At 51.0% G+C, this 142,308-nt stretch overlaps 2 protein-coding genes across 14 annotated transcripts; both read right to left on the bottom strand.

The window, feature by feature from the left end:
- Positions 1-12,082: 12,082 nt before the first annotated feature.
- Positions 12,083-93,128, bottom strand: LOC148050334 (uncharacterized). 13 transcript variants are annotated; one of them, XR_015701570.1, is made up of 7 exons: positions 89,349-89,462; positions 88,887-89,015; positions 74,141-74,243; positions 73,589-73,700; positions 52,376-54,554; positions 50,724-51,348; positions 39,612-39,719 (listed from the first exon to the last, which is right to left on the bottom strand). XR_015701570.1 is itself a non-coding variant. In XM_087744984.1 (4 exons), exons 1-4 carry the CDS (start codon positions 91,212-91,214, stop codon positions 39,680-39,682), a joined length of 357 nt encoding a protein of 118 aa, XP_087601110.1. In that variant the 5' UTR covers positions 91,215-91,613; the 3' UTR covers positions 39,628-39,679. The 13 variants fall into 13 exon arrangements, 2 of the variants coding, with proteins under 2 accessions (XP_087601110.1, XP_087601109.1); XR_015701569.1 differs by having other exon boundaries at positions 50,724-51,727; XR_015701564.1 differs by lacking the exon at positions 39,612-39,719 and adding exons at positions 46,776-47,879; positions 48,907-49,079 and having other exon boundaries at positions 50,724-54,554.
- A 10,485-nt stretch (positions 93,129-103,613) lies between these two features.
- On the bottom strand, positions 103,614-138,125 carry UACA (uveal autoantigen with coiled-coil domains and ankyrin repeats). The gene is made up of 19 exons (XM_087744309.1): positions 137,989-138,125; positions 122,468-122,601; positions 121,877-121,965; positions 120,647-120,711; positions 119,647-119,704; positions 119,056-119,126; positions 118,844-118,950; positions 117,714-117,895; positions 117,220-117,257; positions 116,721-116,807; positions 115,427-115,534; positions 114,330-114,362; positions 113,740-113,838; positions 113,510-113,546; positions 112,553-112,605; positions 108,395-111,085; positions 107,210-107,362; positions 106,204-106,269; positions 103,614-105,485 (listed from the first exon to the last, which is right to left on the bottom strand). The coding sequence occupies exons 1-19, from the start codon at positions 138,043-138,045 to the stop codon at positions 105,414-105,416; spliced, it is 4,200 nt and encodes a 1,399-aa protein (XP_087600435.1). The 5' UTR covers positions 138,046-138,125; the 3' UTR covers positions 103,614-105,413.
- Between the last annotated feature and the right edge of the window lie 4,183 nt (positions 138,126-142,308).

Here is a 142,308-nt window from a genome sequence, read left to right on the forward strand (position 1 = left end):
GGGGCAGGAGAGCTGCAGCCCACAAAGCAGAGAGCTTCCGAGGTGGGAAAAAGCTGTTCACGGGTTACGGAGCAGAGGGAGGAACCGAAGGACCTGCAGCCACGTGGGAAACACGCGGGCACTGCCCGTCCCAGCTGGGGTTGCATCCAGAGCGGTGTGGGCTGGGGCTGCTTGGGGTCCCGGGGTGCTGCGGAGACCCACGGCCATCCCTGAGCAACGCCCCAGGAGATGGGCAGCACCCACCTCCCTCCGCCCTGCTCCGGCCGGGGAGCACCTTCCTCCACCTGCGCTCCTGCCTGCTGCGTGCCTTAAATGTCAAAGCCAATGAAGTGTTGAAAAGGCTTTATTGCTTTTTGTGAAGCCGATTAGGAATATCTTCTACTAGGTAAAGAGCAATATTGCAATATGAAGGATGGGGGAAGTCGAAGGCAGCCCTGTGTGAATTCCCCACAGAAACCTCTGTTCTTGCAGCCAGAACAGTTATCAAAAAGACAATTTAAGCAGGATTGCGCTCTAACTAGCTGGAGGACAGGGAGCCGGCCCTGTACAGTAATCTTTCAGCCTGTAGTAAATGAAATTGCAAAAAAATCAGCTTTCCTTCCTGATCTGCAGGGGGTGAAGATGCCAGAAGGAATGGGGTTTTTTTATATAACCATTAGCTCAACCCTGCACTCCCTGCCAACGGCGTGAGCTGCCTCAGCTGACACAGGGCCGGTGGCCGCCGCGCGAGGATGAAGGCAGCTCAGCATCCTCCCTCCTGCTGTCTGCGGCTCGTCCGCGGCACTTCCCCAGCACCACAGCACCCTGGCAGAGGGTGGAGTAAACCCACGGTGTTTTGGCTCTGCAGCTCCTGCCGACCGTCCCCGTCCAAAAAACCCAACTAGGTGTAAAATGGAGACCCTTGTGTCCCTTAGAAGGAAGGTTTATGCAACCATGAGATACCAGGTTCAACGACCAAAGGGGTTTCTCGTGTGAGTGATGCCAGGTGAGACAGGCGAGGTTGCGCTGGACTGGGGCGTTGCTGGGAACAGCAGTTTCGCAAAGCCACCAGGCATCGTGGGCTGAAAGTCACCTTTGAAAATCTCCATTTCTGGGGGGAGAAGGGCTTCCGCGGGGCTGTCCCTGCCTTGCCATCGTGCGCCGGCGCTGCGGGACCGGCAGTCGTCTCTCGGATGGCTCCACCGGTCACCTTGGGTGCCATCCTGTCTGCAGAACGATGCTGGAAAACCAAGGCAGGTTAATGACTCTGGCAGCCAGGGAGGACCTAAGGAAGCATGTGCCAGTCCTCGCTGTTAATGATAATTATTTATGGAGCACCCTGAATTCACCCCGTGTTTTGGAACGGCAGCACGATGGTCAAATCCAGCCCCTGGTGAGGTCTGCGGGAAGCAGAAAGCCATTTCCACTGGCTTTGATGGGAGCTGGACCAAGTGCTACAGCTCTGATGACATCCCCATGAATTTACAGCAAATGTTGCCATTAGAAAAATGATAGCTTCCCAACTTGAAATTACTTACAGATGCATCGTGGGGAAAATTCCCTCTATTTAATCCTCAGTCAAGTAAAACTGGAAAAAAAAAACCAAAAACAACAAAACACAACTTTCTCCAGCTGAAATCCCCATCCCGCCTGCGGGACCTGCCGCCCCCAGCCCGCGGCACAGCAGCCACTTTGGTGCTGTGTTATTTACCACCGAAGAAAATAGCTGGGCTCGGATCAGAAAACGCTGCCTGCGAATCTGGAGGTCTTGCAGGTCAGCTTGAAACCTGGGTACGTGTGCCGCCTTGCTGGCCAGCGGCCCTGCTTCAATACTGGCCATCCCTGAAGCACCAGGGCTGAGCATGGCGTGGGGAGCAGGGCGATGTGGGTGCTGCTGTCTGTCTGCCCACCCCGAGGCCACAACCAACCCAACTGTACAACCAGGAGAAGACTTTTAATAGCAATTGTTCCATCCGAGCAATTAGAGTCAGCTGGAGGGAGGTGTGTGACTCCAGGTGCTTCTCAAGCAGCCAGGCACACCCCACTCCCCAGCTCCGGGCTGGGGCAGCCGGGCATCCTGCCGGGCATCCCTCTTTTTTGCAGGGAGAAGGCCCTGGAAATCACAAATTGGCCGTGGCACCGGAGGGCGAGCACATGGGGGCTTCTCAGTTTTTACAGACCTCTGGCCAGCAAGCGACGGTCGCTGTTCCAGCCCTTGCTTTGCTGCTGGCGAAGGTGAGGGACGCGGTTTGCAGGTTCTGCCTGAATTTGCAGGTTCTGCCTGAATTTGCAGGCACGCAGCCCCTCTTTGGGCCCAGCCGCATCATCCCCTCTGCATCCTTTAAAATGAAGAGTTTGGCTTGAAAGGGCAATTTCTCTGGATCTGATGCAAAAAAGTTCCCTCGGTCTGAGGCAGCTCTGCGATTTGGGGTACAAACTGCTCCCCGGACCACTCTGCTCTGGAACAATGAATGGCTCGTGCCTTTTTTTTTTTTGCCTGCCCATTTAAACAGAGCGGAGACCCGGAGCCATCAATCACTCCTCCGGCAGCCCGGGGGAAGGCTTCACCGCCCCGGCAGCACGACCGTGCCTCACCTGCTTTCCTCCCTGCTCACCCCGCTGCTTGCTGCCGGTGCTGGTGATTTACTTCCGAGGATGATGATTACAGGCAGGCACGAATGTGCCGTTTATCCTCAATGTGTGGCTGCACAGATCCGCAACTCAGCTCAGCTCGTCCCACTGGCTCAGACCCTTTGAGGTGCGGTGGAGATCCCCCGGCCCAGCTAACACTTGATGCAGAAGCCTGGTGCGTCCCTGGAGATGCACCCACGCAGCGGTCCCCCCCGCCGCTCCCACGGCCTGGGCGTCAGCAGCTCCCGGCAAAGCCCCAGGCTCCGGCCGCGGGTAGGGGACCCCGCTCAGCCTCTCCTCTCTAACCTCCCCTTGCTTGAAAAAATAACATCCAGTCTTCAAGGAGAGCAAAGAGGAATAACTCTTTAATCACCCCTGTGTGGCACACACAGCGTGACAGCGCGTTGGACCGTCTGCACTCCGGAAAGGGTCGCTTTGGATTTCCCGGAGGTTTTCTCCGGGCAGTGGAAGCTGTAAGAGAAGCATCTCTTAAAAGCAATGGAGGATGCATTGGTTTGTGCTTCTTTAGGGGAAGCTGGAAAAGGGTATTTGTTTTCCCACCAGTGAGTAGAAACCTTTGTCTCTGCTTGCTCTCTGCTCCCGGAGCTTTCCCAGGACTGCCAAGCCCGCGCTGACGCTGCTGGGAAGTTTCCGAGCCCGGCCAGCAGACTCGCTCACACCTCCTCCAAAAGGAGAGCTCATTAAATTGTTGATCCAGGTATCCTTTATCCAGAATCTCACATTCTTAATAGAGGCGTTAACTAAAACAACAGCAGATCAAAGCGCTCCGAAGCATCTCATTTTGGATGTTGCTTCCTCCTCTCACGGCCCGGCTTTTGTTCTCACCCCTTTGAGGTCATCAGTGTCGTTATTGCACCAGCACCATCCCAGGGCAAGACGGGCACCAGGAGCGTCCGAGCATCTTTCTGCAGCTGGAGGAGCCTGACACAAGGGCACGAGGGTGACTGGTTCCCGTACACGTTCTGGGAAAAGCATTTCCTTCCTCCGGGCAGGTGAGTTTTTCCCAGAGGCCGCCTGGCCCGAGCCGCCTCTCCGCTCGAGGTGCTCATGCGGAGCCGTGTTGTTACAGCTCCTCTCCACAGCTCAGAGCACGGCGAAGCACCTCGTCCTGCATGGCCGGTTTAACAGCCGCCCTGATAGGCTCCCTGTTCGTCCTTGACCGGCAATTAGCAAGTGCTGGGTGCGATGGGCATCTCCTCCTAATTCCTCTGCAGGCTCCTCCAGCTGCTGCTTATTAACGTTTGTGAGCAGAGCTAAAGCAGAGGGCAGCCTGACCCGGGGAAATCTGCAAGCTTTTATTAACGCTGCAGATAATTACATTTAATAAGGACACTGGCTTTTCCCACACCAGATAGCTGAACCATCAATCTTCCCTTTAATAATAAAACCCTCTCCAACTCATTTACATTCATTGTTCCTTTTGCAACACAACATTACGCACGTTTTATCACCCCGGGATCTAACACAGCCATCTCACATGGTGTGCAGCAGGCCAAGTTCGCACGGCAGCGTGGCCACAGTCCTCGTGCCACGGCGGGGCTGGCGTCCCCGGCCGAGTGCGTCCCTGTCCCCATGCCTGGGGGGCTGGCAGCTCTTCACCCAGGGAGCCCCAACCGCCCGAGCACACGCATCTTGCAAAACTTCACAACAACCCTGCGGCTTCGTGGCCTCCAGAGCAATTACTCACCTGGCGTGAACCTGCACTGCAAGGATTGCGTCTTCGTAGACGGGTCTTTACACGAGGATACAGAGGAATGATTATGAGCATGTACTTTTAAGGCAGAACTGATATGATTTTTAGAAATAGAAGTAAACGCGTTTTGTGTGTGTGTGCTGGGAAGCACAGTGTCTCTCAGGAGATATAGGAAAAATAATTTATAAATGAATAACAGTGCAGCAAACATTCATCTTCAAAGCTGAAATTGGAGAGCAAAGCTGAGGGTATTATAAATCCTATTTTGCTGCTGCTTCGCTCTTATTTGGTTTTGCCAGCTCACACCAGGACAGAAATGTCAGTGCAGTTCTCCCTCCCCGACACTCCTCACTGCACTGGTGCTTCCCGCGCCCGCTGCCGAGGGTGGGCAGCAGCCCCGGCCGTGGGACACGGTGGTAGCGGAGGGCACTGCTCTCGCTGGCCTTTCAATGGCTTCTCCTGGCCTGGAGTGCTGGAAATCACCCATCTTCTGGGTGCGGGGGCCGCTGGGCAGGCGGGGGGTGGGGGGGCTTCTCCCACCCTTCCCACAGAATGATGGATTCGCATCACGCCGAGACCTCCTAGGGCTTGCTGCAAAGCTTGGTGGAGGCTTCGAGTGATCGCTGCCGCCTCTGTGCAGCTGAAGTGCAGGAGGGTCTGCCGAGATGCTGATTTGTAGCAGAAAAGGGGAATAAAAGAGACTTGAAAGCTGCACCTTCCCTCCCACCCTGCGATCCCATCTGGCCATCCCCGAGTGCCCAGACCATCCTCTCTCTGTCCCTGGGCCAGCAGCCATGGCCAAGCGGCTGGTGCCAAAGCCAGCGTGGGAATGACATCATTCCTGACGGGACGGCAGCGCCAGGCAGAGCCGAGTGGGGACCGTCACCTGGCGAGAGGAGCCCGGGATGCCTGGGACACATCGTGATGCTGCTCGGACCGTCTGTGCTGGCCAAGCAGATCCCCCGCCAAGCCCTGCCCGGCCGTGCCCATCATCTCCGTGCACTGGTGTGTGCCGACGTGCCGATGCGCCCGGGCAGCGCGGGGCAGGAGCGGGGCGCAGCAGCGATCCCCGCGGCAGGGCAGCCAGCACTCCGGCGTGATCTCCGCCAGGCAAGGGGCCTGCAGCCCCCCGCCGTGTTTAGTCTGGGTGCAGGGCTTATTATCAGCTCAGCCCCGTCCCTGGCGGCTCGGCACGCTGCTCCCCACGCACCTCCTCTAATCTTCTTTTATTTGGCATCCCTGGGATGAAGCAACAGGCCATCCATCAAGTGCCAGTGTTTAGAGTGAGAGGGGATCTGTGGGGCCCCGGGTTTAATTAGGAGCCTGAAGGCTGGCGACGGGCAGCTCCTGCTCTTCGCACGCACAGAGGAGCAATAGTCCGATGTTATCAGCTTCGTGTGCATTGGCATTTAAAAAATTCCCTCTGCTTTAGGTTTATTGCCTTGTTACGCTGAAGGGAAGTAGACAACCCCCTACTAAAACAGCTCAGCTCCATTTTACACCAGGACACCCAGCCCTCACTCCCCCAGCCCACCCTGCAGCTCTCAGGGATCCATCCCGGCTCCGGCTGCCCCGGGTGGGAGAGCCAAGGACAGGGCTGCAGACCTCAGACTCACGTCCCCGTGTCCGAGGTGCAAAGCTCGCACCTGCCTGGTGCTTTCCCCCTGTGCATATCAAAACGGTTTCCAGCTCAGCTGCACGGCCCTGGCCCGGAGCCCCTCGGGCATGGCAGGCGCCACGCAAAGCCTTTAGCACATTTAATTTTTTTTCCAAAACACTTCTTCCCTAATTTAAACCATCATCTTTCATCTTGGAATTTTTTTTTCAACAATTTTTCAACAATGCCTGAATCCTGGGAGCAGAAAGGTCTCTTGATTGAGAGTTGTTCTTGGCACATCTGGAAAAAAAGCAGGCTCCCCCTTCCCATGCTGCAACTCCTGCTCTGATAGACAGACAAAAAATGCCAACGCCTCCGAGCGCTGCTCAGAAACCAGCAGGACCCGCCGGCAGCCAAAAAAATACAGCAAAACAAGACAACAATGCTCATTTCCAGCCAGTGCAGGGGAGGCCGCAGACTTGGCAGTGTAAGAGAGAGGGTCAGAGCCGGCACCCGGAGTCCCCTCTGGCAGTCCCAGCCTGACGCTGGGCTGGAACCATGCGTACCCCGCGGAGCTGCTTTTGCTGACTCTGCTGCCTGGCTGCCCATCTCCTGCATCGAATGCTTCCAGTTTGCAACCCAAACCCATGGATTTCTTCTGTTTTCGTAGCAGCAAGGATGCCCCTTTCTCCCCAGGAGAGTCATGACCACGACCTCCAGTCCCCGGGCAGCGGGTGCTTGTCCTGAGCTCCCCGTCCCAGCTCCGCTCCCGCAGCAAACATCCCTCCCAAATCACTTGGCGCGGCTGCTCCTGAACTGGCTTTAGCTTTGAACCCCTGCCCTGAGCGCAGGATGAGTTTTAAGGCAGCTCAAGCTGCAAAGAGGCAGCCATCGGGGTGACCGTGTCCCCTCTGCACGGTGCGACCGGAGGCGGTGAGAAAGCGGCAGTGGTGTGAAAACAAAGCAATGAGGAGGTGAGAGACGGGGCGGCTGCAGAGCAGGCAGCGTGTGCTGTGCTGGCCCGGCAGCGGGCTCATTGCATAACTGTTATTTATTTTACAAATCTGAAGATCAGCCCTGAAACCCCGATGGAAGCCAGGCGGAGCGATGCTTGGTCACTCCAGCTCTGCAGGAGCGAGGGCTGGGGCCGCACGGGTGGCTGGTAACGTGGGTCCCTGCTCCAGTCATAGCGCAGGGCATGCATCACACGCCTGCAGGGTTTGCGCCATGGGGAAAAGCATGAATTTTCTGTTGGGAAGTGATTTTTTCATCTTCATTAGCAAACTGAAACATTAAAATTAATTCAAATTGAAATTATGCTGAAATTATGGAGGAAAAAAATGCTTTTGCTTTCTTGGTTGCATTTAGTTGCACATCCTAGTGCCCAGCCTTGCTGGTCGACACTGCGCCCTGCAATTCCCCTGGCAAGGGCTGATGCTGCTGGGGCCTGGGTAAAACCAGCTTTTCTGCACAGGAATCTGCTGGGCTGGTAAAACTCTCCAAGCCCTGGCCGCACAGCACTGCTCTGCCACAGCTCGGGGGGGCGAACCCCCCCCTTCCACCAAAACCTCTGCACTAAAGGCCAGATTGCTGCGGGCACCTCTGCAGCTGCCGGCAGCCTGGCTGGGTGCGCAGGAGCCGAGTAGGGGTGCAGGTGGGTGCAGAAGCCGAGGTGGGTGCAGGAACTGAGCACAGGTGGAGTTGGAGCAGGAGCCGAGCGCCGGGTGCAGATGGGTGCACTTGTTCCCGTGCAGATTCGCCCCTGCCCAAGCCCACCCTGCCCCACCCGCATCTGGCCACAGGCTGCGGACCCTGGGAAGCGGTGGATCTCCCCGCGCAGCTCAGCAAATGTCATCAGAGGCGTAACTATTTCCAGATTGGAAGCTACAGCAGGCAGAATCAGCCTTCCCCTTGTCATGTTTGCAGTCAGGTTTTACATATGGGTATCCACGGCTCTTTTTTTTTTTCTTCTTCCTCCTAAGATGACTTCCAAAGCAAGTGATTTGCACCATATGTTTCTAATGCTCCTATCGAATACGGGTCTTTAATGAAAATAAGTGCAGAGGGACAGGAGTCATCCGCCCGCGAGCTTGCAGGACGGGAAAAAAGCAGAAACGATCTTGCAATAGCTACTCTGTAAAAATCCATGTCCTGGAATTTATTTCTTTCTTTTTACCTACTGTGAGGAATGATAAAATGGAACTTGGCAGAAGTCACCTTTGACACGTGTTGTCTCTATAATATCTCAATCCGATAATCCCCACCTAAGCTTTGTGCTTTACACCACTCGCGGACTCGGCTGCGGACTAACTCTTCGCCAGCCCATTTCATTTCCACCCGCAGCACGTGGGCCGTAGGATTTCTCCTCTACCACGTAGCTTTTTGGCCACCAGTCCATAAATATTTGTGTAAGAGCCTCTCCCCCCCAGCCCCGCTGACGTTACATTTTCTGCAGCGTAGCAGGCGACTTTTTTCAAACTTTTAAATTCCGTTCATTAATCATTGAGAGAAATGTGCAATTACTCGAGTCCAATTACAGAAAATGTGCAACTACTTGAGTCCCATTATAAGCCGGTACGAAATGCCAAGAACTTGATTGGAGTAAAACCACTGCCAGCCCCATATACTTTAAAAGAAAATATTGTGTGTTATCCTAGCGGGTGAAAAGAAATCACAATTTATTTACGCACAAATGGGTCTAACCCTCGCTGACAATATGGGAAAACTTTCCTATCGGCCGTAACATGATTTCAGCATTCCCTTAAGGAAGAGATGTCTCTCCCTTAATTAAAACAATGCCTGAACTCACTGTAACCTCCTGATTTCATAGCAGGGATCTGCTCTGATTTTTCCAGAGGGTTTATAACTACCCCACAAGCTGATGTCTGGCCCGGCACTGGGCTGCTTGTTTTCCATCCGTGCCTTGAGCCGCTGGTCGGGGCAGGCGATGAGCAAGGAGGACTCGTGCCTTCCGCTTCCCAGGCCAGGCTTTCTGCCCCGAAGATGCAACCAGGACTAAGGAACGCCGTGCGGTTCTCCGACAGCTCCTACGGGACGCGGCCTCTCTAATCTTTGCAACCAATTGGCTTTCTTCGGTAATCTGTAATTACACGAACTCTCTCCTATGCAAATCATAAACGTCTCAATCAATCAGCGGGAGCAGCCGTCGACGGCAAGGCTGCGCACACCGAGCGAGCTCGCAGGAGGATTTCTGCCACATGCGGCTTCTAAACTCCCGTTATTTAGGTCAGCATCTCCTGCGGGCTGCCCGGGCGAGCGATAGGTATTACCGCTTATTAGGGATTAAGCCGAGATTTACGCGTCTTTCTTAGCATGTAGCTGTGTGTACGTGGACAGTCGTAGGAGCCCGACTACCAAAAAGCCTGAGATTTTCAAGGAGAATCTTGAACTAAGGGGCTTAGGGAGGTGAATTAATTTACTGGGGCTCCGTAGCTCATCCAGAATAAAAATCTCGTATAAAAGTATAATTTTCCTCTTGTTATTCATGATTACAAAATAATAAGATTGTTTAAAAATCCAATAGAATGGATGTCAATATTGGCAGGAGATGCAATTGCAAAGCACGTGCCAGCCTTCCGCAGCTTTTCTTAATTTTAATTAGGATAAAATTTACTAATCTTACAGGGTTTGCAGAAGCCGGTTTGCCAAGAGGCCATCAATTGATCTGGATGATATTGGCTTCCTGTTAAGAGCCCCTTGCTAACTGCTGTGTAAAGCCCAGGCTTTTAGCTACTTTCTCAGATCATCTCTGCAGTTCTTTTGGCATGTCAAAAGGCCAGATGTTTTTTATTTGAGAGCAAATTGACACGTTAAATTACATTGTGCAAACAGTAAAGCCAGCCATGAGTAAACAGGCGACGAGGATTCATTGAATTTTATGGGTCGCAATAATGTTTATGTAATTTAACAAATTTATGCTTCATGTCAGCTTTACCGCAAGAGTTATTCATTCCAAAAGGAAAAACAACTTACATTACAGCCCCCATACCATTCTGCCTCGGAGCCAATCAAAAGCAAAACAAGCCTTAACATGACAATTGCATAGGGGCATGCATATGCCTGCACACGCTAACATACATCACGTAAGTTAAACATCGTCTGCGGATATTGCTCGATTTGTGGTTTTTTTTAATTCTAATTTGATTACTTTTCTATCATCCAGCCAGAATGCAAACAATGGGGGAGACTTCTGCCGCGCCAAGTATTGCTCCAGCCTTAGCAATACGGATCCAGGCTCCGCGCGGTGCTTTCAGAAGGTCATGTTGATTTTTACCATAATGCATTTTCCAGGTCCCTGGGAACCTACAGCAGATTTAGCAGGAATCCTCTATGAATCAGGCTGTCTTCACTCTCCAGTGAAGTGTATACCCAGCCCGAATTTCACTGGCAATGAACCATGCATTAATATTACAAACTCTTCTGGCTATTTAAATGCAAAATCACATCAGACTTCAGGGCAAGCAAGCGGAGTGGAGCAGGCTTGCTCTGCGCTGGCAGGGTTTATCACATCAGTCTCATTAATGCAGTTTAACACCTTGTGTGCTCCGGGACACGCAGGGCGGCTCAGCGAAAGGTCACACCGCGGCGGAGCAGCGGGCGATGCTCCCGTGGGAGAGAGCTGCTGCGCCGCCGGGGCCGGGACGGCGTGCCAGGCTGCCAGCCCGGCGTGGGTTAAAGGAGGGAAGTTCTCTTTTTTAGAGCAATGAGGCGTGCTAAGCTAATAAGACCTCTAAACTGGCATCAATAACAAATGGCTTTCCACCAACACGCAGCAATTATCAATAGCAGCCGCCGCTGGAGGGGCTGGATCCGGCCAGGCTCTCGCACGAACGGGAGAGCACGCGGCGATATTTACTGGCAGCTCCAAAAGAAACCCCGGAGAGCAAAGGTAAAGCATCTTCCCACACTCAGTGGGTCCAGCCACGGCCTGGCTGGAGCCCTCCCAGCGACGACGGCCACCAGGGATGGTCCGCAGCCCGCGCCTGCCGCCCGTGGCACAGCGAGCCGGGGGCTCTGCTTCCTTGGGTGACGGAGCTGCCCTGGGGATGGGGAGCACGCAGGGGAGCTGGGGCCGGCCAGGAGGTCCAGGGCCCCAAGCCAAGCCAACGGAGAAATCTCCAGCTCACTCTGCTTATAACCCTGCCCTAAACACAATGCAACTAGAGCACGCCAGCTCTGGGTGAGGAGTGGGCTCCATCAGACAAGTAGGATGGACTTTCTTAGAAGATTTTTCACCCTACAAAGTATTGACACACTTTCAAACAGAAATGGTGAAAAGCCACTGGTCAGGTGAAAGCACTCCTGGGTGGAGAAGTGCCGTCTCTCCCGGCGTCCTTCCCCATGGGAAGGGCCTGCTCCGATTTCCCTTCGGAAAGACGCTACGAGAGGCGTTGACGGGAGCGCTGAGCCCGGAGCAGTCCGGGCGCCCAGCACCCGGGCAGGGGGCTCAGCCGGTGTCCCCCCAGCCGCCTCAGGGCTCGGTGAGGCTGGCTGGGACGACACCAGGGTGATGCTGGATGGTCACGGCGTGCTCGTCCCCCATCCCCTGCCCTGCCAGACCTCACGGGTCAGTCCGACCTGAGAAAAAGCTGTAGGTCCCGGTGCTGCAGGGTGTTCATGAAGGGCCTCCGGCTGCTCCTCCTTGCTTGGTTTTCCCCCATAGCAAGGTGGTGCCTTCGGGCTGCCCCAGAGCCCCAGGAGGGGCTGCTAGGGGAAGCTCAGATTTTGTCAGTTTAAGAAGCATCAATCCCCAAATCCATGTTGTTCGTGTGGCAAAGTTCTGGTCTGTCTCCTCTCCGTTCAGGGCACCAAGGAGGGTCCCAGCAGCCACCAGCACTGCCCGCAGGATGGGCCCTCATTGGCAGGGAACTGGGCTGCAACTAATTTCTGCATCTAAATGGCATTTAACACGGTCTTGAAGGAGATCTGTACACAGGATGTGAAGAGGGAACTAAGGGTTATTGCTGTCAATATAATTAATTTCAAGCTAATTTGAGCATCTGATTAAGTTTAGCATTACCATAAAAACTAAACTGCTATTTAAAACCAGAGAGGGGTTTATTAAATAAGTGCTGGAATGCAACAGAAAGCAAAATGAAGGTAATAAAGTCACTTAAAGTAATAAAATTAAGTGAATGCTAGAGATACCCTTTGATGGATCTTTCCTTTACCCTTCCCCAGGATGGAGATCTTCCTTCTTCAGCTGCATTTTCTATACAGGCTTCTGGATTTCTTAGGGGTCTTCCTAAATCTTCACAGAAACAAAACACACAGGAAAAATGGTCAATACAATAATTTTTCTTTGGAAAAGGAGGAGAAAACACCAAGGAGGAGAGGTGGCTGTTAGCCGAGCACATCACCTTGCCGGAGCTGTGCACTTGCAGAAGGTGACGGGCAGCTCGGCCAGCTGGGAACGGCGCCCGGGGCAGGAACGTGCTTGGGAAAGGGAAGCGGGATCCCCTCCGCAGGGTGCTGGTTTGGGGTGCTTCCTTCATCGCCTTTCTGCATGTAAGAAAACATTAGTCCAGTTAGACAACTGGTGGCGAAAACCCTACGGGGTTTCTACTACTGTGCCGTAGCTGGCCAAGACAACTTACCCTTCTCCTCTAGGTTCATGTGTCACCCAGAGAAAACACTTATTTACTCTGAAGGCCACAGAAGCCTTAAAATACAAAGCCCGAGATAACACTGATAGGATCACACAGACATCCAAATTAATTTATACTGCTGTCCTAAGCAGAAGTGACTCATTGATAGCGGAGGAGCACTGTCCCTCGGTTAAACGAGGACCTCAGCAGGGATGCCATGGCAATGGGTCATGGCAGAGGATGAGCTGGTGCTCGCTGTCCCCTCTCTGTCCCCTGCTCCCGGAGCCCTGGGCGCTGCCTCGGGACAGGGATGGTGAAGGAAAACGAAGGAGGCGCGTGCCAAGGTCCTGGCCTGCCCGTGCTGGCCTCAGGATGGGTCAGGGATGGAGATGCAAGTAGTCATGGTCCTCAGCACTGAGCCCTCTGTCCACACGCTCACCGCTTTGCAACACGCATCATTCAGCCAGCTCTGCGGTCTCTGCTGCTTCTGGGTCAAAACAGATGTGTGTGGACATGAAGAGGGTTGATTAAAACCCCAGAGACCTCCAAGGGGAGGGTGGTCAGCTGAAATTTCCAAATCTCCTTTGCTTCTGGCAAAGGCAGACCCAAGGAATAGGGGAGAAGTTGAGACTTTGGTGCATGTTCGGAGCCAGAGCTCGGGGAGGAGGGTGCGAACAGCCCTGGAAACGCAGGGAGGAGCGACCTGGGCGGCCTTGCACCTCCCCAGAGCATGGCCTGGAGCCTGGAGAGGAGGGCAAGGGGAGCTGGGGTTTCCTTCTTCACCTGGAGAGGGACCGAAAGCCGTGACATTGCCCTAAATGGCAAATGGCAGCTCAACAGAGACGGCCCTCGGACACCCACCTTCAACCACATCAAACCCACGAGAACATCAGGACGCAGGGCAAATAGTGAAACCATGCAAACGGCAGGGCTGCGAGCAGGCAGAAACGGCCTCGCACGCCACGCACCCCCCAGTTCGCAGCAAGACATCTCGTACTAGCTTCATGCAAAGCCCACTGGGGTTTTTCCCATTGCTCACCAGGGCCCCGCTCCCCCTCGGGAGCTCGAGCTGGTGGCCAGGCCCGGAGGAGACGTGCACCGACACTCATCACAATTTTATGTAGCTTCAGCAAATATTAAATTCCATCCTGAGCCCCAACTTCCCCTCCTAAGATTTCCATTCGGCACCAGGGTTTGCTGGTAACTTCTATTGCAAGGCTGAGCACAATTTAGATTATAAAATATAACCGCAGGCTGTTTCCTTAATTGATTTCTTTTGTTTCATTCTATTCCTCAAAGATTTGTCAACATTAATTTTTATATGCTTAACACTTTGCAAATACTGGCCAACTTTTTAAAATTAATGAGTTGAGATGGAGATTGAATACCTTCCCTCCCCTACAACTGCAGCAGGGAACTAACACAGGATGATAGCAAAACACGTTATCAGCATTTCATTTGTAAAATTGGAGTTATTAAAAAGTGAATCTGCCAGCAGCCATTGGCAGCTGTATTAATGCTGCTGAACGTTATTCTTGCTATTATTCTAGGTGAGGTCTTCCTGTTTGCATTTCGCAAACCAAAAAACACCACATTTCCCACAATAACGTGATTGCATCTGAAGTTAGAAGATTCATGGGTTTCCCAGGGTTCAGGTCAACAAATCAGCAACAAATCGCGTTCATAGTAAATTGCCGGGAAAAAGTCATTTTTTAAACACAGCGAAGTCCTAAGGGCTGTGCCCTTTAACGACATACGGCATGTCAGCCTGTGATAAAGCATCAGCAACTAAAACAAACAGTGCCAAAACTAACGGTGCCAAATCCTCCTAAGAGCCTCCTCCCAAAGCACACAGGGGTTTGATGTTAGGAGCATATCATGTGTTTATAAGACTCGCTCCGAAAATACATTTTTGAGATAGCTTATATTAAAGTGCAATTACAGGTTAAGTAACAACTTGGCTTACTGCCTAATATAGAGAAACACACTGTGACAATCAGATAATGCTGGAATTAAACAAGATGGCAACAGCTACTGCGAAAGGAGTTGGAGCAAGGAGCCCGCTGCTGCGAGCGATGCCCTCGTCCCGGGGAAGGTGGACGGGGCTGGCGGGGCTCTGCCATCACCCAGCCGCCCAGACTCAGAACAATGAGGACCTCTGAAACCCTACACCAAGTAGCACAGTATAATATCCAGGGAAAAAAGGCTCCTCTCCACCCGTCAAGCCCAAGCTCTTGTGCAGCGGAGAGATCCTGGCTGTCACCAAGGAAACCGGAGATTGCTGGAGCGATCTCCAGCGCCGGCTGCCTGCCGTTGCCTCCAGGGACGGGTGTTTTAGCAGTCGAGTGGCACTCCACCGGCCTCCGATGCCTGCTCCTTGAGACAGGGACACCACTCCATCCCCAGCACGCGCGGTAGGACCCTCGCGAGAGGCTCTGCAAGCAGCAGCTTTCCACCTTCTCACCACGAGCCCACTGCAAACTTAGTCCCAACACTTCTGCCTCTGACTTTGCTTACACAGCGATGGGTTTGAAAGAGCTATTACCGCTTGGGAAGGAGCTCCGAGGGCCATCGTGGGGACTTCTGTGCAGAGAAGTCTCCCAGTGATGTATGTGCAGTGCTGGAGAGGGACAGATGAACATCTCGGTGCCACGGCGTGGACCAGAGGTTGCTCACACCTGGAGCTCTGCATCTGCTCCAGCCCCTCCTGCACCAAAGGGAAGTGGGAAAGGTGCAGGGAAAGGTGACAACCGTGCGCGGCAGCTTCCCTGCTTGGCTTACACCGGGGTGCAAGCAGGGACGGCAAATCCATGGGGGTGGCTGAGAGAGCCAACGGGATGGGGCAGGACTTCCCAGCCTGGAAAGGAGAGGAGAGGGGGATTATGAGGGAGGTCTGCAAGCTCTGGATGACATGGAGATAGCAAACAGAGATGAGCAATTACCCATGACAGCAAACAGGGACATCTCTCCACCTCATCCTGAAAGATTTCACTGTGCTTCTTCACCCTCAAGGTGGAAACTCGTAACGGCTGGTGCAGCACAGCCACCACCCTCGTCCACGGTGCTTCGCCTCCTGTTCCTGGAGAAAGATCAACAAGGCCACCCACCCAAAAATACAGACTGTTACGGGTCCTGCAGTGGCTTTAGCATCACCGAGGACCGACAGTACCACCTCGTCCAGCTCCCGCAGTGCGCAGGACAACGACCTTTACCCAGGATTCACCCTCGCGGCATGGAAAATCTGTTCCTCCACCGCAAGAGGTGGTTTGAAAAGCTACCGCGGGGAAAGGCTCACGGAGCTCCACGGGCTCGGCTCGGGAGATTTTTGCAGTGTTTCAGTCCCCATCTCGATCAAACTCCCTGCAAAACCACTCCTACGAGGGCGAGCAGGGGCCGGGGGCGAGGAGCAGCTGACGGGCTCTGCACCAGCAAACCCGTTAAAAACGTGCCGCTCTCGCCTGCGCCATAATTGCAATTATCCATTCCCATTTTGGAAACAACAGGGAAGTTAGCAAAAGCAGAATACTTAAGCACAGCTAGTTCTCAGCGATATAATTCTCTTTAATCTTTTAAGCATTTGACAGTATTTGCTTGAAAGAAGGAGCAACAAGTACATAATTATTGCACTAATTAAGCTGCCAAAACACAAGCATGCTGCAAGAGCACCTTTGAAACAGTGAGCTCTCGATTCATTAGCATCTGCTGTAAGCTTATTAATCACCTAACAGGCAATTAGCAAGCTGTTACTGTTTGAGACTAGTATGTAAATAAATTCTTGGGTTAATTTCTTCCTCTGATAATAAAGAAAACATTATGAAAATTAGCTAAGCGACAATGTAAATGATCTTGACTGTTAATTATATGATGGTGTTACATATGCGGCCGCCGTACACCAGATAAGGGATGCACCTCTCACTTTGCGTACTGTTTTAAAAATAAAATTGTTGACATAGGTAATAGGGAGGCTTTCTGCATTAGAGTCACAGATGTTTGCCTTTAGCTAACCAAAACGAACTGCCGAACGACTGACACTGCAAAATCAGCAGCCGGGTGTATTTGCAGCAATCACCAGCCCCGCGATGCCTTGTGCAGAGCCCTGCCTGCAGCTCTCTGGCAGTGCTGGCGGGCTCGAGCCCTCTGCCCTCCACCTGCAAGGCACGGATCCCCCAAAACCACCAGGGTGGGCCCTGCTTCCCGAGCAGCCCTGCCCGGCTGGGGCTGAACTGATGGCTGTGCGCGGCAGAAGTACGGGCAGGCAGAGGCGCAGGCAGGCAGGCACATGGTTGGTGCAGGGATGCTCGCGGTCGGGCACCGCTCACAGCCTGCCCTGGGGCTGGACATCCAGCACTCCATGCAGATGAAAATTAATAAAATTAACCAAAACAGCACCCTGCCTGCACAGCACTGGCCACCACTGCAGACAAAAGACTCTCATTCACCCTCTTTCTCTGCAGAGGGACGTTGTTTTGTGGCCCAGGCAAGATGATTTGCCTATGAGGCCATTGATTATCTCTGCAAACCCAGGCTGATGGCATTGACTTGTTATTCATTATTTACTTGGGCAATAAATTGTGCTTTCCTTTCATGTGGCACCAGCCTTCACAGAGTGCTCTACCGTTGGTCACCCACAGAAAAAAAATAATCCTGTGGCAAGGGTCTGGCAAAATGGGGCAACTGCTGAAGTGCTGATGGCCCGTGCAAGCTGTGAGCAGAGGAGTCCTGCCCCGGGCAGAGGGCCCACGGGGATGCAGGCAGCAGAGCAACGCCCCGTGCCAATGCCCAGCGCCGTCCCCTCGCTCCCTGCCACCACACAGACCAAACCCCCGTGACCACGCCACACCGCGGGGGCCAGGAAGGACATGTCCCCACTGTCACCTTCCATTGACAAAACGGTGTTCTGCTACGAGCTTGGCTTTAGAGCTTTCTCTCCCCAAAAAACCTCCCAGCTCCTTTAAGCATGCTCCAGTGAAGCAGAAAACTAATTACAGTGAACTGCACGCCTGTTCGAGTAAGGAATTACCAGCAGCAGAGGTTACTTAATAATCTTATTAATTTAAACTATTTTATCACCATCTTTTGCCCCATAATTATGCGTACAAAATGCACACAGAATATTTCACCATTAAAAGCTTGAAACAAAAGTTGAAGATTAAGGGCGAGATGAGGCGCTTTCATGCGGCTCCAGCATCTCTGGGAAGAGGAGTGCTGCAGCCTGTGGGCAGCCCTGGTGCTCCTGCCCGCTCCCTGCCTGCTCCCCGGGTGCCATCAGCTGCCTGTGAGCAATGCACCGACACCGAAACACGCTCCTGCCTCTGCAGAGAGCGTGTGCGGCTGCTGCACTTCGGCAGATAACACGGGGACCCCCGGGCGAGGCGGTGGCATCCTGGCAGGGCCACCGAGCCTCGGTGGTGGCACGTGCTGAGCCACCACCGCTGCCCCGCCATCAGCTCTTTGCAATTAGCACTTGCCAAAGAGGTGAGGCGACGCAGCTGCTCTGACCCAGCGCGGCGAAGGGCACGCCGGGAAGCGGGCGAACCTCTCGGGGAGGAGGGATTGAGAGCACCAAGCGCGCAGGCAGCTCTGGGGGCAGAGCTCAGGGGCAGGCACCAGCTCAGGCAGGTCCCTGAGCCTCTCACCCAAGCTCCTGAGCTGCTCGGGGTCTGCTGCACCTATTCCTTTTTAGCAAAGAAAACTATTTCTTACCCCCCATGGTTATTTTTCTCTCTGGCTGGTTTGAAGGCAGGCAGGACACCCAGGTAGCAGAGAGAGCAGGCAGCATTTATACAGGGAATTGCTCTTCTGCCTTTTATTGGCAGCTGCGATAGAAATGAGCTTCCCTGGGATGGTCCGTTCCAAGAGAGCATGGGGACCTGCCGCGTTTAAAGCGTGGCTGTGCATCTGCTATAACTGAGTCTAGCCGCACATCAGGACCTCACGAGGACGCGGGCAGAGCCGCTGTGCAAGTCTCCTGGGACTGGTTTATGTTGCAAAGCCGGGCTGTTGCACGGGACACGGGTGCCCTGTCCCTCGCGCCAGCACGTCACCTCCTGCAGAGGCTGCAGTGCCCGGTCGGGGCCGCGTGCTGCGGGACCTGCAGCTCTGCCGAAAACGCAGGCAATGCAAGACCCGTGTCCCGCTGGCACAGCGGGGACGTGGTGCTGCGCCGGGCTTTGCCGCTCGCTCGCCCAGAGGCGCCCACCTGGCTCCTGGCCGTAGGTCTCAACCCCACGCGGAGCAGCACCCACCTTCCCCTGCCAGGTTTGGTCCTGCAAGTGGCCCGGAGCATTTTCCTCCATCTGTCACCACTGGCGACGAGTCTCCCCTTGGCCAGCCTCCTGGCGTTTCTTCCGCTGTTGGATCCTAGAGGAGAAAAAAAAAAATCCAAATGTATTGATTTTTGAGCTTGCTTTAACTTGAAAACAAAAGCCATAAGCAGCGTGGTTCCAAAATACCATTTTCCATTTCCAGAAGCGAGCACTGGAGCTTTACAACAACTGCACAAAACCAAGAAGACAAGGAGGGAATGCCTTGTAAATGGCTTTTTAGTACAAACTGTGTTTCAGTTTTATGGGTCATGGCTGGAGATCCCTTTAGAGCAATGTGCTAAGAGGTTATTTTGGATCCAGCTTAGAGACTGCAGCAGTTTGGCGCATTAAAAAGTAAATTTTTCATGTCAAGAAACAATCTCTTGCAGATGGAGTGCTCATCTGTGAAAAAGGGAAAAAAAACAAAACCAAACTAGGTCAGGAAGGCAGCGCGCAGCGCAGCGTGCTCGCGGTGCCGGGCTCCTCGGGAAGCTGCTTGGATCGTATCGGGGTCCCTTCTCCGTGCCCGGGGTACGGAGGGAAGCCAGTTCAGAGTCACCTTCAGCCGTGTTTCTGAGCAGCCACCTCCACCCGACGGGGACTCGCAGCGGCCGCCGGACCCCGCTGGCAGCCGTCTCAGCCACGGATCCCAGCCTGCCGCAAGTGCAAACCATTTGTGGTTATTCAGCCTGAATCACATCGAAGTCTTGGTCTCCCACTAGTAATTTAGCTGGCTGGATACCGCTGCTGCGTTATGTGCCAGATGTTTGCAGAAGGGCCCAGGGACAGCTGTGCCTTCAACCTCGACCGAAACCAAAAAAAGTTGCCATTTCCCTCCATAAATCCCAGCTTTCCTTGGTTTGATTTGATCCCAGACTGTTCCTCTCCGGCCGTTTGTTGGTTTTGCTTGGTGTTTCCCTCTGTTCAAACACAGATAATGGCAGCGGGTGCTCTGAGCACGGGCGAGCAGGCTGCCGCTGGCATCCCCACACATCACCTGCGGTAAAGAGATACAGCGTGTGGCAGCAAATGCTGTTTGCTTTGAATTCACCTTAACTGAAATAACACATTTAAATAAAAAAGCCCTCATAAACCTGGCATTGTTTTTTAAACTCATTGCTACTGAAATTTTAATTCTGGACAACACCAGCGAAGAGCCGTGGCAGTTGTAATCAAAAGCAAAACTCAGCATCTGAAACCGTTTGCTGAAAATGTGCTAATTACTTTATATTTTTTTAATGAAAATTCTAGACTTTTTTTTTCCCCAAGAGCAAAAGCTTTCCTTTTGGAAGACTTCTCTCTCTCTCCAGATGGGCCACATGCACCCCTGTGCTAACAAAACATCCCCGTCTCCCCAGGGACCCCCCCGGCGCTGCAGCCAGAGGAGACCGGGAAGCAACGGGGAGCGGCCAAAACACCAGTGGGGAGGCAGCAGCCTGGAGGCCAAGGGAAGAAAAAGCTTTACCAGATGGGCTTACCAGCGCTTCCAGAAACACCAGAGCCTCGATAACCGCGATTACGCAGCAGCAGGAGTAGCATGGAAGTGTCGGTCCCGGCCGTGTGGCGATGTGCCCTGCTCAGCACCCCTGGGGATGCCCAGCGGGAGCAAAGGGCAGGGCGCGGGGCCGGGGTCTCCTCCGGGAGCTCCGCGGGTCCCGGGCAGAGGCAGAGCCGCACTGCAGCCAGCCGCTGGCGAGCCCGGTCTCCTGCTGCTTGGGAAAGGAATGTGCTTTTTCAGAAGAAAGATTTCTTTTTTTTTTTTTGAGATAAAATCCCTTTGGTAGCACGCTCCAAAAGGAGGCCAAAGCCACCAAACAGCCTGAGTGCAATCCTGTTCCTAATAAAGCCTGGAGCAAAGCTCAGCTGAGCGGCTGAGCACTTATGTGGTCAGGCCCACAGCTGTCCTGCCTTACAAATCAGTCGCCCAAGGGCACATTCCCCACCCAATACAATTTCAAGTTCCTCACATGCAGAACTTGGATTTCAGAAGCTCTGGGGCTCAGCAGATATAAACCCTGGGCTGAGATGTAGCATTTTGGACGCCCACACCAATGCTGACTGGCTCCTCAGCATTTTATACATGAATTTTTTTTGCTAAATGTGGCCTCAGTTTCAAGCAAGTTGACATGGGATGGCCCCACCGCAGCCTGTCAAAGGACTGACGTGACCCCTCCGCTCCCTAAGCGCTTGGGTGCCAGCGAGGACACCAGGGCCGTGGTGCTGTGGCGGGTCCTGGGAGAGGGACGAGCCCGCAGGAGGGCACGGGGAGCTTGAGCTCCTGCAGCCCCGTCCTGCTCCTTCGTAGCCCCCCCGAAGCTAAAATAACACTTTGTAGATCTCACTGGATTGAACAAATCCTTCCAGAAATGAACAGACATTTTCCAACAGAGACATCATATAAAAAGTTGGGGTTTAATCTTCTGAGGTGCTGTCATTACCTGCTATTACTATTCTCTCTTACAAGTGTGAAGATCCTACAACTGTGAAGTCAAATTTGCAGTGAAATGTTTTCATTAACCCAAAATGAATTTGAGGGCATTTTCCTTTGCAGAAAGGCAGAAGTTTTGGGTTATGACACTGTGAACGGCCTTGCTCCCTTGCGACGCAGCCCTTCGCTTCCCGCCCTGCTCCGACGGAGATCGCTGACGCCCACCTCCTTAGCGATGCTCCCTACATCCAGAGCGCTCTGCCGGGAAAACGCCGAGGCACCCCAACCCTTTTCATTTTTTTCTCCTGAAGGTAGTTTTGTCTTGGAAATTTCCTTAAGAAAAGTAGATTTTATACACTCTGAAGTCTCTAAACCACCTATCGTGACCGGTGCAAGAGGGTATCAGAATTACACAATTCACCCCAAATTAAATAGCTACGTCTCGATGGCCCTGTTAGCACACAGCCTCATTGATAGCATTGCGAAGGATTTAGCCACGGGGCTATTGATCCATTAAATATTTTGCTCCTGAGTCACGGGAGGGCAGCCAAGCCAAACTGTTTGCCCAGTTTGAGGAAGGGATTAGTCTGGAACAAACCACCAGGTGCGGCAAATTCCTTCGCTGGCAGCCATAAAACTTCCATCCATTCGGCGTTTGGAGTCTGTGTGTCTCTAACGTCATTTCTGCTGGTGACACCGAGTGATGGAGGGACCGCGATGTGCAGACGGTGCAAAAGGGAGCTGCGCCCGTATCGATCCATCGCGGGCAGGCGGCCTTGTTATTATTAAAGCTGACCTTGTCCGGAGTCTCTTCCACAGATACAAAGGTCACAGCAAAGCAAACAGCTCCCTAATGACTGGAGATCCCCACGGTGCAGCCAGGACGGGATGCAAATATCCCGACAGAATAAATAAATGCCCGGTGACCCCCGGGGCAGCAGAAGGCAGCCGAGCCCCGCAGCCTCCAGCGCTTCCACCCAGCCCCTGCAGCTGGCAGGGGTGCGGGCGGGGAGGAGGAGGCGGAGGAGGCAGGGATGGCCGGAGGCGTTAAGCGGAGCAGGGGAGAAGGGCCGGAGCGCAGGGCTGCTGCACCGCCGGCCGGGGGCGGCCCTGCCCGGGGGGCGCGGGTCGGGTCCTGCGGCGGGGCTGGGCGGGGGCTCGGCCGCTGGGGCAGCCCGGTCCCGCCGCTCCGCCGAGGGCCTCTCCTACCCCCCTGTGGCGGTGGCCGGCCGTGCACCGCCCGGGCAGCCCCGCGCCTCGCCCACCCGGGACCGGGACCGGGACCGGCCCGGGGGCCGCCCGCTCGCCGCGCCGCCGCGCAGGGGCCGCCAGCGCCGGGGGGGCCGCAGGCGCCGGTCTCCCACCAGAAATCCCCACCCCGCCCGCCGCCGAGGAAGGCTCCCGCTCGCCTTCCCACGTCGCGGGTGGGAAGTTTTCCCGCGGGATAAACCTGCCGCATCCCGAACGGGCAGCTCCTTCCCTAAACGGTCGCAAACCGCTGCGGCGCGCGCGGTGGGACACAGCCCCTCATGGCGACAAGCCTGTGCCCTGTCGCTTGCTTCGCTGTCTGCCTCCTTCCTGCAAAGCCAGGAGGCACCGAGCAGATGGGAATCCTGCGCCGGGCTCCCTGCAGACCCCGGGGAAAGGGGCCAGAGCTCCCGCCAGCTCCTGCCGTTGCCTCGAGCCTCCTCTCAAGACTCCCCTCCCAAGAGATGAGCGCGGTGCAGGCCGTGGCCGCGCTCCCTGCCCAGGTTCCCCACCCCGGCCCGTGGTGACGGGTGCGTTTCTCTGCATGGGCCCGATGCCGATGGAGCCGGCGTCACCCCCCCTGCAGCAGCATCCTTCCCGCCGCCCGGAGAAGGGCCGATCCAGCTCCCGCTCTGCTGGGATGGATGGGGATAGCTCGGCATTTTTCTCCCAGCCTCAATCTCAACCAAAGGAGTGCCCAGAATTTTACGGTGCGCCTGATCTGGCTCAATAGCGTGACCCAGCGGAGTCCAGAACAAGGCTTTGGGTATTTTTTTCCTGCAGGACTGACTGGTTTTCTTCCAGCTCTGGGAAAATTTCAGCACTTTCAGGTTAGCTAGATGTTACACATACACGAGCTCACCTTGTCAGCTTTAGAAACCCATCAGTCTTTGGCGAGATAACGAGGACCAGTCTCTGACATCTCTTCCAAGATCTAGTAATATTCCAAGCTGCTCTAAGCTCCAGTTTTGATTTTTCAGGCAGGCAGCTGACGACTTCAAAGGCACCAGTCCTCATCTGTTAGAAAATATCCCCGACCGCCTGAAAGCATCTGCCCTTGAGCGGGGGTGCTGCCCACCCGCCGGGGCTCAACGAGTTGGTCGCATCGCAGCTGAGCATCGCCCGGGCAGGGACGCGGGGCAGATCTGGGGTTTTCGAGGATGGGACGAGAGGTCAAGTCAAGGTTTTAACCACCTTCCCAGGGCTGTTAAACTTCCAGGTCTCTTAACAGCAGATGAGGAGGGTTTGATTTCCCCATCCCTGTGGATTTGTGTGCAGGAGGTGCAGCACAAATGTTTCAGGGATGAAACTCTCTCTGGCTGCTGCAGAAATAAACATTTTGCCCCAAAACAGAGTGTTTCAACAGGACAAGCGGAGCTATTCCGAAGCCTTCCCTGGGGCTGGGAAGCGGAGCACGAGGTCCGGCATCGTTGGGGCTGCCCGGGCAGAGCCAGCAGCAGGTCTCTCCGTGCCGCTCCTGATCTCTGTCTACGCTTTAGCACAACGTGGAGAAGGGAGAAATACTCTGTCACGGCGACTCCTTGGGGATTTTACCTTGGATGGCCCCAGCGGAGCTCAGTTTGCTGATTGAAGCACGGCATGGAGATGGAGTGCAGGAGCACAGATGATGCTACATAACCGGAGAGGGACTGAACATTTTCAGCAAATTACCTCTGTTATGAGCCTGGCCATAAAAATCACCTCGCAAGTGAATTTAGCTTTTCTCCTCTCCATGCCCAATCAATTAGCACATGAGTAATACCAGGCCCATTAGGGCAAACTGATGCCGGGGGAGTTATGTCATCTGCTATAGAAATGATTGCTTAATATACCAGTTGGCTCAAAGGAACTCTTACCCATTGCACAACCCCCTAAAATCGATAGCAACAGTCAAACTATATTGTTTCAAACAAGAACACTGCTGGGTAGCTAAGTAAGCTCAATATCAGCGTTTGTGAGCTCAGACACTTACTGGGCTATAAATAATACAGAGGAACAACAACAACGGAGCACATTTCTAACCAGGAGAAAGGGTTGGTTCAAGTCATTACAGGAGGGCAACAAGTGCCACGCAGCGGGTGCAGGAGAGGAGTTGCTCAGAGCAAGGCTTCCCACGTTACGCTGCCTCCTCTGCAGCCACGTCTCAGCAAAATGAGCCCAGCTGCTGCCCTCGGCTCTGCTCCTGCAGAGGACACGGCCATGCTCCCACCACGCAGAGGTGCGGGACGGGGCACCCCACGGTTAGCAGACACGCGTGCACACGCACGTCGCTGCATGCAACTGCAGATGTGTGCTGCAAGGAGTAGGCAGAGCAACCTCTGCAGACCCCCATCATCGCCGGGACCCCTTGGACAGTAACCTCTGCTGCACTGAGGTCCTACCTGATTTCACTCTGCTGTTGCACCCCTTACGCTGGAAGAGAAAGACACCATTTCCATTGCTTTAAAATACACTTAGTAAAGTAGAAAGCAGCAAATAGCAATTACTAAGTCTGAACTCAAGGATCTCGACTCCGTGTCGTTCTCGGTATCTCTATAGGCAGGCTCTAGCAAAACACCCCAACCCTTGCTTCCGTTACCTCTTCCCATTTCCAGGATGGATCTTCTCCCTCCTGTTGGATGCAGAGGAAGGGAAGAAAGCCCAGGGGAAAGGCTGGGAGCTGGTCGAGGTCGGACCTAAAGCAGCGCCAGCCCGGCCACCCGCGTGCTCTGGGCATCCACCACCAACCGTCCCAGGGCAGCAGGAGGCATCGACTGCACCAGAGAGACATTTCGCTGCCTGTAGAGAAATAGCTAAAAGTAGAAGAGGAAAAAGCTCCTCTGCCTTGCCCTGGGGACGGGGCTTCACGTTATAAGTGCAGGACAAAGCACTCTTGATATTAGGTTTGCCAGAGGATTTGAATAGGATTGGCCTGGGCTAACAAACTGTGATCAAAGCTAATCTCTGATTAGCTATACTGAGGAGATTTAATTTAGTTTAAAGCCTTACCTGAAATGCAGAACTGGCTATTATTGCATATCTGCCCGAGACTGCTGTTGTAAAGCTGAAGTATTTATAGTAGAATTAAAACCTCTCTGAAAGCAATCATCCAAGGAAGCAGCAAAATTGATTGCAGCGTTACTGGTTCCAAACATTCAAAAATCATGAGTCAGTCCCCAAAATGTCACAAGATTTTAAAATGTAATATATTTTGTCTTATTTTTATTTTGAGAGACTAGCGTTCATATTTTCAAGCCATGAAGGCTGAAATCTGACTCTCTTCTAAGGAAGTGGAGATTTTCACCTAACACAATTCCAGGAGCTGGAGGTTTAACAAAAGCCACTAATTATATTGCTGCTCCGGTGAGAGGGGCCGAGGCGGCGGTGGCCAGCCGCAGCCCTGGGACCCCCCAGGAAAACCCGGGAGGAGGCTGATGCCCTGCAAAGCTGCAGAGTCTCAGGAACAGGCCCTGGGGTGATGCCCACGACGCCTTTCCACGTGGGTCCAGGGATCTTTCTGGAGAACCACAACTCAGGAGAGCATTTTCCCACAACTGGGGAAGCCTGTCCCGGCACTGAGGGCTGGTGCAGAGCTCAGGGCAGCCCCCCGCTCCGGAGCAGGCAGGGATCCTGCCCCTGCCTGCTCCGGCTTCTGCTAGCAGCACCTCATGGCAGGGGGCCCTTCCCCAGGACCTGGCCCAGCCCTGAGCTCCCCTCTCACTCCTGTCCCTCCTTCCATGCCAGGGCAGAGATGCTGGCGGGACGCACGCAGCAGTATGGCAAGTGGGTCCGGATCTGGCCGCCTTCCCGTGCGCAGGCTGCATCCCCCCGCCAGACCTCTCCTGGTCCTCCGGCTCCCCGCAGACACTCGGCTCCTCCTGCCTCTGCCCGCTTGGCCTCCTGACAACGAGAAACCTCTCCCATTTCTCCCTCTGTCTTCCAGGCCGTGACATGTTTGTCTGTAGGGCATGAAGAAATGATGCTGACACAGTGGCGAAAATCCCAGATGGGAGCGTGTCAGCCAATCTGACGGCCGGAGCCCTGGGCTTGAACTTGGCAGGGAGGTGCGGAGCACTGATGGCTTCCTGTGCCAGCACGCCTCCGAGACACGGTTTCCCGAAGATGACAAGGGTGGGTGAGCAGGACCATCTCCATATCCACTCCCGGACTCCTTTTGCTGTGTACATCCTCTGATGGAGAGCGCTGTGCCCAGCAGGAGCCCGTGAGGACACCCAGGCGTTACACGCGGTGATGCTACCTGCCCTCGGAGCAGCTCCACGCACACCCCCACACTGCCGGCCACGCCGCAGGACACGGTCCTGCAAACCTGCGCCAGCACGAGCCCCATGTACAGCCGTGTCGGCGCGTACGCCGCTCAGCAGCATCAACAGCTGCAGATTTGCCTTGGCTTGTAAACGCGCTTCTCCCTGACAGGGCTGACGGTGCGATCGCTCTGCCCCGTGCTGCAAGCTCCTGCCTCGCCAGCTGCAATTCAAAGAGATTCCTGCTGGGCAGAATGGTATCATAACCAAGCAGGAGTCGATCCAGTTTGGCACGTGCCTGGTTGCCGGCAGCGGTGCCAGAACGGCTTTCCCATAGCCAGCAGGCTTTGGGATCAGCTCATCACAGCGCCCATGCACCACGCTGCATTTTTGGGGAGAGCCGGGGGTCCACAGGGCTTCCTGCAGCCCGGAGCCTGCAGCGGCCGCAGCAGCTCCTTCACAGCAGGATCCCCGCACTAGCAATAGCAGAAATTTCATCTGAATTAGGCCAGTATCCCCTGCTCTGCTTCCTTGCTGCTCTGTGCTGCCTATGTCAGACACTGAGTGGTTTTCTGGGTCAGAGACCTGCCCCGGCCGGCTGGGCTGCAAGGGCATCCCGGGGTGCTGGAAAGCAGGGAGGGGTGACTGCTGGAAAAGCAGACCTCTGCAAGCATCATTTCCTTGGGAAATCAGAGCAAAGGGAAAAAATAACCGTAAGCTAACTAATTCCTATTAGAAACGAGATTCTCTCGCTCTCCTCATCTCCTGCCAGCGTTCTTGATTAGTTAATAAATGATTAATCGTGCCAAGAAAAGCCGACTCCTTCGTCTCCTGCTTTCATCCACCAGCTGCCTCCAGGGGATTTCAAATGTCACGGGCAGATGAAACAGCCTCCCCAGGACCCCACAGGTCCCGCACCATCCGAATGCCCGGAGGAGGGGCTGCACCCCAGCCCTGCTCCAGGAGCGTGCCGCCCGTCCCTCCCTCCGCACCTTCATCCTCTACCTCAACGCCCGCGAGCGCATCCTCTGCCTCCCCTAAACGCTCTGTAATTTACCTAAGAGGAAACCACATGCATCGATGCCACAGAAACCAGCAGGCACGTCTCTGGAATCCGTCGCTCCTGACAAGTACTCTATTTTAATGCTCCTAACAGCAATTTTTATTCTAACAGTATGTGAAGGCACTTAGATTTCTATGCAGTTTTTACTTTTTAATCTCATATACTTCTTGCTGGTGTCAAAGTGTCACCATTTAATAGTCTTACTGGAAAAAAGAGTGTTTCAGATCTTGTTCTATAGTCCACATTGTGAATACATTAGAGAACCACTGAATGATTTAAGAGGAATTTTTATACCTCTGAACATGGAGGGAAGGCTAACGTGGGAGTGCACGAGGAGCCCAGCCTCATCGCTAGCTGCTAAAAAGCTGGGCAGTATTTTCTGCTCCAGGCTCCCCTAAGGCAGCAGGGTTTTGGGGGGGGGGGGAAAAGCACCGCTGGCACCTCCTCCTCCCCCCGAAACGCCCAGAGATGCTGCCTCATGCGGGGCACTCAACTCTCCCAAGCAATTTTTCCCCGATGAGTATTTCATTTTGCAGGCACTTAACACCAGGAAAGCTGATACCCGGGGCCGGAGGTTACGGCGTGGCAAGGAAAGCACACTCTGTCTGTGAAGCGAGGCCGGTTACTGTCGGAGTTTCCCCAGGTAACAGGCGGAGCAATTCCCGGTGGATAACGGGACGTCCCTGGCAGCAGCGGGCAGGCGCAGGCACGGGGTGCCGAGTCTCGCCCGTTTCTGGCCGGCGTTGGTTGCACCGCTGCCGGAGCGGGGCCCGGCGATGCCGCTTTTGGTCCCCGTGCCGATTCACCCCGCAGCCTTCCTGCCCCGTCGGCCTTCTTCACCTCCCAGGTCCCAGGGGCGGACGTCTCGGGGTGCTTTAAAAGAGGCTCCCAAGGCACCTCTGATAATGAGAACAGGAGATGGCAACATGGTTTCTGCGAGATCAAAGCGCTCCCTCCCCAGCTGCACATGCCCTCAGCAATATAATCATCCTGACAACCCCATCAATATGTATTCCAGCTCCACCAATTCCACCCAATTAGTTCACTAATCTCTCCCCGCCCAGGCACCATGCAATGGCTGGGCAAAAACGCAGACCGCAGCCTCCGCCGCCCCGGCAGAGCCGGCGGCAGCCACCGCGCCGGGACCCGGCTCCCACCGCCACGGAGACAGCGCTGGGGCTGCAGGGAGGCCAGGCATCATTATTATTATTACCATTATTATTGTTATTGTTGTTATTATTATTGATGTTGTTATTACTGTTGTTGTTGTTATTATTTTGGATGTTCGTAAAGATAATTTGCAGCCTGCTTGTTCACCTCAGCAGGATTCTGTATGAAACTTGCTGAGGGCTGGCATGCTCGATGGGGCTCTGACTTGGGGATTTTCATATTAATCCAGGCCTTACCCAAGGTCTTGCATCCTATTCCTCCCCGTGCATTGGTAAGATTTGCAGATGGTGCCCACGGCAGGGGCCAGACCCAGGCAGCACCCACGGCTGCTCCAGACCAGCGCAGTGCCCGGCCGGGGCGTCCCAGTGAACAATTCCTGGTTTTCCCTGGGATGCAGGGGCTGAACCCCAAAACCAGGGCAGAGCCTGGGGAGTGGGGAGCCCCTGAGCCCTGCCCAAGAGCTGAGCGGGGCTGCCAGCGCATCGCCCGGCACTTTTCGGCCACCAAGGGCCATGCTTGGGGAAAACACAGCCCAGACCCCGCGTCCCCTCACCGGCACCCCGGGATGATCCGCGGCAGCGGTGGGCGATGGCTTCCTCGGCCGCCTCTCGCCCAGAGCCCCCCGCTCCCCACCCAAGGCACCAGCAGCTCCCCATGCTTTTGCAAGGCTCCGTCCTCCTGCTGCTGCTAAGCGAAGGTTGTCACCCGGGGGTCTGGAGCACTCATTGTGAAAAGGGAGGCAGAAGAAAGCCCATTACTTTAGCCAGGGGATTTACAAGGCATCGTTTGCTACAGGTTAGCTTTGGCTGCCATAATGATCCAGCTCCTGAGATTACCTGTCAAGCCTCTGTGAATTTTAAATAAAAGGTAAAAGGGTTTAACTCGAACACGACACCTCTGTGCATACAGAAATAGCTCAGCTCCTGCTTTCCTACAGAGGCAGGTATGCTCCAGACCCCGGATCGACACTGAGCAAAGCTACAAATCAAGGGCCAGACATGATTGCAAACATATTCTTCGCTCTTTCCTTTCTTCTGCTACAAAGGAGATTGGAGGCACACATGGGCTTTGCTTACATCTCATTTCAAACAAAATATACACGCATAAATAACGCCAGCTGACAGCTCGCAGGCTTTCTGATCGCGCTGCGGAGGAAGATGCCTGATTAGCAGCACTTCTGCAGCAACAGCCCCGCCGGTGCTGCATGGGGGTGATCCCCCCCGGCCGGGTGCGGGGTGGCAGGGGCGAGGGTGCCGCCCGTGCCGGGGGACGGTGCTCCCCGGGACCCCCCGAGGGCCCTGCTGCCATCGCCCCGGCCCCAAAGCAGACCCTGTCCGTGCGAGGCTCGGCCGCCCTTGCAAAAGGAGGGTGAGGAGCAGTGCTGGCGCTCGGCTGGTCCGGCTCTGGGGAGGGGGATCGCACATTTCAATGCTTCTTCCATCTCAGATCCCACTGGAAAATGCTGGGCCTGTGTCTTTAACATGCAACACACAGAAATCTGTACCAATAGGAATCTGCACCCACGGATGCGTGTGAGAAATCTAGGTTAAAAAAGCAAAATTACCTTCTAGGTCCAATGAGGACTGCATGGTTTGCTGCCTATATCCCTTTCCATTGCCAAAACTTGGCAATTTCATTCAAAACCAATGGCATTTAAAAAAAAAAACCAAGCAGAATATTCTAGTCAAGCGGTAACACAACTAAAGCAGACTGACAAATATTTTACGGTGCTATTACATAGAAAAACTGTGATAAAGAATTCTCAGGTCCCAAAGTGAAATTTGGACCGCACAGGCGAAGCAAACGCAGATCGCAAGCTGCCGCGGGGCGCGCAGCCGGCCTTGCCTTTCGAACGGAGTTGTCTTTGGGTATAATTTCACCCTTTCCTCAAAGCGGTGGTAACCCCCCCATCAAAGCAGTGGTCTCCAACAGGGGCCCAGGTACCGTCAATGCACCGGGGCCGCGGCGGCAGGAGAGACCCAGGTCCACGGGAACCCCCGGTGCCTGGAGCTGCCGCCCTGTCGGGAGGGTTTTCCATATGGAATTACCCAAAGGGTCCTAACTCAGCCAGACAGGGCCGATTCTCAGCAAAGCCAGCACGGCACATCCCTTAGAGGAGCCTGTCCTGACAACTCTCAGGTCCGGAGCAGCTCTCTGGAGCAACCACAAACCACTGCCAGCAGTGTGCAGAGGCAAAGCGACGGCTTTTTTTCCTCTAAACCCATTCCAGAAAACGTATATATTATTTCAGCTGGAGTTCCCCCAAAACTCAAATAATTTCAGCCCAAGGCGAGAGCTCAGCCTGCACCATCCGACTTCGGCGGAGCAATAACAAACTGAAAGCAGGGTCTGGCGGTGAATCGAGACTCGCACTGACCGAGAGCCTTTGGGAGCCCCGGTCCTCAGGCTAACAGGCACCGGGGCGGGGTTGCCACGAGGGCGACGGAGCAGCGATGCTTGGCGTCTGCATTGCGAGCTGCAGCAAAGCGGGTTATGGAGCGCGATGGAGATGGGGGGAAGGAGCTGCCAGCCCTGGGCGCCTCTCCGGAGCAGCGCTCACCCCAGGGCGGAGAAATGCGTTTGCATTTCCCTGTATTAACGCAGGCATCCAACTGGAAGATGTAGATGTCTTTTTAATGCACCTACATTTGAAGCCTGAACACATAATCTCTCTATTACACGTATACTTTACACATATATAGTCATACAGAAATAGTGATTTATGCAGCCGCGTTATATATGCAGAAGCTTGGGATCCTGTTGCACAGTGGGCAACAATTTCGGTTTTCCATAGCTATTTATTTGCGTCGCAGCGACTGCAGATGATTAATAGAGCGCGCTGCGGTCAGGGCGAGCCCACTGCTGAAATACAGCCCCGCTTCCAGAAGCCGCCACGGCATTAATTATTAACTCTGTACAGGAGATTTGCCACTCTCCCAGCACCAGACACTAAAATAGTTTCCTACATAAAAGAGCATTAAGTGAAAGCTTGGATAAAGCCGATCGCTCGGCAAAGTGACGTCCCGCTTTCAAGACCTATGGCTCGGCAGGAAAATTTACAATCCTTTAATTCCATTTACAAGGCGGCAACACAAAAGGGAGCTGGAGACGGAGGCTGGAAGCTGCGAGACCGAAGGGGAAGAATAAAATAAACAGGAGTCCAAGGGAGCCAGGATCAGGCTCCCCCTCTGAAATCCAGCCGCTCGTTAAATTCCAGCCGGGATTAGAGGCAGGAAAGCGCTGGGTAAAGATTTCGCTATTGTACAATGGGAGGTATATTAAGTTATATAGGTTCCATCTTGTCCCTATTCATGACTAACCGTGTTGTATATATCCCAGCAGCTAAGCGTAATTTGCTTATAAATAATTGACTTCTTGGCGATTAAAATCTCTTGAGGGTCTCTCGGTTTATTCACAACAAGCCGCCTCGGCCTGCCGTGCAAATTAGGCCTTTCAAACCTGTCTCATCTCCAACAGAAATGTTATGAAGAGTGATTTTTTTATCCCCTGTAATAACCTTCAACTAACCTTTAAACTGAAGTGAATAATTTAAATCTTATTTTCATATCAATGGGGGAGTCAAGCCAAGCAATTATCTTTTATCTGTATACTCTGTCGTCAGAGCAAGGCATAATAAAGTTTTCCCAAGTGGGCAGAGCGGAGCAGCGAGAGGAGGAGAGAGCGGGAGCACGATGGGATCTGAAGACATTAATGCAACGATGAATTATTCAGTAATGAGTACAAGATCTGCCATAAAAGATCCGCCAGTGCCCGGTGCATGCCACAAATTGCCGGACGGGCAGTGCAATTAGCGCCGGCGCGGGTGCAGCCCTGCCCGGTGGGTGGCCGGCACCTCCCTGCCCGGGGGAGGCTGGACCGCGCACCCCCGCGGGGACGCTGGGGAAAAAAAGGGGGGGAAAAGGGAAAAAAAAAAAAAATCCTCCCCCAGCAAAGCCATCGGGGCTGAAATCCCCCACCGTGCTCATTAAAATGCTGCCGCATGCGTTTCTCCCCGAGTCCCGCCGGACCGTCCATGATCCTTTTTTTTTTTATTAATTCATAAAATATCGCACCCGTGGTTGAGGCCGCTGATTACAGGAGCAGACAAACACGAGAGCTGGTGAAATATTGCATGTTTTCTACCCAGCCTCTGCGAGTGAAAACACGGCCGTCGCATGAAATATTAATCCCTCCCCTTGGCCGGGGGCAGAAAGGAGCGGGATGGACGGCCGGCGTCGGCAGAGCGGGGCTGGCGAGCCATCTGAGAGTAGGGAGAAGCCAGGGAAAAAAGAAAATCATTATTAAACTACTGCATTGAGCGCCCTTGCTAAATTGCCTGAAGACATATTCCTCTTTTCAGGCTTAAAGGTGGCTTTAACCTGCAGGTGCTGCCACAGCCACAGTTCCCCATTTCTGCCCCCAAAGCTTAATGCCTCTGAATTTCCCTGACATCGCCCATAAAAAAGATGCTGGCGCCCATCTCCGGCTGCGCCCCTGCTTCCCAGGGGAACTGACTTCACGTCACAGAATCCAGTAGCAGAAACATGGATGGTCCAGGACAGGGACCCTCCTACCTGGCTCCTGCCCCGCCTGGGCAAGCCGCGTCCAGCCCATCACCCCCGGCACCGGGCAAACCGCCTTACAGCGGGGAGGCAGGCCGTGAGGGTTTTCTTCTTTGGCTTTGCCACCCACCGCTGGCGGAGGGCTGGGAAACGATGGACGACTCGGGAGAATCGCAGGGGGTGGGTGCCCGGGTGCTTGCTGCGCCAAACAAGGACCTAGAGCAATAAAAAGCGATATAAGAGCGCGCTGGATTAGATGTCAGGACAGCTCTGGCACTAAGCATTAAATATCTTCGTGTAATCTTTCCACTTAAACCAATGATTAAACAGATTTAGCAGATGATTAAACAAATAAAGATTAATGAAACAAGCAAAGTAATCAAATCTTTATGGGGGAATAAATGCATGATTCAAAACAATATTAGGACAAATTGTCTAAAACTAATAGTGAATGCGTTGCTTTTGTCTAAACAGCATTTGTTATGTTCTCACTTAGTTGCAATCAAAATATTTGCTCAAACCAGGATGGATCTGAAAATCTAATACACTATCGAGGATTAAAAAACAATAACGACTGTTTTGCAGGATCCCCGTCCTCCCGGGCCGAGGCGGCAGCCCCTGCCCACCCCCTGGGTGCCGAGGGGCTGCGGGACCGGACCCCAGGGAGAGCCGGGCCGAGGGTGGGTGCAGCAGGAGCGGCGCGGGGTGGTCCCAGGGGACAGCGCGGGATGGGACAGCGCGGGATGGGACAGCGCGGGATGGGACAGCCGGAGCACGGCCAAAGGGACCCTGGCGCAGGCTCCAGCCCAGCAGCCGCTCGTGCCAGTCCCCCTCTAATTAGTTTTACGGGAACTCAAGGCTTTGCTTTCATATATAAGCAGCAGCGGTGGATTTTAGAGCTGTAAGTCTTTTTCTTTCATCAATTTTGCATACAGAAAGATCGTGTTTGCTCTGAATACTTTTGTTTTTAAAGCCTCTTAAATTTTTGAAATGAAAATAACAAGGGGGAAAAAAAAAAAAGCCTTTTCCAGACAAACTGTCAGAAGGCTGCAGCAGCCAAACATCAACAGAGCTCCACCAGCAGAGCAGTTAATTAAGAGGGGAAGGAAACAAGGTGCCTAACGCAGGGATGATCGTGCACGTTCCTTGGGCTGCAGCACCCGTGGGCGTGCACACCTATGCACCATGCACGCCTATGCACCGTGCACGCGCACGGCTGCAGCACCCGCAGGGTCTCCCCGGCAGTGGTCCCGGCGGTGCCAGGACGCTGCGCTGTGGGCATGGGGCATCCCTGCATGGATGTCCGTGCTGCCCAGCCTTTGCCTTGTCATTCCAGTGATGCCTTTAGACGAAACAACCCGATTCAGCATCGGGGGATAGAGGAGACTGGTTTAACTTACACTCCTAAACTTTATCTACTGTGGGGAAAAATGGGGTGGCCACATAACACTAATGCAAGTCCCTGTTTCCAAAAATAGCAAAATGATGCTCTGGGGAGGGACGTGGTGCAAGATCGGATCCCTCCCTCCGGGCCAGACCCGCGGTTAAGTGCAGAAGCAGCTTCACGTTGCATCCCTTTGGCCTCATGAGATGGAGGTCTGCATCCCTGCTCCTGGGGTCCCCCCAGCCTGCCCTCCCCTAAGCACCATGGCAAAGGGCTGAAGTGGAAGAAAACCTCGAAACCCACCTGCCCCGGCCTCCTGCGGGGATGCTCGGCTCCGGCGCTGGCGATGGGCTCAGCCTCAACCACCCTCGCTCCAGCGCGGCAGCTCCGTGCGGCGGGGAGCGACCCGATGGCCGTTCCCCGAGGCCGAGGCCGTGCGCAGCCCTGCTAGGGGCATGCCTGCCAGCTGCAGTGCTGCTGCCGCTCACCTGCCGCCTCCGAGCTGCTTCCCTCCTTTGCATAAGCTGCTGGTTCTCTGCCACATGGTGCATGTCTGTGAACAGGGGACACAAACTCCGTCGGTGTTGGTTTCCCAGGTTTCTGGTCCGGGCTGAGCCTGTGCCTCCGCCACCACCCCCTCAAATACCCCGGCGTGCAGGGACGGCACCTGGGGAGCCAGGAACCGGGAAGGCATTTTCTGCTGCAAAAAGCCCAGGACTATCACAGCCATCACACGCACTCCTGGGGCAGCGCTGGGAATGCTGCTGCAATAACGGAGTTTATTATTGCTGTTAACTTGGAAAATAAACATCTCGCACTACTCACGTTTCCCTTCTCACGCCTGACATCAATGGTAACAGCCAAACCACCCACCATGAATTCAGCCCCCGGTACGAGGGCGCAGGGCACAGCGATGGGACCTGTCCTCTCTTCAGGGCGCTTTGGCATCCAAAGGGATGCAGCTGAGCAGAGCTTAGAAGGGACTTGACACTTCCAGACCCCGGACAAGCCGGCCATCCACCACGTGTAGGAATCGTGCTGTCAGGCCAGCAGCTCCCGGGGGCTTTCAGCTGCCCGTGCAGCTCCTGAATGAGCCCGTGGGCATGAGCCACGCTCCAGTCAGCCCATGCCGCACGCCTGTCCCTGCCTACCACCGTCACTGCCTCCCTCCTAAAACACAGCAAGCATCACCATTGCGCACTGCAGAAACGGCCATGAAAGAGCCCAGGTATCTCTTTTCTCCTGTCTTCATCTGAAAACAAAGTAAAGAGGAGCCAAAGGGAGCAGAGAGCTCTTGTTTCACAACGCCACGCCTCTTCACTGTCATGCCATGCCCTGCCATGAGGTTTCGGCGGCTGAGCCACAAGCTCCTTCGGTGGCATGTCAGCAAGGGAGATGCCAGAAAACCCCCAAGCGCAGATGGTGGCTGTGATGTTCAGCTTCTACAGATGGAGCAAAACCCCTTGTCAGTCAGCTGCAAATCTGCACTTGAACTACAAAGCCCCCGCAGGGCCCTCTTGCAGAAGACACCAGCACAGGCGGCTGGACTTCGAGCTGGTGGCTGCTGGGCTGTGCCTCGGATGCTGACAGCAGCCTTGACCTTGCTGAGCCGGGAATGAAGAGCTGGAGCCGAAGGGCTGGAGGGGAGGACGAGGCGGCAGCAGGGCAGCTTGCTCCAGTGCGATCCGCTGCCCGGCACGTGCCATGCATCGCGTGGCCCAGCCTGCCCATCCTCATCCCCTGCAATGCTGCCCGCGGTGCATGGCGAGCCTGCCACCAGCCAGACCTGCGCCAGCCGCCGCGGCAGCATGGCCAGCACCGCGCAGCGCCTCTCGCTCCCGATGCCGGGGACTCTCCTTCCATCATGGCGAACGAGCTCAGGTGCTGCCTGTCCCACAGATCCCGCTGGAAACAGCCCCGGCTGCCCGGGATGGCGGCAGCAGGGATGCAGTGCCCGTCCTGTGCAGGGCAGAGGAGCCCACAGCACAGGGCAGGAGCCTGGTCCGGTCCCTGGTGCCCACCCAGCCTCGCTGCACAGCAGGCAGCACTGCCACTGCCAGACCCCGTCCCCCTGTCCTCCTGTCCCTCTGTCCCCCCCAGCTGGGATGGAGAAACCCCAGGGCAATCTGCTGTGGGGCCAAGCAGCAGCTCCCGTGGGACGTGCCTGCCCCGACCCCTCACCATCCCCTGCGGCAGGGCGAGGGCAGGACCGGGTGCCGGACAGCATCGTTACAGCGGGGGAAATAACGAGGTTGGCATTCGCGCTGCTCCCTGCAGCCCCCGGCCGAGCCCCCAGCCCTGTCCCCCATGGGCCGGGAGCCCGCGCAGCCCCTGGTGCGCCCAGCTCCGGTTCACACCCCACGTTGACCCTTCCGTTTAGCCGATGTCACTGCTCTGCTTCGGCAGCAAGCGGAGATTTACATTCAGCAGCTGCGGCAAGAGAATCCAGCGAGTCCATGACATGAATTACAAGTCTCCCTCCCCCAAGGAAAGGCTGGAGCCAGCTCAGCATCCCTCCTCTCTCCCCCCCCTTTTTTTTTTGGAGACTCATTACTATATTGTGGATATTCTCCACTAAAGGGCATCTCTTTGAATGCATTTGCTTTTTTATTAATGTGTGCTAAGACAAGTCAAGCCTGATTATCATGAAGACAATTGCTGAATTCCCTCCTGGAGAAATCTCATCTAGACTGTGTAGGCGTTTTAATTTCAGAGACCCATTAATTGGCACAATTGCTTAAGCAGCTGCTTTCCGTGTCATTTTAGGACCACTTTATGAAAAACAGAGCTAAAAAAAAAAAGATAAAAAGTATATGACAGGCCAGAGCTTTCTACATGGTAACATAATTAATGCAAGGAGCCTCCTTTGAGCGGCAAAGCAACAAAAAGCCATCCTGCTACCAAAATACAGGCGCCTGCTCCGGCTGCATGCGGGGACCGCTCCTGAGCACCCACGGCCCTTTAGAAATCGGGCTGAGCAAGGTGCTCCGCACCTTGCTGGTACTGCCACAAGCACCTTGGTATCCCAGCGCTTTCTGGAACATAAAAGAATAAGTAAAAAGGGGAAGGAAAAGGCATCTGGCAGGAACCAGCCCAACGCATCTCCCATGGCGGGCTGCAAACCGGGGTGTTCCGAGCAGCCGCTCGCGGTCCCTGCGGACGCCCCGGGAGGCGGAGGGGGCTCGGGGGTCCCTCCCTGGGGTGGCGGCTTCACCCGCACCTCGGGGGGTGATGGGGAGGGGCTGGGCGGTGGGGGAGAGCCCCCTCAGCACGCAGGTGGGGGAAGCGAGGGGTCCGGCGGGCTCCGGTGGCCCAGAGCCCTGAGAGCAAACTCGAGTGCTCAGAACGATGCTCGCATCCCCAGCAAATCCGTCTGCCCTCGGCCCCGGGGTCTCTCCCAGCAGCCCCGCAGGTGCCCCGCGGGGCCAGGGTGGCACCGGGGCTGGTGGCCAGGCAGCGGAGGGGTCTCGAGCTGGGGGAGAGCTCGGGCACAGCGCCGAGCACCCGTGGGGGTCTCAGCCTCCCTTGAGGTCCCTGTCCCTGGGCGCTGCCCTGCCTGCACCCCGCGCGCTGCGCAAACACACAGCCGCGCCATTGCCGCCGTCGCGGCTGGCACACGCACGCTTTCTGTGGCAGAGCTGAGTTCCCAGAATTAGGTTAATTATTGAATTAATAAAGAACAAATCCTTCACTCCGGGAGAAGTGGCCAGACAGAGTTCTGTGCTAGTCTTTGCTACAGGCAAAAATATACATTCCCATTTATTAATAAATAAAGCCATATCAATGCCCTAAATTATCAGCGGAATATATTTGCTAACCCAAAGCAATAGCAGGAACAATTACTTATTAATAAAGCAATAGCTAAATCTAATTACATCCCCATCAGATCCTGCAAGTAATAAAACCACAGTTGCCTTCCAGAGCCGAGGGACCTCCTGACCTCAAATCAAAGTTTAAACCATCCATCAGCTTCCAATACATTCACAGCACATCCAGCAATTACCATCACCTCCGCTCCGCTCCCCGGCAGGGGCAGGGGTCACCCCATGCACTGCATGGCTGTAAGCTAGAACAGAGCCTTAGAAATCTCATTATCCTGTTAACCATACATTTATCTGACAAGATAAAAGAGACTAGGTGACCAAGCTATCATTAAAGATTAATAGAAAGTATAAAAAATTCAGCTGCAACCAGCATTACTGTTTAGTGCCTGTGATAGGCCTGACAGGATTATTAATCAGGCAGCCAAAAAGATTTAGGTCTTTGCTCTTGGTTTTTCATTTTAAGCCTTTAGTTCCCCCCCGCCACAGAAAGCCCAGGTCAGGGAGGACGATGGCTAATTGGTTCTGCGGGGTTTGGACGGGAACGACTCAGACCAATTATAAAATCACCGGGCGTCGAGGTGACAACAACGCGAGGAACCTGCTGCAGCCGGGATGCTCGGGCGAGGGCTGGGGCTGTTTATCACGGCGGCTCCTCTCCCCACGCCGGGCTATTAATAAATTGTACAGATCAATGCCTGGATTAATTTTAATAGAGGGCTACAAGGATCACGCGAGTCCCAGGGTGATTTTCCCCTCATTCTTAATTCCATTTAAGTTTAACATGAAAGATTCCCAGGTAACACCTACACAGGAAAAAACGAGAATTCCCTGTTTTTAAGTCTTAAGTATTCTTTTTATTCTGCTTTGCTTTTTCCCTTTTGATCATAAATCAATGTCCTTCTGCTGCTTTCCCGGGAAGCCGGGCTCACAGGCAGGCTGCACAGCGCTGCCCTCCATTTCTCCACCTGCAAGGAAGAAAAACCAATAAATTAGGAAAGGCGCTTTCTAAAATGCTGTGTGGAGAGGGGGAGCCCAGGCGGCGCAGGGGGTCCCGGGCACCCCCGTGGCCCCGCTGCCGGTGGCTCCGTGGGCTCTCCTCGTCCCTCTCCTGCAGGGACACATAGCCTGCTCAGCTTTTCCTCCAAATGCACAATTTAAACTAAGAAATATTACTGAAAACATTATCAGCCTTTGCCGGTGCATCTCCAGAAACCATTTGCATCCTTTTAAAAACAACTTTTATTTTCTCGCAAGAAAATACGCCAGCATGAGCTCGGGATGGCTCAGACCAGCACAAGCGTCCATCCTTTTCCACAAAAACAAACCAGAGAAACATACTGCGAACATCAGCCTCCCATGAGAATCATTTGCCTTAAAAACAACCCAAAAAAATAATTTTTCCTTGAAAAAAAACTGCAAAGCAACCCGCAGAGGCCCTGGCTGGGGCACGGGGCAGTCCTCTCTGCGCATGGCTCCATCTCCGCTTCCCTGAGCGCAGCCCCGGGGCCTCTGCCCCCACGCCGACCGCGCTCCCCGCTGCTCTGCGCCCCAGGAAAGGATCCAAGCAAGAGGCAAACGCAGCAGGTAAACGCGGAGGTGGCTGAGACACAGCCCAGAGCCCGGCTGGGAAAGCTATCTGCATAACCACGGTGTTTTACATCCCCTGTATCACATGTAATCCTTTACAAGCAGCATTATCTGCTGCAAAATCACATTTAAAAGCATTTCCCCCCCCACAAATTACCATGCTTTCAATCGATTCAGTCCATTGTTTGAGATCCTGCAGTTGGGCAATTAATCATCAAACATAATTGAAATTATGCAAAGAGCAAACTGGTCCTGGAGAGATGCTCAGGGAGGTTTGCTGATGAGGAACAGGGGTGACAGTGACCGGGATGGACCGGAGGGACCTTCCACCCGCATGGCACGCCAGCAGCTCCTTCGGCTGAGGACCCCCTCCCGAGGACCCACCCCAGCACCAGAGCAAGCTCCCACTTTTCCAGTGATGCAGAAACTGCAAATCTCCTTCTAAGCCTTTAAAACTCTGGGAAGGGAGTGAGGCTTCAGCTCCTGGCAAACCGGCTTCGCTGGCCTGCGAAGCTGCGGGCGATGCTCCCCAGTGAACGGTGTTTTAGCAAAAAAACCCCCGTGCTCTCGCATCCTCCCGAAAAAGTGAAGGAAATCCCTGTCCAGGGGAAAGCCGGGTGTTGCACACAAAGCTCCCCCACCAGCTCCATCCTATCTCCCAGGGTACGTGCCCATCGGAGGCTATCCCGGGTCAGTGATCCGGTGGAGGACAGCGCGGAGAAGAGAAGCTGGGACACGTCCCAGGAGCTGTACCCCGTATCGTACACCCGTTCTCACTATCAGAGGAAGCACTGTGGTTAAACACGCTTTTGGCCTGACCCATACCGCTGGGCGCTCTGTTCAAAACTGCACACAGGGACAAAAATAATTCAGGGGAAAGCCAAACAGCACGTCCTGCAACGCTGCAATAACGTGAACAGCCACGTGTCTCAGTTTGCGTGGTTTAAAATACATTTAATAGATGCTTCAACACTTTGCTGCTGCTGGGGATCTGGGGATGGCGTTTGGAGTCGACGCTCCGTTTTGCTAATTGACAGATCAGGCTTGTGATCTGAGAAACATGAGTGCTGTCATCTCGTGAAGCTGTGGCTCTCTCTTACTTACCTGCGGCGGGACAACTGTCCCCGTGCCATTGCATGCGTCTGCAGCATCCCCTCTGAGCACCCCTGCCCGCTGCGCTGGCCCCACTCCCCGCTCCCCATGACGGATGCTGCGGGGCTCCTCACCCCCGTCCCGGGCAGGATCCATCTCCTCTGGGAGGGAGCCGGCTCGCTGAGCAGGAGGCTGGTGGGACCGCTTGGGTAAGGCAGATAACCTTCACCTCCTGCCAGCCACCTCCCCTGACCGCTGGCTCCCACCGCCGGCGCTGGAGCACAGCTCCTTTGAGGAGCCCTGGTCGCACGCCCGCGCCGGAGCACACTGGGGACAGGGCGGGGAGATTTTCGGGAGTTTTCCGACAGAAGGGCTCCTGCAAACTTGATGCTGCTTCCTGCCTGCAAGAACAGGCCATGCAGGCAAACGGGGAAGAGGGCTTTGATTTGCATAAGCTTTTGCAATCAAAAGCTGAAGATGGTGGCCTCACCCTTCGAGTCAGGATGCTAAAAAGCCTCTGAGAAGCCTGGTTTTGCATCCGTCCAGGAACTGCTGTGTAGTTGCTGCTGAAACCAAAATAAATCAATTCCTGTTCTGCAGGACGAGTACGGGAAGCACGAGCTGGTTAATCCCCGTCTGCAGGAGGGTAGAACTTGGCTTCACTGCATCTTTGAAGCTCGCAAGAGCGAGATAAAAGAGAAATGCTAAAGCTTTGCAAAAGTGAGCAGAAGGGCAACGGTGGGGAAGGTGGCCGCGTGGCCGAGCCGGCGCTTTGCCGGTGTCACGGTACGGGGGAGCTCACATCTTCTGTGCCTCTGACAAGCCTGGAATGAAAGGGAACCTTCCAGCACGGTGCACGTCCCCCGTGCTTCAGCAAGCAAAGACCAAGAGTTTCGCCTGACTCTGAGACCACGCATCGATGCAACCAGGTTTGCTCAACAGTTTTGAGCAAAAAATAGTGCGTCTTTGAAATACCGTTTCAGATTTGCAACATAGCGTGCAGCCAGGCAAGACTCAGGCGAGTCTGAAGGGTTCAGCAGAGACTTCATCTCACAGAAGAAGAAAAGCAAATCCAGATTGATAGAACGTTCAACTCATCTCAGAGGGGTCCAAACCACAAGGAAACAGATCTAAATTTCAAACATTCCCAGGGTTTTGTGGTATCCCTACCCAGAGGGCTGGACGGACCCATTATACAGATGAAAACCAGGTGCAAAAAGCTGTCATGAGGTGGGCTTGGGCTAGAGTCTCAAAGCTTGTGGGTTTTCAGATGGAGGGTTTCATTTTGGGGACATCTAATTCTAAGTAAATACACCTGACTCTTGCTTAAAATATTCCACCGCATGCCATGGAGCCGGCTTCGCCGTTTATCCCCATCTGGTAGGAGTACAATGTTGTGGCTGCCGTTAACATGTCAGCATTTACCAGATGACCAGATTTACCAGCTTACCCTGGTGTTTGTAGATGCTGCCGCTCTCCTGGGAGGCTCAATGCATCCAGCAGAAGCTCTTCATATGGCAGAGACTGGAAGCATTGGGAAGGATAATCCATCCCTTTTCTGGGAAGGAAATGTCCGAAGTAGATAGGAGATAAGGTTGAATTAATTATTTACCTACATTAGCTCATGGAAGGCTTCCCTGGGAGCCCACCGAGACCAGCGGGCTCCCATCTTTTATCTGTTTAGCAGGCTAAGATGGAAGGATAGGGGGAAAAAAAAGAGCTTAATGACAGCATCTGTTGATCACCAACGTGAGAAAAATGAATTGCTTCCCTGAACCTGAGAAATATCAAACTGCATAAATAAATCTATTTAAATTATTAATAAACGAATTTACATTTGGAGCCTGAGTATGAGAATTAATTTCATTTCTTATGCTAAACTGGCCAGTATGGCTGATGACTCAAGAATTAAAAGATGCAGAAATGAAGGAAAAATGAAGATAGGGTGGTTTTGTAAGGAAAGAGATGTGAAGTGGAAATTCTGGGCCCTAAACAAAGCCAGCTTCCAGCAGCTGTGAAGTAAAAGGAACAGGAGCAAAAAGGGTCTTGGAGTTGGAAGGTGTTTCAGGAACGATGGTCCCTCTCCATCTCCAATGCCGGTGCACGCCCGGCGCATCTGCCAGTATCCTCCAATGGTGGCAGCTCCTTGGAGGAGGACGTCTAGCGACAGCTAATGCATGCTCACAGTTATTTAAAATCAAATCTAAGCAAAACCCCAGATTGAAACATCCCTCCCAGAAAACACCAGCCGCCCCCTCCACCCCGGGGCTGCTGGCTGCTGCCGCCCCCCGCGCCGAAGGGCCCCCGGCCACATCCCCCAGGCCTGCCCATCAAAGCCACTCATCTGTAACGCCAGCACATCAGCTGCCTGCTCCCAGGGAAATTAATTAGAAAGTGCTAATTTTAGGTAAAATATTGAACTACAGCGGAGGCAGGGCTGAAATCCTCACTACGTTTTGCGCTTTGTGAGTACTTACACCAGAAACGAAGTCAAGAAGCGGGCAGTGCCTCGGTGGCTGCCACAGATGGGAAACTTCAGGCAGAAACACCAGGGTTTTGGTGCGCTTCCCCATCGTCCCAGTGCTCGTCGGACCGATGGGGCTTGGACAGTGGCGGTTTTACAGCGCCAAGGCCAGGGCTTGGCTGCGGCAGCTCCTGGCATCCCAGGGCACGGGAACCGCATCAGCTCCTTCCTCCGTACCGCAGCCCCCGTGCAGCCGAAGGGCCTGAAAATGCCCCCCGCTCCCACCATCTTCTCTTTTCCAGACTAAACACCCTCATTTCTTTCCATCTTCCCTCATCGGTCACGTTCCCCAGACCCCACTCGCTCTCCCTCCCTCCTGGCCCGGTTCCAAGCTGTTTCCATCCCCCCTGGAAGCAGGACCTGGAGCCGGAGCAGGACCCGAGCGGGTGCCCGCACCCCATCCCCCGTGCCGGCAGGGGACACGGGGACACGGGCAGCATGCCCACGGCCGCAGGCTCTGCTCCCTTCCAGCAGCACGACTGCAAACACACATCCCAGATAGCGCAGCCCTTTTTTTGTTGTTTATCCCGTTCTGCTGGGAACTGGCGTTTGTGATAGATTGCGTATAAAAACCTACTTATAAAACAATCTTTTCCTCAGCTGCCCTTTCACTGGAGCCTGCCTGTAGTCTCTTTGCCGGGATGCATTGTTATTTCATGTGATGAGACATTCCAGAAAATGAAATAAAATAAAAATAGACATTTGGAGGGGCTTTTGTTTTGCTTTTTCACAGCTCCCCCCTGGTTTGACTCCTGCGAACACACTTGTCGAGTTGATTTGCTCACGCTGCCTCCTAAGCATGTCCTTGCACCGGAGACACTGCTCTTTTAAATTCAGCTTCTCAGAATTAGAAGAAAAACCTGGCAAAGCAACAATAGGGAAAAAAAAAATATGAATAATCTCAGAACAGAAGTTGCATTATGTGATGTGGTTGCCATGTGGTTAAGTCTGAGAGAGGATCATGCAAGCGCACTGTGGGAAAAATGATAACAGGCGAAACAATCCAGAGAAACGCTGAGGGTTTTGTAATAAGAGGTTATAATGCAAACCCGGCGATACCGTGCCGTGGCCCGATGCCAAGTGATCTGTGAGAATCCACAATAGCCGGGTGGGTGAGTCGGGATGGGGACGAAGGGGGTTGTTGTCCGCCCTGCGTCGGGCAGGCGGAGTTCGGGTACCTTTGGCCACGCGGCTTCAGGATGCGGGGATTTAGGGTGGAGGATGCCCCGCTGCTGGCAGTGCATTCGCTTTGGGTACCAGTCCCAAACCTCACCGGGGGGAAAACCATCACACAAACTCATGGCTTAAGGTACGAGACAGACCCACAGCAAAACCTTGAGCTGTCAGAGGCGTTGATGGCTGCAGCACCCTGACAGCAGAGCCCCAACAGCCACTGCCAGCACGGACCGAAACACACTCATTCATGCTGACTGCAGCAGTCCGTTCCCTGAAAAGCTTGAACGCACCCCAAAATCTCACTTTACATCATCAAGCAGGTTTCCCTTCCACAGATCACCCAACGGAGCCACGGCTGTGTCAGGCATTTCAAGCACACACGGAAACAGCAGTGATCAGCAAAAGCCACTGCCACCCATCCCGTGCCCCAGCCACACTCCCACCGCGCCGGCCCCAGCCCCTTCCTGGGGTTTGCTCTGTACAGGAGGATTCACCCCCTTCACCGCCGTCAGAAAGCTGCTGGCCATCACGGGTTCGTGACCGAGCTACCGGAGTTGCTGCCAAAGCATCACCTCTGGGGGACTGGCTGCAGAGAAAGGCCAGATTGCAGATAAATTTGGATTCAGATGGTTTGGGGGAAGTACTTATGAACTATAAAAACCCCATATTTTGTTCCACAAGCTGTATAAGCTGGGCAGGGGAACCGTTATTGGGGCAAAACCGACCCGTCCTCCTCTCACATGCGTTGTCTTGGTATGAACGTGCGAGTGGGAGGAAAGTCAGCACAGTCAGCTGAGCTACGGGAAATTCAGAGCGCGTGGGGAAATACATGCATTAAAAAAAAAAAAAAAAAAAAGAAAAGGGTAAATTCTGTGAAATTGTATCAGCAAAGTGAATTTTGCTCTTTTATGGCAACAGAATTACGTGGCTCTCTTTTAGCCAGGACGGTGTAACACTGGTCGGAGCAGCACACCACAGAACGGGCCCTTGGGGGTGGCCAGTCCCCAGCACCGAGATTCGCGGGGGTCTCGCCCAGTCCTGCCCGCAGCAATACGCGAGCAAAAGCAAAGCACGGGGCAAGGGGAGGAGGCAGACAGTGCTGTGACTTCCCCGGCTGCTTTCTCCCCAAGGCAGGGGAGGTTTTTGGGTTCCCGCTCCCAGCTCACGCAGGCAGCTCCGGGGTGCAGCTCCAGGGTGCCGTGGGCAGGAGGGTCCTGCCGTCCCCCGTGCCATGCCAGCCGGGGGCTGAGCAGCACCCTCCTCAATCTGGAAGGCAAGGACTCTGCGGTAAATTAAACACGCCGTGAAGAATTGGCAAAGCAGCCTGCGCGCTGGCGCCTTGCTTTGTCTCGGAGTAATTTAGCAGGCTTTAATGAGAATTCATTCACATTATATTGTGAATAGCTGCTTTTATGGGAGACAAGAGGTGATGAACTAGTCGGAGCGGAGACGACTGGCACTGATGCCACCAGGCATCACCGCTCCCCCTCGTGCCAGGGCTGCCGCAGACGCACCTAAGGAAGAGTGGCGATGAGCAGAGACGGAGCAGAGGGGAGGGAAAGAGCGGGCTCAGCTTCTACGGGCACAAACCCAACCTCTCAACCCATTCAGGGCCAGAGGAAAGGTAACGGGGCTGTTGGGATGTATCTACAGGGCCAGCCACCCCACCGGTGACCCCGGCACTGCCACGATGCTCTGGGGGTGCGGGGCCGGGCAGGCTCCCCTCGGAGCAGCCCTGGGACCCCCCGTCGCAGGGGTGCCCCTGCCTGCAGCAGCGAGAAGGCTCGAAAGCATGGCTGCTGCCGGAGCCGCGGGGTCCTGGTGCGGGGGACGCCGGTGGCACCGTGCCCGCCGCACTCTGCCAGGGGAGGACAGAGCCCCGGGACGGCTTTGCTTCAAGAGTGGCTGAATTCATACAATTAGAGACCAATGCGAGGCGTCGGGATTCAAAACCCTAATTTGGCCTGATTAAAGCTTAATGATTCCAGCTTAATGATTAAAGAAATGCCCCAATTTCCTCGTTCCAAACAGCCCTTGCTGCCAAAACTCAGGTGGAGTGGACACGCACGGGGCCGCAGCTTGTAGAGACAACATGGAAAAAAAATCAGGATTTCAATGGCTTGGGCACAGAGGGAAGGATTCATGCAAACAGATGAGCTGGTTAGCTAACGAAAGGGAGAAATTAAAGTGTTTTAATGAGGAGTTCAGGATGAATAACAACCTGGCGGACTCTCAAGCAGAAGAGAATTTCTGTGTGCAATAATTTGAAGGGCAGCAGGGACCAGGCTGGGGAGGATAGGCTGCAGCCCCGCAGCCCCCGCTCTCCCCATCGCCCCGGCCTCCAGCCAGGGTCACCAGCTGAGCCTCGCCAGGCTCGGGGCAGACGTGGAAGAGGCCACGCAACGCAGGGAAACGCTCCGGCTCCTTCCGAAAAGCACTTCGGCATCGCGGCGAGGCAGCCTCCCTGGAGAAGCACAGGCAGAAAATAAAACTACCCATCTGCGCTCGAGCTCTGGACCCCATTAAATCGGCGATCGGCGGGGGGAGAGGGGGTGGCCTCAATTCACACAAGGTGCTCTCTTCATGAAAGCATCTTTTGATTATGTTATTGCAGCTATCAAAATATTGCAGAGTTCAGAGCATTCCTCAGGGATCCCCGAGCTCTTCAAAGACCAGAAGACCACGGCTGGGGAAAAAGAAGCCTTTAATTATGTCAGCTTCCATGCTTGTTTCTGCGGTGGAGTTCCTTAAAAAAAAAAAATTGGTTTTAATGAGAAGAAACACATATGGCTTCATTGTTCAAACATGGAAAAATAAAGCTGATTTTTTTTTTCTTTTTTTAATAGAGGGGCAAGTTTCTTTTAGGCCTTACGGTATCACCCGTGACCGCATACCGAGGGGCTCTGGAGCTGTGCAAATCAAAGCCTGGCTGCAGAGCTGCCCTCCCATCTCCACTCTGGGCAGAAGCTTTACCTCTAAACCCCAGCCCAGCCCCGGCCGACGCTCTCGCCGCTCCCCACCGCTTTCACGTACTGCAGCAATGTTCTCCTCCTTCCCAGCTACCTCAAACTAAGCAAAACCCCACGGCAGGATGATAAGATTTCAGTGGGTTAATCCGCCGCAAACCCAGTCATTTTGTTCAGATGTTCATTTGAATTTAAATGTAAAGGCTCATTTTTATCCCCAAACGTAAAGAGCAAATAGCAGAGCCGTGTATTACACAACAGAAAGCATGGGACAACCCTACATTTTAAAGAACATATTGAGCATATTCTTCTAATAAATCATCCTATCTAGCAAATTTAATTAATGGGCTAGCCTGTGGTGCAGCCTGCTGAATAAAGTATCATCTCTATCAGATCTGCAATGCTTTTGGAAGCTTTGAGTACTAATAAAGAGTGTTTTGTTCAAGAACTCACAGGGAACAATTACAAATAATTGCCAAGAAGGGTGTGTGCCTCATTTAAGTGACTACATATTAAAAATGATGAAGCAGAGTTAAAAAAAAAATCGTAATTATTAACCACAGTGAGACGGACTGGCTTTGACAGAGCCATTTCTGCCCTTCCCCAGCTCCCTCCCTGCTCCCAGCGTGGTGCAGGGCGAGCAGGCTGGATTCTCGTGGGGCTGCTGAGGGGCGAGGAAGTTTCTGCAACTGCCCAAGGCTGCGCGATAAATCACAGCCAGAGCCGGGATATAAACGTGGACGTCCTGATACACGTCCTGACGTGCGTCCCAGTGTCCGTCCCGTAGTCAGCCCCCAGCCCACGCACCTGCATTTGTTGGCTGTGAAACAGCAGGTCTGGGAAGCCCCGACGCGGCTCTGCAAAAGGCAGGAGCAGGCGACGCAAGCCCTCGCCGCAATCGCGCTGACGAGAGAGTCTGCTCGTTAACGCACCGACTGTAAGGTTACGTTTCAAATCCGGGCAGGACGTGAAGAGCAGTGCTAAGGGGAAGAGGAGCAGGTTGTTCTCGTTGCTTTCTAGCACCACACCAAACCTTTGCCTCACGTTTCATGGAAATGACAGCAGCAGGCTGTGCATTAAAGGCGTAACTCCGATTTAAGGTGCATCCTTCCAGCTCACGCCACGCGCCATGTCGAGGGTTCATCAATCACGCCGGAGAGGCTGGAGAGGCGCCCCATCGCCTCCCTGTGTGGGGTGGGAGAGCTGAGCCTCCCCGGGCCGCAGGAGCTGCACCTCGGTCCCCGAGCCCCTCCACGGGGCTTTGCCCGTGACAGCTCTCCCCGATCCCGCTGGGTTCTGCTTTTCCAACCCACAAGACAGCAACAGGCAGAAAACTTCATGATGGCGACAACAAAACCACAAACCAAAACAAACCAAGAAAACTCCATGAAAAGTCACTTGCTGCAAATAAAAGATTTTCTGGGAATGTTTCCCCATCCTTCCTCCCTTGAAGGATTTTTTTCATCCTTTTCCTGAGAATCAGGATCTCCGTGCAGAGTTTGAGCTTCACAGGGGATCACGTTCACTACCAAAATACTTCACCCGTGCAAACGTTCACATTTAAAAAAAAAAAACTCTTTCCCAGACAGCATTAAAATCAACCCGAACCCTCTGAGTTTTAGACTTTCCCTATTCCACATCATCAAAAAAAAAACCAACAAACCCTAGTGTTTTCCAGGCTAAATGCGATCATGCAGCTTTTCAGCTGGAGCTGTGAACGGAGCAAAAACGGGCAGCGGTTTGTGTTTTTCTTTCGCAGCACTCGATATTAATATATACCCTTTGGTAACCTGCCAGCGCCTGTCTTGGTCCTTTCAAACACTAAGTACGATATCAAGTCATGGAAAACAAAAACCTCCTTTAAAGTGAGTTCTCATGGTAGAAGGACTTACAAAGAGCAACTTTTTGAAAGGTTATAGCTGCAGCATTGGCATTTTAGCTGCCAATTTCTTTACGCTCCTTGCTTTACATGATAATAGGGGAAAAAATCTTAAACATACAGCAGTTCCCTTCCCCAGTCAGCAGGACACTGGCACTATAATGCACAAATTAAAGCCCTGGCAATAACGAGCAGCAGAGATCGGAGGCGGAGCCACTGATGCCAAAAAACAAAAAAAAGGCACATTTAAAACCACCATAAAGACATAATTTTGCTGTGTTTTCACATGCAAATAATAAGCCAGGAGAGCAGCATCTCTGGCACAGGGAGCAAAGCAGGGTTCAAACGGGCAGAGCCAAGTGCATGGTTGATAAAGTTTAGTTAGAGAGGAGCTCAGACTTAGCACATACGCCGTCGTGCACAGGGTCTGGAGCCGAGCCCTCGCTGCCCGGGGCAGAGAGCACCTCTCTGCGTGCTCCCCCAGCACTGCGGCCCCGGGAGCACCAGGGCTGGGGACAGCTGGGGGCAGAGGGGTTTGTCCCATCCTCCCAGCCAGAGAGCACGCCTCTTGCTAAACCCCAGAGCCGTGACCCCTCGCGGCTCAGGAGATGTTCCCGGTGGGCTTTTCGGTACCCATCCCTGCCTCCGGAGCGTGCTTTCCCCAGGAGCAGGCCAGAGCCGACACGTGCAATGATTCAGGGGCTGGTGAACCCAAAATAAAAGGCCAATTATAAATCCAGCTCACCTACCAGCCAAGGCCAGGGCAGACCACGGGTCGCAGAGAGGTTTCATGCCAACAGCGTTGCTGCAGCTCCAACGTCTGGTGAAGGCAGCACTGAGCTTGCAGCCCGCACGCGGTCCCCAGCTGGGGCTGAACATGCATTTACATGGCAGCCTGCACAGACGCGGGAGCAGCCTGCATGGATGCGGGAGCAGGCTGCACGGATGTGGGAGCTGCCTGCACGGATGCAGGAGCAGGCTGCACGGATGCCGGAGCAACTTGCACAGATGCAGGAGCAGGCTGCATGGATGCTGGAGCAACTTGCACGGATGCAGGAGCAGGCTGCACGGATGCCGGAGCAGGCTGCATGGATGCAGGATCAGACTGCGTGAATGCCGGAGCAACTTGCATGGATGCGGGAGCAGGCTGCGCGGATGCCGGAGCAACTTGCACGGATGCGGGAGCAGGCTGCACGGATGCTGGAGCAACTTGCACGGATGCGGGAGCAGGCTGCACGGATGCTGGAGCAACTTGCACGGATGCGGGAGCAGCCCGCACATGCTTGCCGCAGGGCCCTTTCTTTTTAGGAAAGAGCCACTTCAAACCTGCGAAAGCTTTGGGATATGTACCGCAAAATGCTTAATGACTCCTGCACAAGAAAAAAAAGCTCCAATTAATGTTGTGGCAAAAGCCATCGTGGCATCGGGGCCCCCCATGCTCCGCATGCCCAGGAGATGCTCCTGGCAGGCACGTGGAGCTGCACAGGGATGCAGCAGCAGATCCTGCACGGCCAGGAGGAGGATTTACGCGAGGGAGCTGTAGTATCCTGGGACCGAAACCAAACTCCAGCAAGCGGCACGCGGTGCCACGTCCTGTCACTGCCCCTGCAATACGCACGCGGTGTGTCGGCTACAAGCATCTCGTTTTGATTTCATCGGGCAGGAATGTTATGAACCTTGGTTTACAGAACAATTTATTTCTCGCAATTTCTTCTCCTGGTAGAAGCAGCTCAGTTTTCCAAGACTTGACTTTTTCCAAAATAAAATAAGAAGTTAACCATTGAAATGAAGTCACCCGCCGCCACGTTTGTTTCCCTATTGCGGCGTTCCAGAACTTAGATTAAAAATGGAAAGGGGCACCTTTAAAACTTTAATACCATTTAAATGTTCCAGTCTCACTACTGCACCAGATCGTTCAGTAAAGTAGCTAATTAAAAAATGGCTGCTGTGATGACAGACTAGATTAATAGTTTTTGAAGAGCAGCCAGTGCACCAACTGCTCCTGTAGCCATGATGAAAGCTAATAATGTAGAAAATTCTGCCAATTCTTTTAATTCATGAATATTTAAGCCTGTGAAAAATCTGTCAGATTATAGCACTTTTCTGGTGATTTTCTGCTTAAGTACATTTATGGGCAAATGCCAGTTGCTCAAGAAACTTCAGTGGAATGTGGAGACTTTTTATTGTTTGCATCACCAGGGCCCTTTTCTCTCTCCTTCGGCTGTTTAACCCCTGCCAAGGCTGCAGGAGCCAGGGGAGCCGGCTGCTCCAGACAGAGGGGATCCAGCCGGGCTCGGCCTCGGCCCCTGGGTGATGCTGCGCCCCTCGCCCTGCTCCCTGCAGGAGATGCACCATCCCGGGAGCGAGGGAACGGGACGAAGCTTTTGGGTTACGCACCAGGATGGGAAGAAACCCACAGATGATTCTCGTTGAGGGACGTCTTTGCTGCAAGAAGAAAAAAAGAATAGATTTCTTTTTATAGGAGCACAAGTTCCCCGGTGTCTCCTGGCCGGGCTGAAGAGCGGGGGCCAGGGGAGCCACAGGCTTTTGTGCTCTCCCCATTAGCCCCGTGTAATTAGACAAAACAGGGGCTGGCAGCGGGAGCGGCGAGCGCGGCGGGTCCCGGCGAAGGGGTCGGTGCTGGCACCGGCTGCGGGCTCGCCTCCCAGCTGGCTCCAGCGAGCCCCAAAACAAGAGACTGTCTGAAGCCACGAGTGGTTTATTGGCAGCAGATTCCCTGGCAGTTCTTCCGCGCTCTCCTTGCTGGTGGGCTGTGTTCTGCTGCGGTGCCAGGTGACTCATTTTACAGCTATTTAAAAAATAAAAATAAATACGCCTGGTGGAAACGTAACGAGCTTCTCTGCTCCGTGAAGCGCTGGAGGCTGGTGCTTCCCGCGAGCGCGTGGCGAGCATGGGGTTATCCTCGAGACCGCTGCAGAAGGGATGCTCTTTTCCGTCAAACTTCCAGCATTTTTCCCACAAAACCTGCCCGGTTCTCGGTGCTGTACTGCAGCCCTCCTGCCAGCTGGAACTGGAGCAGAATAAAGTAAAGCAGCCAGCAACAGCGATGGGCCCTTCTCCTCTTCTCCTTCCCCCTGCAGCACACCAGCAGGACGCAGCCACAGTTTGGTCCTTCGCTCTCCAGCCCGGCTGCTCCCATGGGAGCATGGGCAGCTCTCCCTGCCCGCAGGCAGCATGAGGGAGGGCGAGGAGGGGAGGAGGGCAGCAAAAAGGGGTGGGAAAAGAAAATAAATAAGAGATGCTCAGCTATGCTTATGTGCTGGATGACCTCGTCTCAGAATATTTCAGAATGCGAAACACAGAGCGACTTTGAAACAAAAATGAGGAGACTCCACCAAAATTTGGAACATGTTACCTAAAGCTGAAAATACAGTTTATCACGCCAACCTGGCTGGTGAAAGGAAAGCCCACTGTGGTGTGGTGCACCGGGAACGCTCACACTTCCAAACCTCGACTCCGGGTCTCCTCCGTGCTGCCAGATTACCTGAGCCCTTTAAAATGTTCCATAAACATCACTGTGTAATTAAGTGCATACAGGATTTGCAGGGTCTGTGTTTCACGGTGGGGAATGGCTCCTTTAAAGCTCTCAGCGCTGAGCGGGTCAGCCTAGCACCCAAAGGTGCTCACCTCCAGGAACGAATGGCCAAGCTGGGCTGTGCGAGTCTGCCGGCGCTCGGACACCTCTCGCCCCGGGAGGCGAAGCTGCTCCCGGCTCCCTGTCCTGCAGCAGCCAACAACGCTGCGCTTGCTGCAGCGCTGACGGGGTGCTCTGTCCAGGTGCCACGCTGAAAATGAGCGTCATGGGCTCAGGGGGGACTTTCAACCTTCGCCAAGGGCCGAGGTTTCTGCTTGGCTGCCATGGGGACGCACGCATCCGCAGCGGGATGGAGGCGAACCGAGAGCACGGCAGAAAAGCTGAGACCCCCCTTCCTCTCCTCGTCACAGACCTTCAGCCACTTACAATGTCACTTCAGCTGAGTAATAAGCAATTATGGTTTAATTACACCAATGCTCTTCAGCAGAATTTTCTGAATAATAATAGTCACTTTTATGGCACCTCATTTATCCTTCCTCCTCTTCATCTGGGTTTATCCTGCACCGCCACGAGTCTCGGCACCGCCAGACCCGGTCACCTTGCCTCCCGCTCCCACCGCTCCTCCACGCCTTTGCTTTTCCCACCACGACGCTATTTGTCGCGGCACGGCAGCGGGTTTGCAGCCACACGCGCGCCCGTCCTGGAAACTCGCGGCTCAGAGAGAACGCGACGAGTGCCGCTAATTCATAAATATTTAACACCCAAATCTGCTGCCTCCTGATAGCTTTTTCCAGAGTTTCTATTCTAATACATATTCCACCCCCTTCCCCTCCCCACCGGCCCTCCTCGGGTTTTTTTCCCTTCCTCTTTGCCGGGCACTAATCCAAGTGCTGAGATGACTGTTTCACTTCCCTGCTGTCATCAGTTGTTTTTATCTTATCTGGACCGTGGATGCCAGTCAGCAACCCGCTGCGGTCTTTCCAGTTGAGTCCTGACCTCCGCAATCAGCCTCAAGATGTCCTGTAACAAGCAGATACGGTTACTCAACTTGTCCATCAGCACTTCTGGAGGGACAAAAAAAAAAAAAGAGAAAAAAAAAAAAAAAAAAGAGAAAATCCCCGTAGAAGACAGAGCTGACAGCTCAGGGTGGGGAGCTGCTGGGAGCACGGCCAGGCAGGCTGCTCGGGGAGGCTGGGCTGGGAATTTCATGCCGAATGGGGTTAGTGGTGCTGCTGGTGCTGCGCAAGCCCAGAGGCATGCGAGGGTTCCCATGGGTGGGGATGCTGGCCCTGCTCCGGGACCCCTCATCAGCAGGGCACGGCGCGGCCTCCGAACCGTGGGGCACTGCAGGGCAGACCGTCGAGTCTCGGGGGGACGGAGCAGCAGGAGGATGCTCTGCGGGGCTGCGGGCTGGCTGGGGGGTCCCTGCCGCTCCCCACCCTGCTCACGCTGCCGCAGGCACGTCTCCTCTGTCACAGTCACACTTGCCCAGGTTGCACTGCTGCCCCCAGCCTGCCTGGGGGTTATCTCCTCCACTTATCTCCTCCACTATGGCCCACTGTCGCTCAGATCCCCCTTTTTCCTCCCAAACTGCTGCTTCATCCCTCCCTTGCTGTGCTTTGCATGCAGGGGCACCCACGTACCACTCCGGCTGCCAAGGGAGGGGAGGAAAATTGATCTAGGAGAACAGAAGGACACGGCTGTTTCCCAACCTGCAAGATGCCAGTACCGCCTGGGTCGAGAGGGCCGGGACGGGCAGAGCCCAGCGAGCACAGCAGGCAGCACGGGGCGTCCAGCCTGAGCTCCGGCCGGCTGCTCGGGAGGAACGGGAGAGCATCTCCCGCTCTGCTGCTCTCAACCAGCAAAAGGAGCAACATGCAAAGAGCCACAGACTGCAACAAGCACCACCACCAGCACACCTCCCTGCTCCCGGGCACCCTTCCTCCTCACCGTGCTAGGAACGTGCATTTTGTACATCATTGGTTGGACATTTCAAACACTCCAAAAAGGGTTGGGGTTTTGTCCTCCAGAGTGGGAACTTAGATCCGGGGACTAAAAGATCTGTTTTCTGGAGCTATCCCTTCTGGACTCTTGGGCAAATTCAATGCCTGTCCTCTCTTGCCCAGATCCCTGGGACCAAGGCCACTCTTCGCAAGATGAGCCCCTTGGAGCGAGCCAACCCTTTCCCCCTACCTCTCCGGCACCGGGGGAGCAGCAGCAATGAGCTCATCGTGCTGACCTAGAAAAGAGCTCCTGCAGACAGCACGTCTCCAACTATTCTGGGACATGTCCTCCTTCGGGTCGGACCGCTGCAAGTGGGGTGCCCTGTGGGGCCAGCCCCGAGCCTGGCGTTGCGGGTGTGCCGAAGGGGCACGCACAGCACCGCAGAACGGGCACACAACAATAGCAGCGGTGATTTCGAGCAGGGGCTCGTTTCTCCCACCTCCCACGGCAGCCAGCAGCAGAGCGAGCACAAGAAGCGGAGGGAGTGCTGGACGATGCTCCCTTGCTCCCTGCCCGGCCTCAGCTGCTCCGGAGCCAGCGGCTGCATCCAGACCATCGTCCTTCCCAACAGCCTCGTCCCCTTCCCCACTCTGGCCTCCAGCATCTCGCAGCACCCATTTCCACAGTTAATTTATCAGTTTAATAACAGCATCATCAAGAAGGGCGAAGCAAGGCGAGCACCGAGCCAGCTCAACTTTGTATACATATCACCCAGAGTAAAAATGTCATGTAAGATTTACTCAACATGCGTTTTATCAAAGTGCTCAAGCGCTGAAGTAAAAGGGCTTTTAGTTACAGCAGATTGAAGGGGGTGGCATGTGGGGAAGGAGGAGAGAACGGATGGATTTGAGCTCTGCCAGAAGCTCTTGTTGCTTTTGCATCAACATCTTTATTTTCTAAGAGAGGATTTAAGACCTTGTTGTGTATAAACAACCGAGACTAGAGTAACCCGAACGGTGAGGAAATGTAAAAGGTTATACTGAAAAATGCTGTTAGTCTGCATGAAATAAGATTCTTCCTGGAAACATGACACTGAACATTTAAGGGAGGGGGAGGGAGAGCTGTAAAATGGCTATAGAAAAGGGGTTACAAATTAAATATAATAAAAAGAATCCTTTTGAATGAGATCTTAATTTAACCTCAACATCATGACCATATATTTCAGGAAATTAATCCCTCGGCCTCCAATAAATCCAAAGTATAACACAACCACTTATGGTTCAGCAATGAGCCATTAGTATGGGCTACAGATCCTGCAAAACCACCAGACCCATTATTTAGGAATGTGCTGAATTACCCAGCTCTAATGCGGCTCCTTGGCGGTCAGGGCTGCCCGAAGCAGCCGCCTCAGAGACCTGCACCCCGGTCCCAGGGGGCTGCCGGCCTTTTCCTCCGCCCCATCCCACCCCTGCCGGGACTTGGTTCCTGAGCAAACACCGTGCTCCTTGGCTGCAGGAATAACCTGGGAGCGGTCTCAGGGAGGGGGTCAGCCAAAGCCGGCACCGGACCCCAGAGGAAAGCCCCCGCGGGGCGGCGGATGCCGTCCTGCCAGCGCCGTGTGGGGCTCCCAGCCTCTGCTAAACCAGCATTCATTCGGGGCTGGGTTCGTGCTGCTTTCAAAACAAAATAATTGAGGACAGAAGTGCAAGTGCAAACTTCCTCCGGAGCCTCTCCGAGCCCTCTCTGCTCCGCCGCGCGCGTTGCCAGCTTGGCACCGGGTTCTTCTGCATATGCCCCAAAATGAGAAAAGTAACTTCTAATGAGTCAAGACTGTAACCTTGCTCTGAGAGCAAACATATGCCACCGCAGCTCCCTTGGCAAAGGCACTTGGAGCCGGTTGCTGGCACTTCAGTAAGAGCTCTTCCCATCCAGGCTGCAGACACTTTGGGGCTCTTGATAAGGAACACGTAGAGCAGGTGAAGAGCACTGAAGCTTTGCAAGCTTCAAAGGACCTGCTGGCAGAGCCTGCCGCATCCCTGCTTTATGTCAGAAGCAGCCAGCCGCGCGAGCAGCCAGATTCCTCCTAGGGAAACGTCCCTGCAAACCGTTAGGGATATTGTGGAGCAAGCGGCGATTTGGGTGGTAAAAGGCACCGTTACAAACACCAGCCACCAGCATTGAGAGAGGGTGACACAATCAAGAGAGCAGGCGGACGCAGAGAGCTGCAAAGCCCCAGCATGGCGCTGAATCCCGGGAGCCCGCACCCTCTCCCCAGCTGTCCTTTCCAGACAGGAGAAAGCAGCAGAAGCGGGAATGTGTCCACCCCGATGGGCAGCCCTGTGCAGGGCCAGCCCAGAGTTGTTCAAGCTGGAAAACACCTTTTTGATAGGGGAAAAAAGAAGTCCCCAATCTATAAGCTTTTTTGCCAACAGTGTAAGTTTAGGGCAAAAACCCGACAATAAGTCCAAAAGCATCCCAGGAAGCGTTGTCACAGGAAAAAAGGAAAAAGTGCAGTTTTTGATGGGGAATCCCCAACAGATGGGCAGGATCTTCCACTGTCACCTCACTGCACCCCAGCAAACCCCTTTCACACGGTGCAACCCACCTCCAGGCCGGCTGACCTGCCACGGGGCCAACGGGAGCCAGCTGACCACCACACCAACCACCGTCAAGCAGAGTTTCCTGCATTTACGGTGGGATCTCCTGCTGGTGGCCACACCGGGGGTTTCCCACCTGCGAAAGTCACCTGCAGCTGGAAAAGGCGCAAGGTGGGAATGAGGGATGCTCTGCTTTCTCATCAGCCACCGAAGTTCTCATTTACTACACAGCCCTGTTCCCAAATCGCTCGCGTGGTTCTCGCTGAAGCGGATGCTGTGGTTTTCTCGTCTGAAATAAATTGCGCAACAAACTCAGCCCAGCGTTGAGAAGCATTAGCTAAAGCAAAGCAGCTCTAATAGTGCTGGTCCTGTACGTCCCGCTGGGAGACTTTCAATTGATGGAGTTACAAGAGATGAAATATTCAGTAGGATTAAGAATTTGGAGGAGGTGGAAATCAAAGTGAAAAAGAAAACAAGTAAAAACAGCTTAATCTAGCCTTCTAGCACTAATTGTCATTGGGATTCAGGCTAAAACAAACACAACAAAACGAGCTGCCAATTTGAAAGGGGAAGGAAGAGGGTGAACATGATTCCCATCGCACCGAAAGAAACCTTTTTATCTCCGCACCGCCTCAGACAGCAGCAGGCAGGGGCCAGGAGGCAGCAAGCAGGCAGGGACCACCCCGTCCCTCCCACCCCGGCCCCGCGAGCAGCGTCCGTCCTTCCCAGACCGGCAGCGATGCCTTAGCGAAGGTGCCACCACAAACGCCCCCGGGCAGGGCAGGACCCCGCGGGCAGACCCCGAGCTCTGCAGACCCCCTCATCCCCGGCGTTGCCCTTGCGCTGCTGGGGCTGAGGCGCAGGAGAGGCAGATTATCTTACAGGCGAAGCCGAGTTATCCAACACTGCAATTTAAGTTGACAATTACATGGTAACCGACTTGCACACAAAGAGAGGCTCTGGAAGTATTCCCAGAATACAGAAGTCTGACAGTATCCACCCAATCTGTTGCAACAACAAAGAATACTGGAATATGTCCTTTCATTTGGCAGAGGAGTATTTTATTTTTTTAGGCTAGGTGGAGAAATTTAGCCTGCTATTTAAGGAGCATGTTGTGCCTTAAGAGTGACAAGCCAAGAGTTTCACTAGAAAGTCAAACTCAAACACAAATTGCATCCTGCCACCCAAGAAACCAAATTGCACCGAGGAAAGAAATTAGCGGGGCCGCATCTGCCGTTAGGGCCTGCGTTTTCAGTCTTGGGAAGGTAAAATGGGGCTTTTTACAGCTCCCTTATACATTCCCCTTCTCTGCCCTAGCTCCAGGAAAAACAACATCTCAGCAAGCATCTTCCTTTTTTTTAAACGCTCCCTCGACGGTAAAGCCGGATCGTTTGCAGGTGTCTGTGCCGCTGGAACAGACCCGACGCGGCAGCCGAGGGAACCAGCCCGCCTTCCCCTCCCGAGGTGCTCAGCACCTCCCTGGAGCCCCCAGAAGATGGGTGTCCACATTCCAACTCGGGAATCGGGAGAGCCACGACGTGGCTATTTACTCTGCAAATGTCAAGAAACCACAATGCCCAGCTCGTGCGGGGAGACGGAGAGGCAGGACCGATGGCTCAGCAGCGGCTGCGGGAATGCAGAAGGAAACGCTCATTAACTTTCTCGTGTTTTCCTGGTACTTTTATATCAGGACCTTCTATTAAAAAGAAAAAAAAACAAAACAAAACAAAACCCAAAATTCTAACAAGGGAGATTTTGTGTGCTAGAAGATAACGTTGGCAGGCTATAAAATAAAGCATTTCAGGAAATCAACCCTGAAAAGTAAAATCGGTGGCCTTTGCAGGCTGCGTCACGGACCAGCACGTGCTGGCTGGGGAAGGAGCGCTCGAGCACCCGGTTTTGCTCTGAGAGAAGACAAACAAGGAGGAATAAAGACTTTATACCCGCAGCATGGACATCCCTAAGGAGGCTTCTCCATGTTACCCAACCCTGGTGCTGGCTGCGTGGAGCAAAGCAGGGTGCTGACGGCCGCAGGGCTCAGCTCCGGGCGCTCCCACGTCTCCAAGCCCCTCGGCCTCTTTCCAAGGTCTCTGTCAAAAGGCCAGTGGCACAAGCATTTCTCGGGATTATTTTTTTTTTTTTCTTGTGGCCTTGCTTCTGGTGGATATTAGTCAGCTTTCCAGAGCAGAAACCTCAAGCCATAGCCACATTTCTGAGCTAGCTCATCACTGCCACCATTCCACAAACCACTTCCTTCCAGGTTACTGGCAGCCGGTCCCAGCGTGCGATGAAAGGGCAGGAGCACGGCTGGCGGCGAGGAGCTGTGCATCCCCAACCCCGTGCTCTGCAGACAGCGCGGGCAAAGGGGTTTTTTGCAAGACGCGGGCACAGGCCATGTACAGGGTGTGAGAGAGGAGGTGGCACGGAGAGGTGCGAGGTTATGACTCCACAGGGCACCGCGAGCAGAGGTGGAGAAGCCCCAGCCCAAACCCACAGGACTCGGCTCACCGGGAGTTTGGTCACATCGGCCCCAGTCCAGCGCCGGGGTAACCACAGACCCCGTTCCTGCTCCATTAGCAGCCCAGGCAGAACCAGCTCACGCCTGCCTGTGCAGGCAGCATAGCCTCCCCTATCCAGGAGGCATCTTTCTTGGGGGAAATGGGCTTTTATGGCCCAGCAGATCTGCCTGGGCAAGTTTGGAGGAGCTCAGGGACAGCTGAGCCACTGCAGGTGTCTGATGGCAGCCCTGCCACCTTCCCTCCATCTCATGGTACTGGAGATGCTGGCCTCCAGCACGGGCCCAGGCAGTGGCCAACCATGCTGCGGACTGGTTTCAGCAGCAAGGTCTGAGCCAGGACTGCTGACATGAACCCAGCACCACCACACTCACACCCCTCGCTTTTCCCTGCAGAAACAAACCCTCGGCTCGCGCAGACAGGACTTTGGGTGCAGGAGGTGCGGGTGAGTCCGAGGGACGGCACAGCACCGGCAGCGGAGCCGCGAGTCGTGGGTGCTCCAGACACAGCCAGCTAGACACTTGCGCTCGAAATGAGTGTTTCACAAGAACTCACTGTGGATGGGAAAGCGCAGCACCTTGCCGTATCTGTCAGCTGGTGGTTTAGCAAACTGCCGCCCCGCTGCTGCTCTCATCTCCTCTCTTCCCCTTCCTCCCCGCCCCGCGCCTGCCCCGCTCCCCGTCTGCAGAACCTTCCCGCCTGGCAGAGGCAAAGCGCAAATCCCAACCACTCCACCATGGGCGCTTTGCAAAAGCTGGGGCTGGAAAATTTGGAGCAGAGAAAGGAAAAAGGGGAAGAACTTGAGGGATGCTCAGAGGAAACAGAGAGCACAGGGGCAGAAACCCGGCGGGTTGGCCCAGCTCACTGCTGTAGAAATGGCACCAGGCTGAGGATGCGAACTGCCCACGATGAGCACGTCCTTGGAGCCAAGGCGAAAGTCACGGCAGCCGGGAGGAGGGACGCAGCACCGCGATGCCGGCAAAACCCTCCTCCGAGTTTCACAGGTGCCAGGGGAGGCAGACACGGGCCCGGCACTCCTGGGTTGATGCAACGGTGCAGCAAAAGCCTGCACAGAAGGATGGGAGTGACATGAGAAAATTTCACCGTTAAACAACCACCTTTCCCCTTCAGCCCCAAGTCACCCCGGCACCGCAGGGACCCGGGCAGAGCCTGCCGCCACCAGCTGTCCCAGAGCAGCATGGCCATGGCTCCTGCCCGGGAGCCAGCGCTGCATGGGACACGCGGGGCCGCAGGGCAGAATTTATCCATCTCACCCACAAGAGGCAGGACTGAGGTCCCAGCGGGACACAAGGCTGTTTCAGCACCCAGATGAAGTTCTCAAATTACTCAACAGAAACCAGCTTCACTCCGGCGAGCCCTCCAGAGCCACAGACCTGATCACCTCCCACACCACAGTCCTGGGGGAGCAGAGCACCCTGTCCCCATCCCCGTGTCCCTGTCCCCCCAAGCTCGTTGTCTGGGGCTGGCAGCAGAGGGGAGAAGCAGGATCTGCTGCTCCCGCAGGAGCGGCATCAACATGGACCACTATCGACATGGACCACTTGCACCCCACCTGCAGCCAGGGAGCAGGCAGCAGCGAGAGCATCGCTGCCCCGCCGGGGCTGCTGGAGCTGCCCGCCCACAGAGATTTGTTTTCTTTAGAGAAGATCTCAACTTGAAGGGGAGAAAAAAAAAAAAAAAGACCCCCTCCAAAAAAAAAACAGAAAAGAAAAAGAAACCACGGCCACATCCTGCCTTAAACTGTCGCTCGTGATCTGTTATTTGCTGATGAGGATGCACGGGGAGCAGCGCTGGGGGAGGGAGCTCTCCTCCACTTGCCAAGTAACACTTCAGCTATGAGTCAATTGACTGAAGCCACAAATCCATTTGCTTATGAGCACGAAACCACAGCAACCCGTGCTGCTTCTCAGGACCACATGTGCCACCACCTGCCTGCCGCTTCGCCCCACTGCAGAGGTGCTCCCTGCCCAGTGGGACATGCTGCAATAACCCCTGTGAGCTGACCCCGATGCTCCCTGGGCTGGGACCCCAGTGCCCTGTCCGGGGCCGGCTGCGAGCAGGGCTGAGCCCTCCTGGCACCGGGCTGCAAGGATAGGGCCATTGCATTGCTGCAAGCAAGCTGGGAGAGGAAAGCAGTGCCGGGTGCTGGCCCCCGTTCCTAAGTTATTTGCCCCATGGCATCCCTGATTTGCAGGCTGGGCTCCCCGGTCCATCGCTGTGCGGCACCATGGAGTGATGTCTCTGCAGAGCATCGGCCATGCCCCGGCCCTGGCAGCGGCTCAGGGATCACACCTGCACCAAGGAGCAGCCCGCGCCCGCTGGCAGCGAGGTGCTGCCACCCTCACCAGGCAGAGTTGGACCCCTTTACCCACCGGCGTGGGGCTGGGTGGGGTGGAGGCTGGGACCAGGTAAGTCTCCTGGTATGCAGCGTTTTGAAAGCCCTGTGCTTTTTCCCTGTGGGTTAATAAACACTCAACGTGGGTGGCTCGTGACTCACGAGCTTCATTGCAGAGCGCTACAGGTGCTGCTAGCGTGAGGAGAGCCAGCAACTCGGAACTGGAAGAGGGAAAGAAAATCCTGAACAATTAGAGGCTGCAACCATGGGCCAGCCGGGACCCCGTGGGAGGTGCTGAGCGCCCTGGGAAGGGCACTGGGGGTCCCTCCTCGCTTCCTCTGTGAAGCGCTTGTGTGATGGCAAACGGCTACGGCATCACACGCCCACCCTGGGATGATGCTGCGAGGCACAAGCGGTGCAGAAGGCTGCCGGGGCACTGCAAAATGACTCCCTCGGGGCTCTTCATGGGGGAACGCAACCACTTCATCACCACATCCAAACAGCTCTCCACCGCAGGCAGGTTTGGTGGCTTTGCCCTGAGCTTTTGCTCCCAGGAGATCTCCCTGCAGCCAGCTGGAGCAGGGCAGCTGTGGAGAGGGTCTGGGTGGCTTTGGGCATCACAGACACCCCGGGTCCAAGCACCGGCACAGCAAAGCATCCCCTAATGAGCACATGGTAGTTGTGGGAAAGGCTCAGAGACCACACGTGCACCGCACACCCTCCCTCCCAGCTGCGCGAGAAGGGAAAATAACCCCCAGGTGCTGCTGAGTGACAGGAAGCCAAGTGCCCCCGCGCGCCCCCGGGCACGCGCCCGCTCCCTGCCGCCGGCCAGGACGGCGCAGCCTCCCCAGAACCGGGCCCCGGGTTCACACGATGCAGCACCTCCTCCCTGCAAGCTGGGGTTATGCTCTGCAGCGCAATTAGGAGGAGAAAACCAATTACGCAGTAGAAAAATATGCGAGAGAAACAGCAAAGGGTGTTTCTGGGGGGAGATGTTATCTGCGAAGCAAAATTGTACTCTCAGGAGCTTTGACAGGTTTTGAATGTTTTACTGTGGCACTACATCACCAGGAGAAAACCCACACTGCCAGGAAAAGCCACATCCCTGCGATCAGAGATACCGCCTCTCCCCGCCTCCCGCCGTAAAATCAGAGCCACCGAGCACACTCGCTGCCTGCCCAGCACCTTCCCCATCGCCTGCTCAGCACCTTCCCCATCTCCCGGGACAAAACGAGGCTCAGCAATCGCAGGTTCCTGGTGGGGAGAGAGGATTTAGAGAATTGCAGGAGGAACAAACAGCTGGAGAAGTCCCAGCACCTGCCAGTGTTATGGTCAAAATTCATGGATCTGAAGCTGTTTACGCGGTCGGGGCCAGTCCCCTGCCCGCTCCGGGTCGCTACGCCCCTGCCCGCTCGAGCAAAGGCAAAGGAAGGACTTGGCTCAGCCGTGTTAATTCCCCATCAGGGCCATTTCCCTACCGAGGGCTTGTGAGTGCCAGCGGCACCCGATCAGCGCTGACGACGCTCAGCAGGACCCAGCACCGAGCGGGGGCCAGGGTCAGCACGGGGAGCTCCCCCTGCCCCAGCATCCCCAAAGCCGGGCTGCAAGCAGCACTGCCCAGGCTCCTGGGGCAAGCGGCCTGGGACGCGTGGTCAGCCAGGACCGAGGTGCAAACTTGAGATGCAAACAGCAGGAACAGCCCGGCTAGCAGGGGCCAGGGTGCTCGCTAAGCACCCACGCCTTAAATCAAGGCTGCGAGTCCAGGGGTGGGCTCCTGTCCTGCTGCAATTCAGGGGTGCAATACAGGAACCCACCCCCAGCCCAGCTGGGTGCTCACAGCCCGGCCGGGGGCTCACACCCAGCCTTTCCACCCAAAAGCCCCACGCAGCAGCAGCAGCGATAACCAAGATCTCTCTGCGTAGACCAACAGCAAACAAACCCATTTCAAACAGGCCACCAGCACCTCCAGGGCAGGAATACTCACCACCCATTTTTTCTTTATTAAAGCGGCGCTGCATGGAGTTTCTGGGAAGAGCCACGTGCACGTTATCCCCGCTAAGGATTTTGCTCTTGGCTGCAGGTAATAACCTGCGCCCCGAGTTGGCTCAGCAGGAGCAGCACCCGCTTCAAAACCGAGGCTGCGCTGGCATTCATCAACAGCAGCACTGCCCCGAGGAGGAACCGAGGAGCCTCTCCCCTCCCTTCCACCGCGCTTTCTCTGTGTTAACCTTTTTGGCTCCTTTATTAAAGCAACTGAACAGTTTAGACTTTTTTTTCTTCCCCCTTCTCCTGCATGGTTCTCGCTGTAATCTGCCTTGAATATTTGATGTGGAATCCCTTGTGAGAGCGAGAAGTGTTTTATGGGCGCTGGAGGAAAACTCTCGCAAAGAAGAAGTGGTAATGAGTACCCCTGAGTACCCTCTCGGTTTCACAACTGCCTATGTTTAAAAATGAGCAGAAATTGGGCAAGTGGTTCTCATCTGGGAGCGGAGCAGCCTCTCGCTCCCAGCAATGCTCTGCCTTCCAGTAGCTCGGTACAGCCGAGCAACGCTTGTTTATTCCAATTGAAGCTGACACCAGCAGCAGCCCAGACCAACCAGATGAGCTCACGTGTGTCCTGTTTTATTTCCAACTCAGATTAACAGCATCTCTTTAATTTCTAATGGCCCATTCTGGGATTTGCAGGCAGTGTTCAAACAACATCACGGGCTGCGTCTCCGCAAGCCCCTCCGCTCGCGTATCCCCTCTGTGACCAACACCGTGATTTTGCACAATGCAAAAGCTCTCATCCCAATTACATGGGATGAACTCGCAGGAAGCTTTTCATCACACGCACACGCATTTTTTTTTCATATCCAGGTCTCTGAATTTAACACAGCAGACAGGATCCCTCTCCTTTTCAAAGGCAAAATATTCCCTTTCATTTCCAGACCCCTGTACATCATAACCCAGAGCAAACCCCGCACAGAGCCGCACAGCGACGCTGTGGCTCGGTGTCAGAATAAATTGCTTTGAGAAGCCCTGGAGGTACCTCTGCTCATCTGGAAGGGAGTTTGCCCCCAAAGCACGCACCTGCGGGGCACCCGGCCAGGCTGGCAGCGGGACGGGGAGCTGCGCGGCGAGCCAAGAGCGGGGCTTCGGCAGGGCGGCCGGGGAGAAGGCTTGGGGCAGGTAAAGCACCGCAGGCGCTCGTGCATCCCTGCACCTGCAGCACTGCGGCAGGACCGGCTGCCACGCAGCAGGCTTCGTGGTAACAGGATCAAACAGAAAACAGGCTCTCGGATCCTTCGAGAGCAGCGGGGTCCCGCTTCACCGGGAAGCCTGATGAAAACAGCGGATGCTTTTCAAGGCCATGGCTCGTTCACAGGGACAACTGCAAACCAGCCACAAAGTGGGAGGACAGGCAAATCCGTGGGACAAATGAGGCCTCGCTGGTGTCTTGCCAAAGCCTTCTCCCTGCCCATACTGCCTGCAGGAAGAGCTGGAGCCAGGGCTTGGTGCTCGCGGGGCTGAGGCTTTGCAGGCAGCGCCTGCACGCACGGCTGGCTGGCCAAGCTCTGCAAGGAGCGGGGGTCCGTTTCGGAGATAGAGGGGTTTTGATTATTTTGGCGAGGCTTAACGAGTTGATTAGTGCAGCTTGGGCAGGGCTGGGGGTCTCCCGCAGCTGCTCGGGCTTTGTGTCCGAATGCCCCAGGCAACTTCGCCTTCCTGTGCCCCGGGGGGCCATACACAACCCCTCACCCATGCCGGACCAACAGCCCCAACCTGACCGGGGGATTATCTGCCTGTTCCTGGACAAACCAGGGCTGCCGCCATGCAAAGGCTGTCTGTGGGCAACCAGCTGGCAGGAAGAAGCCCCCACAGAGCCACGGGGGCTCGCGCACGGTGCCCGCAGCTTCCCAGCCCCTCCGTGAGGGCTGCCACCGCACTGCAGCTCCTACAGAGCCGCCGTGGGGCACAGGGGCAGGATTCGGCCCAGGAGGCTGCAGCACCTCATAGGCTTTTGTGCCAGAGCTCCGGAGCCACGTCCCGTGTCCTGCAGAGAGGCAGCCCCTTCTCTGCCAGATCCCCTCCTGCTCGCTCCGTGAACCAGACCAACCTGGGCAGCTGGAAGGAGCGACACCGGGGAGCAGCCGGGCTCCCAGACGAACCAGCACGTTGTAGCAACATGGGAAAGAGATTTGGTTTCCCCCTGAGCTTGCTCCCATCCCCACACTGCTGTGCTGCAGCAGGATCAGAGAACATTATTAAAATAGTGTCATGTTACCTATCAATAATAAATGACCAGAATAAATTCACTGCTCTCTGCTTAATAACCCTACCGGATTTCCATTTAAATATCTGGAGAGAAATGGATCTTTGTTCAATGAGCCTTTCAGATGAACGCAAGTGCTGCATTTGCAGAGGCAGCCCAGGAGAACCTAGCCCAACTTTTAATGGGAAAGTACTTTTCTCCTGCCGCAGAACCAAGCTGCAGCAGAGGGAGGAAAAGAAGCTTGGGACAGGTGAAATAAATTCAATATCACCGATGCGCTCCTGTTTAGATGCAGCCCGAGCATCCCCATTCTCAACTCCCCATCAGGTATTTGCAGCTGATAACCACTACCACTGCTGATCCCTGGCTCCCTTGGCCAGCAGCACTATCAGGATTCCACGCCCAGGGACAAGACCTGTGGCTATGGCCAACAGAGATGCAGCAGAACAGCGAAGCTGGTCCTGAGATGCTCCCAGCTCACGAGAGGCTGTAGCAGAACCCTCAAACCCCCCAGGCCAAAGGATGAAATTAAGCCACCAAACCCCATTTGACCTGCCCAGTGCAAGGAGCAGCGATGCTGGGAGAGCATGGTCCCTCCTGCTGCACACCAGCCCCCAGACAACCTCGCTGATTCTGAAACCACGCTGTCCTTGGGGATGCTCTGCTCTGTCCTGGGCATGTTTTAGCTCAGATGGCTCTTGGCCTTTGTATTAAAGATGCTACAGGCCCAAGGTGGCTGTGTTTTGCAGGTGATGGCTCCTTGGAGGGCGATGGAGCATGGTACCCCGGATGAGAGGTACGCCTCAGCTGCAGGAGCCGGCCTGACAGCATAAGAAACCCCACTTTTCCACCACTGCAAAGTGGGACAAAACAAGCGGGCCAGCACCAAAGAACCCTACCGCAAGCAACAGCAGGTCTTTGCCCTCCTCCAGGCTGGCAGAGCCTCCAACAGCACAGCCCATCCTAACCCTGCTGTCCCCTGCACACGGGGTGGCGGGGCAGGGCCAGCACAGTCCCCGTACCCCTGTGCACACGGGGATGGGGCACACTGGTCCCAGAGATGGACAGAAACACCTTGCACCAGGCCCGCCGCCCTGAGCAGAGAGCAGCGCTGAGCCTGCACGGGCTGGAGCATCCCATGGGATGTGCGTAGGAGACGCAGCCCCTGGAGACCTCAGGAAGGACCTCGCTTCGGTCCTTCCTTCCATGCAGGGAAGGCACGTGCACAGGTCAGCACAGTTTCTTTTGTTTCAGCATTCACATAAAGCAAATTCTAAAGGGAGGACAAAAGGGAGAGGGGACCTGGGGCTACGAGGAGCTCACCCAAGGAGCTGAGGAAATGGCGCTGGTGCTTTGAACGTTGGTATCACCCACACAGCTAACCGAGCGCATGCCTGAGCCGGCGGCTCAAAGGTGCAATGGCTGCAGCACGTGAGCGTGCCAGGAGGCTCGTTACCCCCTGCCTCCGCCTGCCAGCCCCCTCTGGCTGCGTGCACCGAGAGAGGCTTCCCGCAGGCATCCAGCGCAGACCCGAACCCTGCAGGAAATGCAGCCCATCGGGCCGAGACTAACCCCAAACGATCAAACGGGTTGGTTATTTGCGGCGCTTGCTTCTATCTGATAGAAACCCAGATTTGGGAGCAACTTTCCCTCCTTGCTACATGCCCGAGCAATACAAGAGTATTACACTTTCCTCTAGGAGCCTTGCGGTAAGGACAGAGGAGGAGCTTGACTCCCTGAGTGCTCCTCCTGGCATCCCATCTCCTGCTCTTCTGCAGCCCTCTGCTTTCCACTTGCTCTGCTCTCGTCCTCCCTTCCACGCAGCCGGGGCACCGCGCCGGGAGCACAGAGGGTCGATGCTAACCAGGCTCGCGGCTTGCAGCAGGGGAAGCCCAGCTCAGCCCATCTGTCTTGCACCAGAGCATATGCAGCCACCGAGAGCAGCAAACAGGCACGTCCCAGCTGCGAGGGGACCGAGTCCGGCGGGCCGCAGAGCCCAGCTCCCCCCTGCCCACCGAGCCTGAGCCTAAAGCTCACCCCGGCTCGGAGCCAGGCGCCCGCCTTGCTGCACCGTCCGTGCCAACGAGCATGTCAGCGGTGCTGTTGCGTGCGTTTTATTTTGCTTTTTAAGCATGTCAAAGCAGACTGTTTCCCTCCCATTGCTCTCAGATGTGGTTGAATTGTTTTCGCCAAAACTTCCCAAATACAAAGTTTCAACCTAAAGCAGACATTGCCCACAGAAAGTTTTTCCCCCCAAGCTAACTGCAAAGTTATAAGCAAATAAAACTGGATTTAATAATGGGAAATATTCATCATTCTTGTGCATACGCCTCTGAAGTAAAACCACCCTCGTAGAAGACATCCTTCTCCAGTAAAGCAGAGTTTGTGCTGGATGCTCACTGCTTTTTGAACCAAAGCACATGGAAGACCGGGTTTATTTCCCCTTCATGTGGGCACAATCTCACGGCAGTTTTCAAATCGCCTTTCTTTATAGTCTTAAAAATTATCGAGGAGCTGCTTTGTTACAGCCTTTTTCCCACAAGGTCCCCAAGCCAGCCTGCCCCCAAAAGCTTCCCAGCACGGCGAGGTCCTCGGGTCTACCAGCACTGAAAATCCCACCCGTCAGTTCGCGGACACTGAATGACCTGTTCCATTTTTCAATCAAAACCAGTAATGAGATGTATAAGGGCACCTTAAAGCAGCTGCGGGCCGTAAAGCTGTGGAGGGCGGTGGGAGAGCAGTGCGCCAGGGCAGCGCGGCCGCTGGGAGCCCTCGCCATCGCACCGGCGCGAGGGGCAGCTCCAGAGCCGCGAACACGCGTTGCCTCTCCGCAGCAGCATGCTTCGCCTGCTCTCATCGCCCCTCCACGAGACGAGCCGGCAGCGCGGAAATAGCAAAGGCGGCGCAGGCAGAGAGCATCCCTGGCACATCCAATTTGCCGTCTCCCCACCATTGCTTCCACAGTGAGCAAAGTTTTAATTTGACGTGGACCTCGACACCTCGGAGCTCTTCGTTCTTCAAATCTAGAAACTAATTAAACCTGACCAAGGAAGGTTTTCAGATTCTGTGTCTTTTTTTTCTAATTGGAAATCATAAGAGAAATGCCATTGAGCGTAAAAATACAATACAGTCTCAACAGCAATGTAAACATGGCGAGGAAAGCTTCTCACGACATGGCGTCGTCAGACCTTTACTTAGTGATTCTAATGAAATTGCTTTGAATTACACGGCCTCCTTAACGCAAAGCTCCCACGAGAGCAGGGCACAGCGCCGGAGCCCCGGCGGGCAGGATCAGGCAGCAACATGTGTTTGGAACAGGAGACTCGCGGGCTGGGGTTTTGGATCTGCAATAATTTGTTATGGGACATTGCGCAAGCTACATCAGGCATGTTTTGGTTTTGGTTTTTTTTCCCCAGAGGGGACATAAAGCAGCCCCCGTTGCTGGTGCTCTGGGAAGGGCAGCCCCAGGCGTGCGCGGCCCCGCGGGGCAGGCTGGGCTCCGGCAGGCGGCGGTGCTTTCCAGGCTGCACCGACACCCGCCCGTCCCTGGGCCCATTCCTCGCCACCCAGGCACAGAGGCTGAGGTTTAGTTGGGGTTTCACGGCTGGAGGTTTTCACCAGTGCATGAGGCTTACCAAGGGGTTTGGAAACAGGGAAAATAAGCAGGAAGATAGAAGTCCACTTCAATCAAGCACGGTGTACAGACGTATCTCTGCCAGGACATAAGAAGGGAGGAAAACCATCAATGCTCCAGGTTATTTCTTTCTCCCAGGGATCTGGAGCAACAGGGAGGACCACAGCAAGCCGAAACAGCGTTACACACACCATGCTCGTTCCAAATTTGGGACTGAAAAGGCACTTTCCCTCGGCCACGTACAACCTCCGCCTCTTCACCCTGCACCCTTGGGCCACGGAGCAATGAGACTGAGGTGAGCAACCGCCTGATCTGCTGGTGGTGGCACTGGGTGCAGGTCCTCACCCCACACACAGACCCGGCTGGGGAGGGGACATCGCAAGGTGCAAGGTTCAGCCGCGACGGCACGTCCCCGTTGACTGTCCCAAATAGCCGGCACTTGCCAAGAGCCCTTTGAAGACACCCAGGTAAGTAACATCCCCGGGCTCCTTTCAGCCCAAGCCAACACAAGAGGTCAGAAGACCTCAGCCTGACACGAGGACAAGCTCATACTGATCCATCCGAGAGGCCACACGTGCCCAGGAGAGCGTGCACCCCAGCTACGGCGAGGAGGAGGAGCGGGTCTCTGGCTGAGAAAGGACAGAAAACACCGAAGTCCTGGCTCTCAGACACAGTTTGTCTCATTCTTTCACAATCGCATCTGCTACGGGCTCGCACTCTGCCATTTCAGGGACGGGTGCCTGGGGGAAGGTCGTGCTCTGTAACCTCACATCAAGGTACCTCCCAAGCCGGGGAATTTATTATTCTCACTGACAAGCTATGATCCCTTAAAGACGCTTCCCTGTGTCCTTCCATCTCACACAGCTCTTCTCCGCCAGCCTGGGAGGCGCTTTTAGATGCTGCCTCTAGTTTAAATGGAGGACGACACAGAGCAGGTGAAAACGCAGATATCTGGAAGCGACAAATCTCCCATTTCCCTAGGAGCATCTGCAAAGCGCGAGCCTCCAAGCAAAGCTCCTCTTCCCAGAAAAGGAAAGGAAGGAAAAGAGCAATGCTTCAAAAAATCAGAGCTTCCTTTACAGGGATTAAAAAGGAAAAAGATGCAAAACATCCCATAAATTCCCATCTCTCCGAGGCAGAGCCGCGGAGGCGAGAGCGCGCAGTCGTCTGACAAGGGCAGCACCGTACGGCACGCTCCTCCGCCACCGCAACACCTTCTCCCCGGAGATTTGAGATCAATTCATTTCCATACTGGAGACAGAGATCATTTGTCAGCTTTAAGAGGGACAACATCATCCCCCCTGCTGCCGAGCCGCGGCGAAGGCGGACAGCTTCATTTGAAAAGCAAGCATCCCTTTGGGTTTGCTGAAAGCGCCCACCGCATCCTCGTGCTCTGGCCTGCCGGCGGGCAGCAACGGAGACACCGAGCCCCGCAGGGAGCTGGGGGGACCAGCAGCTTCCCCTGGCGTCCTGCAAGGAAGGGCCGGGAGGCTGAAGGTGGATGAAAGGGCTGGAGGGAGGGGGACGAGCCGGCGGGATGGGCTGGGGCACATCCAGCATCCAGCTGAGCTCCGGGTTACACCGCTCCTACGTCAGCCTGGGTTGTACATAAGGGACAACGCACACGACGCCAAGGTCCTGTGGATGCTGGGGCCGCTGGTCCCTCCTTATGTCGAGGGCAATGGCAGGGATGGGTAACGCAGAGACAAGTCATCCGCCTGGCACTGCCCGAAACTATTGCCGTGTTCCTGATACTCGGGCCGGGGGAGGTAGGAGGGAGGATCGCGGACTCATCTCCGCTCCTTATTAATTTTGCATGCGAAGCGACCCGCTGCAATACAAGAGCCAAGCCATGTAACCCAGCAGCCCATGGTAACGGGCTTGCCCATATCAAAGTTATTCATCTAAAGGACTGGGCGAATGCACACAAAGAAAGAAAGTCTCTGTAGAAACCAAGAAATCAAGCCTGTGAATAATGTATCAATCAACAATCTCTTCTTTTGGACTCAACAAGTACTACTCAAAGCGCTCGGAAAAAAGTGATTAATCTCTGATGTTATTGTTAAAATCCACACCAATTTGTTTTTAATAGGCACCAAGTGCTCTGATGAAGAGCATCAGGAATAAAGTCTTTAAAAATTAATATTTCTTTCTAAAGAGTAAGCTGATTTATTATACTTTAATCCTAAAAAATCAGAACGCTTTCTGCATCTCTGCCCGAGCAGCTCCTGGAGCGGCAGCGGCTCAGAGCTGGCGGCACATCTGCTGCCAACGACAGAGCTCCGTGGGGATGGAGTCAGCCGCGGGGCCCGGGGATGACACAGGTATCTGTAGGGTGAAAGCACGGCGGAGGCAGTAGGCACGAAGAACTCAATTAACCATCCATATGTACCCCGAGCGCCCATGGCTGGTGTTTAATTTAATCGCAGAGGGAGCAATGAACCTTCCTGGCCTCATAACGCATGCATTCCGTTCTCATTACAGTCAGCCTCGCCAGCCTGACCGCTGTCCGCGTGAGAAACGAGAAGGAAAACCAGCAAAACCCAGAGATGAATATCAGGAATGCCGCTCGCTGGGAGACACCTCTCAGGAGCTTGCGCTCCCTAGCAGCTACCGCCGTGCCCTCCCAGCCCCGGCACCTCCAGGTCCGAGCCTGCGGCTTGCAGGAGCTCCCCGTTTCTGGGCACTCGTCAGTGTAAGGAGTGAGAAAGATGCCAGCTGCTGGTGGCCACAAGGCCCCAGTAACACTCACCGGCGTTGCCGACTGCCAAGGTCTCTGCTCCAGACTGCAGACAGCTTCTTTGCACAGCTCACAGCACCGACCCTCAGCAGAAAGGGGCTCACGGGCATCGATCCACGGAGTGCTACACACCAGCAAAGAAGGGGGAAATCACTACGTCATTATCCAGGCATGAAGTCCAGGGCAAAGACTGCTCATCCACATCAGAGAGAGTTTGCAATTAAAAGGCCAAATGATTTGGGAAGAGCTGAGGTGAAGGTGATGCTAAGGTGACTTGCCGAAAGGATACCAATGCCGCTATTAAAGGTCTACAACACAGCTAGAATGAACACATCCACCCCTGGAGAATGGGGCGGGATGCAGCGATACTCAGCACCCGGAACAGTTTGCAATGAACAGGATCCTCCACCGCTCAGAGCCCAGGAGCAGCAATGCACTGCGAGCGAGTCCCCAGGCACCAGGGGAACAGCAAAGAAAGGTCCCCAGGCACTAAAACTGAAGCTGCTACCACTTGTTCCCCAACACCACGTGCAGGACTAAAAGACACGTTGAGATGTTACTCACTCATGAGCAAGGATGAGGCGGCTGAAGTGCTTCCATAGCATCGCCTGGGAAAGAAGGCAGAGGAGAAGCCAGCACCCTTTGCCACGCTGTTTATCTCAGGCCGCTAAACGGTAAACACAAAAATGCCCGCGCCTGATGAACGTGCTCCAGCCCTCGCCCCTCTTTGTGCACTGCATCCCTGCCAGGTCCTCTGCGGTGCAGCCTGCAGCCCGGCCGTGCTGCCCACACCGCTTCCCCTGCCCCAGCCGGCCCCGAGAGCAGCGAGGAGGGGGCCGGCGGAGGGGGAGAGCACTGTGCCCCCCACCCTGCTCCCCTGCAAAGACCCCCGCCAGGCTTCACCCAGCGTCTCCCCGCTGCGGCTGCAGGGCAGGTGGTGATACACGGCTTTGTGCCTGTGCCCAGGAGACCTTGTCTGGCCCAGCTCAGGCCTGGGGGCTGCCAAGCAGCGAGGGGGCTTCTGCAAGCTCTGCGGGCAGCTCGGGAGCGCTGCCGCTGCCCGGCTGGGGTGGAAGGAGCAGAGGATTGCTCCTGCAAGTGCACCTCGTGGAAGCGTGGTGCTGAGCACTGGCACAGCTCGGCACAGCTTGACACGGCACGGCATCACCAAGAACACCCAGAGCCTGGGAGCCAGGCCCTCGAGAGCAAGGCGCTGCAGAAAGCCCTTTATTAACCTTGCCTGGGATCCCCAAGGCGTCTGACAGCAAAGCAGCTCGCCCGCGTGCGTGGGCACAAGGAGGGGATGTCAGGGCAGCGGCTGCGGGCAGCGATCCCGACGGCTGCACCCTTCCCTCTCCCCGGGCCCCCCCTCCCCGCACGGGCAGCGCCAAATGCTGATGCGGATGCCAAAACCGTGTAAAATGCACACTGAATTCTGGGGAATTAGGAAATTTCCATTTCAATTCAAATACAAATTAAAGTCAAAGTTGTCATCAAAGAAAAGAAGAAGATGAGGATCAAAGTGATGCAACACTCTGGGAAAGGGAAAGATTAAAGAAAGTAAATTGAACAAGATTTTAAAGAGATATTAAAAGGTGTTAATGCAAGCTAATGCAGCTAATGAAGAGAAAGGGAGGCCATTCAATTAACATTTGCAGCAAGTAGAGGAGAGCTTTCTACACCTCCGCTATAACATCAAAGGGTGGATGCTACCTCTTATTAAAAGGGAACATAGAATATTTAAAAGGCAGAATAGATTAAAATAGATTTCAGATAATTACGTCTACCTCCATAATGGCAACAGTTTATCATTATATTCCAAAAACAAATCTAATAATATGTGCCACATACTGCGGTTAGAAACATTCTTTGAAGTGTTTCAGAAAAGCAGCAATTAAACTAAAGTAGAGATGGGTCTGTGGTTTCTCCGGGTAATGGGAAACTTGAAATGTCCAGCCGAAGCTGGGAACTTCACCCTTCGCCCAAGCTCGCCCTCCTGGCCTCCCCCAGCGGGAACGCCGGGCCGCGGCCGGGCGAAGGGGAGGATGCTCCGCACGAGAGGCGCGAGCTGCGATATTCCCCGCAGAGAGGAGACGCGGCGAGCCCCGCTGCGTTATTAATACGAGGTGACGGTCGCATGCTGGCAGCCAGAGCGAGCGCGTCCTCCCGGGGACCTTCAAGTAAAATTAAGAGACGCGTGCTGTAGCCAAAAGGACCAACTGCTCAGCTGCAGGCTTTGATCAGCGCACCCTGCTCTCCTCCCAGGGCCGAGCGCTCGCCCTGGCACTGTCACAGCAACGCCGCCTCCTTCCTCCAAGCTTCACCGAAAAGGGACGGGGAAGGGGGGGCTAGAAAACCCTGGCGAATGCAAACAGACAGACATAGCAGCCTGACAACCCACAAGAGCAAAATGACAAGCCAAAAGCCTCCTTCTAATCGCCCCTCCAGGGTTTTGGTCCTGCTGGCAGCGAGGATGCGCCGCACGTCGGCACGCCGCAGCGCCTGCCAGCCGGCTCTGCTGCCGAGCCCAGCGCTTTAACACGGCGGGGGTTTATGCACACAGGGGATGTTGTTTTGTTTGGTTTTGAGCAATAATTAAAGATAATTTTAGTATTTGCAAACACCTCAAAACTAAACAATGCAGACCAAGTGCAACGCTATCTCCCTGGATCGCGGTGGCTGCTATGCAGATTGATGTGTTTTTACCAGCAGGGATTGCTTGCGGAGCTCTGCGCCGCTGCAGGGATTTTATTGTCACAAAACTAAAACAGGAAAAGAAGTGGAAAACCTGTGTCTTGGGAATAGCAGAGGGCTGCGATGTCCCCACCATGCCGGGACGCACCGCAGCGCCCAGGGCCCAGCACGAGCGCAGCCAGGGCAAGGCTGGAAGGCCCGTTTGGTAAATGGTGTTTTTTCTGTGCTGGCAGCATTTATTAGCTCCAAACTGGAATCTCATTTAGAGGCTACAAGCATGTTTCTGTGCAGGAGATGGGCTCTGACTGGCCTGAAGCAATGTCCAAGCCAAAGTCCCTTGTCCCCGTCCCGTTTCTCAGCGTCTCTGCACGCACGGCACGCTCCCTGTACCCCGCCGGTGCCAGGCTGCGGCCAGAGGGAGGGAGGCTGATCTCCGGCTGTGGATGCGGGAGCATCCCCAGGGCCAGATCCTCTCCAGCTTTTAAGACAGGCCTGCAACGGCTCCAGAGCCCCGTGCTTTTCCCCCAGCAGCCCCTTCGCTGACGCAGCCCAGCCCAGCCCTCCAGCACGCTCCCACCGCCGAGATGCTGCCAAGGCAGAAGCAAACACCAAAGCTTTTCTCTCTGGTCAAGGGGGGAAAAAAACCAGACGCTGCATTAACCCCCGGGCAAGACGTCTGAGAATAAGAATCGATGTATTTTTAATTTCCTCCCGAGAGGCTCAGCACCGTCCCTGGCTCCTGGGAGCCAGTGGGCTGCCTGCTCACGTATCCCAAAGTGCGGAGAAGCCAAAACCACCTGAGCCGGCCAGGACTTGGGTGTTTCAGGAGACCCGGGCAAATCTGTCAACTGCTTCTGTGGCTGCTGGAGCCAGCGCTCGGTGGCATTTTCTCAAATTTGGCCAGAAAGAAAAGCAGGCAGCAGGGAAGGGTCCTCTTTTGTTCTGTTTTGGGGTTTTTTTGCTTCGTTTGATACCGCTAACAGAACAGCAGCATGTACCAAAACGGGGGTATTGTGAGCAAACGCCACCCAGAGCTGGTGGTTTAAAGATGCTCTGGCCAGCTCAAATCTTGCTCCCCCGCCGGATCCCTGGTACCGTCGGGCAGCAGTCTGTCTGCTGGCGCTGGGAGAGCAGCCCCCAGCAGCACTACAGCTGCAGGGGCCCATCGCCCGCACGAAGGTGTTAAAGGCAAGGGAGCGAGGTCTGGCACTGCAGCGAGGAGCCAGCTCGTGCTGGTGGACATGAGCACGGCTCGGGTCTCTTCCTCACCCTTCCCTGCTCCGAGCCGTACCCACAGCAGCCCGGCCCCAAGGCTGCCAGAGCTCTCAGGCCCACGGGAGATCCCTTTGCCAAAGCATTTCTTCCCTCTCCTGTCCTTGAACATTTCCAGTTCATTGATCTTGCCCCTGAGATGCTCTACCTTGTCAAAATCTCTTCTAGCCTTCTTGGGTAATGCTCCTGCCCTGCAATTTCAGTCTGACTTTGAGCTGCCTCCATCCAACAGGGAGGAAGAAGAGGTGGAGAAGAGGTTCAGACTCAGCAGGAGCTGGGGACCCGCTCCTCACAGCAGGGACGCCACGCAGCAGGCACAGACTGCCACGCTCTCCCCACGCCAGGCAGCGCTTCGGGCAGCTCCCGCATCGGCTCCTGCTCTCCATCTCCTGCAAGGGGCAGCCCAGGGAGGTGGGCAAAGGGAAGGACCTGCCCCAGCCCCCCCAGCACTGCCCAGCCTCATGGCAGCCCAGGACCTGCTCCCGCTTAGCCGCGGACATGGCCCCGGAGCAAGAGCAAATTGTGCCCTTGTGCCACGGGAGTGGGATGGGATTAGGAAACCTCACCACTGACATGGGTCGGGTGATGCAGGAGAGGAATCCTCTTCAGTCCGTTTGCTTTTCTGTTCCTTTCTCCCTGGAAATCGCCACCGAGTCCGGCTGAAGCCCTGCGGTAGGGGCATCCCGCTGCCGCACGAGCGGGTGCTTCTGCAGACGGGGCTCTGCGGCACAGCAAACCTCCACTTGGCAGCAATCCAGCGTCTCCTTGTCACAGCATCAGTGAAACCCACAGGTTTCGGGATGGACCGCTCAGCCTGATGAGCGGAGGAAGGGCAGGATCTCTCCAGCTAAGCAAGGGCATATAAAACACACTGAATGAGCAGAGCTCATTATTTCAAGTGCCAGAGGATTTCGTTGAGATGCAGCAGCTTAACAGCACGGCATTAGCCTGGTGACCCGCTCACCTCCGCCGAAGGAGCGTTCAATCCACTCCTCCTCTGCTCTTAGGAGCGGGTCTGGCTAAGGACGCACCTGGGGACGCCCTGCCCGGCCCTCGCTGACCAGCGGGTCACCGGCAGAGCCCCTTCAAACACCCAGCGTGGAAAACCTCCTCACCCCTCTTCGGAGAAAACCCCGGGTTTGGGGATTCTTTCACAGGCAAACGTCAGCTCTGATGAAACGTTTCAAATTTTCCCATGGGAGTTGTCTAAACAAAACATTAACATTTTGACTTAAAATGTCACTTCACTCTGGTTCTTCAATTAAAAACAAAATGACATTTCAAGTCAAAACGTCGATTCGAAACGGATTTTTTTTGTTTTACTTTAGAAACCAAAATTACATTTCAAGTAAGAAAGACAAGAGAAAGGCTTGTTCAGGAGCGCTGCTTTCTCCTAGGTTAGCTGAGCAAACTCCCCAGGAAACCCAAATTCTGCAAACAACCAGTTTTAAGAAAGCTTTTTTCCATTTAAAAATTTTCTGCCAGGAAGATGCTGGTTCCCGAGCTAAGTCACATCACCCCACGGCGGCGAAGGAAAGCCCACCGTTCGCCCGAGGGGGCCGGGATGGTCCCCGCGTCGTCAGGCTGAGCTCTCCATCCCCCCGATGGGGGCCGTAGGGCAGGGAGCGAGGCACCGCGTGCCCGAAGGAGGCTTCGCCCCGCGGCCCCCGGCGCTGCCCACCCGGCCATAGCCCCCACCCGCGGCAGCGCCCGGCTCTGCCGATTTTCACCCTTGAGCCGCTGGAGACCGCGGGCAGCCTCGCTTCCCGGTCGAGGCGTTTGCTTGGCACTTAACACCGTGATCACAGTCAGATCTTTCCTCTGGTAGAAGCACGAGTCAAACAAAAATTCCCTGAGCAGTTTACTGGAGGAATTTAACATCCTTTCCTTGCCTGTTTTGTTCTATATATATAAAATATTATTTTATGCACTACAAAAATACTTTGAAACCAATTTATCCTTAAGCGTTACAAGGCCTTTTTCTTCCAGCTGCAAAAACATCTCGCAGCAGGTTGAACTTCTCCCCCGAGAGGGCCGTGGCGTGGCTGCGCCGAGCCTCGTGGCAAAGACATAAAGCAAGAGGAAGATTGCAGACTGCGTTACAGCGTCAGAGGGAGTATCCTTTGCTGTAATTTAAATACCGAATAAGCAGTTACCAGAACAAGTAACTATATGTTAGAACCTGGTGAAATGTTCACAATAAACTTAAAACCATACAAAATTCTCTTGGTTTTGGCCCTCGGTCCAGACTCCAATCTGATGTTATATCCATCACGGGGTGCGCAGGGGCCGGGTTGTGAGCGAAGGCAGCCTGCTGGTTTTATCGTCGGATGAAGATTGTGAGAAATTCCACTTTGCAGTGTTTTCACATGAAATTCAGTCACTGCAACCAAGTTTGCTTGGGGCTTTGGGCTTGCCAGAAAGGAGCAGACCCACAGCCGTGATCCTGCTCCCAAGCAGCGGCACGGCCACCTCGCTGGCCGGGCTTTCCTCCGCTCAGTGCGAACTGGCACCAACGCACAGCTCGGGACGACGCTACGAAATGAGAGGGATGGAAGGATGGAGTTTGGGAGCACCTCTGGCTCTTGCTGGGCCACAATTTTGGCTTACCTAGAGCTTTAGGATGAAAGAACGCATCGATGCATAAAGACATGGGGTCGTACCACATGTCTCCGTATATAATTATTTCACGCAAAGCACGACCTTTTCAAGCAGAGGACTGAGGGCATCTCAGGCTGGTACGTCCAGCCTCTACCTGCCCCGGGTGCATGTTGCAAGCTGCGGTTGAAGGTAAGAAGGTACCTACCACCTTCTGCTCTCCCAGAAGCTGACCCAGATGACTGCTCTGGCCCTCGTGGATCTTACTGGACCAAGGCCCCTGGATAGGACAGCTGAGGAACACCTACTCTGTGCATCCCGAGATGCAGGCAGACACAAGCTGTTCAACACACGGAAGACTCGGATGCGCTGGGAATAACAGGTAACGGACATCTTGGTGCCTAGGGACCCTGCTGGCAGAAACACACATGCCAGCCAGGCTTTACGGTCCTTTAGCATTAGATCACACATGAACAAGAACTTAAATTTCAGATCTGGATGCTCACAGAAATAGTAAGGCAGCATTTAGGTGCCCAAGTCATTTTGAGATGGAGCGTATGTGGCTCCAGACAAGATCAGAGCTCTGCTGTGGATACACACAGACATGTTTCTGCTCCAAGGAGGTTACTTATAAGGCAAGGCTGGCAAAAGAGTAGAAAAAGTGGCCTAGGGTTGTGGAGAAATTTGCTCGAGGCCACACCAAACCAGTGCCAGAGCGGAGAACGGCATCCAGGTCTCCAGCTCCCACCCCAGGCCCTCGACAACCGAACCACATCCAACGGCTTCCCGAAGATGCAGCCAAACCAAACCACAGACTCGCGTCTCGGTTTGTCTGAAGCGAACAAAAAGGCGGTGAAAGTAAAATCCATCCTTTCCCTTTGGTCCTTCCCAAACCTTTCTGCCGAGGAGACACACCGCCAAAGCTGAGCCCAGGGGAAGGGAGCACGGGCTCAAGCTAGCAGCGCTCTGGCACGCTCCAGTCACTGCTGCCAATGCCTTTGGAGGCTGATGGCACCCGATGTCCCACTTCCCCAGGAGACCTTCCGCACTGATCCAGCACGGCTCCTGCCCACGTTCCCACAACCCCGGCACGGGGCAGAGCAGAGCGCCTGCTCCCAACGGCAGCTCTTGGGGCCTGGAGCTTGCGTCCCTCCAGCCACGGCTGACGCGGCAGCCGAAGGCCAGCACGAGCCGACGGCTTCACCCAGCATCTCCTCCACCACTTGTCTCCACCACCACGGGCGCTGGCAGCGAGAAGCGCTGCAGATTTCCTGCCGTTACACGGTGTTCCTTCCCTGCACAGCAAAGGAACTGTCACTCTGCTCTAATTAGCCAATTAGGTCCCTAATTAGCTGATGTAATTACTCTAAGGAAGTGATTTCATTTAAGAAAAACCTTACTCCCGAAAGCAGACGGAGCCAGCCCGTCATCAGCAGGAGCGGCCGGTGGCTGCCGACACGGCGTGGGCCGGTGGCCAGGCCTCGCCGGTTGCCTGCCGGGGCCGGCGGAAGCAGCTCGGCACACGGGGAACAAACAAAGCGTCATCCCCGCAGCCGGAGCAGAGTCAGCGCCGGGCGCACCTCGAACCCACAAAGATAGCTTCCCATCAACAATTTGTTCTTCAGAAAGAGATCAGATAATCTAATCAGCACGGCTCCATCTGTCGAAAGGACGGGGGGGGGGGGGGGGGGGGGGAAATACTGCTTATTTACATTTTTCCCCTTTCTTGATGTAACTTCTAGATCTAATCAGCACCAAGCTGTGCTTTAATTGGAAATATATAGCAGACGTGCATTTCCCTACAGCTCATTTGTTTCTTCAGCACAAAAAACCGTCCGTCAAGTGGACAAAGTGGCACTCGGCATCCTCCTACCTGGCCCGAGACAGGTCCTCCGGCTCCCGCCGGGAGCTGGGGCCACCCCAGGGACAGCGGAGCCCCCACACAGCTCCCTCCTGCGCCCCTGGGGAGCCAGAAGATGGAGGTGGGATGCTGGAAGGGACTCGCTCAGTTGACCAGCTCCCGGGCTTGCACCGCGCTGTTCAGCGGGAGCTCCGGAGGAGATAGCACGGCCGTGGCTTCGAAGCCTCGGATGAGCCCCGCGTTTTGACTTGGCGCCTGCGTACCCCACGGCAGGCAAAGGAGCCCGAGAGCGAGGCATCCTCCCTAGAACAAGAAAAGCTGTTTCTGCGTGAGGACGGGAATAGCTGCTCTCCACCGACTGTGCCTCGACAAGCACAGTATCTTCCCCAGCCCTCCAGCAGCTTTAGCTGTAAAAGTCTATGCAGATATTGTGACCTTTTAAGAAGGCAGAGATCTGCGAGGTTTAAATAGCACTCCACAAAGGCTCCCAGGCAGGGCCTCCGCCAGACAACTCGGATACAAAGCACTCGCAGAGACGATTTCCAGGTCAGCAGCGATGCAGGAGGGCGAGGAGCCTGCAGCAGGGGGGCGCCGGGGCCGCCGGTACCCGAGGCGGTGCCGCCTGGAAGCCGCGCTGAATCCAGGCTGCCGGTGTCACACAACCGGGCACAATCTCATTTGCTGCCGACGGTTTTGAGCTGCAAATTACCAGCCGAAAGCTGTTAAGTGCTTGAATCCATCCGCGGTAATCAGAAAGGGATCAGGGACAGGGAGGAGACACCCAGTCTGCTCCCCAAAGCTTCACATTAAGGCAGGCGATAACGCATGTACGCGAGTCGGGTCGTTAGAGGACATCGATGTTTGCACTCCTCCTTTCCCACAGCCCTGCTGGTGGCTGAGCCTGAAAAATCCCCAAGATGGGCAAATGCTAACACACTAAACTGCGGTTTCTGTCACCTAGAGCATTTTGCAAAGTCTCAGTGATCTGCAAATAATTAAAGGAGAAAGCAATCAATCTTGTTGTTCAAAACAGCGATTAGCCTGGGAGAACCCCGCGTTGTAATTCTGTAGGCACCCGGGGGAAGATGCCGCATGCATAATGATAGCTGCTAGTCCTCACAAGTTCAAGGACCACAGGGTGCTCTCCGCTTGCGATGGGAATTTCCTATCCTCTCTGAGGCTCTGTCATCCTGTGTTTCACAAGCGCTTTGCCAAAGGAACAGAGAAGCAGCTTCGCCCCTGGTCAGGCAGAGCCCGGCCCCGGCTGCCCTGAGTACACGTGCACTTGTACATGGCTTTTTCCAAGGGCACGGCGCAGCTGCGAGGCAGCGGCTGAGATGCAGGGGGTACGGCAGCCAGAGCATCGCCAGGCCTCCGGACAGGCGGCTGCTAGAAGCTGTCCATGTGTGCGGTGAGAGACAGCTCCGGGGAGAGGCCAGGAGGCTGCACCTGGGCAGGCCTGCTCGGCCACGGAGGTCCTGCCCGGCCACGGAGGTCCTGCCCCGTTTCGGGTGCCTCGCTCCCACCGGGGCCGAGATGAGCACCCGTCCCGTGGATCCTACCTGCCAGGGCTGCCAGGACACTCAGGGGCTGCAGACTGAAGCTGTGCCCTGCCTTTGCCACCCACGCGTGACCAAAGCAAAGCCTGCGGAGCAGCACAAGCCCAGTCGAGGGCAGAAGCCAACCACTGGCACTCACCGGCCCGGTTAGCCATCCAGCCTCACCCATCATTCAGCATTTCACCGCACGGCAGAAAGCCCAGCGGATCCATGCACAAACAACTCTACTTTTCCCCAATTACGCCGGGTGAAGAGGAGAAAGAAAAACCCCTCCGCAACCAGGAGAGACCAGCATACACGCATATGTAGGTCTGCATAGCACTTCCTACCCACCTTCTGTTGTGCGTTTGGATGTCAGACTTTGCATCTGTGGCTAAAGCAACCCACAGTGATTCAGAAGTGATTGCACAGCATTTTGTACTGGGTTAGGTGGAGATTTCTGTTTTGTGTATCATTACGGCAAGCAACAGCGGTTTCTCAGGCTCGGATCTAGCCTCACCACAAGGCAAAGAGGAAATGGCAATTATTTGTTGATGGTTTTTCAAAGCCCTCATCCAAGCACGACGCACACGCAGCTCCCCTGAACCCATCACCAGGCAGCCTGTGAGCTTCCCAAAGGCTGCCAAGAGGAGCTCCTTGTCTCTGCCCCACCACTGCTCGCTTCACCACCTACCTGCTTCTCCCCAGCACAAGGAAACACCCCTGCCAAGCCAATTCCCAGGGCGGCTGTGGGAAGACTTGGCTTGGAAAAAAGTACTATTTTAAAACCAAACACAAAACCAGAAAACGGGAAGAAGGCAGAAAGCTTTTCCCTCAGGTCCCCCCACAGCCCAGAGGCACTGTGACAGTCAGGAGGCACCAGCTCGGAGAAAGGAGGACTTCCCAGAGGAGATGAAGTTTTCTGTGCCCAGAACCAAACTCCACGGAAGACATAAGGAATTCCCACCAGCTTTTCTAGGGCAGAGACCAAGCTTTCCTCTGTCCCCAGCACACCAACGTGTGAACAGAGCCCTAGATGCTACACGAATATGCGGATAATTGCATAATTGCACTAAACTTGGAACCAGGTCTCACACTTTCATGTCCCGGTGGGGCCTTCCCTCACATACTGCAGGATTTGCTGCTGCCAGTGCCCCTCTTAGGGCAGGAGATGCAGACAAAGCAGGCAGCGCAGCACAGGCAGGGCTGTCTTTGGCATGACAGAAAGTCTCCCCACGATGGGGTCCCTCCTTCTGCTTCACAAGGGGACAATAAGCCAAAAAGAGATCCTTATCCAGAAGAAATTTTACCTCCTGAATGGCACCAGACCTGGATCAGATAAGGGTTTTGGTGTGCTGATGCTCAACGCAGCCCACCTGGTCTCTAGAAGGACCTGGCAGTTGTTTCCAGCCCGCCCTGAAGGTAACGCAAACCAAAGATGGACAAATCTGACCGTTTCACACAGGCAAACCAAGAGCACGTGAGCTTTCACTGCAGCGCAGTGCTCGCGGCTGCAACCCAGCAGCCCACCACGCGCGCGGGGCCGCGAATGCAGACCCACGCAGCGTCGGACCCGGCGAGCGATGGAGGAAACGGCTCCAAGGCGGCAGAGCTCCCAGTTAGCGGAGACCATGAGTCAGCCCAAGCTCCACCACGAAGCTGTGGCCCAACCTCAGAGCTACTCAGCACTCCTCGCCCCGACAGTCCCTAGATCACTCCAGGAGTTTGGCTGCAGAGGCAGGGCGCAGGGAGCCAGACTCTGCCGCACAGGCACTTTGCAAACGCTCCCAGCCAGGGCGGGCACCCGCTGCCTTGCATGAAATGCAAGGAGGGATTTGCATAAGTGGCTGAAACTTGTGGGAGCGGTGCTGGTATTTCGCACCAGGCGATGAGAGGGGCCGTCCAAGCAAGAAGGGCTCAGTTGCAATTAGGAAGACAATTTTCTGTAATGTTTTTATTGGGAGGGTTTCACATGCCGATGGTCTCCAGAGGCAGAATTCATGCCTGTGAGGTTTTGCTTCTCAGCCCATCCCTTTGTGTGATACTTAGCTTAAGCTGTATCTGAAAGAATCAGTCTCTCTTATTATCAAAGCCACAAGCCATCTGGTTCCACTTTCCTGGGGAAAGGGAATGAGTGGAAATCTGGTTTCACTTGGGTTTTCCTTCCCTGGGTTATGGTTTGCTCTATGTTTAATGTTGTTACTGCAATATGATATTTGGGCAGTGGGTGGCCTGTTTCCCCCATTTGAAACTAATTTACAGCTTTGTCTGGCAAAATTGTTGCTTCCAATCAATTAGCACTGACACAGAAATTAAACTGTCCTGGGGTCTCGACACATAAGGAAGCAGGTCCTCATTCGCTGGAAGAAATTCTCTGTTCAGTGGGGAATCTGGTGGCTCACCCTTCCTCTGTGCCAGGCTGGATTTTTGTTTTTAAAGATCCAGACTGCATTTTTAAAAGAGATTTAATAGGCAAGATTGAGATCCATCATGGATGCTATTTTTGTTTTACAGCCATGACCTTGTTAAGGAGATGGACAAACAAGCCAAAAATGGAACATTAATAAATAAAGCCTGAATCCATCAAAGCATCCAGCGCTGCCTCAGTCATTTCTTCTCCGAAAACTGGAGAATCCCCCAGCGCCTTCCTCTCCACCACTTCCTACCAGCCTGCTCAAAGGACCAGCTCCCTTCCCATCAGCCACCACACACCAGTTTCTTTCCGATGGCTCCAGCTTGGTGTGACCTGCGGTCGGTACGATGGGGTTCACAACCCAGAACTCCCCTGGGACCGCTATCTTCCTCCCCTTCTTCTAGCATATTTTAGAAACAAATCCCCAGAAACGCAGGTGACACCAGGGGCGGAGAATGCTTCATGTCAGCAGTGCTGAGCCAGAGCCCAAGCTTGTCCAAAGACCGCCCGTGGAAGGCTTCGCTTGCTTCAACAGCAGAATCACAGCCACGGAGAGTTTTGGCTCTAGAAACTGAGAACGCAGAGTCCCTGGAGAACAAACGTTGCCCTGAGACAGAGGCAGGGCTCCACGGCATGCCTGGCAGCCGTGGGATTTGGGCTCAGAGCTGGGAAGCAACACGACTCGCTTCATGTGGCGATGCCGCCCGTAAGCCCTCCTCCCACCAGCATCAGGTCTAACCTGCAGTCAGAAACCCAGCGTTCGCTTCTGATGTGGCCCTACGGGGTGCACCAGCACTGGAGGTCAACAACGAGCCTCAACCCAAAGCAGGACTCCAAACCTCCGTGCAGGGTTTCAGCTTTAGACGCAGGAGCCGAGCATGAAGACGGAGCCATTGGTTTACTCTTCATTCCCCAGGCAGGGGATACAGTCTCAGGTCCTGGGTTACACTCGTCATCCCCCGTGGCAGGGGACAGGTGACTCTGGGCAGGCTCGTTTTCTCACACCGCTTCTACAAGTACTATGACCCTCTCCGCTTTGCCTTCCATCCCGCACATGGCGAGATGGCTCCCTGAACAATCCCATCCCCATTCGAGGCAGACTATCCCTCTGCTAGTTACCGAGAGCTGATATTTCAAGGGAGGCGAGGAGCCCACGTCCCGGTCAGGCACACCTCTGGCCAAAGCTGAAGCCATCCAAGCGAAGGTGAGCCACCCAGGTCTGCTGCAGAGCCCAGCTCAGACCAGCCTGCGCTGCTGGGACAAGGACAGATGCCAGTAGCCTCCGTGCAGAGGAGCAGCACAATGTGCAGGAGTGCCGGGAGCTCTGGGAAACCAGCATCACCCTGCCTTCACCGTGGGACGGGCAGGACCCGGTACAGACCGCACGGCCAGGGCTGCCTTTCTGCCGTGGCTGGGAGAAGACACCAGCCACCGTTTGCTGCAGCCCTTTCCACTGGCAGCGGGCACTATCGGGGCACGGGGTGGAGGAAAACTTGGCCCCAGGCGCTTTGCTGAACACCAGCCTTGACTTGAGCCCTTTGCTCTTGCGAAGCCTCAGCCTTCCCTGCGCGCAGGCCGGCACACGAGCCCGCGCGCTGCCGCTTTGAGATGCTGCCATATGGCGCTAGCACTGCAGACAACTCCTGCAAGAGCTCAGCGGCAGCATCTCTTTCCCCAGCCCCAGCAGCTGCTACGAACTGGAATTTCTAAACCTTCCTTGAGCTTTTGGACCCTCAGCAGTGCTGCAGGAGCATGGATTGTTTAGAACAAGCAAACAAAACAAAAAAACCCCTAACCTCTCTCCCAACAGGAAGAGAAATATTTTTTAAAGTATTTAAGTTTTTACAGCTGGCGAGAGACAGCAATGGGGAAGGCGGGAGGGCGGCCCTGGCCAGCACGCTCTAGCCAAAGGAAGAGCATGGGAGAATACTGAACCAGATAGGAAGAAAGGAGATGAAGAAGGAGATAAAACCGGAGATAGATGACAGGCTGGTGCCCACGGAGAAGGGCACCAAAGCCGCGTAGCTGAAGATGCACCAGCTAGAGCTGGGAAAATTCCCTGGCTTTGAAGACCAGGTCTTCTCGGAGACAAACAGCTCTAATCCACACTCCTGAGTAATTCTCTCTGGCAACACATCATACCAGCATTGATTCAAACCTCAGGGCAGCTGTACTGGCTTTAATCTAGGTTTTATTTTTGTAAACTACAGTTTCAAGGAGAATGCTCGCAAAGTGGATCTGGGGATGGGTGGCAGGGAGCAGAGCCAGAATTGCTAATGTCTGCAGTGGAAACACTCGAGCTTCTTCAAGTACAGGGACCAAATGTGAAAAGCTTTGATCCTAAAAAGCTAACAGCCCTGTCAGAGAAAAAAGGGGTCAACCTCTTCCACTTTTGCTAGGGCAGCTCCCTCCGCTGCCTTTGCTCACCAGCTGTTGCCCAAAGACGCGGGTCAGTTCCAGATGGGCTCACAGCAGTGTTTCATCAACATGTGGTCATTAGTCTCCTCTGTAAAGTTATCACCTACGAAGAAACTAGTCTCCACAGAAACCAAACTTAAAGGAAAATGCCAGCCACGCTACCCCATTCGGCAGCCAGCTGGATTGTCCGCAGAAAATAAATCACGTCCACAGGCTATTGCAAAGGCAGATAAGAGCCAGTCCCTAACTAACATCCCTTTCACACGTGGGCGGCTCAGCGAGGATCCAGCAGAGGAATCAGCGTGGTGGACACATGGGGCATGGCAGGAGCGCTGCCAGCGAGCGTGTTTTGACTAAGAAAACCAAGCCTGCAGAGCCTGGTTGGGCACTACCCACCACCAGTTCACCCAGTGCCATCTGCAGCGGCCGTTTGGTCCCAGCTTCCTCCAAGGGTGCTGCTCCCGACCACCAGCAGGAAGAGGCCCTGGTCTTGGGGGACACGGCAGGATGCCTCACCTCTGTCAGAAGAGAAAGATGCATCCCAGCTCTGTACAATGCGAGAGACTGTGCTTGGCTGAGCAGGTCCAGCTGGTCCCAGTGTGAACAGAGCTCTCATGCCAGGCTTGTGCTGGAAGCAGACATCCCCTGCAGCAGGAGGGACCAGGGGTTTCTTTCATTAGAACCTGTAGTTGACCCCCAATACTTACCAACTACGAGGGCTACAAGGGAAACAGTCAATCTGGCGAATTAAGAGAGCAAGTATTTCAGCCTCATGATAGCTATGAACCATGGCAGATATACTGCTGCTCTCCAGACATCCTTGTTTTCCCAATGAAAGAATAATTCAAGAGCCTCCCTGACCATCCTGAGGTTTTTTTAAACCGTGTTAAATGCTCTCAGACGCCCAAACACCAGACAGGACGGAGAAGCGAGCTGGCACGCAGCCTCCGGCACGCGAGGCTGATGGTGGATGCGAACCTCCTTCAGAGATTCTTCTTCGCAGGGCGCTTAAAGAGCAAACCTCGCTGCTTGCTTTGCATCCATCACCTTTCACTGCACCAACCGGCTCCAGGACGGGACCTAACTGGTGCTAGAGCAGATACAACGCAGAAGAATGATGAAGCTATAAAGAACTTCTTATAAAAAGCGAGGGACATTTTCCACATCTTAGTCTTGTTCTCAATGCTTCTCCTGCTTCAAGGTCATAGTCCCCACCCCCTAAAGCAGCAGGTTTTAGAGCAGCTTTCCCTGAACCTCGGACCACTCGTGGTAGGGATTCCCCGTCCTTCCCCCGTCACCTTCCCACCACCTCCGGGCCGCGGGCGCCGCAGCGCTGGGGCAGAAGCCGCGCAGCAGCGACCAGCTCCGCTCTTGTCCGCGTCTCTGGCACCATCTGCAGGCTGCAGCGCCACCGGCCCGGGGCTCCCGCACCGCCCCGGGGCTCCCGCACCGCCCCGCCACCGGCCCGGGGCTCCCGCACCGCCCCGGGCTCCCGCACCGCCCCACCGCCAGCGGCCCGGGGCTCCCACACCTCCTGGCCATCAGCCCAGGGCTCCCACACTGCCCAGCCACCCGGGGCTCCCGCACTGCCCCATCAGCAGCGGCCCAGGGCTCCCGCACCGCCCGGGGCTCCCACATCTCCCCACCGTTGGCGGCCCGGGGCTCCCGCACCTCCCGGCCATCAGCCCAGGGCTCCCGCACTACCCCACCACCAGCCGCCCGGGGCTCCCGCACCTCCCCGCCTTCGCACCTCCCCTCCCCAAAGGCACAGGCAAAGGGCGCACAGGAAGCAGAAGGATCTTCAAAACTGTGTGTTTAACCACAGGAGAACAGCACGCGTCCGGTAACGCGAGGCCCAGCCAACACAGGAGAATGCCGCAATACGCAATGTAACAGTCTCCGCTATTAACATGAGAATCATGAGGATTCATTGGGGGAAGCAGAAGAAAACGAAGAGTATGTGTGAAAAGGGCGGCGTGGCGCTTAGAGAGCTCTCTCGGCATTAGCCAGTCCCAATTTCTACCGCGTTCAACATTTCACAAATCTCTGCTGCGCTTATCCTCCCAAGCCCCAGGAGAGACACAGCAGCGCTTTCATCGTCGGCACACAGACAAAGCTGAAGCAAAGAGAGATTTGGGGACCAAACCAAGGCCTACCTGCAGCCAGTCCCAGAAGCCGAGCATCTCTCCCAGCTCCTCAGCTTACCAGGGAGAGGTCCTTTGCGACAGGAGAACCAGGACTGCCCACGCGGATCTTTCAGCACGGGGTAAGTAAACGTTTTCCAAGCTTGTGAGCTTAAGAGGGCTTCCAGGAGCCTTACAGGGCCACGGATCGGATCCCACGTGCTCTTGGGCACATGCCCAGCTCTCACTAGGGTTCAGAAGCGCTCGCAGGCCAAAGCAAGCCCGCGACAGCATTTGTAAGTCAGGGCTGAAAGACGCCCCAATGAGGCTCAGCCAGCCCCAGGAGGAAGGAAGGCACCAGCTTATAAAGCCTCGATTCCCCACATCAAGCCCAGGATGGGTTTTTTCCCACCCCCACCCCTCAATACCATTCTCCTGTGCAAACTGCAAGTGAGCTGGCCGAGCACTCATACACGGCAGGAAGAAAATGTTTTGGGGAGTGCATGCCCACGATAACCCCCCCTTTCATCTGTCCACCAGCAGCACACCCCATGGCCCCAAGCACATCGCCGCAGGCCGGGGGACCCCAGGCCCACTCCCCGGGGCCTGACAGCTTTACCTGCTCCATGGCAGATGCAGGGCTCAGCCTCTTCGATGACGAGGGGACGAGCTTTCCAACACGTGTCCCTCCCTCCACGAGCCGCCGTTTCACTTGCGCCATCGCCTGGCGTAGCCCCCGCTGACAAGCCACTCGCCAGCAGTTACCAGGTTTGGGCTGGAGCTAGGGGAGTTTATTTCTCATTCTTTGGCAAAGGAAACAGCTGCGATAGTTACAGGGAAGGAGTTGTGAAAAGCAACCACTGGCACGGGGATGAAGAATTCAGGAGGTCGAACGTGCTAGAAACGCCGGGTTGCTCAGGAGATCGGTGCAGCAGGGCTGGGCTGATCAGGGCACCTGGCTCCTTGCCCGCCTCGCACAAGCGGCGATCGGCCCAAGGATTCCCAGCTCCGACGGGGAGCCCAGCTCCCCAGGCGCTGAACCAAACCCCCTGGGGAAGGCAGGTTCTCTGCGGCCACGGGAGCAGGCGCCTGCTCAGGCTCCCACGCCGCGCGCTCGGGTGGGAGCGGGCGAGGGGAATTCTTCGCCTCGCTCTTCGGCACGGCGGTGGCCGGCTTATCACACAGCTCAATGTCAGTTCAACAGCACCTCCCATCAGGCAAAAACAAACAAGCAGGCATGCTTCTGAAGAGCTTTTGGCTCCGATTTTATCATGGAATGTGCTGAAGATTTAACATTTCTAGTTCTGCTTTTCTAACACCTGTAAGTGTTTCCTCAAAGATCTACTCAGCATAGCTTAGTACTGATGAAATTCTGTACCCGAGACCCGCACCAAGCCACCCTGCTCAGCTGTCCCAGCTCTCCATCACACGGATTAGCTTCAGCAGCATTTACCTTATTATTCCGATACTGGATACCAGCCCTAGAAGGGGCAGAGCCCAAGCATGGAAGTGGAAAAAGCCTTCATTCCACAGACTTTACCACCTAAGAGATTTCAGACGTAACATTCCCAGCACAATGAGCGATGCCGCAGGATCGGCATGTTTCCTTCCCGAAGATTCTGCAAAATACACTTTTTCCTACAGCAAAATCAAAGCCAGACTCAGCATCGAATGATTAAAGGTTAACTAAGACTTCAAACAAGTATCATACGACGGGTCATTCTCCTAAGAATTATGGAACATAAACTAGGCTTCAGTTTTAATATCTGCATTTAATTATGGCCATGTCTGAAGGCGATGAGCAGAAAAATACAAGCTTTGTTACAGATGTGCAATTCGCTCTGGAAATTCTTCGGAAAGAAAAATATTGCTGCACCTGTTAGGCGCAAAATGCTAATGATTTCTCAGCACCACAGGGAAAGCGTCCTGAGTTTAGGGTGAAATGAAACGGGAATGATTTTAAAATAAGCAGAAGATCCCACTAAGACACACCGCCTTTTTATTCTATGGGAAACAAGGTCCACTGGCTTCGGATGTGAGAACGCAAACACGAAACAGGCCAGAAGGAAACCTCGCAAAGCGTGCTGCGCCGCACTTGGGTTTCTCCTCAAGAAACTTGGCCTGCGGAAAGCACGAGGCAGCGGAGAGGAAAGCAACACACCCCGCGCGGGAAACCAGCATCTGCTTCCAGGCATCCCCTTTTCACACTTCTCCCCATCCCTCACTGAAGCCTAAGCACAGCAGCCTTTTAATTAAAAGAGGTGGCTCAACGCACCTTTTTCCTATTGATCTGGAGTCAACAAGAAACCATAAACCAAGAAATTAAAATCATAATTTACAGCCTTTGGCCTGGCTGCCTGCTAGCTCTGTTTGCCATATTGTACACAATGGTTTCCTGCCTCTGCCAGTATATAAACTTGATACAAGAGCTCCAAAAAGAAAAAAAAAACCCAAACCCCCCACCCACAACCCTATAAGGCTTCCTCTAGAAACCGGCTCTGAGGATGGTTTTCAGCTCACCCTTTGTCTGATCTGGGGCCAATCCTTGGTTCCAATCATAACAGAAAACAGAAGAGATGAAAGGCCAAGCTCGGTTTCTTTCCAGCTTGAGCCAGGTGTACAGCTGGCACCGGCAGCCTCCGATGGTAACATGTTCCAGTGAAGACATGTTAAAGCAATAAAAAGAAAATGAGGACCATGTGGCTAAAAACAGCTATTCATTTCACTTATTTTCTATAAATGAATTTTCCCAGGGCAGTGTTTTGGGGTTTCTTTTTAACAGCGTTCGGTTCCATAGGCATTACGGGGTTTCCAAGACAGTGTGATCCCTCGGAGATGTTTGAAATGCCAGCAAGCATGTCTCTTATAAACTAATAGCTTATTATTTACAATTGTGAGTGGCTCAAATAGCTGATTTAAAGCCTTCAAATGACAAAAATTCCTCTGAGGCAAGATGCCAAAGTTGAGCAAACAATTTGTACGGTATGTTAAGTGTAGGGGGAAGCCATAGAGCTTGTAATGAAGCCGTGTCTTGTGTTTCCAATCAGGGGCAGGCAGGACTAAATGCGTTATGGCAAGCTACTGAGTGAGACAACAAACCACAGGGGGGGCGGGCAGGCGGGAGAAGCAAGGTTGGATTAAAATATTATTTTCTGTGGCTTGTTGAACAACATGACGTAGTTATTCCTTGGTATGGAGAGGATGGGTGCTTGCGAAGAGCACGGAGCCATCTGCTGCTCATTAGGTTCCAAAGCAGATTACAGAATCTGGGTCTTTTGGTTATTTAAAAAAGAATTAAAAAAAAAAAAATCACTTTCCTTTCTGTTGCCCAGCCTCTACAGCAAAACCCCCAAGTGATGGAATGAGAGAAAGCAGTGAGGTGAGGGCAGCTCCAGAGCAAGTTTCAAAGAAGAGCCGATGTGATGGAGATAAACGGGGAGCGGAGCAGAACCGCGCAGAGCTTCCCCCAGCAGCTGGGCGAGGCTGCCCCGAGGGCTGGCTTTAGGTGCCCTGATCCTCCAAGGGACAGCAGCGAGTCCCAGCTGTATTTCCAGAGGGGACCTGATACCACACCCCATGGAACGACCCACCTCTGATGGAAAAGGCAGCATAAAGAACCTGTAAAAGAGAGCAGGGAGCAGGCGTTAAAAGTGGCTGGATCAGACTGCTCCTAGCACGCACCGGAGCCCTTCACAGATCAGTCTGAGGATCAAGAGGAGTTAACGAGAGCAGGTTGGTTGGTGCATGCTTGAGACACCGAGGAGATGACATTGAGCCGCTGCCAGTGCCCAAGGAGAACAAAGTTTCACAAGCCTGGAAGAGCCTCACCACCCAAAGAGCACCGGACCGCGATTCAGGAGCGCAGAGGCACGGAGGCAGTAAGCACCGAGAACGCAGAACAGCGTCTGTGCCGAAGGACACCACCGGTGCAAGACCAAAACGGGCACAAAGCTGGCCAGGAACCAGTTCAGGCGAGCAGTTACCCACATGAACCATTCAAACGAAAACTGCCCATGGAACAGGGTCAGGGAGGCTTCATCACAGCTTTAGGGGGTTGATTGAACACAATTGGAGCCTTCGGCCTCAAGATCCTCCCGGTATTTCCAGGGTTTGTGGGAGTGCAAACCCCAGTCTCGGGGAGCGTGTCAGAGCGTGCACGATTCAGCTGTTAAGTACGTGCCAAATGTTAAAAACCATGAGTAATCCCAAAGCACAAGGTTTCTCAGGCCTGAGCAGCTCTGCTTCTGCCAAGTCAGCACACGATTGCCCCTTCTTTTCCAATGAAACCCAATTGTATCAGGATAGGGCAAATTACCTTTAAATTACAATTAATTGCAATGTCTTCCCCTAAGCTTAAGTATTCAGAAGTCTGTCTTTCTCTAAATTGCTTGTTTATGGAAATCCTCATTTTAAGATAAGTTTTAGAATTACTTGGGTTTTTTTAAAAGAACGCAGCTCCCACTTACTCCCCACCTCTTTCTCTTCATGCCACACGACATTTCCACAGCAAGCATGGGAAGCTTCGAAGAAGTGCCCACACAAACACTCAGAGAAGTGTCTCTTCACAATACCTGTTGGCCAGCTGCACAGAACATGCCATACAGCAGGCATTTTCCTTCCTACATAAGTGCTTTGCCTAACAGCATTCATCTCCTCCTCACGCACCCTGGATGCTGGTAAGTCAGGACACCTGCCACCTTGCTATTTGGCCAAGATTCACGTTAGGCAATGCTTACAGCACTTCAAACCACCCGGCTCTTTTCAGCAGCTTAGAAGCAAGGAAACCACCCGCGCAGCCAGGCCTTCCCCAGTCCGAGCTTCCCGTGACCCACGATTAATGAACAGAAACTTTTTTTCCCTTCCAATTCCGCAAACAGTATTAACGTACAATTTTCAGGTTTGTTTTGGTGGCCCAGTAGCTCGGGGTATGATGTTAGATTACGGGCTCCGTGGCAGCACAGGGTAGCAGCCCGGGCTGCAGAAACCCAACAGCCTGGGCACTGACCTGCTCCAGAGGAGCACGGAGGAGCCACAGTCCCGCGGACGAGCTGCGGCTGAGCCAGATCCAGGCTCGCCCAGGGAGCAACGCGGGGCAGGGTGCTGTGCGCTTCAATACCCATCCGTTTGCCAGTACTGAGCCCCAGGGGATTCCACGTTCAGCCACAAGACTGCACACCAAACATTGGCCCGCCTAAGAACTGAAAGCTCTCTGGCTTATGTCCGGCTCCAGACTATTGCTGTTCGTTCTCCCTCTCCTATCCCCCTAGAGCACATTCCCAGAATTTCAGGACAGTTAAGACAGTCCCGCATATACTTTCCGCCGATGAGGCAAGCCAGCTGACATAGGTAACATCATACCTTCTTGTAGCCAAGGAAAGCCTATCTGCAGCATTTTTAACCTCTCCTGGGCATCTCTATTTCAACAGCAATACAAGAGCAGCTCATGCCCGAGATGGGAATACACCAGATAAGCACATTCCTGGGTAAGTGTTCTGTATCAAGGCAGAGCCAGAATCCTCTCGCCAGTTTTCCCTCCCCCACGCCACTTGTTATGCAGTTCATGACTTGCCTATCAGTGCAGAGTGAACACTGTCAATTAGGAAAGTCAGCTGGCACAGAAACCCCCGGAGCTACGGGGCAGAACATCATCTCTGCCAGAGCCCACGGGCAGAAGCTCTGTAAGTACATGGCAATTAAATGCATTTGAAACTAACAGGGGAAAGTATGCATCTGTCGGAGACAAATCTGATCGGAGCCTTGACGTGACAAGGAAGATGCCTCCTCTCCCCCAACAGTCCGGCCGTCACCGCTGAAATAGCGGGTTTGCTAGTCAGGGCCTACAGCCCCCTCTGGCTCTTTGTCTTGCCTAGAAAACCGTACGGCCTTCCCTCTCTCTCTGCCCGGCCTCCCCCTGGTCCCAGAAAGGATGCCGAGAGCTAGCTGCCATTACCATGAGGGTCTCATCTGAATAACCCTGTCGCCAAACCCAGACCTGCACAGGACAAAACATCTCCAAATCTCACCCAGTTTCAAGAAGAGAATAGGAATAAAGCCAGCTTGCAACACAACAGCCAGAGACAGACTACACTGGAGACCCTCTTTTAAGTGTTTTAATCGCTTTTCAGCTCTGAGGTGCCCGACGCAGGATGAAAACATGCCATAAACATGTAGCCCAGAAGTGCTGATCCAGTATAAACTCCCTGAGCCAGTTCAAACACATTCCTGGAGCGTTGGCACATCAACTTTGTCCTGGCAGGCTCTGTGCCAGATCAGGTAACCTCTGTCCTCAGCCCAGCCTTATCTGATGGCAGAGAAGAGGTTATGCCAGAGCAGGTACCATCTGTTATCCCACAGCTGGCAGAAAAACCACACAGCCAGCATGAGCCGGGGACTGCCTGTTCTAGCTAGTCCAACAAATATGATGACAGGATCGTGCTTGAGGTAGACAAATTTGTACTGCCAGGTGATCCGATGGCACACAGGCACGTCGTTAATGATCGCTAACCCAGTCAGAAACACTTGGAACACAGCCCACGGTGCAACACTATTGCTATGAATTCTGCCTAATCCCAAGAGACGTCAGTAACGCGCCTGTGCGCCAGCGGCTGGCGGACCGCTCTGCTACGGAGCGAGGAGGCTAAGAGCAGGGTTGGATTTAAAAGGTAGGAAGACAAAGAGCAGATCAGGCTGCCCCGACCAGAACGATGCTCCCGCGGGCTCCCTTTCCCTCCAGGCTAGCACAGGGACAACTGCCAAAAGCGGCTCTAAAGAGACTTCTCCTCCCTTGCTCTTGGCACAGGCAGCAGCGGCACTGGCTGCCACCAGAACTCAGACGCTGGGGTACAGCAAAGCCTTTTGCGAGGGAGTAATTGCAGTGTCCTTACCATTGTGCAGGCTGGCATAGATTAAAAACAGACATCTCCTAAGCAGACACCCACATCACTGGGGTGGCTTTTTTGTTGAGTTGTTGCCTTTTTTTTTTTTTTAAGGTCAACTCAATTAGAATGAATAAAAATACCCTTAAAAAAGGCAGCAGATAGTCAGTGTTTTCAAAGGCACAAGAGCACTTTAGAAGCAGATTGGTTTATTTGTTCCATGTAATTTACTTTAAAATGTGTCCCTGGATTCCCCATCAATTGCATTTGAGATACTGCAAAGGTGACCGGGGAAGTTTTTAAATCACATGCTCTATCAGATGCCACAAGCAAGCCACCAGCCAGCCCGAGTCTGGCGTCTGGATTAGGGGCTGTGCTGGTGCCTGGGGTGGGGGTATTTAAATAACCTCACTTTGGCTTTCCAAGGTCACATTTCTGGCAAGGACAAGAGCAAATGCCTGCAGACAGCCTTGATGGATTCAGAGGAAGCATCTATAAAATGGCACAGGGCAGACTTGTGCAGCCTGAAGCTGGTGCTCCTTTGAGGTAGGTCTGAGCAGCCGGCTTCACCCTTCCAGCTGGGGCAAACCTTTAACCCCCCGAGAGGGCAGCTCCTCCTGCCCCTCGCCCCTTGCCAGGGTGGGCATTGCCTGTCCTTCCAGCAGCAGCGCTCTGCCCGCGGGTACACGGGAACAACCGGGGAGCCGCAGCGGTCCTCCACCCTCCTCCTCAGCTCCTTCTATACTCACTCAGCAGAGGGAAAAAAACAGCAGCAGGCTGCCAGGATTGTTCAAAGCTGCCTAAATTAGTGTATTTTTATACTCCCTTCCCTCTCCCCAGGTAAATCTGAAACCCTAAGAGAACCCTGTCACCCTTTTTTCAGGCCCTGCTCTCCCTCCACCCTACCCTGCACGTTTTCGCTTTTTACCAAAGAGCCCCCTCTTGTCACAGCGCGCCACTACTCAAGTGCCCGCTGATTTTCTTTACCTTCTAGCAACAGGAGGAGGTGAGAGACTTAACTGCCCAAGGCTGGGAGGAGACTGCTGGGATAGGGTTACCGTATTTATTTCTGCCTCCGATTTCTCATCCAAAAATACGCATGAACACCAGAGGTCCCATGTTTTCTGAGGGCATCACACCCACTCCTTGCATGCGTGGAAGATATCAGCACAGCACCTCCAGAAAAACCTCCAACAGCTTGAGAGTGTCAGACTGGGATGCGTACACACAGTTGTCTTTTACTCAGATTTATAGGAATTTGACAACTCTGTTGAGCTTCAAATCAAACCGCCAACAGCCCAGGATTCCTAAAAGGAGACAAGGTCATTTTCTTCTAGGCAGAAGACAACAGGAATATCACCATTTGAAAATCCAGGCCCTGCTGCTGGAATCCAGTCAATGCTGGAATTCCTAGCTCCTGCAAGATCAGCGTTTAAAGGTCTTGCACCTATCACCCACACTTAAAATCTGCACTTTTGCAGCCAAACACTTCCCCTTGCAATCCACTGCAAAAGCTTCAAGTCTCCTGTCCATCCAGCAGCAAGTAATTGTCATTCTAGATATCTGGTTTCTGCAGGGGCATCCAAGATCAGAAGGCAGCTCCCTCTTTATCAGCTTGCTTTCTCCCCGCTCTAGTTCAAACTGTAATCTGCTCTTCAAATGTCTCGCCCGTTAGAAGGCGCGATAAACGCAGACCCTGCTGCAAGCAGCACCGCAGAGGTGGGGCCGTTTGCACGCTGCAGAACCGCCACTGCCGGCGAGGGGAGCTCCGTGCCCCATCGGGCAGCCCAGCCACTCAGGAACACATCTCCAAGCCATTCAGCTTGCCAGCTTTCTGCCTCAAGCAAGCACCCAGCATGATGCAGACTGATTTGTTCTGTAGCTGTTTTCAATACGTATCATACTAGCGTTAGAAAGTACTCATGCATACATCATTTCGGCATCCACTGAGCAGAAGCGGATATTCTGGAGTCATTTTCACTTTAGATTTGAAATATCAAAGGCAAAAGTGTACGTACTTCCCTGCCTTACTGAAAGAAATGGAAGACTTCAGTATTTCTGCACGTGTTACCAGGCAAAACTCAGCTGAGAATGTCCGTGTTTTACCACGCTAGTAGCAACGTTGCAGTTTCCCAGTAGACAAGCCAACACCGTGTCCTGCTCCAAGAGCTGCAGGCTGCCAACCTCTTCAACACAACTTGTCAGGTCTCTTGGTATCTCCTAACCCAGCCACTACCAACAGAAATCAGCATCTCCACGGGTTCACCTCGGCTGTGATTGCACAGGAGCAGTCAGAGCAGGAAAGGCCCGCTGCATTTTAAGTCGTTCTCGAGTTAAAATTAAAACCTTTCAAAATGTGACGTCTCTCGCAAGAGTCTACCCCCAGACAGCTCTCCTTGCCGTAGCTCTCAAGCCTAGAGGGCAACGTTCTCTCCGATTTTAGGCCATGCACCGGTAGCTTTAATATCATACCTCACCACCCATTCTGCCGTTTCCAGTATATTCCTGTAACAGGTCACCAGGTGGAACATATTCCAGTTTCATAATTTCAAGTCAGGCCCATAAATACTTAATGGGTATTTCTCAACCCATTTCTTTTAAAAACCTGTCCATTATTCTTGCTTGCAGCAAGTACTCCTTTTAAATCCTTGGCCTCCTGTACACACACAAAAACCCACCACCCCACAGCTTTGGCTGTTTCCCTGAAGCTCAGGCCATTGTCCTGTCCTGGAAGGGTTTTATTCTGGTATCTCACAACTGGCACTCCCCCCCCCCCCCCCCAAGTTTCTCTTCCTTCTTTTTCCCCCCAGTGAATTTCTCATTGACAAAAAGATCTTTTACTTTGCCTCTCCCATCCTTGCTTCTCTCAAAAAAAAAATCCTGCACTACTTCTTTCAGAGGAATTTGCAAGTTGGAATACATCTGTGTGGTCAGAGATCATCCTTTTTCATAGCCGTGATACTTAGAGACCACTTTTTTTTTTTTGAAAACCAAAGGCACCGGTATTCCTACCCATCAAGCCCCTTTGTGCGTGCAGCCAGTTGTTTGTCCAAGTCTGCGATGACCTGATCACACTACAACTTTGCAAACGATGAGTACGGATCAAGTAAGTTTGTCAACGTCTTACAGGACCTAAACCCCAGCAGGTAGTATGGCAGGACAAGACACCAACTAGAAGGGTCTTTGCACCCACAATAATTCTTATCCTACACCCGACCCTCAAGATATGAGGAGCCTTTGAAAAGATCCCGTCTTACTTTGGAATATCACCATTACGTTATAAAACTCTAACTTGATGCCCTGCTGAGAATTTTTGAAGTCCTCTCCACTGTATTCTAAGACCATATAAGCAAAAACCCAACATTTAATGAAGCGTAAAACTAATTATTATGAAATAAAACTAGCTGTTCACAAAGTGGAAAAACATCACATTTTCACGTCCTTTTTTCCTTTAAAATGTATTCCCTTCCCATCATCTAGCATACTTTGCAAATGTAAAAATAAATATTCTTCACAGCGGAGTGCTGGCTTGAAGGCTACAAGTGCAACAATAAAAAGCTTCACAATTTAATGGCCCTTAAATGCTCAACATCTTTTTCACTTAATGTAAAATCCATCTGATCCAATAGCTGTGACTGAACTACATGTATGTTTTTTCTATTAAAAGTTAATTTTCTGAGTTGGCAGAGCAATACAAGCATTAGATTAAAAAAAGCAGTAATCTCTATAAACTTTCCAGGATTCAGAGATATTTCCAAGTCAGCTACTCAAAACAAAAAAAGAAGTCGCATATTCACTTTAAAAAGTGCTATTACATTATAGGAACGTTGTGCCAACAATCAATTATAAGCTGCATTACCTTATTAATGTTGCTTTACTGTTTCGTGGAACAGATCACAAAATACCTCTTGTGAAGCACCCCTCTTAGATGCATTTCATTTACATTTGACATTTTTGTGACCTCCCATTTCTTCCTTTCATTTATCAGCGATGTTTGCCCACGAATGCGTCAATACCGACAGCCCCCTTCGCTAGGCAGGGGATGCCTCGCGGCTGATTTTACCAAACACGTGGATTATGGCTGGCCACGGGACCTTCACTGATACGTGGACACAGCCCAGATTTTACCTTCACCTTCACGCGTCAGTTGAGCCAAAAAACCCCCAAGCTTACATACAGCATTGCCGAGGGACTTGTTCATTCAGTTTGAGCCTGGAGACATCCCCTTTTGTACAATATTTAAACAACTCACACCTATTAAAACTCAAAACATTAAGCTTATTTTCTTGCATGCTATGATTTTATAGTATCACCAATACCAAGGTAACAAAAGAGTCTGAGCTACCATGTACTACATGAAATATGGAATTACAGCGTTCCCAAGGAAATTCAAATTTAGTTTCTCATTTCTATGGCATTCTTTACCTTGCCTTTATTTCTACAGTAGGACTTTCTTCCCAAGTACAACCCCGCTGTCAAGAACAGCGTTACGCAAAAGGCAAAGTAAGCACAGTTAAACCTCCACAGCCACCTGTGCCACCAAGCTGGCCAAAGCCCTGCGGCACTGCTCCTCCAGAAGGAAGCCACTCGCGCAACTGAAACGTTCCTACAGAAGACGTGCAGCTGGGCTTGGTAGGTTTCCCTCCAACACCCCAACAAGTAGCAACTTCTCAACTTAATTATCTCCTTTTCAGTGTCATATTAACAGGAAATATAGAGGAGTATTAAGAAAACGTTTTAAAAAAAGCAAAAAAACCCCCCACCAAAACCAAAACACCCACACAACTTCCCAACGCCAGCCACCAATTCCCATTTCATAGAAAAATGGAAATCTTCATTATTCCTTTAGAAAAATATACGCACTGCAGCGGATGAAGCCAGTAGTCATATTCACGCTTCAAGCAACATGACATTGGGTTGAAGTTGCAAAAGTGATCTTGAAGTCATTTAACATAATGAGAAACCTCAGATCTAGGCCACTAATTCAGCTGCTGGAACAGCAGTTACAACAATCAAGTCTCAACACAATTAAACTTCAGTGTACAACCTCAGCATTTCCAGGTAGCTGCTGTGGTACGGGTCAAGGAGGGGGATAACAGGGACTGTTTTCAACTAGCAGCTTGCTTTTGAAGATGTTTCAAGCTGGTGTTTAAGTGGCAAGTTAATCTCCCCCACACACCTTAAAACAAAGATGGCAAAAGTAAAACACACTAGCAGAAAGAAATTACTTTGTCTACTAAAACATAAAAGAGGATGTAAATATAATTGAAAAGCTTTTAAATAATTAGCCTCACACTGCAGAAAAACACATGGTTGGAGATCAAAATACCCATACAGTACACCTGAGAATATACAAAGCTATCAGAAAATTATCAGTGAAAAGCACTTCACGATACCCTGTAGATTAGCTGGCTCAGTAAAGCTGACAGAACATATTTACTGGCAAAGGGAAGGTTTAGACGTACGAAATCTTGAAACAGTTCTACCTAAGTGCAAGTTCCTTTTCAGGAAAAAAAAAAGCCTCAAAGGCATATATACTCATATGCCTTTTTTCAACCCCCAAGGTCAAATTAGAGATTTACAAGAACCCTAAAGAGAGCTTCTGCTTACTAACTCAGAACACAAGCAACGTCCTTCAAAGATCCGAGGAAGAAATCATTGTTCCAGTCATGGTTTCAATAAAGTTTCACTTACGCTGCTCATACCCCAACAACTTAACAACCTTACTCATTTTCATGTCCCACAGGCTGGACACGATAATCCAAACCACCAAAAATCAAGTTAAACTAATAGTGAAATTAGAGAGCCCTTCGCTTTCAAGTGACAGCAAACGAATGGATTTTGGTAGTGCCAAGATTGCTTAGCATGAAATCAGGTAGCAGTGTGAGCTAGTAGGGGAATACGCTCTCATTAAAAGCGGTGGCAGAACTGGCTCACCCCCAAGCCTGACGACTGCCAGAACAGACAGCTTGCCCTGTTTGCTGTAGAAGGGGCCAGAGTCGATTTACTCGGAAGAACTAACAGGTAGAAACTTTGAGTCTCGATCAGTGTCATCAAAATGTTACTCATCAAACTCTGGAAATAGATAGAAAAACCTAATAACGTCCCAGCAGACATCTAAAAACCAAACGTGTTACCTGGTATTCGAGAGCATTCAAGTGAGCTCAATATCCTTCACTACCCAGACTATTTTGCCCAACTATTTACGTTTCTTTACCTTTTACAGAATTGACAACTACAATAAAAAAAAGAAGAAAACATTTTATTGATAATGTAATATGGGAGAAATTTAGAAAAACATACATAGAACTCCCTCAATAAGGAAACATACAATATCAAAATATGCCAGAGTTAGTATATTAAAACAAATTCTCTAATAAGAGTTTCAAGTAATGCAATCATAAAAGAATTCGGCTAAAAAGTAACATATATATACTGAGATGTTTACTGTAATAGTCCTCTAAGAAATTAAAGGAAAGCAGCAGTAGATCTGTTTAACTACAGACACATATTTAGTAAATATATTAAGTGTATTTATATAATAAAAACTGCCCTGCACATTCATCACTATGTCTGTATCCTCCTCTACATGGTAGTTGTCTCTTCGGTTCTACAAGACTGCCCAAAAAAGGGACAAAAAAGGAAACAAACATAATACTTCTGAAAAAGAGAGACCCAAGCCCGTGAAGTACAGCTTGTTGGGAAGCCCAATTAACACGGAGCAGAGAACTCGGCACGCTGACTCAAGTCCTTATTTTTCAGGAACGTGGAAGAGGAAGTTTCTCTTTTCTGCGTCAGGATGCCAGATTCCTACTTGCTAGTTACAGGCAAACGCTTTCAACCCAGTAGGCTGAAGTTAACACAGCTACTGATGGCACTTACACTGTTTGCTCTATTAGAACAGCCACATACGTTATCAAGCTCATTTTTCAGTTACTTCCTTTGAATAGTCCCAAATTTCATGTTTTCTGTCATAAAACTTACTTATGGGAACATCATCCTTCAGTTAAAAGTGAAGCCCTGTCTTGTTCAATAGGTAGATTCCAAGCAAATAAAAATTCTCATGTCATTAATCCTTACTATTTGCATCTTTCCCCATAAATAAGATTATAGTACATAATTTACAGTTGAGAGAGGAAAATACCTTCAACTTCCATGAGATAGTGTTTGAAAATCCAATACCTGAATTATCTAGTGTACAGCTTAATGAGCTGCTCAGTCTACACCCACATTAGGCTTAATGAAGAATGAAGCTACACAGAAGTAGGACTATTGCATTTAGATCAAAATGCTGCTCTACAAACCATGACACTCCAGTCCTACTATCTTAGCCTACAGCAATCAATAGTACAAAGCATTCATGACCAATCGCGGGGGAAGGGGAGGCAAACATAAAATTAGTGTTTTGATGGAAAACCTGATTTCTAAGTCTTGCAAAAAGCAAAGGCACTACATCTTAAGCTAATTATTTAAATAAAGTCCGTAACTTGGCCAGCCAAGTTACAACATATACCTAAGTATCTTTCATCTACCTTTGCAGCTGATTTATTAAGCAAGTTGTAATATGTCTCCATCAGCTTACATGACAAAATAGCCACTTTCTCTTAATCATTAAAGGAGATATACAGCTACAATACTTAGCCAAGCTCATTTGAACACAGTTTATTTCCAACCATACCATGAGATTTCAAGTTGTAGGATAAACTGGAGTTTCTGGGTATAAGCCTTGTTTTGAGAAGTGGTCAATCAGACATTACAATAATTTAACTACTATGTCATCATTTTGACAGTCAGCTTGTATACCAATTTTACAAGACGTTCTACATCTTTAACCTGTTGAAAGAAGCCAGATCTGAAACTTAGTAGCCCTATTGTACTGTTTTACAAGAAGAAAATGTTTCAGCTCTGTAAGTTGTTTCATATTTGGAGGCTCTAATTGCAGCTATGTTATCACAATTATGTCAGTCTCATGCAGGTTATCACTACCGTAATCACAGCACTCCTACAAGACGCAGCAGCCTTCAAGAGCAATGGCACTAAGCACGTCAGCAAACAAGTCCCTGTCTCATTCGAATGATCTGTAGTAAAGCAGCTTGGACATCTTCATCCATGTGACCCTAGAGCAAGCAAACACTTAGTTAAAAAAAATTAAAACTCCCATAAAGTGTCAACCATCCATTACTAACTAACATTAGGAGATTCTTCAAAATTACCCAGAAGTCTTAACTCATTGCTGTATTTTCACCACTCTGAGAAAATCTGAAATACTTTAGGAGCCCTGTTTTTTTTTTCTCATGAGAGAAAGAAGGGTCTGCCGCTCCGACACATTATGAAAATGTGAAGTAGGAAAAATTACTGTTCCTGTCCTCCGGACTGCACAGCCTGCTGCTGTAGTTACAGTCCCTCTTGTGCAGATCTGCAGTCATAAGGCTCGAACTGGTTGATCAGCTCTTTGCTCAGTGAGTGCCACTGGATAAGTCTGCATGAAGTTTCCCACTGCTACTTGACTTCTCTCCAGCATTACCTGGGATGATGCAGAATTAACAACATGCTCACATCACCAGCCACCACCCCCCTTCAAAGCAGGTTATTGTTTTATATAGTTACCCGTAGACAAACGGTAATAAGAAGATGGCACAATAAGACTACAGCTGTGGTGTGTGTTTGCTTTTCTGTTGGATCTGTCCATTCTAAATTAAAACTCTCAACATGAAAACAGGTACTTGATGCTCGTTTCAAATTTGAGGTCCTCCAGTATGGCAGTTAGAAACATGTCTCAAGAATCTCTACATTGAGATGACAGAGTAAAACAATCTGAACTTGGGACTATCATACCTGTACAGCACTAAGAAGATGTGTCCGATAAACTGAAACTACCTCTTGATGCTGCCTTTTAGCATCCTATAAAAAGAAGACAGGAAGAGGAGGTGAAGTCACATATTCTTAGCATCTACTCTTGCCTATTTCCAACTTTGTGGGCTTGGGTTTGTGCACTTACAGACTAGCCAAAGCAGAATTTCAAGGTTAAAGTTAGCTATATCCCCTCCATTAATCAAGAAAAAAAAAAGTCACCGCTTCATTTTTATTGCTTACTTGCAGCAAAGCAATTTTGCTGAAAGGCTATCAGGGACAGGCTGATCTAGTGTGTCAGCCCAGGTGCCGAGATGAAAAAACTTGTTTCATCAACAGCATTAGCTATTTGTTTAAAACCACCCATTTAAAAACACTTTGCCTTAGAGGGGTCAACCTTGCAAATACTATTAAAGATATATCCAACTTCTGTACAGATCCTTGCAAATACTATTAAAGATATATCCAACTTCTGTACAGATTTACAAGTAACTAACTATGCTCACATGCGTAGCTTTAATTATGGGCTTTACTGAAGTCACAGGGGCCACAAACTTGTTTGGGCACAGAACCACAGTACTGACCATAAAGTGTTCCCCTTTACTGTTAGTACTTAACGATAAGCAATAGACTTCACACTGTTTGCAGAAAAGGGAACACAAAGTCAAATCCATTAAGAAAGGACCACCTCACTTTCTTTCAAAGTGAGAAAATACACAGCTGGTGGGTTTTGCAAGAAAATATTAATGTAGAACGTGCATACAGAAATGGTCTTGGCATGAACTATAGCAGCACATCGCATAAGCGTAAGTTCTCTCTAAATTGTTTGTGTCCCTTTCCTCTGGAAAACTTCCCAAAAGTAAAAAATTCAAATACTCTACTTTTGAAGTCTAAGCCTACAGTCAGCCCCAGTGCTCCAGTGACCTTCTTTATACAAGAAACCGTAAGCTAGGCTACTGCATTTCAGACACCGCCTGGCATGATTACTTACAGCTAGCTGTTGTTGCAGTGTTTTCACTTGGTTCTGGAGCGTTTCAACCTGCTGGTTCTGCCTCTTTGAGGGAATCCCAGTGGTGTATGTAAGTTGAGACAAGCCATTAAGAGCTTGTTTTAACCTCTCTACATCATTAAGCAGCTCTGTTATCTTTAAAAAAAAGCACACAAAAACCTCAGTTAAGGATTTCTCAATTACCAAAAACTAACCAGCTTTAACATTTTTTTAAAGTCTGATGAAGATCAGCCAGCATTGAAGGGTCCGTCCCAGATTGCCATCACACTGGCTAAGAGACTTTGCAAAGACGGAAGACTTCATTTCCATGACATGCTATCGCAGGTTCACGTTCTGCTTCCTAGCACCAAAATCTGTAAGGTGTGGACGTACAGACCCTGGAGGTCAGCCAGTGACATGAATGACTTAGGCTCTAAAGATATTCTATGTCTAATTTCTAAAAAGGACATTGAACAGTCAGAAGGCAAGCCAGAGATGCTTAACAAATACAGCTCTAAACTACATGCAAATATAACCTATCTGAAGGAGGACCACAAGCAGCATACATTTAACATAAATACAAAGCACAGCTCTCAGAACAACACAGAGTGCCTAATATCCATGTCAAGTATCTCTCAGGTTCAGTCAGTCCTGTTTCTTACTCCTAGATTTTACTGTAAGAAAGTGTTTTCACACTAACAGTCTGCTAAAGTGAACCAGTGTATTTAAGACCAATAATAAGCCCCATTTAGGCATTTCAAAAGCTAATTGGTCACAAAATCATCTTCTTCCTTACATCAGGGTAACATCTTTCACACAGAAAGTGCTGAAGTAGTTTATCAACCCATGGAAACCAAGCCAGGAATATTTTTTTTTTAATTTAAAAGTAAACTGAAAACATTCCAGTCACTAAATTGACAGAAGAATGAGCTTATACCCCAGAAGTCTGAAACTCAGCTTGCAAGCTTTAGAATTTAACTACAACAAATGATGCCTGAAACGTAGGAGGAATTAGAAAAACTTAGTATAATGCTACCAAACCCAGGACTTCATCTTCATAGCTTTGGGCCAGCCCTGGGCACCTCATGCTCAGTACACAAAGTCGTGCTTGAATCCCAAAGTAGCCATGTTTGAAGTCTAGGTCCTTATTGCTAGACTGAAACAAGAGCATTAACTGGCACATCCTACCTTGTTATCCTTGGCTTCCACCTGCTTTGCAGATTCCTGTATTCTCTTCTGCAAGTCAATAATTGTTGTCAGTGACTTATCACACCTTTCTTTCTGGTCTTTGATTTCTTGTTCAATACTGCAACTCCGTAACTGAAGCAGCTCCTTTTCATCCTTTAAAGAAAGCTCACTCTTTTTAGCTTGCAAAGCCTCCTCACACGCTTCCTCATACTTTTTATTCATATTGGACAAGTTTTCAGCTATGCTATTAATCTGCGCCTCCAGAGTGCTTTTCATGGATTTGTATTCTGATATGTCAATCACTTCTTTGCTCTCCAGGTCTGTTAAAGCTTGCCGAGTAAGCTGAATCTCAGACTGCAACTTCAGGATTTCCTCATTTTTAACTTGGTTTTCTTCTTCCTTTTCTTTCAAGCTGTTTTTGGTCGCTACAATTTCTTGTTCTAGCATTTCCTTCATTTGTGTATATTCTACCAAAGGTATTGAAGATTTTTTTAGATCTGCCAGTTCCCGCTGTAGTTCTCCTACTTTTAGTGTTTCTTTGTCATAACATTCCTTCTTACTTCTGAGGGCTTCCTTTAGATCCTCTACGGTGTGTCCAAGAGCCGCCTTCAAGGCTTCAATTTGTTCTACTGAAAGATGCTGAGCCTGCATGACAACAGGCTGCTTGGTACTCTCTTGCAGCTCATCCTTCTCTTCTTTTTGGCCTGTGTATTTCTGCAGCAATGCTCTCAATTGCTTATTCAACTCCTCCATTTTGCTTGCGAACATTTTCTCCATTTCACGGGACTTCTCAGCAAGGATATAGTTCTGCTGCAAGTCATTCTGGATGGACAAAACGCCGGTTTTGAGCTTTTCATTCTCCTGTTTGCACTTCTTGGTTTCCTCCTCGCTTTCTCGGCACTTCTGCGCCTGTTCCTGCAGCTGCGCTTTTAATTCTTTTACTGTGGCTTCAAAGCTTTGTTCTCTGTCTTCAAAGGAGGCAATCGGGGCATATTTTGACTTAATGCATTCTTGAATTGTGTCGAGTTCCTTCTTCTGGGCTTCGATTTCTGCATGCAACTGTAAAATTTCTTCTTGACCCCTCTTATATTCAGCCATAATCACAACATTGTTCTCCTGAAGTTCTTGCATGCTTTTATTTAAAGTAGCCACTGCAGTTTCATGATCTTTCAAACTTATACATTCAGTTTGTAATTGATTCTGTAAGAGTTTCAGCTTATTTTTCAAAGTTCCATTTTCTTCATTTACTCTCGTGAATTCTTGCTTTCTCTCTTCAGCTTTTTCCTTCAGGTCTGACAGCTCCCTGTTAGTCTTTTCTAGTGTGTTGTTCAGGACTGTTTTAACCTCTTCATGTGTCGTAGCCAACACGTACTGATCCCTGAGAGTCTCTCTCATGGCTGTGTTTTCAGAGGCTAGTTTGCACGCTTTTGCTTGTTCATCATCATACTTTTTCTGAAGCTCAGCAAGCTGCTTTTTAAGTTCAATGCCATTAGATTTTAAAGCTTCCACTTCTTTTTTGTGCTGCTCTGGAGACAGGTACACAGCTTGGAAGTGGCTGATATTCTCACTTAAGTTGTTCTTCTCTGCCAGCAACTTTTCAGCTTCTGCTTTGCTTTCATTGTACTTTTTTGTTATTTCAAAAAGCTTCTTGGTCAGGTCACCAACAGTCAGATCATTTGTTTTCTTCAATTCTTCATGAATTTTTAAAGGCACATTCTGGCTTTTAATTTCAGTTTTCAGCACTTGGATTTGCTGCTTAAGCATCTTGTTATCGACCTGCAATCTTTCAAGTTCCTTCTGCAGAGTCTGATTCTTCTGTGACAACTCAGAAATCGTCTTCCCAAGCTCCTCGTTTTTTCGCTCGAACCCACTCCTCATTTGTTCGTGGTCTTCTGGCTTTACGTGCTGAGCAAGTTTAGCTTTCTGACTCTCAGATTCCCTCTTTAAAAGCAGAATCTCTGCCTGCAGTTTGTCACGCTCTCCTTCCATCTCTACTAACTTCCTTGCTTTCTCATTCACTTCGTTTGATAACAAACTCTTCATGTTTTCAAACTTCTCTGAAGTTACAGAGTGGGCTAACTTTGCTGCCATTTCTTTGAGCTGCCCTTCTAACTCCACCACATTTCTTCCCCTTTTATCTCGCTCCATCTCCAACTTCACAAGTTCCTTCTGCAACCTTTTATTTTCTTCCACTAGCCTTCCTTCATCTGTCTTGAATTCTGCCACCAGCAATTCATTCTGCTTAATCTGGTTCCTGAGTTTTCCCACTTCAGCAGAGGCTCCTTCATACTTCGTTTTCATTTCTTTCAACTGATCCTTCAGCTCCTCTGTTAGCTTACTGTTTCCCGAAGCAGCTTCATTAGTCAGGTGATCTTTCAGAGCAAGAAAGTGGGTCTGCATTTGCTTAACTTTGCCTTCAGAGTCAAACATTCTTTTCTGTACATCTTTTAAAGCATCTTCCAGTTGTTTTATCTGTCCATCAGATTCCGCCTTGGTTCTTTCACACTCTGATGCCAAAGCTTTACATTCAGATACCTTGTGAGACAGTTCTCTCTGCAATTTGCTAATTTCTTCTTTTGCCGCACCATAGCAGGTCCTCACGTTGTCGAGTTCTTTCTTTAAAGCTTCCTTCTCTGAGCCGGATGATTGGTTAGGCAGGGAGAGCTCCAGGGGTCTCAGCATAGACCTAGACTGAAGATAAATTGGCACAAAAATGTAAACCTGTTTCCAAGTTTGACAAGTCACACACATATGAGCTGTCATATACATAACTGCCTTAAGTTTCTGTGGATACGAGCATGAAATTTGTCTGAGATTTCTTTTTTTCTTAGAAACACACTAATCTGTTCTTGCCCATATTACAGAATACGTGTATTGCAGCTTTTAACAGTAAAAATCTTGAATACAGCTCTACATTACTGTTTCCCAATCATCGGGCCCTACTGACATTGAAGTGCTGGTATAGTATATTCATTTCCCTTGTTATTCATATTTAATCACTCATCTGCTAGAAGAAATGTAATTTATTAAGAGATTTCCTCTGTCCCTCAAGCATGTGAAAATAATTTTAAAAGGAATCAGAACAGAGTACCTCATGGTTAACAGAACCTTTACTCTGAAGAGACTGAGGAAAAGAGTCATTTAATTTACTGTCCAGTAAAGAATATCTCAAAAACCCCAATTTTGCCCTCCTGCCATGTGGTCTTCACTACCAACCTTCGCTTCACTACGAGCTGTGATGGCTATGACATGGCACGGCTTGCTCCAATGATCTCAATCGTGTTCCAAGGACCAGAAAGCAGTATGTAGCTTCCAGACATGAACAGCTTAAAGCCACTTAATTCCTGCTTGGGATATGGGTTGGGTTTTTTTTAGTTGGTCAGCTTTTTGTGCCCACACTCCCCTTTTTTTTTTCTTTTTTTTTTTTTTGGAAGACTTGCACATCAACTCATTTTAAACTTCAACTAAGAATAAAAGGATCCTAAGACCACTTGGATAGCCATATGTAAAACATGTCAGAAGAGACTGGATTTTTCTGTGTTACCAGAGGAACATACACAATACATGTATCAGTGAAACCTGGCAAGAAAGCATAGGACGTTAAGATTTATTTCTAGCCATCACTCACTTCTGGAAGCATTACAGGTGAAACACTCCAGCGTAAGAACAGTTTGTCAGTTCGGACCAGTCCCTATCACGTATGGCTCACTGCAAGAGCCTGATAGGCCCTGTTAGTATCTGAACTGTGGCTTTAAAGAGGTAGTTATCGATCCACAAACAAAGTTGGCACATAATTATTACACAGCTCATAGGAAAATAAAGTCTTTTTCCTATTTTAAATTCAGCTAACCCTCAAAGTTATGGAAGTGAACACCCAGTTGCACTTTACACTGACTGTTGATCCAGCAGTCTGCTGATCCAGTTTTAAGAATGCTCACTACAGACCGCTTAGTAGTTGACATTTTCACAGCGTTTACAGCTATGTCACACATGTGACTCTAGAGGGCACCAGCAGTTAAAAATAAACAGAGCAAAGCCAGTATTACAGAAAATCTTGTACTCAGAAGTACTGTTTAACATATGCACATTTATAAGCATATTTAGCTTTCCCAAGCATAACTATCTTAGAATTCTTTCAAGTGGCAAAATATTTATTACCTGAGATTCCACAGCAAACACTTGGCCCTGCTTAAGTAATAAATCTTCTTTTCCTGGATTTGCAAAGCAAACAGCATTTAGTCTCTGTTTAAAAACAGTAACACATAATCACAAGAACTACGATTTTCTTTCCTAATTTTATTCTGTTCAATGGGACTGCGCTAGGCTGTGGGCTGGTGTTTAAGTATCTGGTATTAAAGCAGCTCCTCCTTGATTAAGACACATAGAAGTCCGGACAGACGCCGACGAACAACAAAAATAGCCCTGCTGTGCCAGGCTAGGTATTGCTCTGCAGAACAGCCATGAAAGCCACCTTGAGCTAGCTGCATGCCTGCACATGAACACACCAGGGACAAGCACCCTCCTGCACTCCAAATAAGTGATCCTTCCTGACAGGCAGCCAAACAGCTCTCACAGCTCACAACAGGTTAAGTAACATTTTAAGTTACACAAGTGCAAGACGGGCCTGTAACCAAGTTGGATGCAGAAGACTTCAGTTTCTGGAAATGGAGTCATTTCTAATAGAAGTGTAAGCTGAGGTCTTGTGTTTAAAGTCGTTTTCAAACCTGCCTACACTCAAGCTTTCACGATGACCATAGTTTTCTTGCCATGAGCTAGACATGTTAAGTTACGAAGAACGGAAAGGGGAAGACTGAGTTTGGAGCACAGATCTTGCTCAGCTTGTTTTTCACGTCGTCAGAAGACGTAGCAGAGTTACAAGGCACATTTCACACGACCAGTCGCTCGTAAGCGAGACTGGTCAATAGTGCCCTAGCACTCGGGTACAAACACAACTAGGGCCGGCTGACTGCGTTCTCAGGTTTGAAGTGTGGACACACACACTAAGCTTGGCTATAGTTAAGACCAACAAAAGGAAGAGATGACAAAAAACCACTCTGTTTATGTATTCTAACACTGCATCATGCATGGCAAGTTTTAAGAATTAAATACACTTACTATTACCAAAGTTACTTCCAGATCCCACAAAATCAACCTAAAAGCAAACAGCAAGAAACATAAAAAAGTGAAGCTGAAAATTCATTTCAACTTTTTACTATATGTTAAAGGGCAGGGAAAGCTTTTACAGTGAGATAACCGTTGAAGACTTTCAGCAATTTTAAATTGCTGAAGTGTTTACTACTGTCAATATCAATTGCTGTATTACATTTCAAATCAAATTAACGTACTTCATAATATTTGAGTTTAGCTTTGAGAGCTTCAATAGTTCTTAAGCTTTCTTCCTGCTGTTTTTCCTTGGTAGTTAGGATTTTCTTCAGCTCATCTTTCTGAAAGAGAAGGAGTGCCCAATAGCCAACGCCACAAGAAAGGCCAGATTTATAAGACCTCAAGCAACTTTAAGAGTTTACGGAGAACTTCAAAGATCAGCACTGAAAGAATACCTAAATTTTTGATTCTGAAGTTCTTCCACAACACTGCTCCTCTACAAGAGGAGTCTTGAAGAATGAGTCAAGGGAATATGCACCAATATAATTTGCTATTAATTTATTTGCATTTATTAGTCTTGCATTACTGAAAGTCACTAAAGCGATACTTGTAATATTAAGTTTGCTTTAAAGGTGCCATAGGGATTACATGTACTATTTGTAGTAATAGAAGTGCTGTGCAACTGTGTAAATTGAGTACATATCCGTAGATATTTCATTTAGCACATATAGGTAGCTTTTCTTTCTCTATAGTTTTAAATACCATTACTTAAATGCAATAGTCACTTCCCCTATTTCGTAGTTCTATTACACTTTAAGGTGATGTATCGTACCTCATTTTCAAGATCATCTGCAAACATTTGCTCCTGCAAAAATAACAAAAAAATTCCCCCACAAATCATTTTTTTCATACTGTTTAAGGGGCTTACACACAGTTCATTAGTTAGCGAGTCTACCCCAGCTTCTAATGCTACCTGCTTCTGACTGCCCCCCTTCCGTTTACCATCTAACCTCTGGCAAGAGAAAAAAAAAAAAGAAGTTAAGAATGTTTGACAGAGCCATGTCTCTTGAAAAGATATTCCCATTTCCTAGCGTGCACGTCAATTATCTAGATCATACACTACTGAGGCAGAAGAATACAGTTTTTCAGTAGAAGTGTGTGATTTTGGAAAGTGGGTATTAAGGAGTGAGTTTGTGGTTTTTGTTTGTTTGTTTTATAAAGGCAATGCTTAAGAGAGAAGTTCAGACAAGCCAATGATTACAAGAAATATTCTTTCCATCCGTGTGCTACATTTAGGGGAAGCTGGATACCCTTTTTAAATGTACCTCTGCAAAAATACACTGAAGGAACAAATGTGAGCCTCCACAAAGAAAAAAAATCCTGTTTTTGTTTTCTTCAGTTGTACTGGTCATTTAGACCTCTAAGAGGAAACTTTTTTTTTTAAAAACAGGGTTTCCAATTTGGGTGAGAAATTCCCTATTGAAAACCCTTGTTTCTGTTTTTGCCAAATGAAGATTTTTCTGTGTTTCCACTTAGAACAGCTGGAAAATAAGCAGTGGCTATGATAAAGTACTGACACACAACGCCTACGTTTAGTCGTGCAGATGAAGTTTACTCTCCAAATTACAACATACCAGAACACCTCATGATTCACATGACGGTGCAAAATATAGCCATAAATGTTATTGCTCAAATTTGTGAGTGTCGGTGAATGACGCTGTAACACAGCTCCTCACATTTTGAATATTATTACAAGATCAAAGACTTTGCAGCAGCAGAAAATGACAGTGACACATATAGAAATAATTCACAGGAAAGCAGTGAAGACCGCATCCTAATTATACATGCTTTCCTTTCTGCTTCTGTCAGCCTCCACTGTCAGGTGGTTATTACAGCTTTCCAGTCAGGCTATTCCAATACTAGGTTTACCTCATTCAGTTGTAGCTGTAGCCCACTGATTCTATCCAGCAGCATCCTTTGCTCCTCTTGCACTTCTCTCATTCGATCTTTCAAATCTTGATTTTCTAACTCCAATTCCTTAAAGAGTAAATAAAAAATAAAATTAAAAAAAAACAAACAAAAAACCCCAAATCCACCACACTACACACGGGTTGGGAAGACTAAAGAATCTGAACCAACAATTTTAACGGTCATTGAAGACACCGAGCCTTGCCTGCAAGTCCCCTAATGATTTTGTGGCCTTACTCCAGGTCTGTTTCATTCTGAAGGTTCACATAAGCACAGGCTCCAGAGTCCTCAGGCTTTTCGGCTCTAGATAGCTCATTCTCGTCTAAGTGTACATACAGGTTTTGGAAGTATGAGCAGAGTAAGATTACATTCAATGGTGACAGCACCCAAGAGGCTGCTTATCTGCTGTCTGTTAACAAGTAAAAATAACTAATGTTAGAACAGTTCCTGAAACCCAGCCACTGCAGCCAAAGGTGTAATGAAAAAGCCTCACCGGCATGAAGCACAGCAACCTTTAAACGCGCTAACTGTTCCAGCAGCCACGAGAATCACCCTAGTAACGTGCAATAAATCCAGCACACGAAAGAAAAGGATAGGTCTTTGCGCTGTCAGTCAGGTCAGTGCTCACATGCAAACAATAAAGCATGTTTATAACTCTTCCCTGATAATCGCCTTCTTAACTGTGGTTAACTACTTTAGCTCAAACTAGAAAAGCTGCATTTAAAGATCTTTATCCTTTTGTTACAAAGCGTTTCAGAATGAAGGCCTCAATTTCTCAGTGGTTTGTTCCCCACAGCTTAAAACGTTGTTAACGTTTTTGAAAACTAATGACATAGTAATGAGATGAGAAAATTAATACTGGTTAATAGAACAATTATGACACAGGTTATTTTTAGTGAGACACTTAAACACACATCTCTCGACAATGTTAAAAAATAAATCTTCCTGGTTTGTGACCCTATGATTTTACTGCAGGCGAAAGCAGACAGAAGGTTAAGAGATGGGAAAAGTTAAGACATGAAGAGACTTGCAACTATATTACACAACCAAGTATTTTTTTTTCCCCCTGAAAAAGTTTACAGCTTATCTGCATAATTGCCACATTACACAGTCATGCAATTAAGTTTTAAGTAAACAGCAATATATGACCTTTCTTAATGGAATCGCTAATGCTTACTTACAAGCACATCTTGTCTTTAGTATGTCTGGTTCATTACGCATATGGGAATAGGCAAGTCAAATCCTTCTCGCTTACCTGAGCATTATGTTCTTTCTGGTACAGCTTGACATTCACCTCCTCCTGCGCACGCAGCCGATTCCACTTCTGTGACATATCAGTAATCTGTTATCGCAACAGTAAAGAATTAATTTATGTTCCTGTGTGTTCTGCAGACATCCATTTCTGGGGACAGTGGGCTGCTCTCAGCCTCCACTTCAGCTTCCACTGGGGGGCAATACTACCGATATTCGCATTTTGACAGATTGCTTCTCAGCAAGAGGTCACTCATGACCTCATCCAGACAGTAAATGGGATGCTTGTCAAAACTCTAATCCTGAATATGCACATCATCACATATTTTTCAAATAGAAATAGACACACCATCTGATTACAGAGGGAATCTTCTCAGCTACATCGGAAGTTAAGAATTCAAAAAATACTGAACTAGTTTTGCATCACAGCAGAGTCTTAATCACCCTCTCAACCATACCAGCCATACGCTGCCTTAGGAGGTACTTAGCATAAGCAGCCTTACCTTTCGTTCAGGCTGCCCTTTCTTCATGGTATCTCTTGCTAAAAAAAGCACCCCAAAAATAGGAAGTTAAAAAAATGCATTTCATTCAGACTCATGCAACACATTCAGCTAGTTCTATCGAGTTTCCACCTTGGGAGGACATTTCAAGAAATAGATTCACCGCCCCCTCCCCAGTTAATCAGATACAGAAACATTCACAAGTACAAAGTTTTTCTATAAATAAGGCTGAATAACTCCTATGATCAATACCGCAATGCCAGGTTCAGCAATATTAATACCTCGAGGCATCAGAGCCTGCATTAACCTTAAAAGTTTTACTAAAAACAAACAAAACCCAAAAGCCTTCTTTCCCCTCCCAAACAGGCAGTTCATCACCTTTTTGTTTAAAGGACTACAGCTGCCCTCCAAAAAAACAGTTCCTGAAGACGCAGCAGCGGGAAGACACACAATTCAAATGAAAGAATAACAAACTGTTAGAGCCACGTTCTTCATACCTTTGCTGGAATCCTCAACGGCAGCTTTTATTAAAGCCAAAATGTCAATATTGTCACCAATTCTGGCATAGTAAGCACAGTCATGACCAAGGCCATCAGTCAAACTAGCATCCGCACCATTTTTGAGCAAAACTTCTACCGCATCCTTGCAGCCGTATTCACAGCCTAACATTAAGGCGGTCCTGAGGGTGGGGAGAAAGATTGCATTCAGAGACTCCAGGATCTGGCGCTTTAACGGAGCAATCGCTTACAGAAATAATCCTTTGTACACTTAAGTCTAATCATGGAAACTTGAATCAAGGAATCTTTCCTCTATCACGAGAGGAAACTAAGCTTAAAAAGTCATTTAGTCAATGTTTAAGTATTTGTTAAAAGGCAAACAAACACACTCTAATAGCAGTATTTTCATGAAACCCAGCATAAACCTATTGCCTTTGAGAGCCACACAGTGTTTTGAAAACTCATGTGAGACTTTTGGCTTCCTCTCCATTTAGATACAAATCTCAATAGACACAACAAACACAGAACAAGAAGTTTAGACAAAGTTGGGGGGGCAAGCGCTTGGGAGCCCTGGCAATGCCTTCCAAACACTTGCCAGCTTCAGAACATGCCATGCAAGGACCCATGCTTCGTCCCACAGCAGCCTCATGTCCGTTGGCCACCAGGCCATCATCCTCCAAGAAATAACTGGCAGAAGTAGCAGCTACAAATAGAAAACCCTTCCCCTGACCCCTCTGTGAATACAGAAGCAAACATTTCAAGGCCTCTAGGTCCCTTGGAGCTCCAATGGGACTCAAGTACTTCTTGACAGAGTACCACTTTTGTCATGATCCGTTTTGCATATTGAACCCAAAGGGTGCAAGATGCAGCTCTGGGCAGACAAACCCTTAAAGCAACCAACTGCAGTTTCTCTGCTGGCAGTAACAAGCCTGTATGTATTTTAGATGCAAGAACAAGCAATAAAAACAGGCCACATTTGTGTTATTGAATTGGCACATCGAGTTCTAAACTAAATCCCAGGTTCTTTTCCACTGCGTTTAGCATATTTATTCTGTAGCCTGAAAGCCAAGGGACAGCTTTCTACCCTTTAAATGTCAGCCGGCATTCTGACAGCCCTCTGCACGCGTTACCTGTTTTGTTTGTCCCTGGCATTAACATCCGCTCCTCTGTCTATCAGAAGCTGACAAACCGTGGGACGACACATCTGAGTGGCCAGCACTAGTGGTGTCCTCCCGTCCTGAGGGGAGGAAGGGGGGGGAAAAAATAAGGAAAGGGAGAGAAAGCAGTGAAAGCACAGGAACTCCAATAGGGTTTGTACAGGAGAGAGCTATAAGCAACTTACTCCGTCTTTTGAATTCACTGAGGCCCCATGATCACACAGTAGTTGTATGCTAGAGGAACAGTCTGACATAGCTTTCAAGAGAAAAAGAAAGAGCAAGTTACACTGCTGAAAACAACCTTCATGAAACCTCAAACACCTCCTTGAGTGTATCTGTTTCACAAAAATTCATGCAACGGAGTTAAAGCATGACAAGGCTCTGTGACTTAGTTCTCACACAGCCATCTCAAAAGCACATGAAAGAAATCAAACACTACTGTTCAAGACACCGCATAGCATAATGAGGCTTCAGACAATCCAAAGGAAAGGTATCTTAACCTACTAACATCATTGCTCTAAAACACTGCTCGTGATACTTGCTTAAGATTTTACTAGACAATTTATGAGCATCACAAGAAACTTTCAGACCTAAAATCTCTGCTAAGTCCGTTAACAAGTTCATTATTGAGGACAAATATCATGACAACATAAAATGTTTTCTCCCACTACAGTCACCAAAATGAAAAAAAAAAAGAATTTGGCCCATCTGAAAATTAATCCATTAATTAAATCTAGATTTCATACTGCAGTTACCAGAAAAGCAAAACCTTTTACCTGCATCATGAAGAGCAGTTCTTCCCTGAAGATCCACATTCTCCGTTGGACAATTGTACTGTTAAAATAAGCAACCCGGGTTATCAGTTAGGATATCAGATTGCACTTACAAAGCATGAAATGTTTTTAGGTTTGAATTAAAGCAGTAAAAAGTGATTTAAGAAAAAACAGTTTGCAGTTTACAAATATACTGACATACATGAAATAAAGAGTTGTGGGTACATGCACTTTAGTGTTCTAAACCCATCGATCAACAGTTGTAGAAGTAAATTAAGACTGTGCAAAGAACGTGCGCGATTCATCACAGGCTTTTCACAAACACTTTCAAATGTTCGCTCACTATGGCTAAGATTCTCCACTGCTCGTCATTACTCCTTTGCTACCAGTATCACGACTAGTTCTGGCACTCCACAGAAAATGTGCCATTTATATCTGCACGGAGACACGCATCAAATAAACAGAAGGTGAAAAGAACCCATTAAAAGTTCAAAAAAAAAAAATCAAATGAGCATAAACTGCCCAGGAATAAATGAAGGAAAAAAAATATCACACAAACTTAAGACAACCCCCCAATATAGTTTCATTAATGAAAGATTATGGATATAAATGCCCATCTTTTGAAGAAAACATTCCTGAGCAGACCTTTCAGGGTTACTGTTCCTAAATGCAGGTGTATTCAGAAAAGGAGCAGTAGGCTTTAGAGGACACTCAACTCCGTTTTCTTTAAGAGGTAGAAACTACAACTTCATTTGACTGTCTATGTGAAGAGAAGAAAAGATGTTGACTGACTTTATTTTAGCACTCTTTCAGCCACAACTTGCTATTTAATATAAAAAGGTCTTTTCCCTATGACTGTCTTATTTTTAAAAAAAGAATGTAATTGTTAAAATAAAAAAGTGACACAAGTGGCATATCCCAATTTCAAATCAGTATATTTAAGAGCACCTTTTTTCTTCAAGAATAAAAACCATAACAACAGACAAGTTGTATTTTTCGGTACCTGCAACAGCTTCTGCAAACATAAAGCATGTCCGTATTTTGCAGCTAGGTGCAATGCGTTTCTACCTAAAAAGAGAGATCGACATCAATTCAGGATCTATGTTGAACATGCATTTAGAAATACCACACAAACTCAACATGCCTACGCCGTTTCTCAAAGTCCGTTACTAATCACATAATGCTGCTTCGTAAGAAATTAATTTGTACTTCACTAAAGCATTAGCACAGTTTATTTCATCTCAACAAAACTGCCTTCTGCCTCCTCCATAATTCCATATGCTCCATTACTGTTCACGTGTTAGATGTATGAAACATCAAGATACACGTGTGTCACTAGACTGCTCCACTGATTTCACAACAAGAGACAGTTCAGGTCAACATCCACATCATTTCAGATACAATGGTCACTTCCCCCGCCTTAATTCTGCTCCCACTGTAGCTAAGTCATCCGCCTCATGTATACTTCACTGTTTGCTAAACAGTCTTTTCTTATTTTAGACAAACTGCAACCAAGGACTGAAGTTCATGAATAGCAAAATTAAGCTCAAAATACTGCAAATGACTCCACATAAGGATTTAGAATAAAAGAAATCTGTCATGAAAGGAGGCTAGATTATTTCTGTAATGAAGCTGAAAACAAGGCAATATTTGTTAAGCATGTTAAATTATGAGGTGAACAATCTGAGGCAAAATTAGCACCTATTTTTAATTACCTCTTTCAGAACACTTTCACATAAACTCTGATCTCACACATGCAAACCAAGAAGGTAGCACAGAGGCACTCTGAAAACTGAGGGCTCGGTATGGGTGCGCGAACACCTACCGTATCATTTAATTCTAATCCTCATTGTGCACAGCACAAGTCTCAGTGAAATGCACCTAGTATTTAAATGAACACAAGCTTATTTAAAACAGTTCTTATACTGTTATTCTCAACCAGAAATACTGATCTCACCAGTGAGACTGGAGCAGACTACGTATACAGTTACAGCAGCACAAAGCCAACGTTCACAGGTTCTGCTGCACGTCAGCGGCATTCATGAACTTACATTACTGGCCACGACCAGCTTCTTGTAAATTCAGCAACAAGTCACAGAGGTAACTTTTTGCCAACCACAGGGAAATCCATGTAAAGGAACATCTACCCTATAGCTTAGCTTAATCCTACTCCAAAATATAAACCAAGCTGAGAACTTTTGCAAGTTGTACTTGGACATTGGAGGAAGCCTACCTGCAGCATCAGTGGCTGTGATGTCAACTCCGTGAACAAGGATGGTGTTCAAGCAATCCAGGTTTCCTTTTGACGCTACAACATGGAATCTAAAAATAGAAAACACCTCGCTTAAGCACAACTGTTTTATAGACAAAAATGGTAATATTAACCAGGAAAATCGAAGCAAACAGCTGCATACTGAAAGCATTACACAGTACAAATCCAGCTTTGGACAGCATCCAAATCCAGTTAAGAGTTTTGCAGATTTTACTTTAAGAAACAAGATGACTTTTTGGAGAAGTAGTCATTATTTACTTTGAATCAGTGAGCCAGGTGAAAAACCAATACACTTTCCATTTCTCTTTAACATTCAAATCTGGCAAGAGCAAGTATTTAAATACTGATCTTCACTTCGAAGTGAAGACTGTTTATGAGAATTTGACATTCTAGCTATCAGGTGTTCTAGTTTAGATGAGGCTAGAATCTAACATCATGTATTACATAGATTTGTATATTAAAAAGAGTTTTTAGAGCAGCAGCAAGATTTAAGAATTGAGTAACTTTCAGCAGCTTCCCAACACCATTACTGGAGTACTGGAAGTTACTTACGCAGATCTCCCTTCCACATCCAGTTTAGTAGGACTGACTCCTTTCTTGGCAAGGATTGCTGAAACCTTTTCCACATCGCCCCTTTCAGCTGCTTTCATTAACCTATCGTCATATTTGTTCCAGTCTGTGTTCAGCTGGGTAAGAGAGAATTAGAAAAACAAGTGAGCTTATGGTACAGTATTGATCTACCAGAGCAACTCCAATAAAAGGCTGAATCATATGCAATTGGCAGGGGGGTAAAACAAAAAATATCTTTGTGTACAGAGTTGTACCTCTGAAGGTGTTTGGAGTTAGTTATGTATAACACCTCTGTAGCATTTCAATCAGGCTGTTAGCACTGAATGTACAGTGCTCTGAGGCAGTCTGGTTAAGTCACTTTGGTCCTAAAGGAGACCTTTAGGATCAAACCTCTTTGGCTTTCCTCATTCTGCTTTGCTCTGTCTAATAGGACTAAAACTAAAGCCACACACAGTAGCTCCCTATCCTCATTCTCAAGAAGTTTTCAGTCTCTCGTATTGGGTTGCTTTAGACATCTCCTGGCCCCTCTATCTGCCACGTGAGGCTGCCCGGACAGCTATCTTTTCACTGCATCTTGACCTTCTCTTCTCTCATCGTGGATACTTCAATCCTGACCAAAAAATTAAGTCTCTCCCCTCACAGTGGTTGATGAACAAGCATGAAAACCTGCTACATAGGGCTGTGATAAACTAAGGACTTCACACAACAGAGGAAGGGCTAGCGCGCGTACTTAAACACATACACACTTTATAGAAGAGCAACTTGTGATATCTCAAAAACATCGCCGTGTGCCTAGAAGGGATTTCAGAGGCCATGCGGACAGGGAGCCCCACACAAGACCAGCTACAGCTCTGCGCTGTTGTCCTCCTGCTCATCTAACTCAAAAGCCGCACTGAAGGAAAGGGTAGAGCGTCCACGGGGACCTGCAGTTCAGCCCTTCATTAATCGTATCGGAGAACATTTTTCCTAATGCCCACTTATCACATTTTAATCTCTCCACTATGCATACTAAGAATTCCCCCCCCTTTTCTCTACAGCACCTATATACCTGAAGAGCTGTCTCCTCTTAGTCTCAAGCCCCTTAGGGAAGGCACATCAACTGTCCTCTCACATCAGCGAGTCAATTAACTCCATTAGTTATATGAAAACTGGAGGTTTTCTTGTTCATCTTTATTGTCAATCATTTAAATTGTAATAATCTAAAGAAAACAAGTGTTTCATTTCTATATATTAAGTATGTGTGCATGCCTCAAAAATTACAAACTAATAAACAAGATGCAACACAAAGGAACAGGTAAGTGAGGAACTGCAGGTAAGAGAGTCCGAAATAGCACCGCTAACAACTTCCAGTCTAAGCCATCATCTCCAGTGTAAGCTTTTCAGTATCCATTAAAAAATGGTTTCATAAGGAAGTGAGCAGATAAGACACAGCTGCTACGATTTTCACCTCTATCACCCCTTACATAGTAAAGGTATCGGAGAACTCAGCGGGTGAGACTAAGCTTTGAGAGATATTTCAACAGGACAATTATGAGATGTGACCAGCAGCAGACTTCAGTTTTCACAAATTCAGCAGTCAGCAACACATGAAATATGTACTAAATTTAGCTCTCTAAACCAAGCTCACATTTATCAACAACAGCTGAGCTTCCCAGCTTTACTGAAAGTTACACTGCTTTTCATGTCCAATGCATAACCAAAACCGATGAAAACATCAGAAAAGCAAAAAGCAGAGACTACTTTCACCTTACCAACTCATACAAGTTGCTTTTCCTCAAAACATTCTTTCGCCCACTCACAGGGCGCCGAGTCCGACGCTGCTTCCCACCCCACGCAGCCGCAGGCTGCTGCCGAGAGCAGCATCCCTCCCTCCGCTCCGTGTGCCGCAGGCCAGGAGCGCGCTCGCCCTGCGGCTGCCCGCAAGCTGATCCCTAAGGAAACATCCACAGGGAGAACTGCCACCAAACCAGCTCGCTGGCCTGATCCGCCTGCAGCCAGGTACCAAGGAAGGAAAGGCACAAGCACACAGCAGGGGACGGCAGTGGATCCGACACGACACCGGACCGTGCCCCGACCCTGTACGGCGCAAAACCCAATGCTGAAATGCTGCAAGCCAACGTAAGTACAGACGACATCAGTACAGAAACTTACTAATTCAACGCATTGAATTTGGCCATTCTTAAAAATAAATCTGAACCACCTCCAACAGGTCCCAAGCAGTTTTCAGATTTTATCATCAAATGGAGGCGCTAAAAATATGTAAGACGACACAGTTTCTCCTGACTGTCAGACTGTTCAAAGGGTCAAAATTTAGCTAAGCGTGATATTCAAGAAATGAATGTCTATTGAGCTGTAGAAGAAAGAGTTTCAAAGTTTATAGCTTTTAAGTTGCCTGCAATTACCAAAGCAATGTGGAGTGCCAAGAAAGTACAAGGCAGTTATAAATAGATCACCACACATTCAGTCTCAGACATTCGTCACCCCCCATTTTTTCCTTGTTTACTTCAAATTTAGAATTTCAGGTCACAGGCCAAGCATCCCACCCCAAAACGCAGAGCTCGTTCTCTTCGTTGCCAAACCATCCTTTCTGAGTTGCTTTACACTTTTCAGGAAATTCTGTTCTGTGACAGAAACCTCACAGCCAAGCTGGACACTGATGACTTGATATTCAAGAAGCTTTTAACAGAAGAAGAAGGCTTATAATGGAGTATTATATTCAAATCTAACTCTACACAGCAGAAGAATTTACTGATAACAGTGAGACATAAGCAGTCTGTAGGTGCATGAAGTTACTTATCACTGTGGATCAGAAGTTCCATGCCTCACTGAATAAAGAACATTAAAACTGGTAAGCCTAATACTTTCCCAAACAGAGCAGCCAAAGAGTAGCTGAAAACATTTTTGTTTCTTTAAGTGAGAAAGCAGCCTATCAATCCCATATCCCTCCTGTTGGGTTCATCACAACACACTCCTCCGCCTCCTTAAGGCGCCAAACCCATACGCAAAAGTCTTAGCAGTCCTCGTGTGAAAGCAAGAGCAGCAATAATGGATAAAACACCAAAAGCTATGTACCATCTTCATGTTAAAAAAAATACATTTACATTCTATCAAGACAGGACTACCTTCTCCTTAAGACTGTCTTACTAGCAAAGACCAAAATTTTTTCAAGATTTAAAGTAATAAAGTCTGGAAGATGGGCAATGGAGAGGGCCAGTGCCAATCTCTCAAAGTGGGCAGAGCCCAGCGCTGCAGCAAGCAAGGTCTCGCCCTGCACCAGCGCCAGGGTTTGCTAGGTAAAAGAGGAGATACAAAAAAAAATCAAAACCAAAAACCCACTGCCACCACCCTGCATCCATAAAATGATTTGTATAATGGAGTTCTAATAGTGATTATCTTTATTCCCCATTCTCACAATATAAACAAGATGACAGCAATCAGTCTTAGCAATAGCTTCCTCAATACAATACTTGCTAAAAAGGTGACACGAAGTAATAAAAATAGACAACTAATGAAATTACACCTGCTAGCGTTGCCCTGCCCGAGTGCAGTACCAACTGCCAATCGATTAAAACATCCCTTCGCCGACAGCCAAGCCAGCGCTTGGCATGACGCAGCCTCGCGGGGTGACGTTACCGTTCCCAGCAAGAGCTGCGTGCGCCGCCGGGGGGAAGACAGTATTCCTCTGCAGCTTGGCGAAGTTTCCTCAGCTATAAGCTACCTTACTACGCAAGTTACATTTTATTTTTAAATACCTGAGAAACTATACATACATAGCACCAAGCTCTGTTGCCTCTCAGTTCTTTTGCATGTGACATTTCACATCCCTAGAGGAAAGCCATCGCATCTCGCATGTTTGCAACTGGGTTTAGGTTGCCGAGTTTCATACTTGCAGCTTATAATTGCTAGCAAACTCACTCAGACCTATAGAAAACCCTTCACCAGCCATTCTTTCCTCCTATTTCATCAATCTTCTGATTAACAAGAGCATTTTTTAAAATTACTATCATAATATAAATATCTTTTTTCCTTGCTTATAACACTTGGGAAGTGGATACAATTTACTTATGATGTACTAAATCAAATATCGCCACCCGAGCATTTAACATTTAAAGAGAATTCCTCACAGGAAGGGTTGTTAAAGGCAGATCTAACATTAATTAAAAAGGAACAGTTACAAAACATTTACAAAATTCAATCTTTCACTTTTTTGCCGTCGTGAACTACTGCCATTGATATGAAATCTAAGATACCTACTGTGTCTTTAGCTGCACAAGAAAACCAACAAGTCATCGTAGATCTCACAGCCTCTTGCTGCCAGAAGCAATCAGTTTATCTCGCATCAAGTTACAAACCGCTGCAGCTCAGAAAGCACCAAGCCAGAATTCAAACAGGCTGCTTCAAGAAATGTATTCTCTCCACCGCCCTGAATTCATTTTGTTCCATCCTTCACTTAGCTTGGATCCCCAAGTATATTTTCCCCATCTTCAGGATCATCTTCAGACTTCATAACTCTTAAAAAAGATACGGGCTAGCCCGGCCAGAGGCTGCCCGGCCGGTGAAGCCCTCCGCGGGTCCGGCCGCCGGCTCAGCCTCTCCCTCCCCAGCAATCCCCAAGAAAACCCTCCCAGAGCTTTGGTTTCTCTGTTGCAACAGGCTGCCAGAGTGACTCAGACTCACAAGTAAATATTGCCCAGATCTAAAATATCTTGTAAACAATACGTAGACAGTCTCATCAGCCCAGATCTATTTTCTGATAATCCAGTACTTGATAGCCAAGCGATAGAAAGCAATAGCTATTAATACATTCCCCGCATGCTCATGCCCTGAGTAACACACTTTAGATTTAACGTTAACTAACAAGACAAGCATGCATGAAACTTTACTATGGCCTTGTTTTGTTCTGCAGACATGCAAACACTCACTTTAAAATAACACACACGTTAGTCAAATTAACTGTCCACTGACAGTAACGACGGTCATGCTTATCACCACTAATAACACAGAAGGACTGAAATACTCGCAGGAGTAATTTTTTCCCATTCCAGCACCCCCCAAAGCCGAAACCAGACTCACGATCAGACTTCAGACAGTTACAGTTGCAGAGCAGATGGAATGCACGATCCTATTTTGACAGAAATGTAACCGATTTTAAATTAGAAAACACACATGCCTCTGCTTTAAAAAAAAAAATCTCCTTTTACAGCAATGAAACCCATTCTGAATAGAACCTGGTTTCAGCTTACTGCCGCTGCCAGCCTGTCTCCCAACATGCTAAATGAGAGGAGTCACAGAGGCTGTCAAAACATTAAATAGACAGCATAATGATTAACAGCAGAGAAGATGTAGGCTCTCACAAGTTTTAAATTTAAATGGAGATCTCCTGAGTGCCATATTTAGAGGACTAGGTCAACAGGACAAGCAATGCACTGTTTTGGCTGCAGAAGAGAAACATGGTGCACAGCCAGGAAAACCACACACACACACGAGACTGCAAATAACCTAATAAATGGGTCTTCTCAGGAAAGATATTTTTAAAAATCACTCGCTCATATTTGCACAAATTCACTCTTTCCCAGTAACTTCTAAACTATTCCACATCACTTGATCACATCCCTGTGATCCCCAGCCCTTTGCCTCGCAGCACTAACTTGTTCCTCAGATGAACCTTCCAGGACTCCTCTGCAATTAGTGTCCACGGGACAAAGCCACTCCAAAAAAGTGCAACGACTACGTCATCTCAAGCTATCCTCTGACCAGAACCAAGCCTGTCTCCTCAAGCTAAAAATGGCATTTTGGGGAAAAATGTGAATACACTTCACAAGTGACAGCAACAGCAAAAAACCTCCACTTAACTGACATCAGTTTGGTGAGAAACCATGTAGGTAAGGCTATGCCTTCCAGGTGAACAGTCTTTGATTTATTCATCCCAAAGGTTTCGCTTGTCTCCATTTCTATCTGCCTGCAGACACCCCTCCTGACTCGTGAGCTGCACTCACCCTGCAGTCCCCTTCTGCTGAAGATCCTCCCAAGACGGTCTCGACCACAACATGTAGGATTGCTAAACCGCATTCCCCACTCCTGCCCAGCTCAGACCAAGCACAGAGAGCAGTTCTCAGGAAACGCAGCTTTCACAGCTCCACCAGCACTGAGCAGCTTCAGTAAACACAGCCCGGCTACAGCCTCACACCAATTAAATTGTTCTCCAAGGCAGCTGAGTCTGGGGGAGCTCAAAGGGTAGAAACGAATGAGGTGTGCTTGTGGTGCACTCTGTCAGCATAACCGAAGTCTGGAACCTAATTCGGATTTGGTTTTTCAGAACAAAGTCCGTTATCAGATACCCCAGCAGTGCAGACCTCTGGAGGCACTAAATTGCCAAACATACCACAGATGCCAAGCTAAGGCCAATATTGCTCATTTTCTGTTAACACAGAGCACCTGTTTTAACTAAGCTCAGCCTGCCAGGAATTCTTCCTAACTCCAGGTCTCCAAAGATAAGGGAGTATCCCAGCTCCACCATCTGGCTAGGATCAAATGCAGTACTTGTTCCTATCAGCTTGCATCTGGCATGCTCTCAGTTTAAGGGCTTTATATTGAGCAGATACGTTAGGTGTCTGCATGCACTCTGTACATCCATCTGGTACTGTAACGCCTTCGGGAGCGCTGCAGAGATATACGTACACGCCAGCATGCTCAGGAAAAGAACATAAACTGAACAGGCACAGAATACTTTTCCAAAAGCCCTCCCAGCTTTCAATCAATGATTTAAATTTCCTGGGCTAGAGGGATTCTACCTACATGCTTAATAATTCCAAATGAATTGCTCTATTAACTTACCCAGTTTTTCCTCAAGTCCAAGTAAGCTTTTAGCATCCTCAACACCCTTTGGAAAGGGACTGCACAACTCGACTACATGTTGCATGAACAATTATCTACTTCTATTCCCTCTGAACCCAAACCCCTTATCTTACCAGGTATTTAGCAGATCAGAAGTCAAGCGACTTTACCTATCTGCAGCTCTCAGATCTCTCTGGACCATCACATAACATTACTACATCCTCCTATGCCGTATGCCGCAATACTCTCAACCAGCACCAGTTCAGGCAGCAGATAAAGAATATCACCACTCTCGGTTGTTTATGAGAAGAGTATACGGCATAGTTCAGAGTCAAAGTTTATAGGAGACTCTTTAAAACCACAGCCTTCGAAAACAAGCCTTTTCCTCATCTGTCATTACAATTAAGGATTTAAAGATGAGAGAAGCAAGAGCATCAGTGATGGCCACTAGAGGTACTTACACTCAGGGCATATTTGGTGCCCTGACTAATTATTCTGACTGTTCCGAGCAAAGCAAGACAAGATGTGCTAGCCGCTGAAGGCAGTGGAAAGGGCACACCATTACCGGCAACGAAAGCCATGGAGTGCTATCAGCAAGGGTAGTTCTGACAGACTACAAGAAATATATATATTTGTACATTGCTGACAACCTGAGAAGCAACTAGCAAAGTTAATGTTTATTATCGTTATAGGATATATATTTATCAATAAACAAACACAGCACCATACTTAGGGAATACGAGCTTGAAGCCACTGGGCATCTTCTCCCTCCCAACCAAAAAAAGAAAAGCATGCGGCGTCCCTGAAGCCACGTGCAGCTACTGCACACCCCACCGCCCACCCAAGCGTCCCCGCTGAGCAGCTCCGAGCAAAGGAAGTGCTTTATTGGTGATCCCGAGACACAAGAGGAGAGAATGATACTGGGGTCATGGGCACCCAAACAGGACAGAAAAATGAAGATCCCAACCCTGAAGGCCTTAGGAAAGCAACCCGTAGCCCTTTAATCCCAGCAGCTCTTCTGCTGAGTCTTTCCTCAACCCAAATATTCTCCAGAGTGAAATTCCAGCAGCCAGAAGGGAACTTTCAAGACTTTTCACGCCAGCAAAAAGCCCACAAGACGACACTTCTGGTCACCAATCTGAGCACAATCCCTGAGGCAGGACTCCCATTTCAGAACGCACTGACCTTTTTAAAAAGACAACACAGGCTCAGGGGCACAAGAAATACTGGTCTTAACATTGCAGTGAGACAAATTGTGACAAGTTAACTTGTTGCTGAAATAGAAGCATTGCTCAGGAAACTTCCACCTGAACTGGGAATTGCTCATCCAGAGTCTCTAAACGCTTTTGCCTACCTAGCTGCAGGACTCCGACTACATAAATAAACAGCATATTTAAATAAAACATGGACAATCTTTAGCAGTGATCTAACCCACTTCAGAAATACCAGCTGTAATTCAAAGCAGTTCTTAAACCTTTCAGCCTGAAAGCTGACATAAACCTGTGAAAGTGAACACAGCTCCTCGTCGCCCCTGGGCTATGCAGATAATCCTATTAATGGAAAAAACCAAACGGGACACATCCTGCTCTAATGCCATTAGCAGGTGACATAAGCACATAAAACTCACTGAGAGCAAAGAGCTCAGGTCACTGAGCTCAAGTCACTGCCATCACCGCTTACAGCACGTGCTCACAAATATATGAATGGTCCTAAAAATTATCTAGACAAAAACACTAACATCATACTTTTATGGAAATAGTTAGAGAATTAACACTGCAGTTTCTGAAGTCTGCAAGGACCATTAGATAGAGCAATTCTTGCCAAAGAAGAGACCAAGAATTATTAATTTTAGGCCCATCTTCGTCACAAAATCTTAATTTTTCCAGTTTGGATCCCATGCAGTTTTCCTGCAGAGAAAGGCAGACACTCACTGACAAAGGAGAGTTACTTGAAAAACGTACATGGCATGTAAGCCAAGCAGAGATCAGAAGGGCAGGCTCAGCACATCTGTCAGCCCGCACGTTTCATTTTCCTGCTCTTTCTACAGAGGTCAGAGTACATTTGTGATCAGAACTAACATCTGAACAGACACACCCTGCGACTCTATATGGCACAAAATGATGACTGCTTTTGAAGTAGTTTGATTTACTTAAAGACTGCACAGACTGACAAAATGAAAGGATAGGACTATTGAAACTATTTTTTAAAGAGATGCACCAGGTGTAGCTTCCCCCTACCGTGCAGATGCACATCAACTAATACCCATCTATCCTGCAGACTTGGGCTTATCTGCAGATGCCTAGGAAATACTGCAGATACCAGGTTTGGGAAAGCATTAGCTCAAATGTGGGGGGTGAAATGGCATTTTATATTTTATAAGCATATCCAGCTTATCAGGCTATGTCTGTATTCACGTACAAATGTTCTGGAGTTTAAGACTGCAGGAGTAAGACGTACTGTTTAGTCTACATAAGGGAAAAACAGACACAGCTTGAACACAGGGCTCTTGTTTCACCCAGCAGGTTCCCACATGCAGCATGTTATGTTATCACCTCATTTACTGCAATTTCTCCATCTACAGAAAAGTCATTGAATGCTACGGAGTGGGCGAGGCTTAGTCTAAACAGTGATCAAAAATAACAGCCTTCCTAGGACCGCTCTGGTTTTGCACTGCTCTCAAAATGCTCGTGTCAAAAATTCGTATTAACAGCTGTGCTGTTGCATGGCTTGTTTATCTGTAACTGCATCCTGTAATTAACAGAGGTAGTAGTCCCCTAACAGGTTAAAGCAAAACAAACAGTAACCATCTAAAACCTCATCGTAAACATTCCTGATTTTACCCTATTCTTAAGGCATTTTCCTTCCTACTACAAGTTAGCATATCCCAACAAGATCAAATTATTAAGTATCAAGAAAGTATTCAAATCTACTTCTAGCTATTTATGTGACATGTCAAGTAGTCCTCTCAAAACCATTATAAGGGCTCTAAATCTGTGTCAAATAGTACATTTCCATCGGCAAGGAGTGACACGTACCTAACAGCACAGCCAGTTTCTCTTTCCTGCATGGTTGGGGTAGGGGGGAAAAAAACCACCAGCATCAACTACAACAGCACACAAGATACAGTGGAAGTGTCAAAGAACTCTGCATGCAGCTCCTGAAGGCTGCAAAGTCTGCTGAAATAATAAACAAAAACTCAATTTTGTTTTTAAACACAACTTCCTCCTGTCTCATTGCCAACATACAACTCAAGTGCACTTCATTGATAAAACATCCTCAAATTCTCAGCCCTCAGATACAGATCAACTTGGACCCTAATAAAAGCGATCAGAACTACTTATGCACTCCAGAAACAAACCTGTTTTAAAATGCAGCTGTGAAAACACTGCCTGTTAAGTACATTTTTTGGTAACTGAGGCCAGACTTACACGCATCAAAGAACATTACACCCTTTTACAGCCATGAGGGCATCACAGCTTTCACCACAAAAATAACGGGGAGCCCTGGAAGCCTCGGTCCTGCTGCAGCCCAGCTCTGCCCCCGCAAGTGCCCAGGAGAAAGTATTTCCCCTTTAAATGGGGAGAAAGCAGCAGCAAGGTCAGAGTCCAGCTGCATTCGTCTGCCATTACCGGCAGCATATCCCACTGCCTTCCTCGGGACTCGAGGCAAACCATTAGTTTGAAATGACAACCTCTCAGGCAAGGGCCAATTGATTTGGGTACTTCCATTTATTAATAACGAAGCATCAGAAAATATTAGGGGGTGATGAAACACGACGTGACTATTACATTCATCATGCAGGGAAGCAGCCTCAAGCACATATGCGTGGAGAAGGGAACACCACGTTGCAGTCTGACTCGATCCTGTTCGGTCACCATGAAGTAATGAAAATATGGAGACAGTATCAGTCCCTCCGATGTTATAAGCATTTGCTTGCTAATAAAGATTAATATTTAAATACTGACAAAGCACTACATAAGTTGTATCTGAGCAAAAGGTGAGATGAACTTAGAACAGATAGCCAAACAGCCTTATCTGCATAATTATGTCTGCAAATCAGCTAAGGATATTTAACTTGCACACGGGCACTCACTGTACCTCCAATTTTTAAAATATTTTTAATTGCTACATTCCCAAATGATAAAGCATTGATAAATACTCCTTTTTAAAGAGCCTGAAAATTACAATGCACCTGTAAGCAGGCTGCACCACAAAGCTTTTGCTGAACCACAAATTGCCCGTCTTGACTACCCTCGTGTTTCTCCAACACCAACCACAAACATCACACAAACAAGCACCTAATTCTGTTTAACTAAATGCAAAGGAATCAAAGTTGTTTTTTTTTTTTCAAGGCACACACACATTAGCACAAGCCTTAATAAAGCTTCCTGGAACCCAAACATACTCTAAAGAATACCCGCAGTCGGTCTAGGATTTGACATTTGAATATTATAGTGTTGCCAATTCTTGGCTGCGTTGCCTGGCGATGGCATTGTAAAGTCACCTTAGGTTGCCCTCAACAGACACCAGGGAGGCAGGGGAGAGGGAAGAGTAACTTTGCTCCAGTCAACAGCAGCAGTGCTGGAAAAATTCTGCTGATAGGTCACAGCCTTGGGATCAGCGTGGCTGACAAACTGTTTTGTCTTTGCGCTGGGCAGAGTCATGGCAAAATACCACAAAAATCTTGTTCGTTTACAAACTGATGCGTGCCACCAGCAGCACAAGTTGTTTTCTTTTAAGAAGTTCAACACAGAAGTGATCTTGAATCTCCGGTTAAAATTAGGTTACTAAACATCTACTTCTTACTTCATTCTATCAGTTATTAATGTGCATTCTACAGCACACTGGTGCTACAAATCATTTTTAATAAAGTTGTTCTGCTGTACCTACAAAGAGAAAGTGTTGCTGATGAATTAGCAAATTCAGACAAGAGACAGTATTCTTCCATTCCCTTAATAAAAGCGGTCAGATCAGAAGAAGAGGTGGCACCTTCCCTCTCCGCTGCTGACGGGGCAGCGGCAGCTGTTTAATCGTGTATTGGGTCAACCCACAAAGCTGCACTCCTCACACAGAGGAGAAGTCATCCATTCAACAGAACGGGGCAGTTTCCACAGGAAAAAAGCATTAACACAACCTTAAACAAGTTCAGCTGTCACTAACTACAGAACTTGTTCCAATATTAATTTAATAATCACAGATCATCATACCAGGCCAAGTGCTCAGATGTCTACCTTTGTTTCTTGCACAATGGTTTCTGCTAATTATAGGTGATGTTCAGTTTCTCTTAATTAAAAAAAAAATCCAACATCACTTGTCCCAGAGGGGAAAGGATTGGTAGAAGTTTTCACATGATTTTACATCTGCTCATTCTCATTACCTGCAGGTGCTCCAGGCAGTGCTGCCGATGGCTGAAGTGTGTGCGGATCTCACACCAGCTGTCTTTGATGTCATATCTTAGGATGCAAACAACTCCAAACAGATGCAGACCTGCGCTGCTCAGTGACACAGCTTCAGCTGGGCTCAAAGCACTACCAAGAATCCCACGTTTCACAGTAAGTAGCCATCCTCTGGCAAGCAGTCCCCAAGCCCCCTCCCCTAAATTCCAGACCTCGTCACAAAGGACAGAAAGGTTAAAACCCCCACAATAATAAGAATGCACCTCAAATTTAACAGAACACCTCCACAACTATTTCCCTAGTGTTAAAGAATGAAGTAGGCAAGCTTTTTTTTCACCCCCTCAAAGGCCAACAGTTAGCACCTCACCAGTGAAAGTCAATTAGTAAAGGTCTGAAACAAAAATAACTGTAGAACAATAAACCAATCTTTCCCCAACCACCTTCTCAAGAAAAACCAACCAGTGAGCATTTCATATTTGCTTCTCGTACATACAGCTACAGACAGAATTTCCAACTTTACTGGAAGAACACATTTCCCAAACACAAACTGGATCACAAACACACACTTTAAGATCAGCCCCCATTTTGGAATCTCAGAAATACTAGCAGCACATGCTGCTGTGGTCACCCCAATAGGATTGCCTACAGTAATTAAAATCTATCTTGTAAATGTTGGTGAATGAGGCATCATCTCTGACTGAAAGTGAGGACCATGCCCTCAAGGCTTCATGCTCCACAGAATCTGGTGTTAGAAGTTTCCAGCCTACGCTACTGCAAATGACAAGCATTTGTCTCACTATTCAGAGCGCTGAAGTTACTGAACAGGCTGCTCAGATTATTTTCCAAGCACCATCAGCCAGCTGGAGTTGGCAAAACCAGATAGCTCCATTTTCAGACAAAACATTCTGGATAATTGTGGAATTGGTAATAACTATCAGTTTTACTTTCTGCTGCTTTTCATGGCTTCCCTCCATCACGAGGCAGGTAATAAAGCCACTCCCAGAAGACCACCATCAGAAGACAGAGGGCACGTAAGTATTCCCTTAACCGGGAGGAAAATTTTCAGAAGCATGATGAAGGGATTAAGTTTCTCTCCACCCCCCAGGAAATAGCACTGGGTAGGGACAGGAGAGAGGGATGAACTTTCTGAAACAGGCAACCCTTTTACACTCGTTTCAAGCAGGATCTATAAAGCTCACGCTGGCAGGATTCCCACCCACTCCCCTTCCTTCCCCAGCGGTCAGAAACAGAGACCCGGCTTTACCCAAGCATCCCCCCCTTCGGCCTCACTATTAACACCCACCCATGCGGTTGAATTTTTTTTGCCCCATACAGAAGGTTATAAGTTAGTGTTTCATCAGCCGGTGGAGTGATTGCGTAGCCAAAATGCCTAATAAACAGGGGAAATAAGTACCTCATGGGTACAAAGCCCAGCTTTTAAAGGATCTCAGTGAAAGTCATTTCCCTTCATATATTTTAAAATAAACTTCAGCTCTTAAAAGTATCAAGACTGCTCAAACCTACTTTGAAAGGAAGGCTTGTTGAGCCTTCATCTAAGGAAGTGAAAAATCTCCATGTCTATTCACAAACAAATATCGGTGCTGTGTTTGTTGAAATTTAATTAATGTAGGTTTACTTTGAAATAACAAACAGTTCTAAAGTATAGGACGACTAATGAATAACATAAACCAGTGCCAGCCTACACATTACAAATTATCATAACTGACTTCTGAATCACTCCTTTGCACAGTGAAACATTCAGCATGGTGAGGCACTTCCACACGGAGCTGTCATTTTGTCAGATGAGTTCACTCAGCAGTTTACAAGCCTGAATATCTACATATCTTTCAAATGAGCTATTATTTTCAAGTAATAGCTTCAGATCCAAGCCAAATGCGCAGCAGTATTTTAAAGACAGCTAATATCTTAAAAGATGACTGATAAAAGCCAGCGTATCATATTAACCTGCTCTTTTCCGCTATTCCATGTAGCCAGCGGCAAGTTTAGCAAATCAGCGCAGGAAGACAGCAGCAAGCTTAGAAGTGCAACTGCCACAGCAGAATCCCAGGGATGCATTTACTGAATGGTCACAATTAAAGATGATTTACCACACAAAGTACTTTCAGAATATAGCTTTCTTCAGTTACAAAGACCTCTCTCATTAAAAGTCATCTGCAGAGATGAATGAAGTAAAAGTGAGAACCAATAAGGTCATTTAAAGCCAGTTAAGAATAGCCTAAATTTTGGAAGCCATAGAGAACAAGACCCAGGCGATTGCACCAGCACAAAGGTACCTCATTTCCAGAGGCTGCAACTCCCCCAGGCCCAGCATTCCCAGACCGGATGATCAGAAATCACAACTGCGTAAAGTCGCTCGCCACTTTGAAAGCTTTTTGTCCACTTTCTAAGTAAATCCTTCTTCTGTGCACTGGGATAAAGGCTCCCATTTTGCCACAGAAAATTACTAACGTTAAACAAGCTCCTGACAACGCCATGCATACGTATCTCAGCAAGCCCCAGGGCACGTTGCCAGCCGGAGCTCAGCACTGGCTCCCAAGGCTCTTATGGAAGGGGAAAAAAAAAAAAAAAAAAAAAAAAGGTGTGAATTTCTGCGGGGGCCAGAAAGCAAAGCAGAAGGCAGAGGTAACACGCAGTTGCACGCTTGTTTCCCGAGCTGCAGTTCTCCGAGGACAGCCTGGAGAAGGGGCTGGCTGCCAGGTGCGGCGCATGTTCCCATCCCGCGGTTCCCGCCGCCGCCGCCGCCCCGGGGGCTCGCTGCCCGCCCCTCCAGCCGCCGCACGCACACCCCCCGGCTCCCCCAACGGAGCCCCCGACTGCCGAGGCTCCTCAGCCGCCCCAGAAGAGCTCACGCCCCGCAGACTCGCCTCTCCCTGGGTTCCCCCAGCTCTTCCACGCTCTCTGCCCCCAGCAAAGCCGCAGCTCCCCAGGGACTCCCTGTGCTCTGCCCCCGTGCAATGCCCGGCCCCTTCTGCTCCTCTCACCCCCCAGACCCCCAGCCCCATCCACGCCCCGCAGCCCCCAGCCCCTCAGCTCCCCATCCTCACCCCGAGCACCCCGGCCCGCCTCCCCACCGCCCTCCCGCAGCGCTCAGCCCCACCGCTCCATCCCCAGGCAACCCCCAGGGCACCGCGGCCCAGCAGCCCCCAGCCCCACCTGCCCTCACAGGAGCCCCCGGGCCCTCAGCGCATCCCGCCGCCGCCCCCCCCCCCCGCCCCCTCTCCTTCCCCCCGGCTCAGCCCTGCCGGCACCCACCGCGCTGCCCCCGATGACCGCTTCGTGCTTCTTCAGGCGGGACTTGAGGCTCTTCATGGTGGCGGCCCCGGGGCGGGCGGGCGCGGTACCGCCACCACGACGCGCACCCGCCGCCGCCACGGCCGGGACGGGCTGGCCCCCGCCCGCCGCGACACCCCTAGCCCGACAGCTCCGCCCACCCGCGAGCCGCAGCCAATCAGCCGCCAGCGCTGGCGCCGCGACCAATCAACAGCGGGCACAGGGGGCGGGACTTCCTCATTTTAAAGGCCGCCTGAAGGGGTGTGTGGGTGGGAGGGGCGTAGAGGGGGCGGGCTCTTACCCCTTGCGTAGCCGCCCGCCCGCCAGGGGGCGCGCCGCGGCGGGGCAGAGGCACGCGGCACGCGGCAGGCGGGGTGCCGCTCTGGCGCCAGGGCAGCCCCTCAGGGGCGCCACGGAGAGGAATGGCGGCCGGGCCTTGCTCCGCTGTGGGGCCCGGGCCCCGGGCAGGGCCGCCCCGCCGCCGGCTTTGCCTGTCCCCCGGGAGGGCACCGCCGCCATCCCTCCGGGCTTGGCGGGTTGGGGAGGGGGGACGGAGCTCCCAGGCCTGATGGCGGGAGGGAGAGGGTAGGAGCCTGGCGCCCGCTTGCCAGGAGTGGAAAATGCAAGCTGATCGCCGGCCTCGCAAACATCCTCCCTCTTAATAAAGGAGGCGTTTATTCACAAAGCATCTTACAAGCTGAGCAGAGGCAGCATTTAAAGCAATGTAATTAACTCCCTGCTTCTGCGTAGGGAATGTCTGAGGGTGGCAGTTCGCTTGTTTTGGTCACGGCTTTGTTCAGCCCGAAGTCCATTTAACATCTCCTTTTCATCACATTACTCACAGCCCTGTCACACACAGTGGCACAGCCCTGGGAAGTTTAAGGTCATGCACAGTTTCGAGACTATTTAATTACAACCCATGGATTGTGTTTAAAACCTTGCTTACTACAGCTGGATTGGAGCTATTCAATCAATATATCTCTCTAATGTAAGCAGAGCTCGAGGTAAATGTCACTGCTTTTTAATCAATTCAGGCCAACCATGTGTTCAAACACTTAGGTTTCTCTATAGGTGGCCTGTTTAGAGGGAAAGATACCGGGTGTCTTTAAATATATTCAGTCATTCCGTGCAGGTCGGAGCTGCTGGGAAGCACCAGCATGCTCCGAAACGAAAACCTTCCCCAGACGAGTCCAACCCCCAGCCTAAGCTCATCTAAAAGGGATTACGCCCAGATTTAAACTCTCTGGGGAAAAGACCTTCGTGCTCTGAACGCCCTTTCATGGCTTTGTCCTCCCTAAGGAGCAGGGCTTTCGGGCAGCCTCCCTCCTTGCAGGAGCCACCTCTCCCTCTGCAGATGCCTCCATGCTTCCGAGGCGCTGACAGAAGCCCCAAGACCAGCGTCTCCCCGGCGCAGAACCTGGCACCTCTCGACACCGCTGCCATTCAGCCAGCCAGCTCCATTCCGCCTCTCGAAGGCCGGCAAGGCCCCGTTGAACCCTGGTTCCCACCACTTCAGCCTGCTGTTGCCACCCTGTCACCGCTGGCACAGTTAATCTGACCCTGCCTGGCACGAATCACAGTGACGTGGTGGGTGAAATGACAGCAGCAGCTGGAAGCTGGTGAGATCAGGGTTGCCCGGTTATTCCCTACCCATGGCAATGCAAGCAGTGGTTTCCTTTAGCTGAAGGTAGAGAATTGAAACAGCAAATTCCTCGAGCGCACCCAGGCCACAGCGCCTCAAAAGGGCGTTTGCATAAGGATCAGCAGAAACACGAGCCAGCAGCGTTCATGTCCACTCACGAATCCAAGTGCAAAGCTAAGCCCCAGCACCCGGCTAACCTGGGGCAGATGAACTGGTTTGAGTTGTTCAAATCAGAACCATTGCCTGCCGAGTTGTCACAGAAAATAGTTGGTTCATTAAAAATAAGTTTTTATTACCGAAAGTTTCAGCTTTACAAAATATTATCTTTCAGGACCAAGCTAACAGCAGTAGCTTTCTCCTCCTTACACCAAATTTATGCTCTTTAAAGGAAGCTCCTTCTGAGTCACTCCAGTACAAGGGAAAGCAGAATTTTAAAAATAACTCCCTGCTATCATGTCAGTGCTGAGGAGCTGCACATGGCAGTTCCAAGTGCTCAACCAGTTCCAGAGCCGTTCCCTGGCCCCGGGTGATCACACGCATACATGCGTTCGCACCAGCCAGCTGGGTCTCCGCTCTTCGGGAGGCTCGGCAGCCACTGCAGCAAGAGGCTGGCATCTGCCTTGTGAACCAGCTCCCTCCCGCTGGAGCCGATCGTGGGTGACGCTTGTCCCAGGGACATCACCCTTCTCACTAGCCAGCTCTGCGCGGGGTAAAGCAAGCAGCCAGATCAGCCGCAGCAGAGCCTTCCCCTTTTTTCACTCCTGTCAAAGCAGAAAGCTCGCTATCGGAACACCATCTTTCAGCCCTAGCGCTGCATGTGTCAGCACAAGAACAAGATGTTTCACGTTAAATTACTAGGGACTGACTCGCACATTTGACTGGCACCCAGGCCGTACAGATTCAGGAGGGAAGCCGCTAATCTCACTGCCTCGGCAGCGCGTCCTGCAGCGTCCTGCAGCTCCCACCTTTGACTCGCCAGCCCAAGCCGGGCCAGAGCAGGGCAGGCTGGACAGATGTCCATGCTCTGGCCCTTCCCCTGACCACGGTGCCAGAACTGTTCCCTGATTCTGGACACATCTACTACAGTCTTTGTCTCCGGACTTCTCACTTTGCTCTCCAAATTAATTCAAGCTGCTGCTGCTAAGATCTTGGCATGTAGTTCCCACTACATCACCCCTCTCCGCATCCCATCCCCTCTCTGCCTATTAGCTAGAGACATCCTCGTCTGTTCTGCAGTACGCTCTCACCACCGCTCTATTACTGGTTCTTGGCTTCTATCGCCTCATTCCCCACTTGTCTGGCTAGACTTTCTCCCAGCTCTCTTGTGAGACGAGCCAACACAAGCCAGTCTGCTATGGCTTGTGTTTGCTTTGCGTGGGCACAAACAGTGGAGCACAACCCGAGGGTGGTTAGATAAGGTCACTCCACTGCTGGCAGAGACCAAATGGAAATTTGAAGCTCTTGCTGGAGATTTGTTCCACTCTCTCCCCAACTCCACATATTTCTTTCTCTGTGACTTTATCCTGCAACCACGGGCTTCTTTGGAACAATGACTGATGCTGCCTGTACGTCTCCTTGCACGCTGACACCGGGGTTGGTGGCTGCCCATTAGATGCTCGTGCATCAGCAATTCTGGGTACACGGTAGCCGCTGTCCACGCTCCCCGCTGCCGTGGGTGGCCAGCCACGGGGACCGTCGCAGTACTGCTGAGCGCGGCAGGGCTGCACGCGCTAATACACACTTAGTGCCGTTTCAGTAACCACGGCTAAAATCTGGTCTAAGCAAGCAGCGTGTGTAGCTCAGAAACTATCATGCTCTGTGTCTGCTCAGATGTTTCATTTTTGTGACAACCTTCGCTTACAGCAGCACAACAAAGGGTATATTTATTCCAACAATGTTTATGTGATAAGTACTGAGGTAATGGCACACAAAATTCGCTGGCCGGTCCTCTAACAGGCCTGGGATCTAATGAATCTCTGGCAAGCTCCCCTGAAATAGAAGCAGTGTTGGCCTGCACATCTAGCAGTCGAGACAAACTAATTGGAGCCAAGCTGTACAGTGAGACAGGAGGAAGGAATAGCTTCACTGTGGCGGAGGTTTTTTCAGAGTTACAGTGCCAAAGTCTGCGTTTCTGTTCTAGTAGAAGAGCACCATTTGTGCAATTCTCTTACCCGCAGCCAGAGTTTGGGTCTTTGAATCAGAGTCACAAACCAGCACGAAGCGAGGTGGTCGCGCACTCCACCAAGCGAGGTGGCACCCGCTCCCTGAGCCCGTGAGCGGCAGAGACAACCGAGCAGCGGTTTTCCGTACGGACCGCGACTCCGGGACTCCCAGCTGCGCCCAGTGACATCTTCCCTGCGGCCACGCAGGGAGCCGGCTGGGGAGCACCCTCTGAACAAACCACCCCACGGCAACATCTGTTTCCAATAAGAGCCTCAACAAGCTTTGGTTCTCAGCTGTTTTGTAAGAAAGACAGAAAAGCAGAGCAGTCTGAATACATTACACTTTTCCAGGTATTTTGGCTTATCAGTTTGTTAACAGGACACAAAAATCAAACCCCAACATGACTGAAAGGGAAATGCGCTCCTCGCTTTCTGTTTCTACCTGGGTCATTAAATTGCCCAGCCACTTCCTGCATCACTTGCTGCCTTAATCATCCG

The sequence above is a fragment of the Nipponia nippon genome, unplaced genomic scaffold (assembly GCF_047370975.1).
Source record: "Nipponia nippon isolate SJK-2023a ecotype South Korea unplaced genomic scaffold, ASM4737097v1 scaffold_9, whole genome shotgun sequence".
Lineage (NCBI taxonomy): Eukaryota > Metazoa > Chordata > Aves > Pelecaniformes > Threskiornithidae > Nipponia > Nipponia nippon.

What these genes read in the sequence shown, in the direction of transcription:
- LOC148050334 (XM_087744983.1), bottom strand. Translation starts at nt 91,214, where the DNA reads ATGGCGCAAGTGAAACGGCGGCTCGTGGAGGGAGGGACACGTGTTGGA. An exon ending in CTGCATCTGCCATGGAGCAG is followed by an intron (nt 74,244 to 91,112) that starts GTAAAGCTGTCA and finishes TTTACCGTTTAG; the next exon opens with CGGCCTGAGATAAACAGCGT. An exon ending in CGCCTCATCCTTGCTCATGA is followed by an intron (nt 73,701 to 74,140) that starts GTGAGTAACATC and finishes GCTGGTGTGTAG; the next exon opens with CACTCCGTGGATCGATGCCC.
- UACA (XM_087744309.1), bottom strand. Translation starts at nt 138,045, where the DNA reads ATGAAGAGCCTCAAGTCCCGCCTGAAGAAGCACGAAGCGGTCATCGGG. An exon ending in CGTTGAGGATTCCAGCAAAG is followed by an intron (nt 117,258 to 117,713) that starts GTATGAAGAACG and finishes TGCTTTTTTTAG; the next exon opens with CAAGAGATACCATGAAGAAA. An exon ending in TGGAAGCCAAGGATAACAAG is followed by an intron (nt 107,363 to 108,394) that starts GTAGGATGTGCC and finishes TTTTTTTTAAAG; the next exon opens with ATAACAGAGCTGCTTAATGA.